At 44.3% G+C, this 144179-nt stretch overlaps 1 protein-coding gene across 1 annotated transcript; it reads left to right on the top strand.

Annotated features, from left to right (window-relative positions):
* The first annotated feature begins 50579 nt into the window (after positions 1-50579).
* On the top strand, positions 50580-137395 carry LOC126100188 (max-binding protein MNT-like). Its single transcript, XM_049910747.1, has 8 exons — positions 50580-50941; positions 78807-78963; positions 115385-115604; positions 121247-121491; positions 124883-125033; positions 132354-132518; positions 135072-135343; positions 136814-137395. Exons 1-8 carry the CDS (start codon positions 50892-50894, stop codon positions 136964-136966), a joined length of 1413 nt encoding a protein of 470 aa, XP_049766704.1. The 5' UTR covers positions 50580-50891; the 3' UTR covers positions 136967-137395.
* Positions 137396-144179: the final 6784 nt, after the last annotated feature.

The raw sequence follows: 144179 nt of genomic DNA, 5'->3' as shown, positions 1-144179 counted from the left end.
GACGTCGTGTGTTAACATTGACACGTGCATTGGTCGGCTGCGGAGGCCAATCCTTAGGAATGTTCGGTGCGCCTCGTGTTCATACACACTTGCACTCTGCTCAGCATTGAAGCGTGATGTTAGTTCCGCCAGAGTTCGCCACCTGTCCTGTTTCACCCGTCTGCCCGTAATATGACGTCAGGTGGCCACCCAACCCTACGACATCTGGACGTGGTTTCACCCAGGTTTCGCGATGTGTTGAAGGCACTTACAACAGCTCTCCTGGAGCACCCGTCGTTCAGTTTCCGAAGTTCTCGTGCCGAACCTCTGGGCCAGATGGCGCGCCCCTTCCCTCTTTCACTGATACTTCAGGTACCGTGCGTGTGTCTGACTAGCAGTCATTCCTCGCCAGGTAACGCTGCTATTGCCTGGACGGGTTTGTGTATATGGTGGTTCGGTGGTCATAATGTTCTGGCTGATCAGTGTAAATGCTGTAGTCGTGCATTTACAATGTGACAGTGGAAGCTGTAAGAAAACTAAGAAATTCTGGAAGGAGAATGGTCCCAGAATATGAAATGATGAACAAACCTCATACATATACGACTGAATCGTAATACAGAAGACGTAGAGCAGAGACTTCTGTGGTCTACGGCAAAGTGTGCAGCAGCGACGAATGCCATCCTGACCAACCCTCCTGACAGAGTGTGTCATAAAAAAAAATACATTTTACTCTTCTGACGGTAGATTCAGACTGTAGGCAAGTTTACGAATCATTTGATACATCACAAAGGTCGACGCGATTAATATTCGCAAAGTCAGTGAAATTAATCGTCAGTTAAGCGGAGTAATTTAAAAAGAAGCACCGTCGTCGGGTGCTGGCGGAGTAATTTACCGAGGCTTGATTTAAATATTCTGATAATTTGCAGTGCGGCTAACAGCCACAAAGGCTGTCAGAACTGTTATTTTGAATTCGTGGCGCAGGGTCACCAGTCTGCCCCTCCTCTTTCGACGATTTGTAACCACTCAAGGGAACCCACCTTCGGAACCGTGAAACCAGGTCTTGCAGGCCGGAAGAAAATTTAACCTTCACTCTGGTTAGGTTTGCTACGGGCCGGCGGACGCTTACTGGGTTGCAATACTCTCGCTAACGACACTGGCGGGAGACGCCCCTTGTCCTCAGTAGCTTGCAGTGGTTAGTTGGAGAAGACCCGTGCACAGAAGTTGCCGCCATTTATTATGTCTTTGTGCTTGTCTATTGTTCTCAGTCATAGCCAAGGACCTTACAACTACGGTTCCAACTGTTCCGCATTAACGGTGATGCAACTGTGATTATTTCGGCCGTGAACCATCACAAGTGCACCGGTGTGCATATCGATCGGTAAGCGCGACAAAGCCGACCAAGCTTGCTCCATAGCACCGACGGAAACCGCAACATCTACAAAGAGACTGGAGCGATGTATGTAGAAAAGCGCAACTTGACCACAACACTAGTAAGGAAAGTTCATCGAGAATCGTGATACAGATTTGTATCCACTATAGAAAATGACGTGCATGGTCGACGAGAGACTCATGAAACAGCTTAACGAACAAGGAAGAGATACTGCGGTAATAAATATCGTACATAAAGAGACATGGATACATTCCTAAGAACTACGGAATGAAAAAAATGACAAAAAGGAAGAACAGCAACTTCAGACGATGAAGGAGACCAAGGAGATTACATCGTACTACATAAGGTAAAGGAGGCCCAGAAACGGATGGAAAAACAGGAAGGCTGCAGGGCCTGATGGAGGTCAACGTAGAACTACTTAAAAACCGAGGATTACAGTTACAGCAGATGCACTTACACGTCTTCAATGAAAATGAGGCTGGTACCGAGCCGTGGAAGACAGCGGAGGTGACACTGCTCTACAACAGAGGCGGAAGAGATCATTGCGAGAACCATAGAGAAATAAGCCTAGTACATACTTCTTACACGATCTACGCAAGAAATTTTAGGAATAGAACGAGAAAGATAATTGACGAACTCCCAATGGAAGAACAAATAGCTTTAGAAAGTGACGATCTTGGTGTGACAGTGTTACCATTACGTGCTATAAAATTGACAAACTGCAAGTACACAACGTGAAGACTCACATCACATTCTTGGATTATGAAAAGATTTTCGACAGAGTGAACAGAAGTAGCCTGTGGAGCATCATGGGAAACAGATGATGTCCGAGGCATCCAGTGCAGGTAATAAAACGTACAGAAATTATAATAAATATAAAGAAACAGAAAACAGGATTAATAAATATAACACAGGATTGCGAAAAGGGTGTTTAAGTTCGACAATTGAAACGAAAAGGTAAGGAAAGTTCAAATTAATGCCAGTGGACATAAACATAAATACTCAGATTATTGTTCTCCTGTTCGCAATACATCGTCTAAATCAAATACGTAAGAAGTATCATCTAAAAATCTTAGTAAAAAAAGTTAACTAATTATCTTCAGAGGGATATTTCAGTTCTCTCCAAAATAGTACTAGATGAACAATCAATAGGACTCGTGTGCGACATTATCTGTGGCTATGTAAACTATGTCATTAATAAATAAGATGCAAGTAATATGTGATTAAATACACAAAACACTGGCTGAAACGACATGGAAGGAAACAAAGTTAAAGTTTTACAAAGTAATGGCTACCCGTATTCTAATGTAGGGAAGTGAATCTTGCATATTAATTATGATGGCTAAAAGAAGATTACAGTCGGCTAAAATGAAATTTTTAAGGGAAATTAAAGGACGTACCTTGAGAAATCAAATACAAAACATAATTACAAGAGAAGTACTTAATACGATTAGTGTAAATGGAAAAATAGAGCAAGAATGCATAGAAAGGAAACAACATAATTAGTTAAACAAGTAATTAGTTATGAACTAATAGGAAACCAAACAGAGCCGTAAGCTTTAATTGCGAGCGTCGTTTTGTTGTGCCTATCTGCGACTCAGCATCTCCGATATATGGTGAATGGCAACTTTACTTCTCATAATATTGTTACAAACAAATAGCAAAGATAGATGTAGGACAAACGAGCAACAAATGGCTTCAGTGAAGACATAGAGTAAGCGTACTCCATGAAGTGAAGGAGAAGGAAGAGGAGGAGGAGGAGGAGAAGAAGAAGAAGAAGAAGAAGAAGAAGAAGAAGAAGAAGGTTGGTTGGTTGATTTGGGGGAAGGGACCAAACAGCGAGATCATCAGTTCCATCGGATTAAGCCAGTGTCCGTCAAGCTCATTATCCCAGCAAACCTGTGGCACTGCCAAGTTGGAAGAATCTTCCGAGGAAATATATGACGTCAGTAATTCGAATCAGATGGCTACGCGACAGTTTCCGTGCACACCTCTGTAGAGTCAAGGTGATACGTCTCCTTCTGGCAACGAACGTCCAGAAGACGACAGAGAGATTAACTACATCATTTTGGGATGTACTAAGTACGATCCATACCGAAATAAGTAGGAAAAACCTTGCTAAAATGCAGATTCCTTGTCAACAAATATTAAAACACTAATTAACAGCAACAGCCACGAAATTAACGGTTTGATAGTACGTTATATGCAAGAAGCGGACATAAATCTTTGAGGAATAAAATTATGGCACGTGTAAATTTGTATGTGTATACAGTAGCTGTATATTTAAATTTACTATCCTCACAACCTCAATAAGCAGTTGTAATGGCTGTATGGTTTCCATCAAAAGGCAGCAAAAATTAAATTTTAAGAGCATCGGTTGCTAAGGAAGTTGCACCATTGACGATAAGTTGGGCTCGGATTCAGGTATGGTGGGGAGTGTCATGAAGTCTCCCCCCTCTCCCATTGAAAACTAGTTAAAACGTTTACCTTTTTGCTTATATCAATTTGCAGATTTCACAGATAATTTTCGGAGAACAAAGTAGCACGAAAACTAGGACAATCGGAAATGGCGAGGAGCTCTAGAACGTAGAAGCTAACTTTAGTTATCTGCGGGACGGGCGGCCGTCGTGAGGTAATGATCGCAGCCTGAACGTTTCAGTCCAACCTGGTTGATAGGCTGACTGCCTGCAGTCAACAACGGTCCAGTCACAGTTCACGTGTCTAAGAGGTAGAACGGGTCCGTACGTAAGCGGGAACTACTTCCCGTCACTGACACGCTCACGTAGCCGGTGTCCAAAATCGCCAGCTTAGTGAAATACTGATAACGATAAGTGCTCGCTTTGACTTACATTGCGGCAGTGCGACGTTCTCAACGGTTTGAGGACTTTTTGTTGCTGTAGCGGTTACATTAATTACATGATAAGAGTACTTCTCAAAATTTTGAGACGTATGATTTTATTTCTCTGAACTGCAATTTCTCAGTCGTCATGCTAAACAGCTAAAACATTGTGCTGGCGTAAACAAATTATTATTATACTAAAACATTTCAGTTATTTGACTTGTTGTTGTTAAAATCGTAAGCATCTGTGATACTTTTTTTTAATAGTTATCTGACTGGTTTGATGCGGCCTGCCACGAATTTCTGTCCTGTGACAACCTCTTCGTGTCACAGTTGCACTCGCAACCTACGTCCTCAATTATCTGCTGGATGTATACCAATCTGTCTTCATCTACAGCTCCCTCTAGTACCATGGAAGTTAGTCCCTGATGTCTTAATAGATGTCCTATCAAATGGTTCAAATGGCTCTGAGCACTATGCGACTTAACTTCTGAGGTCATCAGTCGCCTAGAACTTAGAACTAATTAAACCTAACTAACCTAAGAACATCACACCCATCCATTCCCGAGGCAGGATTCGAACCTGCGATCGTAGCGGTCGCTCGGTTCCAGACTGTAGCGCCTAGAACCGCACGGCCACTCCGGCCGGCAGATGTCCTATCATCCTGTCCTTTCTGCCTGTCAGTGTTTTCCACATATTCCTTTCCTCTCCTATTCTGCGCGTGACACATTAAAGATGGGATTACGGCTCGTTATATTTGGAGCAGGTGGAGGCCTTAAGAAACTGTGTCTCCTCCGAGATACGAACCTTGGATTCGACTGAGGATAGTCGTGTTCTCAGAACGCCACGTATTTACAGTATTAGGCACGAATGTGGCAGATGCTGCGTCAGTCAATACACCACTTCCCAGGGCTGTACCGAACGAATATTATTAGGTGCAGGAATCTAGTATTGCTAAACATAGCCTTGCGAATTAGCGCAAAATGTTTTTTGACCAGGCACGGATGCTAATCCACGCTACAAACTGCATCATCAAGCAATGTTTTTCGACAATTTTAAAAGAGAAGTAATATAGGATATGTAACGTATTTTGTGACTGTCATATATTTTAGCCACACGCGTTTCGTTTTGTTTTAAAGCATCTTCAGTGATCGCTATAAAATTGTGGTTTCCTTACAAATCTGCCAAGATTGTGAACAGCTGCAGTGTTTTAGATTACTGTTATTAAACTGTTGTAAGAAAAATGTTCAAATAAAGCTAAACGCGTGTAGTCTAAATAAGACTTTTATTATTGTCGCTAAAGGCGGTATATAACTGCGCAAGAGAGGTCGAAAGCCAGCATTTGTAATTTTAAAAGAGATACTGGTTACATACGGAGCACTGCTTGTTACACAGAGGCAGTACGCGAATGTTTCAGTCGGTGGAAACAAAGCCAGTGATGACTCTGGTCTCAGCGGTGACTATCATATCGTTTGCATCAGTGGGATTCCGTTGCTTCTTCTTTTCTTTCATGGCTATGACAGTGGTGGATACTGTTGAAAACTCTCATTCTTACAGGGAATTTACGCGACGAGTGCCTCGAAACCATTTAATACACTAAATCTGCTGCGAAAGACTTGACGATGCAGATTCTGTGATTGTTCTGATAGAATGCCGTAGAGTGCGTATTTACCTATAGGAGGAGAAACTATCATAAAGTGAATTTACGTGCGTTGTAAGAATGAGAAGATCATTTCCGTTTCCAAGAAGGATCAACGAACGGGTGTACACAACAGCAGGTCCATGCTGCTGATGTCAAACTGTTGTAGAATTTTGGAACTCTTCTTATGCTCGCATATTATGACCACTCTGGAGACTGAAAATCTCTTCTTTAGGGCTCGACATGGATTCTGCAGACAGTAAGCGTGTGAAATGCAGCTCCCTCTGTTCTTTCGCGGAACCCAGAAGGCAGTAAATGCCAGCGACCAAGTTGATATCGTGATCCAATTACTTCCAGATAACGTTCAGTACATTTATGCACTGTCAGACCCTGTAGCATCAGTCCGGTAGTTATCTAACTTTCTGGAGACGTTCATCACTTAACGGGTATTACATGATTGAACTTTCATTGCATTCGGAATTGATGTCAGTCAACAACATCAGTATGAGGCGTGTCCCCCACGGAAACGAATACACTCTGTTATTGACTGTGGCATGGAAATAAATAGTATCTGAACGTCATTTTAAGAAATTCCTTGCCATGTCTGATACACAGCAGAGTAAACGTCTTCCCACAGCGTCCCCACACATTCTTTATCTGCGACAAATCGGGTGGCCGAGCGGGCCACTTATGGATCTGTAGCATTGTCCTGTTGGTATATGCCATTTGGCATCCTGGTTGGAATATGCCATTTGGCATTTGGGATCCTGGTCATGAAGATTTATGGCAATAAGGTTTACCATTGGTGCCCCATAGTGGCGAGCAGTCAGCCACCCTTTAATAGTTACAAAATCAGCCCTGTTGTCGTATCCAATGGCTCCTGACACTGTGATTTCTGGAGTCGGAGAGCTGTGGATCTCGAGAAACGTAGTTTCCTATGACCTCTCACAAGGTCGTCTACGGACAGACGTGGAAACTGGCTCAAAAATCCAGGTAAATCAGAGGCTGTAGTCTGTCATCTACGCCTTTATACATTGGCCACCTCTGATGTTCATAATCTGTTCTTGGCACAATAAGATCAGCTTGTGAAGATCTCTTCTGATAAGACAAAACTAACTGCATTTATAGGAGTCAAACATGTGAGGTTAAAAATTGTCATCTATAACAAGATAGTAAACAAGTAAGAAGTGTGAATGAGAATAGAGTATAAAATTGTATATATAAAAACGATGTAACAGAAAAGTAAAGTCTTCCTCGACTTACGAATCGATTTGGCCAGCCAATTGGACACTGAAACACAGACTAACTCGGCAGTTTTCACATTAATAAACGAAAGTAACAATGAATGTAGAGTTAAATGGAAGTCTCGTGTAGAAAGCCTGGAAAAACGACTACATGGAAAAAGAAGTCCAAGAAGAGATGCCATCAATAAAGCCAGGTTTCTTACATGTGCATTCCCCACCACCACTCGGGTAAGTCAGCTTACATGTGGGAACACCCTACTTTGCACTGTCATGCCAACTTACGCATAAGTTCCGAAAGTTGAAAGGCGTTCTATTTTCTTGCACGATGTCGCTTACCCCACCATCGCCTACGAGCTTCAGCAACGGCTGGTACGTGGATTTAATCTCATTCTGTTCTTGTTCGTTCGACAGCATAAATCTGGAATTGTTTATTTAGGTACGTGGAAAGTTAGTGTGATGCTAAAGTAAAGGACTTCGTCTTCAGCTAAGCAGATAAATACTTTCTAAAGTGCAAGGTGTTCTTAAACAGTGGAGTAGGAATATTAGTCTAGCATTCAGCACCTCTTCATAATCACTTATTTTTAATAGAATAACACACCATCATTTGAAGTGACAAAATGAATTAAGAAGTGTAGAAACTGAAAGAGTGAAATTGCTGAGGTTCATACTAATGCAGGAAAGTCAACACTGTAAAGGTACTTTTTTATTTCAGTACAATAATAACAATTTTTTACGTTAGTCTTTGCGTTTAAATCCAAAACTACTCTTGACCCTCATTAAAGTCCTATGTAAATATAACTGTGTTTGTGTTGGCGCTATGTTGAGTAATGACTGGTCTGCACAGTAGTACAATGTTTGGTTTGAAAATTAAATACCAATCCGGAAATAAATAAATAAATAAAAAACACGTGAATTTACAGCACAAAATTGATCTGTTGAGACAAAAGCCTTACTTTCCGCTGTACCTTCAGTGTATTGTAGACAACATAAAAATTTAGGAGTAGTACTGCATTTCGGTGACTCCAGTTGTCAGTTATTACAGTGTTACATATAATTTAATGCGCGGAATCTCGCATGCTTGTATTAGACTTTTGTACAGAGTCAGAAATATCGCTCAAAAAGATTCTAAAACTGTTTTTATGAAACGTCGTCCTCGTCAGGTGACTCCCTTATTAGCATATCTGACGTTCTGAAACGATTCCTACGAGGTGCCCATTTCCGCATTCAACATCTGTGGATCCGTGTTTTCTTCGTCCGTGTCACTGTGAGGTCTTCGGCTAAAAGTGCGCACTCCCGTACGAAAATTTTACTTGTCATCATCTTGAAAGTCATGTAAGTAGCATTTCCAGTTCGATAGTGTGGAAACGCTAAAGTGCATGTAAGGCCGCGCTTACATACTGAGAGCAACGTTTTCGGAAACAGTATTCGTCCAATGCGTGGATCGATGAAATAGTATTGGAACCAACGTTGGCTCCAATGTTGATACGACTTCGTTATTTGTCGGTATTTCGACCAAACATCAAATTACTTTGGGCCAATATCGATACGTCGACCACACATTGGCACCACCGTTGTTTGTTACCTATTTTCGTTTTCTTGAGTTATTTGCTCGCTTTTCAAACTTAATGGCGCTGTTGGTTATTGAATGTAATTTTAAAAGTGGGCATTACCTTTACATAGTCATTCAAGGTCTCGCATATTGCTTTGCAAACCTCGGACACTATCAGTGATATCACTTGAGTGGATATTTTAAAAGAGGAAATATAGGCTTTTGAAACTGTCTCCTGTAACAAGAAATCGACGAAGATGGTGACGAAGACGATGTTTCGTAACGGCCCGCATCGCGTAGTGATTCTGGATGCTGATCAGATGTCTGCCGATTCGTGGCGTTTCTGGAGTCGGGAACCGAGAGTCAAAGTGGAAGTGTACGAATAGTGTGCAGGGCTAGAAGCTAATAGTTGACAACTAGACGTCCGGGACCAGTGCATGTGTGTCGTGGCTTGTGTAACGGACTGAGTTTAGAGGGGGGCGGAGGGAGGGGGTGGCTCCCGGTCCGTGACACGTCACGGTCGCGTGGCCGGGCGGCCAGCTGGCAACGCCGCGCAACCACTGTGCAGTGCAAGTGCGGCAGGCGAGACTGGGTGGGTGGGGCGGCGGCGGCGGCGGGGCGACAGGTGGGGGCTGGCCTGCGAGCGCCCGGGCCTCCGCGGAGGCGCTCAGTCGCTCGTCGGCCAGCGGCGCGCGCGTTCTCACTCGCCGACCGCCTCGCTGTCGCCCGCCGGACGGCCGCGTTCTCCAGGCACCCGCGCCGCTTGCGATGGGAGTTCTGATGCTGGCTGTGGACGCTGCTGCTGTGCACGACTGCGGCCGCCGCCGCGCCTCGTCGGCCGCTGCCGCGTCGCCCCCGCTCGAGGTCAAGAAGGAGCCGGACGACGAGCCCTACTGGATGGCGCCCCCGCCCAAGAAGAAGTGGATCCGTCACTACCTGCGCACTGGTGCGTACCGCTGGCGCCACCGACGTCTCGCTCCCACCCGGATCTTCTCGTCTTCGTTTCGTAAACACCGTATAGTCTTCCGTTGCACGTCGTGTCAACCAGTTATAGAAATATGAGTTTCCCCGCCTACTCATTCTTAAGTAAAGGTGTCACAGCCCGATGGTCGGTTTGAACGCCGCAGTGCTGTACTGGGAACGGCCCTATGCTGTTGCCTCGCGTTTCTCCGATCTCAGCCAGTTACAGGGGGATTCGAACCGCGCCCCAACTCTGCATTTTCACTGTAACCGTCGTTGACAGAGGTGAAAAGTGGCAGATAATATTCCTACAAAACTTTAAACGGTGTCATTATTGGGAGGCGAATTATCACAGGAGTGTGTGAGGGACGAAGCGTAACCACTGAGAACGGCGGCACATGTGGCAACAAGTTTTCTCAGGCATTCGAATACTGAACTGTCTGAACTGCAGACAGCAGACTGCAGACAGCAGAGGGAGATTACAGTTCGTGTCTACTCCAGGGAGTGGTTCAAATGGTTCAAATGGCTCTGACCACTATGGGACTTAACATCTGAGGTCATCAGTCTCCTAGAACTTACAACTACTTAAACCTAACTAACCTAAGGACATCACCCACATCCATGCCCGAGGCAGGATTCGAACCCGCGACCGTAGCGGTCGCGCGGTTCCAGACTGTAGCGCCTAGAACCGCTCGGCCACCACGGCCGGCACTCCAGGGAGTGGCTTATAGCCACGGTGTCTGCAGGATAGATGCAAGTCGTGAACTTCGGCACCATCTTTGGTCGCTGAACGGCGGAAATAATGGAAAGCAGGATCTGTATATTCGCTGTGTAATTGTTTGCACTCGGACGTATTGCCGACCTCTTACCTTCTTTTCATTGTAATGGTTCTCTGAGTGGTAGGGGTTATTTCTAGTTGAAGGTTGACTTAGTCGTCGTCCACATAGCAGTGATAGTTAAGAACCAGTGCCGAAGAAGTAAGGCAATCGAATATATTACTACAGATATTTATACTGATTCTCTTTGTAGCGGCTCCACAATAGGAGAAACAGCCTCCCGTCACTCTATCGGCGAAGCCTTTCGGTGCAAGTGCGCCGCGCGCGAGGAACTGAAATTGATGGCAGCCCGTAATATGACATCAGATGCAGGAGTTGATTTGTAGCGACGAACGTGTGTGTGCTAATGTTGACAACTGGTAATGATACGTGCTGCTTGTTGTAGTACCTGTAAATGCCTTCTAGTTTCCTCTGAAACCAAAGTCTTCCGCGTGAAAAGTTCTACTTTCCTTTTTTTTAATTTGCGAGCATTAGGTCAATCCCTACAAAATTTCTAAATATGTCATATTCTTACTTGCTACTTTTGGAAAAGACAGAAAAGGTATTAGTATTAAATACTCAGTTGTGATTCGTGTTCCCCTTTGCACAATGACTATAAAAGTAACAAAATCATTGCAGCCTACATCACACCCATATCATGTGGCTGATGACCTTATTAGTGAGGTTGTTCCAGTTTTTCGAGTAATGTTTAAATTTTATGTATCAGGTTTTGATGTTCAGTTTGCATTTTTGAACATCATACGCGTGTCCGCGCAGATTATTGAAAAGCTTCCCTTGTTTTATGATAATTGTGACAATCGAAACTGGAAGCGATAATAAATATTTATTAGCTTTAGGGTTGTTTTCTTTACGCGTTTGAAGTAACTTCCTCCACTTTTCTCCATCTTAATGATCTATCGCTAATGACCTTGATGTTGTAACGCTACCTAGCACTCGCGAGCTACAAAATGTCAGGGTAAAAAAATTCGCATTTTCAATGCCATTTGGTGCTGCCAGTTATTGCGTTGGTTCGTGCCTGTTCAAGTTTATACAGCTAAAATCTTATTTGGCTAAAATTTAAATCACTGTCGAAAACCATAACCAGTTCCGCGTACTGGTCCTGACGGCCTATTCAGTACCGACAGGCCGCTTTATTTCCTCTGCCAATGGTGTCATTCGTATGCAGACCGCTTTCAGGCGGACTGCTAATAACCACACTTCACTTTAGTTCTGTCGTTAGGACTGGAGTTTACAACTGTTCCCATCGGCAGAAAGCGGCCAAGCAGCAAGTCGTGGTCCCCTCAAAACCCAAGATTCTTACGCCGCCGCAATATCAACATAGAAAGTAGTTTCTGCTCCAAAGTGCTGTAAATTTTCACACAGTCGGGAACTACAATTATTCACAATATTCTTAAATGTGAAATTAAGTCTCTTAATTCATTAAGGTTAATCAGTTTCAGTCATAGGAGCAAGTTCCCCACAGTATGTGGTGCAAGGAAACAACCATGCGGACAATGCCTGAGGACTGGGAGACAACTGACATCTCTGTTAGTTAGCTCCAGGGTTTATGCGTGCCGTCTACTCGAAGTAGAAAAAAATGGCTCTAAACGCTATGGGACTTAACATCTGAGGTCATCAGTCCCCTAGACTTTGACCTACTTAAACCTAACTAACCTAAGGACATCACACACATCCATGCCCGAGGCAGGATTCGAACCTGCGACCGTAGCAGCAGCGCGGTTCCGGACTGAAGCGCCTAGAACCTCTGGCCTACAGCGGCCGGCACTCGAAGTAGACGAAGAATTATTGTGACGTTAAAAAGCGGACGAGACGCTAAACTCTGTTACTGCCTCCTTGCCTACACATTGCAGCCTCGATATGGCGGTGACAGGTGTGCATCTAACAAAGGGCTTTGAATACCGAAGTTCCTGACTCGTGGAATGAAATCCTGGCATTCAGGTAGCAGCACGGATGACAGATGCCGTCGTCGATTTTCACCATCGTTCGTACCGCAGTCTCTTTCATTCTTGCCCACGTCGGGAAACTGATTAGGCCACATGTGAATGCAACGAGTATCGTAGCGTGGGAGGTTGTTTACAGTTGGCCACTGGCGTGCGGTGCTACTGGCAGCCCGGGCCCGCGCTGCCGGAGTACCGAGACTGTTTATTTGCACTGAGTTCGCCGGCGGTACTTTGTATCACTTCCAGTCGCCCAGAATCCTCGTCCGACAACGCTGGCGAAACGGACGTTCGTCCTTGACTAGTGCGTCCCAAGTTGTAGTGGGAGGAGGCGAGCCTTTGCAGGGTATCAGGGCACTGAGCGATCCGGACAACGGGTTAACTAACGTAGCGTGCCACCAAAGCATGTTATTAGAAGATGTACCTTTCGTTTTCGTTGGGACAGCGAGGATGTGAAAGAGCAGAAAAACAAGTTATGATTCGTTCAACGAACTGCCTATGTCGGGCGAGCTCCTGCTCAGCTCCTCTGGTGTTAAGAAATGCCTCTGCTGTGTGTCTTGTCATTATCACTGCCACTGGGAGCACCATGCAGTTTTCGTGCTCCGATGGCCCAGTTATACAGCCGCACACTTTAACTACTGTTTACTGACTGACAACGGGGAACCGTTGGGCTCATTGGGAACTTTGCTTTAACATTTGGATGAGAAACTTCTGTACCTACTAAGTGATTGGCTGTTGCAAGTTATTAATAGCTTCTCGTTTTTTTCACTTGGTTTGAAATCTTTTGTTATTGCCTTTAAAACCGATTTCAACATAATGCCCAAAACTTTCTGCAAATCCTTAAACGCTCGATCACTGATGATACTTTCCTTTACAGAACTGCACCGCCAGCGAACAATCTTATAGCGCTGCTGATCGTATTTGCTGTGTTGTTGTTGAGGTCTGTCGTGTACAACCCTCTTCATCTCCGAATATCTAGTGCAACCTACATCCTTCTGAATCTCTTGGTCTCCCTCTACGATTTTTCACCCCCCCCCCCCCAATACACACACACACACACACACTTCCGTCCTGCCTGTCCCATCAACTGATCCCTTTTTTTTTTTAGTAAGGTTATGCTAATGTGATCTAGCCATCTTATTTGCAGTATTCTTCTGTGGCACCACATTTCAAAAGCTTGCGCTCTCTTCTTTTCTGAACTGTTTATCGCACATGTTAGACTTCCATACATGGATACGCTCCATAAAAATACTTTCAAAATAAAGACGTTCTCACACTTTAATCTATATTCGGTGTTAACATATTTCTCTTCTGCAGAAACGCTTTTCTTGCCATTGCCAGTCTACATTTGTGTGCTCTCTACTTCGGCGATCGTTAGTTATTTTGACGCCTAAGTAGCAAAAGTCATATACTGCCTTAGGTGTCTCGCTTCTTGTATACTACTTTAGGTGTCTGATTCTCCCAGCATCACCTAGTTTAATTCGACTACATTCCATTATCTTTGCTTTGCTTTTTTTGATGGTCATCGTATATCCTCAAGACCCTGTCCATTCCGTTCAACTGCTCTTCCAAGTCCTTTGCTATCTCTGACAGAATTACAATGTCAAGAGCAAACTTCTCTAAATTTTTCCTTGGTTTCCTTTACTGCTTGCTCAATGTACAGATTAAATAAAATCGGGGACAGACTACAACCCTGTCTCACTCCCTCAACCACTGCTTCCCCTTCATGCCGTCTACTTTCAGTACAAGTTGTACATGGCCTTTCTCTCCCTGCCTTTTATCCATGCTACCTTCAGCATGTGCTATATCGTTTACATATATTGAAAACGTTACAGGTGTGCTGCGCTTTAGTTACTGGAGTAATTGAGTGTGAAGGATTGGCTGCCTGCGCTCGCATCAGTAAGGATAATCAATGCGATGTTTCGACATTCTTCTTAACTGCGTGGAGAAGTTTAGTAGAGAGAGCGTATATCTGTGCGCAGTGTGGCAACGTGCTCTGTAGCGGCGATAATGTGTGTTTGTAGTCCAATGGGACAGTAAATTTTGCAGAAATTTGGGACACTGTTAAAGAAGCCCGGGGATCCCCTTTCGGTACCATTATACTCGTAGTGCTGTCTTTAAGAAGTTCAGCCAGGATAATTATTACAGTTACAGATGAATTTTCTCACACGTAATGTTTCGTTTCAGTCTATAGCGTCCGGACGCGATTTAGATAATAAGTGCAAAAATTATTTGGATAATGAATATAAAAGCTCCAAGCGCTTGGCCTATCTCAGCTTAAATGTCTCAGGACCACAAAGTAGCTTCTGTACACAGTAACAACATTGACCTGCCGTTTCCTACACGCGGAAGATCTTGTTGTAACGTTAAAGTCCATAACTGAATCTGTTCTGAGCGTCGGGACTACCATGGAAATTAAACTCTCAGCACGTTATTAACGGATGAAATTGACATGCGTAAGGGTAATTTCGTAGTTACTCCAAGGGTATGTTACAGTGTGATTACTATTACATTACGTTTAAATCATGTAGCGGCAGTGTTGGAATTTGTGCGAGGTTGCTTGTGGGCGATGCTGCTGTCTACAGGGTGTAATGAAAAGGTGTGGCCAGAACTTCACAAAACATTCCTCACACGTAGAGAAAAATTGGATTATATTGGCCATCGGTCTGGAAACGCTTTATTTCCATATTAGAGTTCGGTCAGTTATTACAACTCTGCGGCATGTTAATCGTGGGAAACACACAGGAAAATCACGTATCAGCACTCTGTGAAACACATTCCTAATTCAAAAGCTCAAAATTCTCTCCCATAGCAAGCATACATGCATCAGCCTGCCATTGCATTGACTCCATGATGCGCAAATGTATTGCTGGGGGACAGCGTATTGTTTCACAACCGTTCCCAACAAGGGCACGTCTTGCACCGGGGTTTCGTACGCAAGAGCTTTTAAATGCCCCTCATAAAGAAAAGGTCTGGTGGGTCTGGTGTAAATAGGCGAAGAGTTCCACGTGCAAACCCGATCGCAGCAGTAGGAGCCATAAAATATCTAGGAATAGCCGTCCGGAACGACCTAAATGGGATGACATCGTAAAGTTAATTGTAGGAATTGCGGCCACCTCTACCTATCCATCTGTTGTTTAAAGGCCTACGAACATTAACGGTGAAATGAGGAGGAGTTCCATCGTGCATGAAGTACATGTTTGAAGCTCTCGTAAAGGCACATGTTCTAACAGAACAGGTGGAGTATTTTGTAAGAAAGCGTGGTAAGGTTCTTCGTTGAGCCTGGATGGGAGAACACGAGGCACTAACAGCCACCAACATCGCTGGCCAAAACACTGACAGAAAATCCCAGTTGAGGAACGCGCGACTGCACAATTTAGTGCGGATTCTCGACGCCTATTATAAGGAATATCATTGTATCCAAAGTTGAACCTCGTAGGGCTCCCTTCTTGGTTTCTTCCCGGTCACTTTTTTCGCCTTTTAACGTTGTTAATGCGATATTGAAGAAAAGTAGGAAAGAGCGATAATACGGAAATGAAGCGTTTGTGGGCCCATGCCCATATGATACATTTTATCGTCTGCGTATGATGATTGTTTCCTGAAAGTTTTGCCATAGCTTGCTGTTACACTCTGAGTAGGAAGGCTACAACCTTAGAAGATGGTATCGAAATTCAGGAAGACCTTCAGAGGATTTACCATTGGTGCTGTGACTTCTAGTTGACCCTGAACGTAAAAGACGTATTGGGTGTAAATAGGCGAAGAGTTCCACGTGCAAACCCGATCGCAGCAGTAGGAGCCATAAAATATCTAGGAATAGCCGCCCGGAACGACCTAAATTGGGATGACATCGTAAAGTTAATTGTAGGAATTGCAGATGGGTCTCAGATTCTTTGGAAGAATATTAAGGAAGTGCAACACATTCACGAAAGAATTGGGTTAGAAAACCCTCGTTCGGTGGATATTTTAGTACTGCTCGCCAGTCTAGGTACCTTATCACGTAGTATTAGCAGAAAAGACTGAGAAAGTCTAACGAAGTGGCCACTCATAGGCAGGGGATCTGGAGCCCTGTAAACTCCAGACGCTGAAAGAGAGGCGTTGTGCTCCTGGGAGAGTTTCACTATTAACATTGTGTGTAGCAAGAAGAGTCAGGCGACATATTACTTCCTCCCACGCACGCCTCGTGAAATGTCCACGACGAGAAAATAGGTTTGCCGTCAGTCGTTCTTCCCGTGCATCATTCGCGAATGATGGCGATAGTACCACGACGTTCTGCCACTGAGGAGGCTAGCAAACTGCGATAATTGGATCGGTCGCCGGCGCCGCCCGCGGATCAACTAGCGCAGATGGGATGGGATGGGATGCAGAAGCTTGCGTAACGCCGGCCGGCGCTCTGCCACCTACACCGCTCAGCCGAAACGTTGTGACCACCTGTTTTACAGAGCGCTGGTCAATTTTCGGAGCACAATACAGTAGGATTTCTTCACGGCAGGGTTTCGGTAAGTCGTTCGTAGGTGCCCGTAGGTGTGTGGCACCAAAATCTACACACAACCACACAGTTACAAGTCGGTGGTTCTTGAGCGCGGAGTTGGCACCCTATAGCGCCCCAGATGTGATTTTGAGATCAGGCAAATTTGGTGGCATAGATATCAACGAAAGTTGACTATTACCCTCCCTAATCCGCTGTAGCGCGGCACTAGCTTTGTGACAAAAGAAACGCGGGTCAATCTCGATGATTCAGTGCTCTTTGCTATTGTAATCGTCGATATTGTTGGGTCAGCGTGGCAAACACGTAGGGATCGTCTGCTGATGACTCGAACTGATGCGTCTCTGCTCAGCTTGTATACTTTCGTTAACGTTTCGCGTACTCACAACGCCAGTCTCACAGTGGACGGTGGTCACGATGTTATAACTCTTCAGCTGGTATGGCGATGCGACAGTCAGCTCGCTCCGTTTGTCATCGAGATCCAGATACAACGTCGTCCAGGTTGACACTGAGTTCCTTTACTTTCGGAAACAATTCGATACTGTTCAGCGCTGTCTTTTAATGAACGAAATAGGAGCGTACCGAGTACCCGACGAGGGTCTCTTCGCAGATTAGAACTCCAACAACTCGTTCTTAAGAGGACAAAATCGGCAGATGTAATGATAATTCTGGAATTACTGGGTGACAGAAATGATCTAATGGATAAAATCAGAAGCTGTGTGAGACTGTTTGCGGAAGATGTGTTGTTAAACTGAAACGCCAGAAAACTATAGCGAAATGCAAGACGACGGGTGGTGGAGCGACTGCCATTTGACGCTGAAAGTGGATAAGATATTTTTTATAAACAAGCGAAGAGCCCCGTTACTGTTTGAGTAGACTGTTGGCGATAAATCACTGGAAACGGTAACAACCGCTAAACAGCTAGGAGGAACTGCCCAGACTGACCAAATGTGATATGACCGGATAAAAGTACTGGTAGGAAAACAGATGTCGGGCTGGAAGAATCGTATGGAAGTGCAAAAACTCACGAAAGAAGTGGCCTACAAGACACTCCTTCGATCGATTCTTGAGTAGCGACCTTATAATTTACCGATCGTTATTCTTGTCACGCACCATTCGCCATTCGCGAATGGAACGTGAGGAGGGGAAAATGACCTTCCTCCACATACTGTAACATTACAGACTATAGATGTAAATGACTGTGCCTGAAAAATACATTATCGGTACGTCCAGTTATATCGTGCTGGGTAACTGGATGTGGTGATCGCCATGTGCCACCCAGTACTTTATCTCAGTGAATCTCAGCTACATAACATTACATATACACACTGACCAACAAGATTAGACAGGGGCCTCACCCATACTGAATGTTGCCCAAAATTAGAGATGAAGTACACAATGCTTAAAACACGTTTACTAAGTAAACGTACGAGGGTCAGGGCAACTATGGTATAGCATGCGATAATGCGGCAACATGACAATCACACGATGTGCATTGAACCGTACGCCATCATAAAATAGGATTCCAGTACAGGAGAAACGCGTTGGAAGTATGTGTCAATTTATTGTGCACGACAACAGATACGACAAAAATGAATCAAAATCAAGTGCTGTGCATCAAGGTAGCCCTAGTCCTCCAGTGCATATACACACAGCGTTGCCAACGATGGGGGAAGCGTTGAAAGCCATTGGCATTGCCATCAATGTGTGCCACCTGTCGCCGAAATGCCGTGAGGACATTCGCCCTGTTTGCAAAGCGCCTCCCAATGCAGTCAATGCAGTCGTTTCCTCAGTTGTGGAATGAGGTCGAGATAGCATGGACAGGTGTGGTGGGAGAGGATCCATTTTGTAGCGCGGCCAATATCACACTGAATGTTTCAGGTGCTGGTACCGAGCCATCCTCGCATGCCGTCGTAATCTGTTGGTTGATTTCGGTGGTGTTTACGGCGGCCCGTCTAATGTATTTACTGCGATTACGATCATGTCACACGTTCGCAAGATACACCATAATTCCTATGACTCACGGAGTGACACTGGTGTATTCGGTTGGGATTTTTTGCAACGAAATAATTTAAAAAATGGTTCAAATGGCTCTCAGCACTATGGGACTTAACATCTGTGGTCATCAGTCCTCTAGAACTTAGAACTACTTAAACCTAACTAACCTAAGGACATCACGCACATCCATGCCCGAGGCAGGATTCGAACCTGCGACCGTAGCAGTCGCGCGCGAAATAATTTACAGCACATTAAAATCAGTAGCACATTTGAACATGGACTGTGAATGTACATCTGCTGCGTGGGACAATGTCTGAAACTGTGTATCAAAATAGGCAGACTGGTGTTACTAGAAAAGTCGGTTGATGGATGAAATAGAAGACACTTCTCTCTCATAGTCGGATATCGTGGCTAAAATTATAATAAACTGTTTTGTCATTCCTCAAGGGCGTGTTAATGTGTTCCCGCAGCGACAATGGTTATTCTTTCAATATGTTATCTGCTCTGAAGTTGGTTACTGCCTTTGTTCTGACGAATGTAAGTGTAACTTCTGATTGAAATAATGATTATTTTAAGCACTGAGCGAACTTTCTTTACGTCAGTTCCTATCCTTTCATATCCTGAAGTAAATGCAACCACTGTAATGGTAGCAGCTGAAGCTTCTGTTGTTTTGCAAACTGATACTGAATTATTTCCTATCGTAATAGTCATTACTTGTATCTTACGTTTAATAGAATCTGCATAGATCTTGTTTACTAGTCCGATACTGTATTAGGTTACTCGGGATAGATAATTTATTCAGTAAAGTTATTTTAAAAGAAACTACAGAATCCGAAGCTACTCAGTGAGCAGATTTTACTGTGCTTTTATTGAGGGAGAAATTAATTAATCCAAATATGAATAAAAAGCGGATTATTACGTGCTGTTTCTGTCCATAATTCAAGGACGCGCAGATATTACTTAATGTCGGAGTCGGTGGTGGTTTGAATAAATAATTAGTACAACGGAAACGAATCTAAATTTATTGATTAGAAGGGTCTTGTGAAGAATGGTGCCAGAAGCCAGAGGAAATGAAGAAATATGAAATATGCTTGTGATCCCCTATCGATAGCAGTCATTACTTCGTGCGAATAAAACGGCAGTTGTGTTTCACCTCAAATGGTTCAAATGGCTCTGAGCACTATGGGACTTTACATCTGTGGTCATCAGTCCCCTAGAACTTAGAACTACTTAAACATAACTAACCTAAGGACATCACACACATCCATGCCCGAGGCAGGATTCGAACCTGCGACCGTAGCGGTCACGCGGTTCCAGACTGAAGCACCTAGAACCGCAGGGCCACAACGGTCGGCTGTTTCACCCAGCAGGGGCTAATTATCCCCAGGTTGTGGAACACTTAGAGGCACAGAGTCAGGTGTCCGCCGACTGCGGCGTACAGGGTGTCGTGTGTAAGAGCAGCACGTAGGTGGTCGCCGCGCGCCATTTGTTTGCCGCCGCCGCCGCCTCGGCTCGCAGGCGTCCGGACGCTGGTGGGGGATTTCGCGACCTCGCTGCTGACGCGGACGCCAGCGGAGCCGCTATTTTTGGGTCACGGCTGTGGCGCAGTGCGCATGCGCGCACGCCCGGCGTGACCGCTAGTCACGTGCTGCCTGCCCTGAATGTCAGGGCCCGGGCCCGGCCGCTCCCCGCCCACGCAGCCCTTCCTGCACTATTACTGACACGATGGTGGATTTACTGTCGATAAGCCGCAGAATGCGTAAAATTATCCCGCGTAACTTATCCGGTAGTTGGTAATCTCGCAAGATGGCAAGCTGTCACGAGCTGTCTAACAGAGCCTGCAGAACGCGCTTTTGCCTGTCACGGCGAAACTGAACGCGGGCAGGGCTCCGGCGAGCGATTCAGCTGCTGTAATATCTGCACTGACACCACCTGCTTTTATTTGCATTTTCTTCGACGAGGAAAAGGAAGCGGTTAAATAACGTTAATACTAGACGAGAAGACTCGTGAATTTCTTTTTTCGTCCGAACAGGCGTAGGAGGTGCCGACGATACCGACCGACTGCAGTGCCATCCTCAGCCGATAGGCGTCACTGGATGCGGATGCAGAGGGGCGCGTGGTCAGCCACCACTCCCCCACCAGTTTGCCAGTTATTGTGACCGGAGCCGCTACTTCTCAGTCTCGATTGGCCTTACGAGGACTGAGTGCACTCCATTTGCCAACAGCGCTGGGCAGACCCGGGCGGTCACCCATCCCAGTGTCAGCCGAGCTCGACAGCTCTTAACTTTGGTGCTCTGACGGAACAGTTTTTACCACTGCGGCAAGGCTGTTTGCACGGACCCACTGTCTGCGGAGGAGTAATTATGAAGTAGAACTGTTGGCTCTTACTTCCTGCAGGCATGTTGTGCATCAGTAGAACTGTGTTTTATACAGCAGTATTTATCCGGTAGTGTCTATTAGCACACATTTACATTAAAAAAATGTGTGTGAAATCTTATGGGACTTACCTACTAAGGTTATCAGTCCCTAAGCTTACACACTACTTAACCTAAATTGTCCTAAGGACAAACACACACAACCATGCCCGAGGGAGGACTCGAGCCTCCGCCGGGACCATTTACATACAAATGTACGGAATAAACAAATACATGCTTAATTCAGACTTGTGCCTATTTCCTTCCACGTTGCTTCCTTTTTCGATACATGTTTTTACTCGGTATGGGCGTACCATACAAAAATACGTCTGCATGCGCTGAGTCAATTAATCTTAGTTTCTTCCGACGTTATTACTCTTGTCCGGCGCAGTGCCCGAAGAAAATGACAAACCGACAGCTGCCTACAGCGGGCAAGAGCTGTCCAGCGCGTTGGAAGAAGTGTACGCGAATGTTCCCAGGGATAAATGCCAGTACATTTAAAATACGGTGTACTTTGGTCTCGTGTGTCCAGCTGTAGTTAGCATACTGGACTCGCATTCGGAAGGACGACGGTTCAAAATCGCGTCCGGTCTTCCTAATTTATGTCTTCCGTGATTTCCGTAAATCGCTTCAGGCGAATACCGGGATGGTTCTTTTGAAAGGACACGGCCTATATCGTTCCCTAATCCGAGGTTTTGCTCCTTCTAATGACCTCATTGTTGACGGGACATAAACACTAATGTCTCCTTCCTCTTCCATTCCCAGCCGTTTGAGGCAGCATCCAATCCCAGGTCAGCATACTATGCTCCTATACCCTAGATTAAATTTTACACGTTCTCCGTTGTTTTTGGAGATTCGACATATGATGATTGATGTTGTCGACGTGACTGTCATCAAAGTCGGAGGGCGGCGAAAGAGAGAGAGGTCAAGGAAGCTAACGGCGTTGCGCAGTGTAAGAAATGAGCGTATGAGAAGCCAGGAAAACCCTTACCAGTGTCACTTAGGAATGCCACTGCACTGCGCTGTGGTCAACGACATATCCTATTGCATGGTTAGGGAAAGGTAATCGTGAACTTCATCCACGAAGGACTCCGGTTTGGGATTTGCAATGACTTGGTGATATAGCGGTGGCTGCGTTACGGGGGGAGGGGGCGGGTTTGATTATAGAGCGCTCAAATTGTGATTGGCCAGCTCATTGTGATACCAAAGAGGAAATGGGCACATCGACTGGCACCTCTATTTCAAGACACATGCATAATCTTCGTAAATAAAAAAAAAGAAGAAAAAACTTGTAACTGCCCCGCTTAAGCATCTCGTGTGGTCAAAGGATAGACCTTATTGCTCTGTCAATCACCGGTGGATTTATTTGTATACAGCAAGCTCTCATTTGTTTGGGTGCATAGTTTAGCGGATTTCTGAAAAAATCTGCGACCCATACCATATTGGGTTAATAGAAGAGATACAGGAGATCCAACGAACAGCGGCGCATTCCGTCACGGGAGCTTTTAGTCGGCGCGAAAGATGCTCAACAAACTGCAGTTGCAGATGCTGAAACGGAGGCGTTTCCACCACAGACAGATTTACGATTGAAATTTCGAGAGAGTAGGGTGACATATACTCAGGTGACAAAAGTTGTGGGATAGCTATACGGACATATAAGTAAGGCGCTGTCAGGTAAGTCATGTGAAAAGGTTTAAGATCACCAAATGGTACTTGGAGCTAGACGCATGGGACACTGCATTTCGGAAATCGTTAGGGAATTCAATATTCCGAGATGCACAGTGTCAAGAGTTGAACGAGAATAGCAAATTTCAGGCATTACCTATCATCACGAACCTGTGGCTTTCACTTAACTACCGAGAGCAGCGGCGTTTGCGTAGAGTTGTCAGTGCTACGGGCAAGCAACACTGTGTGATATAACAGCAGAAATCAATGTGGGACGTACGACGAACGTATCTGTTAGGCAGTGCGGCAAAATTTGGCGTAAATGGGCTTTGGCAGCAGACGACCGACGCGAGTGCCTTTGCTAACAGCACGTCGCCTGCAGCGCCTCTCCTGGGCTCGTGATCACATCGGTACAACACTAGACGATTAGAAACCGTGACCTGGTCAGACGAGTCCCGATTTCAGTTGGTAAGAGCTGAAGGGTTCGAGTGTGCCGCAGACCCCGCGAGGACACGGATCCAAGCCGCCAACAAGACACTGGTGCAAGCTGGCGATGGCTCTATAACGGTGTGGGCTGCGTCAGCATGGCAATAGACTCGGTCCTCTGGACCAGTTAAACGGGTCATTGAACGGAAATTGTTATACTCGGCTACGTGGAGACCATTTGCAGCCATTCATTTTGTGGGTGAAAATGCCCCATGTCACCGGGCCAGAGTTGTTTGCAATTTGTTTGAAGAACATTCTGGACAATTGGAGCGGACGATTTGGCCATCCAGATCGCCCAATGCGAATCCCATCTAATATATATGGGACATAATCGAGAAGTCGGTTCGTGCAGAAAATGCTGCACCGTCAACAGTTTCGCAGCTGTGGGCGGCTATAGAGGCTGCGTGGCTCAGTATTCCTGCAGCGGACTTCCAGCGACTTGTTGAGTCCATACCACGTCGGGCAAAAAGAGATCCGAGGCGATATTAGGAGATGTCCTGTGATTTTTGTCATCTCTGTGTATTCCTTTTTCACACATACGTCTAACGAAATGATAATATCGAGAAAATCAGGGAAATTAGAGCTGATACGAAGCGTTCGTAACGTACTTCTTTCCACACGCCATCCGCGAATGGAAGAGGGCAGTGTCACGGATATTAGACTACACGGTAGGGGTCACGCGCAGACGGTCCGTGAACTGTGACGTCCACACCGCACTGCACTCAAACTTAAAGGCACACGACGCACGCGTGTTTAACTCATGCGCAAGTCTGAATGTAATCGAGATTTTTCAGGCTCTAGTGTATTATTATCCGTATTATTATTGTTCTTACTATAACGCTTTATATTAGTCTGTTTCTTCCTGTGACCGGTAAAATGCTAGTGCAAAGCCTCCGAACTATGTCTTTTCCCATGTGTTAATAACTTTGAGGTTTCAAAGCGCTGAGACTTAAATCAATAAAACCTCGTGGGGCGCTAAATTGTCTGAGCCTTGTTTATAATAGTGAGTTCACCAGGAAGAGGGCAACGGCCTTGCCGCAGTGGATACACCGGTTCCTGTCAGATCACCTAAGTTAAGCGCTGTCGGGCGTGGTCGACACTTGGCGGTCGGGTGGTCCCGATGGGCCACTTGTGGCCTGAAGACAGAGTGTTCACTAGGAAGAAGATATTTGAATACATCTCAGACAAAAGATGCGACTTATAAGATAGGCAGCATAAAGTTGCAGCGTTTGCAGTATCTTCAGATCACCAGTTAGTATACTGTCCTTTCATAACTACTTGTTACTGACAGAAAAAAACCCGGGATAATTTTTGAAGAGAGGTAATCCTGTAAATCTGCATTTTTTTCATTTTTGTTTCGGTTTCCATAATTTCTAATTATTGTTTTAAACACTCGTCGCCGCATTTACGGCAGTGTTTATTTTCACGGTTAATGTTTTTTCTAGTGGTCATTTATTCATTAGTTAGTAATATATTTACCTGTAAAATATCTTCTACTTCTTTGCGATAGCTTCGCTTTTGTGCCCGAATATTTTTCATTGGCTCGTTACTGCACCACATATCGGCACCGGAGGATGGCAGATTTAGAGTTGGAACAGGATCAGTCTTGAACTTGCACTTCGGAGTTATATTCGACAGTTCACTTTTCCAATCCCTTCTGTAATCCGAATCAGCGAAATGTATCGCATAGGCACGAGCATTTTCAATTGAAAACGAATCTGCACCTTTACAAGCATTTATCCATTTTCGTTTCGTCCCATTGTCTTTAGGAAATATGTGAAACGAGTTTCCTAACGTACTTTATTGTGTGCAATTGGTGATCGTGCAGCATACCATTATGTTTCACTTAAAAACTTACTCTAATAATCCCTCAACTCACTGATAATTACGGGGTAACTTTGAACTCACGCTGCCGTAAAGAATCCTTTTTTGCTTGTAAAAACAATTCCAACACAATAATTTATGGCAAAAGCGAGCTACTGTTCGCCAGTTGGGTTCACTCTGACGTCAGCGGCGCGGCTTGTTACAGCGCATACACCTTGGAATCAAAAATGGTTCAAATGGCTCTGAGCACTATGGGACTTAACTTCTAAACTCATCAGTCCTCTAGAACTTAGAACTACTTAAACCTAACTAAGCTAAGGACATTACAGACATCCATGCCCGAGGCAGGATTCGAACCTGCGACCGTAGCGGTCACGCGGTTCCTGACTGTAGCGCCTAGAACGCTCGGCCAAAGCGGCCGTCACACCTTGGAATCCCTACCGCGTATTCTATTTTCCGTGGCCAAAATGGTACCGCGCCGCCCGTCACGCACAGTACGCGGAGGCTTGCGGAGTACCGACGTACCGCTGTAGTCGGACAGCCAGCGTGCCAACTCGACCAGCAGGGTTAGAGCAGAGCGCGCGCAGGAAGAAGACGGCACGTGAAAGTGCAGGTTAGAAAGGCAGGCAGGGTTCCGCCCCGCCTTGCGTCACAGTCGCGAGGTCCCGCGCCCCTCCCCTCCCGCGCTCCCTGCCCCCACCACCGGCGCGTATCGAGCGGCAGAGGCTGTGGCCGCAGCTGGCGGCGGCGGCGGCGGCGGCGGCGGCGGCTGCTTGCGCTAGGTCAGAGGCGCCGCCGGGGGGCGCGGGCGCAGGCGCTGGCGCTGGCGCCGTGCGCTCCTCTACCTGCCCGCGGCGCGCGCCGCCACAGATCCCGCGATAAGCCCACATCACGCGACCACTGTCGCAGCGATAACGTTTGTATACTTCTTCCTCCTCTGTTTCGGTCGGAATAACTGACGCACGCATACCTCTGCTGTAGGCAGTGGGAACAGGCCGACATAGTGACGGGCCAACTCGTGTTTACACCAAACCGAGTCATCGTTTATATCATCATCATTATCCGCCAACAGCCTCATGGAATTTCCGAATTCATCCATTAGGTCATGTATCTATATGGCATGGTCCTGTATCTGCCCCTCGGAGTACGCCCAAAGCAACTTCTACGTCTTATGATTTCCGTCTGGTAACAATTACTCGCCCAGTAATTTGCTATCCAGTGACAGAGATAATATGATATTTCATACAAACGCATTTTGTTCATTAGACGACAGTACGGGACAATATCGAACGCCTTTCGGAAGTTAAAGAACATGGCATCAACAGTCAACACGTCGTGAATTCCTCTCACGATATCACACACTCCTGTAATGTAAGTTGAGTCTCATGATATCACAAGGCGGTGACGTAATCGGCTGGCAACGAGCCCCATCCATCGACTGCCAACTCCCGCTTCGTCACTGCTGCTTACGTGAATTAAGTTTATTGTCGGACCATTGTTGACCATCGCTGTTCTAATCGCAACTAAAGTGTGGGGATGACGTGCCGTGTACACCCCTACTTTGTATTGCAGACGTACAAGCCACATCTGCGCTTGCGCCGAGGAACTATGCTGTTTTTTTTTTTTTCATTAAAGATGACCCCTGGAAAACCGGCAGTTGTCAGAGACAGGAAAGGTGAGGGAAATCTCATCGGATCTAGAACGACGCGGGGAACTCTTGGGAGACTCTGGAGAGAGCTGAAATGTTTGTTGACGGGAAGAAGTGTACGGAATCATTTTGTTACAAATCACTCTCGAGCTCCTGCTTCGGGAATTGCCGATTGTATAGTCGCGTAAGGGCAACGTGAAGAAGTGCACTGCATTTTTTGTGACGTTTATTGCCACCTCCGGCGCCCTCGCCGACCTTGACAGTCTTCCTTATTGTCCGTGAGTTCTCAGGCTTCGGTCCAACTGCGCGACTGTGAGTGTGAGCGAGTGTGACGTGCGCCTGATAGTTGGTGGCTGGAAGAAAGGATTAGTCTTCCCGAGTTAGCTGTCGTGTTGTCGAATGCACCGCTTGCTGCTACCAACAAAATACTGTCCGCGATGAAAATTTCTCATTCTCGCTGTGTTTATGTTCTTGTCTTTGAGTTTAACCGAACATGTAATACGCAGAACAGCAAAATAGCGCCATAGAGCAGAGCAGGACTGCCGTGTCTGCCCGGGATGTAATGGCGTGGCCAACCAGTTGGGAGCTATTTCGATTTGAAAACGAATTCAGCTCTTGCAAGTTTAGCTGTTACAGTTAATGCCAGTACAATCGTGGCGATTGTTTATCAGTATGTAGAAAAGCGACATTCGAGAGCACCATTATACCCACAGCTTGGTAGAGTCACAAAAAAGTATTAGAGAGTAATGCCTACATCAGTAATGCCGTTCAGTAAGGAATATTTTGTAACAGGTATGTTCCTTGACAATACCCAACACATCGGTATGAGATCTAGTCATTACTTTTACAGCCCAGCAGGCGAAGCCTTTTACAAGTTGGCTGTTGTCGCTGTGGACTAGCATTGGCGCCCGCTGAAGGTGCCCCGCTATCGATAAAGCGACCGTAGGCTGCGCTACGCCACTCGAGGAGGCGTTATGTAAAGCGCACATCGCGCGTGGAGGTTATCGTGCCAAATGATGCCGTCAATTAATGTGCAGCGTCGGGAGCCGGCGCAAATGTTCCACTACCGAAAACTCTGACGATACCGACACTCTCGCAACGTTTCGGCTGTTTTTGCTTTGCAACACGAAAGGACTTGTTTTGAATACAATTTGAAACATAGTAGTTTGCTGTTCATCGATGTGCTTAAGTAGAAAAATAAGTACGAAACTAAGGTGTAAAGGGCAAGCAAAATATAGGCCTTAAAATAAACTTTATGCGGCCCATATATGCCAATATTAGAATGCATCATTATGTAAGACAGAAGTACTCATTCTGAATACAAGGCGAAGTGTAGCACTCCTCCGAAGTTCACATCGATCATCGTCGTATCAGTGTCTCCTTCCAGCGAGCCGGGCAGGAACTTTTGTGAACGGTATGCTCCAGTTGATTTCTATCCTGGTGTAGCTTTTCTTTCTCTACTGCATCGCACATTACTTCCCTCCTCTTGACATCGTCGTTAACCTGGTCTGTCCATCTCTTACTAGTCCGCCAAAACGGTCATTTTCCTGGTACCTCGTGGAGTTCGAGTAAGAGGTGCATTCGCTTCACGCGACCTAACCAGTTCATTCTTGCTGCACTCATTCTTTCCTCCATTGTCAAGGTCGTCTGCAGGTCTCGCCTTACATAATCGTTCCAGACTCTTGCTTTTTGTAGAGCTGACCTAAGGGACTTAATTTGACATGCATAGATCTGACACTCGTCTCTCTTATTTATAACAGAGGTCGCCACACTATACGCCGTGATTGGCAGGAGATACCTTTTATACATGGTCTGTTAACCTATTAAAGGGACTCCTTTGTCCCAGGTTAGGTTTCGTAGTTCGTCGCAGAACCTGGAGAATTGTGTTACTCTGTTTAAAACTTCTAGTTTGACACTACGATGACGTGATATGACACTACCGAGACAACAGAAACTTTTCACGCATCCCGCCTGCACTCTCTCCAGCACGATGTTACAAGGTGTGGCTGTCCTGCTCATCTTCGTTGCCATTCTCTTGCTCTTAGCTGCTCCTTAATTATTATTATTTTTTTTAAATTCAGCAATCCAGTCTCCTCTGAACCTCAATTTCTGTGTCTCCCCAAATGGCGATTCCAACAGCAAAAGCATTGAGAACGTAATTTTCTACTTTCTTCATTTGTTTCATCATTATGCCCATAAGTGCAATGAAGGGTAACGGGAAAAAAAAACGAACTGGCTTGCTGGACGCTTCTCTTTGTGTTAAACCACTTTGATCATCCACCTCTTACTTGTACACTGCTTTCACAAACTTCATAGAGTATTTGAACATTTGTAATTAATGACTCAGGGACGTTATGTTTTCTCAAGCATTCCCGTATTTTATCCCTTCGTACGCCGTCGTGTGCTTTTTGGAAGTCCAGGAACACTCTTATTAGATCCTATTCTTTTTTTCCTTTCCACAAGGACCAAATCTAGTATAAATTCAGTTCCCCAATTTCGTTTCCAGGGTCGACATTATTGGTATATGTTGCCGAAAACCAGTACTTTTGTTAGAGAGTGCACACGGTATGAATTTTTTTTACTGCGGCATTCGTGTTTCTTTTATACTACATAGATACTGCATATATTTTAATCCTCGTTAAACTAATAGTGAAAAGTTATTATTTTGATCAACACAGTCGCTACTTTCGATACTGATGCAATAGAGTACTCGCAGGTTAAGCATATGATTTTTTTAATATGATGTGTTTAGATGTGGAAACAGCCTGATAGGAATTTTATTACCAAATTACCCTTTATATGACAAGCATTGAACTGTAGATAGTGTGTTGCCGCAATCGTCGTTGTGGTTTTGAGCACTGTAATTATATATCTTTATCTGTGATGTAGAAACTCGAGATTTGAATTGAAACAGGAGGCGGAAGTGAAGTATAATCGTTGGAGTGGCCACGGCAGCTTGTTACAGTCGTCAGTAAAGTAAATATTCGACAGCCGCACTCATGGAGTCGTGAGCAAACCTGCGTGTATAAAAATGGTTCAAATGGCTCTGAGCACTATGGGACTTAACATCTGAGGTCATCAGTCCCCTAGAACTTACAACTACTTAAACTTAACTAACCTACGGACATCACACACATCCATGCCCGAGGCAGGATCGAGCGTGCAATTGCAGCGGTCGCGCGGTTCCAGACTGAAGCGCCTAGAACCGCTCGGCCACAGAGCCCGCCTCTGCGTGTATAGGTCATCCGCGCTGCAGATAACTCGCTCAACGGCGCCGAAGGTAAAATAGTGTTTGCTCCTCTAAAAACTGGAGTGGAATATTCCGCTGAGGCTGGGCAGCCGCGCCGCGCACGCCGTACACGTGGCGATCAGCGGGCCGGAAAGCTGGCGGCGGCGGCGGCGGCGGCGGCGGCACGGCTGGCCACCGAGCACTGCTCCAGCCTCGAAACGACCCGACACTCGCCTCTCCTCAACACACGCACTCCGAATCTTGTCAAAAATTGTCCTGCCCGCAACTAGCAGCACTCCCCACAGCATTTCAGTAAGCCGTATTGTAGGAGTGTAATACAAAAAAAAATTCGTATGACATTGTTGCCGTGAGCCCCTTGCCGGAACGTGTGGCCGCCTGGTGCAAGTCCTATTTTGTGGCGCCTCTTCGTTTGTGGTGAAGTGAAGAAAGATTGTTGAAATATAAAACAAAGTACAGTATACAATGAAGAGCATCAGTTGCAACTACTTTTATCCGGAAGATATTTCGAAAGTAACGTTTAAACTTTGTACGTGACACACTTCAAGACATGTAATCTGTCCATTCACTTTCCCATGGCATACTTTTGTTCCGGATTAATATTTGCCTAGCTAAGATAACCAATAAGATTTATTTAAAATACATGTCTATTTATAAATCGATACTCCATTTTTATGATAAATATTACGGTAAATCAATTTTGTTAAAAAACTGCAAACTCACCGAACCAACTTGACCGTGAAAACATGTATAGTGAACATGGATTCCGACAGTTTGTAAGGAGAAACGTAGCTATCAGCGTGCGTAATAAGAGTGTTACGAGGACTTCTGGACCACCGGGTAGATCTACCCTAAAGGCAGGCAAATGGGGTTGACACATCCCATCCCGGGTAAGTGGTGGCGTCCGGAAAGGCATCCGGCCATCAGCTTCCACTAACGTTGCCTCAGGCCGCGTAACAGAAGAAAAGCAAAAAGGCAAAAAAAAAGAAGAAAAGGAAAAACTAGTCAGTGCTTTTAAAACTTAGTAATCGCAACATGTATGGGGAGGGCTACAAACGTTAAACTTGCTCTCAGTACGTCACTATAGCCTGCCTGTGAGGTATACTATTGCCTTAGCAATGAGCTTGAGAGCTCGCGGATTCTGTACGACGAGTTGAGTAGTCACGTTTCACTTCGAACACGGTAAGCGTTACCTCGTAGCGGAAACTACATTCTGGGTGACGTTTACCGGCCCGTGTGTTTGGGCGGCACGGAGAGGAGCGAGGTGGAGGGGGGACCGACACGAGCGTAGGCGGCTGCGTGTGTTTCCCGCTGTGTCGGCGTTACGCAAGGCAGCGCGCGCGCACGTGTTGCGCAGTTACTGTTTAAATGGCGAGAGTCGAGCTGCAGCGCCTGCCCGCGAGTTGCCACAGCGCGAATAAAACAGCTTCGTGGTCGTGCCTGCGGCAAACTAGGCAACCCGGCGAGCGCGTCGCAGCCGACAGAGACCTGCTGGCCCGTCACTCGACTCGCTCAGACGTCAGCCACGGCGTAATTTTAATACAAGTGCTCAGAGCCAGTAGCAACGGCGCGGCAACGGATACTTGTGTTTTTGTTGGCGGACTCCCTTATCGCCGCCTTGTGATAACCTCGAGACACTCCGGGCGCGCGTCCGCTCTCGAAGGTCACTCGCCACTGCAGCGGGTTTGTATTCTGGCATTCACAACGCCAAGAGTGTGTTGAGGAGGCAGCCACGTCAAGTCAACGCGTCGTCGTTATCTCGAATATTATATATAAATGGAATACTGGAATAGTTCGGAAAAGCGCGAGGGTGTTAAAGCATCCGATCTGGAATTCCTGTGACGACCCCTAAAAGTGAATAATTCCAAATGGGTTTGTGCCACCCCCTTCCCCGTCCGAAATACTAGGCTGTTGTCTCAAATACTGCACAACTTCCTGTGTTTAGGACAAATGAGAAATATAATGCCAAGCTGAAATGTCTACAATATTAATTTTGTTCATCGGCGCATACAAAATGACAGAATAACAAAGATTGCCTGCCGCGCGGAGTGACCGCGCGGTTTGAGGCGTCATGTCACGGACTGCGCGGCCCCTCCAGCCGGATGTTCGAGTCCTCCCTCGGGCATGGGTGTGTGTGTTGTTCTTAGCATAAGCTAGTCTTAGTTTAGGGACTGATCAGTCGTTCAAATGGCTCAGAGCACTATGGGACTTAACTTCTAAGGTCATCAGTCCCCTAGAACTTAGAACTACTTGAACCTAACTTTCCTAAGGACATCACACGCATCCATTACCGAGGCAGGATTCAACCTGCGACCGTAGCGGTCCCGCGGTTCCAAACTGTAGCGCCTTTAACCGCTTGGCCACCCCGGCCGGCGGGACTGATGACCTAAGCAGGTTGGTCCCTTAGGAATTCACGTACATTTGTACAAAAGTTGCCTGGGTACGCCACACGATTAAATCTCGAGTGTGCCATTTTTTTCAGGCCTGTACACCGCTGTTACACGCAATACATACAAGTTTTGTTTGGATCAAGAACTTAAATCACATACTCACATCTGTCTAGCGGATGTTTGCTACCAATCACAAATGAGTCCGCTAACAATTACCTCGGAAAAACTGAAAATAATTTCGTATATGCTGTTCACATGTGTATTTTAAGAGCTCCGGGTCGCTGGTCCATTCCAGTGTCTCCTAGTTCCTTTCTGTTACAGCGTCAGCAATCACCGACTGGGCATTACGACGGTGAAGCCACTGTTGTTGAGGAATATATTTTGGTTACTTACGTGTCTCAAAAGCGTGTAGGCATTTTCCACGATAACGGAGGGCAGATAAGCGGTGTATGGATGTAGATGTCACTTGCACTTCAAAGCTGTGTCTGCAGTTTTAGTTCTCCGGACGACGAATTACGAACCGCGATAACGCACAAATAGCTGATGTTAATGGTGTTGCCAGTCCACAGATCAGAACAGCTGATAATGTGTAATGCTTATCATGAAGCAGGAGGCGTCTGCGGCGTGTGTGATGGCGCGTGCCTTGTCACTCACACACGCACACACACACATACACAGCGAGAGAGGGGGGGCGGGGGACCGAAATCGACGCTCTGCGATAATATCAGCATGGACGAATAATAGATCTTTGTCGCCTTCTCTTTTGCTATATCACTGTTACGTGCGTGGCAGCGTTTATATTTCATGTACACATACGAGCGGTTCTTACTATTTCATCCACGGGTGGAATATGTCAGTAATGAATGCTTTTGGGCAAGCTACATAATTTCCGTCAATTCAATCTGTAAGGGCATTGCATGAATGTTCTAGATGCGACTTTGAGAACAAGTTCCTAAAATTATTTCATTTTTGGAGATCTAATAATTCAGTTTTTTCATTGTACCTGTCATAATTTCCAACAAGAACGAGTGGCTGGTGACAAGTCAGTCTGACTTTCGTTGCTTATACTCGATATCTATGTATGACCATCCCTGTAATAGAATCCACGCACTCGAGCGGCGGTTGGCCGACCCGACGCTGCGCCAGATGTCCGATGTCAAAGCAACATATAAAAAAAAGAACCAAAGTCGATATGTAAAGAATCGAAGTTAAAATTGTAATCGATGTTCCGTCGCAACGCTTTAGATGCTTTTGAGAAGTAACCTCGACGTGGACAACATTGACAGGGAACAGTCCGTCTCTTTCGAGCCACTGCCGATCATGAGCAGCTGTTCTCCAGCACTGTGACCTCCCGTGGAGAATTTGTTACAGTTGCCAACTAGGTATAAATACTCGAGTTGGAAGTTGCGAGCCTGTTTCCATCATATCAGTTTTACGCGACAGCCATCGGGGCAATCAGTGGAATGGACAGCGAATCGTTCAAATCACAGTCATCATTTGAGGCCAGTGTCTGCAGAAGACTGTGCATACTCGACAATATGCAGTCAAGCACTCTTCCCACATTTGCATAGAACGCCTGTTGACGGGTGGCCTCACATAAGCAGTGTATCTTATTGGCCGACTTACGTGTCTGACCATTAAGCTTGTAATGTTGTCGGCAGACTCACCTGAGCATGTGGTCACCGTTGTGTGGTAAGCTATTCCGCTGAGCAAAGATCTTGTTGTTCAATTTTCCATTTTAACACCGTCGTAGTCGTGCTCAGTCGAATAAACTTGAGCGTGTGTTTGGCAATTAAGAGTTTATGTGAGATAATGAACATATCTAAGGCGTATTTTTTACTTGTATTATCTCTGTTTTCCTCTGAAAGAGATGTTACTAGTTTTTACACACATTAATTAATGGTAGAAAGACAAAGATATAAAAGGAATCTTACCAAAGTGAGAAATTTCAATGAATCCTCGCGGTTTGCTTCGTACATGCTAAAACTGAGTGCCTTACGGGTTGTATATTTGCCAGTGTGAAACAGGAAGTAGTATGAGAAACGAGGTACTGCTGGCGTATCGTATATAGTTACAAATAAATGAGTGACTTGTGGCTACAGTAGAGTACGTTTCACCGTCGTTTCAACAGCGACTGTCTGTATAAATTGTGGTCCGCCGCCATAGTTAGATTGTCCAGATCTGTGGGTAGGGCTTACACACGTCTTCAGCCTTGACGATGGAAGTGTAGACGCGCTCACCTGCTCGGGTTGTGCCACCTCAGTCTTCCTTTGCGTCCCATCGCGATCGTTCATCGTACACAGTAAGTTGTTGTAATAAGTACCCAGTGTGCATAGTAAACACATACAGTAAACTGCTTCACTATAATAAGGCATCTCATACGTAAAAAGGGGATAAAAACAGTTCGTAACTATTATACAGGAACCTGCATCTTCGCAGTCACCTATAAGGTACCGCCGAAGGTTCTTCTTAGCAAAGGTGAAAGAATACGTGAACCACATTTACGGGAGTATGAAGGTGGTTTTCGGAGGAGCATATCATGAACGTAAAGCATATCTAAGAAATTAGGAAAATTAGAGAAGTGTTGAAATATTTGTATATTGTAAAAAGGCGTACGATTCTATAGATAGAAATACATTACTCAACATTTTCAGTGAGTTTGAACTAAATAACAAACCAACAGAAATAATTAAAGCAACATTACGAAACACAACACCGAAGGTAAAATTTAATGCAAACTATCTGAAAAGTTTGAAATAAAATTCCGAGCGTACAAGGCGATGTCGCTCCCAATTTTTAAGTATACATTACAGACAGTGGCGACAGACTGCAGGAAGGGTATACAAAAAGGAAGACAGCGAAATATCACTGTAGATTGTCTAGCGTCTGCAGATGACATCTCAATACAGACTCATTTGAAAGTGCACAAGAACAAATCACAGAGGTCCAACGTCAAGCAGCAATAGTAATTGTGCAAATATCATTTGAAAAAACACGTTTAAAATAAATAACAACACAATATCTACAGTAGACTGTTTTAAATATCTAGGAGAGTGAATATCAAACAGTATAAAGGGAGAGACAACAGTAGAGACTAGAATACACTTCTTTCAAAAACGAGAAACATCTATACTAAAAACAAATCTTTATCCAGTAACACAAAACTTAAACATTACGAAACAATGATGAGAACAGAAATATTTCATGTTGTGAAAACTCTTAAACTGACTATGAAAAGTAATAGGACTGTAAAGCAACTGTGATTCAGAATATGTATTTAAGATCTAATACAGAATTATATGTGGAATTGAACAGTTAACAGATGTAACGATAAAAAGCATTCAGAATATGTATTTAAGATCTAATACAGAATTATATGTGGAATTGAACAGTTAACAGATGTAACGATAAAAAGCAGATTAAAATCATATGGACACATATATAGGATAGATGATGACAGAATAACTAAACAAATCTTCGACTTAATAAACAATTACAATTCCGAAATCACATGGTTGAGAGAAGTTGGAAGAGAGGTCTATGTGGGGTGAACAGGGACACAATAAAAAACAGCACTTTTTAAAGAAGCAACAAAAACCTCAGGCTTTAAGGACAGGGAAAACATGAAGAACCGGTACAAAGTGAACACTGCTAAGGGAAAACATTCTTGAAGAATAAAAGAAGTGTAAGCCAAAAGTAAAACGTAGTGGAAAACACGTATACATTGTTGATTTCTCGTACCCTCTAAGGGGATTTTAAAAAAAAAAAAAAAAAAAAAAAAAAAAAAAAAAAAAAAAAAAAAAACAGTTTGCGATACTGCAGCGTTCTTCTCTAGAAACGCGACTACACGGTTCCCATTTTCAAAATGAAAGATGTACCCATTTTACGAGACGAAGCCACGCATCGTCAGTTCGTATACACGTGTCCCGACGACCCACTCACTGTTCACTGTCTCTTAACAACCAGTTACGACGATGTTACAGCTGCAAGCTCTCGAATCTGCGGGCTGAGGTATCCAAACGGGATTCTGAAAAGCTCAGCAACTACTATCCTGTATGTCAGAGCTATCCAGTCATTGAACATGTGCCGTAATAATGATCACAGGTTCTCATATAGAACATACTAAATTCCAAAATCCTATCAAGGTTTAGTGGTCTTAAAAATGCAATACTTCTCGCTCTCTCCTCTGTGTGTGTGTGTGTGTGTGTGAGAGTGAGAGAGAGAGAGAGAGAGAGAGAGAGAGAGAGAGAGAGAGAGTATTGAGCCATGCTGCATCTATACCCGTCCATAATTGCTAAAGGACCGCTGTTGTTCTCTATATATGAGCATATGAATGACTTGGCGCGCACGGCAGGCAGCATAATTCTGCTGTTTGCTGATGATGCTGTGGTGTACGGTAAGGTGTGGAAGTTGAGTGACTGTAGGAAAATACAAGACGACATGGACAAAATTTCTAGCTCTAAATATGGAAAAGTTAAAGAAAAACGTATAATGTTCGGTTACAGTATTACTAGTGTCCTGCTTGACACAGTCAAATCGTTTAAACATTTGGGCGTAACGTTGTAAAGCGATATGAAATGCAACGAGCATGTCAGAAACGTGGTGGGGAAAGCGAATAGTGTAGTTTGGTTTATTGGGAGAATTACAGGAAGAAATGATTCTCCTGCAAAAGGAGACTGCACATAGGGCGCTGGTGCGACAGATTGTTGAGTACTGCTCGAGTGTTTGGGATCCGTACCAGATCGGAGTAAAGGAAGACATCGAAGCAATTTAGAGACGGACTGCTAGATTTGTTGCCGGTAGATTCGAACAACACGTAAGTGTTACGGAGATGCTTGGGAAACTCAACTGGGAATCCCTGGAGGAACGAGCGACGTTCTTTTCGAGAAATACTATTGAGAAAATTTAGTGAACCGCCATTTGAATATTATTGCTGATTTATTATTCTGCCGCAAACTTACATTGCGCATAAGGACCACGAATATAAGATTCGAGAAATTAGGGCTCATACGGAGGCATATAGACAGTCTTTTTTCCGTCGTTTTGTTTGCCAGTGGAACAGGAAAGGAAGTGACTAGTAGTGGTACGGAGCACCTCGTCCACGCGCCGGACGGTTGCTGCGGAGTATTTACATAGATGTAATGTAGATGAAAGTGTTGCCGGTGCAGGATTTTGTACACGGACTGAAGTCTCCGTTATGTCCTATAAACGTTCGATGGGATTCATGTGGGGCGGTCTGGGTGGCCAAATCATTCGCTCGAATCGTCCAGAATGCTCTCCAAACGAATCACGAATAATTGTGGCCGGTGACATGCCGGATTGTCATCCATAAAAATTCCACCGTTGTCGAGTATGAAGTCGACGAATGGCTGCAAATTGTCTCCAAGTAGTCGAGCATAACCAGGACCCAGTCCATTCAATGTAAACACAGCCCACACCGTTAGGTTATTTCACGCAGGGTTGCTTGTTTAGCACTGACAGCTCGACGCAAACACCGCCGCTCTCGGTCGTTAAGTGAAAGCTGTCGGCCACTACGATGTCTGTGGTGAGAGGTAATTCTTGAAATTTGGTATTCTCGGTACAGTCTCGACACTGTGGGCCTCGGAATATTGAATTCCCTAACGATTTCCGAAATATAATGTCCCAGGTGTCTAGCTCCAACTACCATTCCGCGTCCAAAGTCTGTTAATTCCAGTCGTGCGGCCAAAACGTTTTCGCATGAATCACCTGGGTGCAAATGACAGCTCCGTCGATGCACCGCCCTCGTATACCTCAAATACGCGATGCTTCCGCCCTCTGTAAATGTACATATTGCTATCCCACGACTTTTGTCACCTCAGCGTTGAGCAGGTGTTTTGGGGAAGGGCGGCAGCGTGTGTGCTGGCGGCGTGCCCTCGCAGCTGCCGGCTATTGTGAGTCCGCGGCGGTCGTGACGTGGCCAGCGCGTTTGGCGCAAGCAGCGCGGCCCGGGTGTCCGCCCAAGGACCCTGCTTTCCCTGCCGCCTCTTGGGTTTATTCCTTCGGCGACTGCAGGAGAAGGGAGACGGAGTGTGATGCTGGAGAGCCAATACCAGTGACATCCCGACCGTCCGGATTTAACGTGGCAATGATTACACTAGCATTCGTCTGCTTTCGACACAGCTTTCTTCAGTCATTCTCATTCTTTGTTCGTTCCTTCCAACCGCACCTATTTTGGAGGAGATACGAAAATTATCAACTTACAGTGAAACCTGAATTAAACGCATTTGCCTGCAGAAAGAAACTTGAGCTAAAAGTTAGAAATTGGGCTGCACGATATTCGACGTATTTATACTTCAGAATCACCATTGCTAGTATGAAAGAAAGAAGGGCACAGTTCTCGGTGAAGTGCTGCAGATACACTGAGGTGGCAGAAGTAATGGGATAGCGATACGCACATTTACAGTACCGCGAACACAAGGTATAATTGACGGAGCTGCCATTTGTACTGCAATGATTCGTGTGAAATTATTATCTGGATCCAGGTCTTTAGATCAGCTCAGACGAAGCACGGTTTTACGTAGCAGGCACGTGAACTCTCAAAACACACGCCATTGGGCAACAGACAATGGCAGGGAACGCTTTGAGGCGGCTGTGCGTTATTTGAAAGTAGCGATGTGGTGTGCAGTTTCAGGCCAACTGATTATAGGCCCCATTTTCTTGAACAACACCGTGAACTGTCAAGTGTATGTAATGGAATTTTTCGAACCATTCATAGCGCAGCTAACTGAGGAAGAACGAGAGTATGCGTTTTTCCAGCAATATGGCGATACTGCGCTTATATCACGGTTTTCAATGTCATACGTCAATGAAGGCTTGGGAGAGGAACGTACAGTTTCTGCAGTTTTATGGCCTCTCAGATCGCTCGATCTGTCTACCTGTGATTTTTATTTGTGAAGTAATTTAAAGACTAGAGGCTACGATAACAGTCCACGGATAATCCAAGAGCTGAAAAAAGCGTTCGCAGTGTGATAGCGGAAATCACACCAAATGAATGGCAAAAAGTTCCCGGAAACCTATTGACACGTACTGAGTTTTCTATCGAAGTTTATGATAAACATTAAAGGCACTATCTATGAACTATTGGCCTACTGAATGCTCGGTATGTTGTTTTTCGTAATAGTGATTTACTAGATGTGCTGTTTAAGATTTCCCCGACGTAATTACTGCTTCATTAATAAAACGTGTCTTCCGCCCTCCAGCGCGATTGCAAACTTCGTTGGGTTGCGTTAAAGACAATCTAAGTCTAAGCAGATCAGGAATAGACCTATACAAAATCCTGTGCCACTGTGGGAAATCATACATTGGCAAGACGCGTCGCACTGTTAATGATAGATGCGCTGAACATAGTCGTCACACCAGACTGGTCGGTCAGAAAAGTCTCCTGTGGCTGAACACTGTCTTGACAAGGGACAGAGCATGAATCACGGAAAGACAAATAGGCCCCACGTACTGGGACTCCATTACTAAAGAAACAGTCGCAATCTGTATGTAAAGACCTGATTGACAGAGACATGGGATTTCAACTCAGCAAGGCATGGGAACTAGCATTGGCGGTACTAAGGCATCATCGCCCGCAGACGACAGGTCAACACAGACGGAGAGTCACTCACATAAACTGGGCGCCAGCATTCTGCCAGGGCGCACTGCGCTGCGATTTGCGGCCGCGCTTTTCGCGCGTTGCGCGTGCAAAGACCGTTGCCCGTTTCTACGGCAGGGGACACTGGATGTCGCCGTGCTCTCTACGATGACGTTACGGCCCCCACCCCTTGGCGCCTGCGCCTTCGTAGCGAGTCAGCGTACATATTGGTTCAAATGACTCTGGGCACTATGGGACTCAACATCTGTGGTCATCAGTCCCCTAGAACTTAGAACTACTTAAACCTAATTAATCTAAGGACATCACACACATCCATGCCCGAGGCAGGATTCGAACCTGCGACCGTAGGAGTCGCGCGGTTCCGAACTGAGCGCCTAGAACTGCTAGACCACCGCAGCCGGCGCGTATATATTGACGAGCCACTACAGCAACACGTCAGTAAATACCTGAAGATGACGAGCAGCAGTATCGTTGAAATATTGTGCAGTTTCCACATCATCATCCGACGCGACGCTCGTGAACCAATGAAGCAGCGATTTACTACTCTGTATTCTGTATATACAATAAACGAATAAATAGTATTTATGTTGTTAATAAGACACAGGGCTTTTGTATTTTGGCCAACACAGTTCGTGTGAAACAGATATTTGATCGGGATGTCAGAATCGATTAAGATCTAAAATGTAAACACGACTACGGAAACCGGTTTCCGAAAAAAAAAAAAAATTTCGTCTTCGGCACATAATGTAAACGTGGTGAATGCAATGTGTCGGTGGCAGAGGTCCAGTATCATTTGTTGTTGCGAGTGTGAGAAACAGCTACAGATCCAACGCATACTGTCTTACGCCAAAACCAGTGTAAAAGGAGTTGTGTCGCGTTGCAACATGCAGTATTGTAGCTGTCAGTGTTTGCTCGGAGAGTGGAGGTGACAGAGGGGACCCGACGTGCCGCGACGGTAAACACGTGGGCGGCAAGCAGCAGCAGCGAGTATTTCCGTCGCGTTGGGCAACAGCGCCAAGGCCCAGGCGGCCAGCACGTGCTGCTCCGCGCCAGACAGGTCGCGGCGCAGTGCACCGGCTGCAGTAGGCTGTCAGACGGGGAAACACATTATTTCATTACACTGTTCTCGAGCCATTAAATACACTGATCAGCCAGAATATTATGACCATCGAACTACGATCGATATAAACCTGTCTAGTCGATAGTAGTGTCAGCTGGCGAGGAATGACTGCTAGTCAGACACACGTACGGTGCATGTAGTATCAGGGAGCGTGCAGTCCGTGTATAGAATGGGGAAGGCGCGCGATCTATCTGAGTCTAACCGAGGGCAGATTGCGACGGCCCAGAGGCTCGGCACAAGTACTTCGGAGACTGCACGACTTGTCGGGTGTTCGAGCAGTGCTTTGGAGAGTGTTTTCAGCACCTGGCGAAACCGAGGTGCAGCCACTTCCAGAAGTCGTGGGGTTCCGCGGACTGGTACAACAGGACAGGCGGCGAACTGTATCCTACCTTACATCAGACTTTGATGCCGGGCAGAGTTCGGAGTTCAGAGTGCCTAAACACAGTGTACTGCGGGACGGAGGCAAGCTGGCGGTGGCTCTATTAAGGTCTGGAGAAGATTCACGTGGGTATCCATGGGTCCAGTGGAGCTCGTGTAATCTACCATGACGGCCAAGGTGTATCGTACACTGATTGCAGACCACGTACTCCCCTTCGTGACGATTGTGACAGCAGTGGTCGTTTTTCAACAAAATAGTGCGCCAAGGGGACAGGAGTGTGATGGAGTGGTTAGAAGAACACAGTGGCGAGTTCTAGTTGATTTGTCCCCCCCCCCCCCCCCCAACTTGCCAGATCTGAACCCGATCGAACACATCTGGGATGTGACTGAACCTGCCGTCAGAGCTCATCGGCCCCTTTTCCGGAATTTACGGGAATTAGGTGACCTGTGTGGGCAGGTGTGGTCCCAACTCCCTCCAGCGACCTACCAAGGTCTCAGTGCGTTCATGAACGACGCGTCCTCGCTGTTATTCGTACCAAAGGCGGACATACCGGCTACTATGTAGGTGGTCGTAATATTCTGCCTGATCATTGCATCAGAAACTAAGCCTGCGAAGCGATTTAATATGGAATGGCCACATAATACTACTCGTTGGTAGGCAAATGACTGACAGGTTCATTGGTAGAATCCACAGGAAGCGTAGTCCACTCAGGAAGGATGTAGCTAACAGAACTTTCCTTCTATGACCGGTAGTTGAGCAGTTCTCAGCCTGGAACCTTACCAGTTAGGACTGACAAAGAAAATTGAGGAGGAAGAGTAGAGTGTGTGTAAACACAAAAAACGGGTTCGTTCAGTAGGCGCTATAGCCTCACATAGATCAACTTCAGTGGGCAGAAAGGACAGTAGAGGCGTTGCGCATCACGGTGAAGTTTACTGGTAAAATCCAGAGGGCCCTCGCCACAGGAAGAGCCAACCAACATATTGCTGCTCCTCACGAAAAGACCATGAAGGTAAAATTAGACAGATTCGGACTGACTCGGAGGCTTGACGACGATCGATTTTCACACACCATTCGTGTCTGGAAAAGGAAGATTGGGAGGAAAAAAGGGAGGGTCGTGGGGTGGAGGGGGTGTGTCTGTGTGAGAGAGTGACCGTGGTACACCAGATACTCTACCCCAGACACCGTTAGGTGCCTTGACGAATATACAGGCTGTAAAAAAAATAATAATAATAAAAATAAAACACAAACAAGCATTAGGGACAGGTTCCTTACACCAAAACAAGAAACGAAGTCTAGTGAAAAAACGGAAAATGCTTGTCTTAGGGAGCTATGAGCACTTGTTAATTTTCGATACTATGAAATACATCTCTTCTACTTCAAGCTCTTAACTTCCCATATATTGGCAGGAGGCAGTATGGGCCAAAAGAAGAAAAAAAGTCCGGTAAAAATGCGTTCTTTGCATACCCTAAGAGGTATGGGCACTTGTTCAGGAGATTTCTTTCACACTAGCGAAGATGAATGAGTGTTCATAGCTCTTAAAGTATGCATTTTAGACGCCAGCCGGCTGGGGTGGCCGAGCGGTTCTAGGCGCTACAGTCTGGAACCGCGCGACTGCTACGGTCGCAGGTTCGAATCCTGCCTCGGGCATGGATGTGCGTGATGTCCTTAGGTTAGTTAGGTTTAAGTAGTTCTAAGTTCTAGGGGACTGATGACCTCAGAAGTTAAGCCCCATAGTGCTCAGAGCCATTTTTTAGATGCCATGTTTACTGCACATTTGTTTCTTGGTTTGGTCCATACTACCTCCTCCCAAAAATATGGAAAGCAAAGTCATTGCAGTCGAAGAGATGTTTTTCATAGCAGCAAAGAGAACAACTCCTTATTGCTCTTTAGAGCCCATATTTACTAGATTTTTTCCCCCTGTCCCTAAAGCTTGTCCGTGTTTTGTTTGTTTTGTTTTTGCATCCTGTAGATGGCGAGATGTTCGTGGACACCATTCACACACACACACACACACACACACACAGACACACACACACACACACACACACACACACACACACATCAAGTTCACAGGTAACAACTTTTGGAAGACGGAAATAACAGTGAATAGCGGTTTAATAAACTTCACTGTTGTTTATCTGCTAATACTGTATCGATTCGATTATGCTAGCCAGAGCATTGGTTGTGTCGCTGTCTGTTCGATTTCTTGAACACGGCGAAGTGAAGGTGTCAGTACCTTCGTATATAAATCTTACCACGCGAATTTATACTTCCGAAGTATGTTTATTACGCCGATTTACATCACGCTCATTCTGCAAAAGTCCGAATTGATCGCTGATGGAAGAATGTTGTACTCCAACGCTTTTGGAGACATGATATTGCAATAACTGTCACGAATAAGTACATTTACATTGCTACTCATGTGAACAGAATTAACTGATGTTTTGTCACTAGCCACTGATTGTGTACGAAAGGCTTTGCCACTAAAAGAGAGAAGGTGGTTGTAAAATTTCCCAAGTTGCACAGCTGTGTAGCATATAGTGCTGTTACCAAAGATCTCGATTTTTCGGCAAATATTTCAGCATTTATGTTCCCCTTCCCATTAATAAAAGTAAAATGTGCTTCTCTTTAATAAAACGAAGAAAATAAAGAACTTCCTGATAAGTTCAATTGACGTCCTGTTTTCTTGCGGTACAGCCGATGTTACTTTGATTTCTGTTATGTACTCATTGTCCGTTAACCCTAGAACACTAAATTGGGGAAATAATTGCATTGTTACTAAACAATCGTAAATTTTACTACTCCATATTTTATTCAAAGTAAGTCATAATTTATAGTTTATGGACAAGTTAATTACAGTTATAAGATCTCCCACATACAAAATAAGTACAAAATGTCCAGTTTTGCACCCTCTATTGACAGTACCAGATTGGCGGGACGCACGAATTGGTGTCAACAGCAATCGTAAATTTTACGAGAGTTTAGTAATGTGCCGGTAAAACCTGTTGAGTCCTATTAATCGAATGTATCGGTTATCTGCCGAGGTACTTCGTATTGTTATATGTTGGTTATAAATTGACATGACAGTGTGGAACGTAATCGGAAATATATGAAGAGGAAGTTACCTGTTTACAAGCTATCGTGGTACGATAAAGCAAGCTGTTTTTCGTACGTGTTTTTTTGTGAATTCATGCTGGTTCTATGAGAAAAGTAGCTTCATAACCTGATTAATCTGAAGTGCGTAATGAATCCCGCATGTAATAATCGTAGAACGAACTGCCGGCCAAATTCGTATCCCCAACGTCCACCTCACCATACAAAACCCATCCAACCTGCTAATTTACTAAAGTACCTGACAATAACTTCCGATACAAAAGCTACCTGGAAACACTCTTATAATTGGCAAGGTCTTAATAGACAAAAAATACTAACAGGCGGTCATAGGGATTACATCGCTTCATTGCTCATCGAAACAAAACAAAAAAATCTTATGTCGCCTGTCCCTTCATTTATTTGGATTTCGACTTCTCCTGAAAAGAGTTTGAACACCTTGCACATCATGTCGCCTTCTGCATCATCTTACTCTTTCCCACTGGCATGCAAGGAAGATATACTAGCAAAGATTGCACATGGCGAAAGGATTTTATGGGAAACAAAGACAGCTGATAACATCCAAGATTGTGAACCTTGAAACAACAAAAAATCGTGAAGAGCACTTGTTGGGGTGCGATGTGTGGATTGTGGATAATGAGGAAGGCAGAAATGAAACGAGAAGCCATTGAGATGCTGCGTCACAGCGGGTTATGAGTTGATCGGGTAAGGTACGAGTGACAGAGGGAGGAAACAACTGGCAGAGAAGATTGAATTGTTGGTCACTTATTACACGAGTCGTTGCTGAAAACTATAGTTTTAGGGAGAGGCCTAGATACGAGTATACTACAAGTTTTATATTATCCGAATAATGCGGAGCGGAGACTGGACGTATAACCAAGAAACATTGGTATTTAAAAAATACACACGATTTTACAGGAAACTTCCATTTTCTGTATTTACGAAACATTCTCCATGTCACATTTGAAAGTCCACTGCATTACTCGTCACTGCATTGCTCGTCAGAAACTGACAGCATGTTTACAAAATTACACTCACAACGCACTGTTTTTCGTACCCCTTGCTATCAGTTCACGTCCCGGACTTACCGGTCAACAAATTTGAAAAGCGACAGAAATGGGGAACTGGATCGTAGAAACATTAGGATTGATCCAGAATGAGATTTTCTCTCTGCAGCGGAGTGTGCGCTGATAGGAAACTTCCTGGCAGATTAAAACTGTGTGCCGGACCGAGACTAGAACTCGGGACCTTTGCCTTTCGCGGGCAAGCGCTCTACCGAGCTATCCAAGCACGACTCACGCCCCGTCCTCGCAGCTTTACTTCTGTCAGTACCTCGTCTCCTAACTTCCAAACTTTACAGAAGCCAAATTTCGCAGGAAAGCTTCTGTAAAGTTTGGAAGGTAGGAGACGAGGTACTGGCAGAAGCAAAGCTGTGAGGACGGGGCGCGAGTCGTGCTTGGGTAGCTCAGTTGGTAGAGCACTTGCCCGCGAAAGGGAAAGGTCCCGAGTTAGAGTTTCGGTCCGGCACACAGTTTTAATCTGCCAGGAAGTTTCATTAGGATTGATGACCGAGAGAATAACAAATTTCCTTCCCTTCCTTAAATTTCCTAAAATACAGTGCTATTAACCGACAGGCAACGAAACGGGATAGGCCATCGAGCTGTCTGTCGCCGCACACTTGCTTTGTGAGATGTGGGGCGGCGCGTGTCCTGACCAGCGCAACGTGCGCCGCGCTGCCTGCGGTCGCTGGCGCTCACTGCTGACGCCGCTTCCTGTCAGCCGACACCCTGCAGCCGTCACTCTTAACGTACTTCACTGCCAGCAGCGCAGGGCGGGGGAAAAAGAACTGCGCACAGTAGACCCTCGCTCATCCGTTCCCCACGAAGGGTCGGGAGCAAAACATCTCGGATTATCAAACACCTTTATTGACCCGTAACATCACAATACAGTACGGTACAACTTTAATTTTCAACTAGAGGTAGTGTCTGAAATAATTTTGCATATTAAAACAGTAACAGAACCAAAAGAAAACTTCGACGCCCTAACAAAAACTTACTCGAAATTGTAATGTACAGTAGTGCGTCTGTATTGTACGGTACGAAATTGTTACTGTGAATGAAAGTTTAACGCCTGTACATGCCTTATTTCAGTACTGACTCATTTTGTGCACCAAAAGTTCTTGTAGCGAGCATTTGGTAATTTAAGACAAACTCGTAAATGTTATACACTTGATCAGGGAACAGCTTAAGCTCTGTAACAATGTTTTCAAATTCAGAAAGAAATTCATCGGCAGCTGTTTCGCCACAAACAGCTTCTCACTGGAATTAATTACATTTAGAATGTCATGCTGTTTTTTCCCGCCCGTATGGCTAGCTTTCACACGCTGTAAATTTTTTATTTTCATTGACTTCATCCAATTCTTCATACAAAATCAGTGCCTTTTCGTTTATAATTGGTCCGGATGATGTAGTACTTTCTCTCCTCTCCTGCACAAACCACACCCACAAAGCACTGTGTAGAATTGTGTGACTTTCAACAATTTTCCTAATTTGCTGTACTCTGTAACAGTTGTTACACCAGCCCCTACCTCGCAATGTTCTAACACCGGCTTTTGTCTAACCTCCAAGTACATTCACTTTCTCCGCTGATGACAGCGTCACATATTTATGTTGAGGCCATAATTTAGTTTTACACACTTTAATATACAAGAAGAACAATGTCACTATTTATAAAACATGAGTGTGCACAATAACACTTACTGATCGACTTAGAAACTAATTACGTCGCACTAAAACTGATCGAACTGTTGTGTCTGTCATCGGTCAACTGCCAGCGTATCCATATCGCAGACGGTGAGCTACTGACAAGTCCAAACAAGCACCAGAAATCGGATGGTCGAACTAAATGGCAAATCCGACCATGCGAGGTCGATTAGAAGGGTTCTACTTTACATACAAAATTTAGAGTGTTTAGAGCAGAAGAAAAGAAATTCTCCGCTAGGGGACCGCGGAGAGTTTGATGCAAGTGGTGATTAGGAACAGTGTTCAAACTGCCGCGTGACGAGTATTGTTTTGGACATGTTGCCGAAAATGTCATTCGGTTACATTAATGCAGAACTGGCGCCAGCGTGCTAATGATTGCCTAACACGCTCAAAACAACGAGCTGCTTCGTGAATAATGGCTGCATCTTGAGCCGAGTGGGCAACCAGTTTTCTGGAGCGTCTGTCTCGTACACGTAACGCTTCATCTCCTCCCCACAAGAAGAAATCAGTAGGACGTCAGCAGCGGACTCGGAACACCGTCTCTGAATATCGCCAGCGTCGAAACCTTCGTGGACCCCAATGGAGAAATGCCGCAATTGCGACATTTTTGTCACATAAAAGACGTGTTTCTTTTTATTACCTCTAAAAACTGTATACGTAGGTTTTGTACAGCTCATACTGCGTGATATGTCATTGCTGTTCTTTGTGAAAGTGAGGAACAGCATTTGTTCAGTGGAATGAACGTTGTACTGAGCACAGATAGAATTTAAGAATAGACCAAAGAAATACGACAAAATCAAGGATATATTTGCAGCGCAAACTTAGGATCAAAATTAAACACCACATAGTTGGTGAAGTGAGGGAATCCTTCTGAACTGGAAGGAAATTAAAGCATGGCGGATGAAACAAGATGTCTTTAGACGCAGATTGGCACAGTTCCTCGGGACAACAAGTCACACTTATCAGACTTTAATTTGCGAAAGGAATTTCTGACAGTGTACGTCTAGCGTACAGCAGAGTGTTCTATCAAAGTCGATCGTGGACCTTGTGAAAATCGGAATAAAGAAGAATAGAAGCGTTTGCGATGTGGCTCTGCAGGACGATGCTGAAAATAAGAGTGATGAGAAAGGGAATGGAATAGGCGGAAAATACTTACAAGAAGGAATAGGATAATAGAACATGTAATTTTCTTTCAAGTTAGTAGAATTCCTTACCTCTACGTCTCGTTTAAATCTGACGCCGAATTTTTCGACAGTTTCATTTCTGCTGATCTAATCTCTGTTCCTATTCCATGCTCATGAGGGAATAACTTCCAGGTACTAGAGGCATTATTCTGTGCTATCTCAAACTACCAATTATCAGATAAGGGCTGTGAAACGACAGTGTCAAGTACCATGTTATGTTTATGTAGGCATAATTGAAACTGGTAGTGAAAATTAAGGCACATAGACATACAACGGTCGAATCACCGTGGAAGGTACCGGCTACGATGGCCGAGTGGTTCTAGGCGCTTCAGTCCAGAACCGCGCGACTACTACGGTCGGAGGTTTGAATTCTGCCTCGGGCATGGATGTGTGTGATGTCCTTAGGTTAGTTAGGTTTAATTAGTTCTAAGTTCTGGGGGACTGATGACCTCAGAAGTTAAGTCCCATAGTGCTCAGAGCCATTTGAACCAATCCTTTTTCCATCGCTCCATTTGCGAATAGATCGGGAAAGGGAATACACGTACAAAGGTGGCGGTAGTATCTCGTACACAACGTATAAAAGGGCAGTGCATTTTCGGAGCTGTCATTTTTACTCAGGTGAGTCACGTGAAAAGCTTTCCGAATTTGAACGCGAAATGGTAGTTGGAGCTAGACGCACGTAACATTCCATTTGGGAAATCGTTAGGGAATCCACAGTGCCAAAAGCGTGCCGAGAATATCAAATTTCAGGACAACGCAGTAACCAACAGCCTTATCGGCCGAGAATAGCAGCATTTACGTAGACTGGTCAGTGCTAACAGACAAAGCATCATTGCGAGAAATAACCGTAGCAATCAATGGGGAACGTAGGACGAACGTATCCATTTGGACAGTGCAGTGAAATTTGGCGTTAATGGGATATGACAGTAGACGACCGTCACACGTGCCTTTGCTAACAATACATCACCTGTAGTGCCTCTCCTGGGCTCGTGAACATGTCGGTTGGAACCTAGATAACTGGAAAACCGTGGCCTGGTCAGATTAGTTGGTGAGAGCTGATGGTAGGGTTCCAGTGTGGCTCAGAGCTCACGGTCATGGATCAAGTTGTCGACAAGGCACTGTGCGAGCTGATGGTGACTCCTAATGGTGTGGGCTGTGTTTACGTGGAGTGGCCTGGGTCCTTGCAACCATTCACGGACTTCACGTTCCCAAACAACGATGGAATGTTTGTGGAAGACAAAGTTCCATGCCACCAGGCCACAATTGTTCGCGATTGGTTTGAAAAATATTCTGAACAGTTCCAGCGAATGATTTGGCCATCCACATCAGCCGGCATGAATCCCATCGTACATTTATAAGACGTAATCGTGAAGTCAGTTCGTGAACGAAATCCTTCGCCGGTAACACTTTCGCATTTGCGGACAGCTATAGAGGCCTCGAGTCCGTGCCATGTCGAGGTGCTGCACTACGCCGGACTTTTAAAAGCACGTAAGCCGTGACTTTTGTCACCACAGCGTGGAAACCTTGCCTGTTCGTGTAACTGGAGAAGCGGTGGGACGGAGGACACGTGGCAAATTGTAGTGTATGTAGCATTCTTTCCACCACGACACATACGCGGGTAAAGAGAAATTAGTGTGTGAGGAATGTTAAAAATAAAGAGACACATCTATCACAAGCACGTAAATTTTTTTTGGAAATCTAGCTCGAATTATATATCTTGTGGATGGAGCAAAGGGGAGTGAGTTTTTGACGGAAAGCGTTCTGTTGCAGAGGAGGAGCCGAGCAGCACAGCCGCCGCGGACGTGCCGGCCGCGTCCACGAGCCCTGCGCCGCCCACGCCGCCCCCTCCGCCCCCACCGCCGCCCCCGCCCCCGCCGCCAGCTGTGGCGGCCGTGCGCACGATTGTGCCGCTGCCCCCGCCGCCCCCGCTGCCCGCGGCGGCCGCGCCTCTCGTGCACCAGCTGCCGCCCACGCACGTGCACCACTTGCAGCTGGCGCCGCCACCCCACGCCGCCGCCCCCGTGCCTGCCGCCGCCGCCGCCTCGGTATCGGTGGTGGTGCCCGCGCCCGCCCCCGCGCCCGTCCCCGCCCCCGCGGCGCCGGCGCCGGCCACCCTCACACCGCCCCCGGCGCACACCTCCGCCGCCGCCACCGTGCCCGGAGTCGTCGTCAATGGCGGCCTTTCACCGATGGAGGCGGCGGCCAACGCTGAAGATGCCAAGGACTTCCACAAGCGGACGTGAGTACTCGCGGCTTGCCCTATTCATTTCCTTACCGCGTCCTTCCGAAATCATTTCACTGATTATCTGTACGTCCTTTACTATCATTGCCGGTTCCAGTTAACAGCCGCTATCACAATACAAAATGTTGTACACTATGTATCGATGGTGTCTCGTCATATTAATATGCCAGTGTTTTAAGTACAGCCCCATCAGATCTGCGGAACATCGAAAGAACTCACCGGTATCAATACTTATTTTAGGGCTGCACTTTCACATCAGCACGCCACTTCTCGAATTGGGATACCTGTTTGTTCTTTTGATGTTCACTACGTTTGATTGTGGTGTAGTAATAACATTGTCATATCATATGATTTGGCATGATAGGTAAATACTTTACCAACTGTAATACTGTGATAACGATTATTAACTGAAACCTGTAGTGGTAGTAAAGGACGGACAACTGCACCATACACATTGACGGAAAAAACACCCCAACACCAAAAAATAATTAACATAGGGTAATGAAACGTCGGCTATGCATTTTCCTAGGTAACATATTTATCTGATTAACATTGCAAGATCACAGGTTAATGTAACCGCGAGATAAGCCATTGCAAATGTGAAATGCTGGTACATTGTAACCAGGTGCTGTAACACAGCCGTCCTCATATAGCTGGTCTGCAAGGCGGTCGAATGTTGCTCTCCTGGCGCCCGTAAAGCACACTAGACTATGTGAACTTAGTGTTCGTGTTAGTCGAAACCTTGTAAGCTGCCCGGTAGTTCGGCTATAAATTCAGACGTTCCCGGCAAGAAAGTGCCAAGCCACATTTATATGCTTACGAGATAAAGCCATATTAATGTTTGAGCAAATCCTCAAATCACGTGAATTATTAAATTTTGGTTGAACACATGTAATATATTTCTGTGGTGTATTTTATATTGTTTTATGAGACACAATACAAATATTTTAAACTACATTATATAAAAAATTAATATTTTAAAATAAGATGTTATGTTGCTTGGCCCTATGTTGAACAAAAAACATAACCTGCATTAGACAAATATTTTTATTAACATTATAAGTGCGTACAAACAAATGTCTATTTGCTTCATTCTTAACAGTCAATGTCGCATTTCAAAAATAGATTAAACAATGACCTAAAATACTTCTACACCTTTTCTCCATTATCTCCATTTCATCACTTACAGCAGCAAGTGCGATGGAAGTCGTGGTAGATTGGTAGAACATAATCCATTAGCTACATTACATCATTCAGTTTGATTTTCTTAATTTCAACAGGTCCATTGTATTTCGGTCTTAGAGCCATGGTACTTGTATTCACTTTATTCTGTTTTTCAGTTTCATAACCCATAATCTGAAGCGTACAGCCTCTGAGAATTTAAGCTGAACACTACTAACACATTATTTTCTATTAGTATTAAGCAGATCATCATCATCATCATTAAGCAGCCCATTTTCAGTCCTATTATGTCAGAGAAATCAACGCTTTCCATTCTTATGATACTGAACTTGTGTTTACGACTACAAGAAGCAATTAGTTCTCTCCAGTGTGATGGAGAGTATACGTTCGGTTGTTCCCTCTGATATTTTTCAATTTTAGGAAAATCTCTATCAGAGGACAAGTAAGTGTGTCCAGGAATAAGGAAATAATGCTCAATTTCTTCAAACCGCTTTGTGTGGATCAGATAACTCCAAACTGCCATTATATTCCAGTTCTTATTCTGACCCCTGAGGTTGTCAGAAAAAACAATAAGTTTTCTTTTTATTTTTTTGCAGAGATAGGTGTTGTTTTCAAATATTTGAGGATACAGCTACCAATCTCATCACTACCTCGGCCTGCAATACTTCACCCCATATGTCCAATATTCTGGTCACAACCATGTATTCCAACTTTATATGTCCACAGTTTTCTGGAATAGAGGGGGGCCCGGGTTCGATTCCCGGCCGGGATGGGCATATTCTCCACCTGAAGACTTGGTGTTTGTGTTGCTCTCATCATAATCATCATTCATGAAAGTGGCGAGATTGGACTGAGTAAAGATTGGGAATGAATTGCACCGTCTTTGTTGATCTTTGTTTTGGAAGACTACCGAATGGCAGTCTCTCATGTGATGCTGTTTTTCTTCCTGAAATAGTGTTACTGTCATCCTAACAAAAGGGAATATATGTTAATAGATTAAAGGCGTATTGTTGTAAACACCTCATAATAACAGTCTGTTACTTCAGATGTTTATACAATTCAGAATACCTGTTAAATTTTTCAGGTGTATAGGTTTCGAATCTTAGGTCAAGAAAGTACCAAGCGACAATTTTACTTTTGGCATATTTTGATGTATATAACATAAAATTAAAGAACCTGATTGGTGTGAAGTAATGTATAATGTAATCAGTTCATAAAGACAAGTAAATAAGTACCAGAAACATGTGTCGTGAACAGAAATCCACACTTTGTCCAACCAGCAAATACACGTGATGAGCATGAGAACAATATAATGCCAAGCAACACATACCTGAATTTCACATTCTGATGTTAATTCGTCCTCAGAACAAAGTAAGTATTCAGAGTGAGAACTAGCGTCTGTGTCTTCATCACTGTTTTCCAGCTTCTTTCTAGAAGCGATCTTTATCAGATTTGTCGTGTTGCTCGACATTGACTTGCCGATATGGAAGATACGTAAAGCATTCGGGCTAGAAACGAATCTCGTGAGATTCTTGCAGAACCACTTGACGCCTTGGTCGTCATTATAACTCATTGTACAAAGTGACACAGTTAGTTTCATTTGTCGAAAAACATGGCTCGGCACTTTGATGCCGGAACCCCCTGAAGAAGATTTCTACCTGTTGTTTGCTGTCGTACCGATTCGGTACCGGACTATCTGTAGACAGCATCACCGACGTGCACCTCAGTCACAACTTCCTTAACCGCACGTCCATTTTACACCTGCCGCGCCACTGCTACTCTTCGATATAACTGACTCAGTAACCCTACTGTGATGAAAAGAGGTCTTCAAATTAAACTTTCTATCTGGAAAAGGTCCACTCAGAGCACATGAACACGCACACTATTCACATTTTCATGTGTATTAGCCATTACCCATTTTGATTTCACCCATTCACCGCCAAGAAAAATACGCTGTTCCATGTTGCACAGTACTGATCACAGAGTAAGTACTTTGCGCCAGTGTTTGCACAGCCCGATCCATACTGACTGCCTACGTGTCTATTCGTAGGCGGCAAAGACTCCCTAGCCTGTGGACGTGGTTGCATCGGGGGTGGGCAAGGGAATGTTCCATGCATCGCAGTGGTATCGAAGTCTGTATCCATATAACCTGTGCTTGAAAGTTCAGCTATAGCGGCCTAAACTTTGTACGGATGGATAGAATGGCCACGCTTTGAGCTGCTTGTTTCTGGAATAACGTACTGCACGCTCTCACTCTCCCCTGCCGACTGGTAAACAGTGGCTGTTTGAGAGCCGTATGTGCCCGCTGGCCTTGACTGTTCCTCCCGGCCTGCGAAGCACCACAGCGCAGGCGCTTGCGTCACGAGTTGTAGCGCTTCCACCTTCCACCGAGCCCTTCCAGAAGCCGCTGGAAGCTGTGACGTAACTCTCGCCGACCCTGCCACCTCGTCTTTTTCTCGTGTATTACCGGCTACTTCTGCGCAGGCAGCATCGCCGCCCTGCGTACGTCGTGTGTGTTTCTTTTATGGCTGTATGCGCGCTGGTACAGATGGCATCTGTTGTTTCTTTCCGTCTCCCTAATGGGGCTCAGTCGAAAAATCTCGTTGCTACTGGGCGTAACGGCATAATTTTTTTGAAACATTCGTATCTCATTCAGGAAGAGCGGGGTTAAAACCATCTTCCGGCCGTGCTCATTAAGGTCTTCTTCTCCAAAACACATAAGCTGAAAATAGCAAGAAATGAAAATATTTAAAACTCAAAAATTAAAATTTGAAAGCAGTAGCACTCATAATACGCAGGTGTGAATTTCTTGGTGATAAGATGAACTTATTTTAAATAAACTCATTGAGCACTAGTCAGAAAAATATTTGCAGCCGGATAATACTTAACTGTGCCAGACGTGTAATACGATTTTGCACGTTCCGTTTTCAGTACGTTTCAGTCGGCACTTTAAAATTTGAGTGATAAACGACTGAGTTTTAAATACACGCAGGTGCTGTTAAACCATTCCTTGATGCCTCGGGAAGTGTCCCATCGACGATCTCTTCTTTTAGTGAGGTTGAGCCACAAACTTATTTTTACACCTGCTTATTTAGCACATCCTCATTAGTTATTCGATCCATTCATCAAATCTTCAGAATTCTTCCGCAGCACTGCATTTCGAGAGTTTCTGTTATCTTCTTGTGTGTGCTGTTTGTCGACTTAGTTTTACGTCCTACATGAATACTACAATCATGACAAATACTTTTAGAAAAGACTTCCAGCCACTTAAATTTCCGCTTAAATTTGTATTCGATGCTTCCGTATTTTATGTGGCTCATGTTGTTTGTTTTTGCGATTTTTTATTTTATTTGTTTATTTCAAATATATGAATAACTTCCTGAAAATTGTGGTGGTTGTGACACATTACCTCAGCAAATAAAATAGGTCAGAGTCTCGCGATATCTGGAAATGAGTAAATGATCAAATATACAGATATTGCTCGAGTTCATTTGAGACATAGCTGCAGAAGCCACAAATAAAATTTATTTCGAAACTCGTGGGATCCCACTAAAGTGGAAATGAAACCCCTCGAGTTCAACGCGACATGTTTTCGAAAAATAAGGGTGCACCCGAGAAGTCTGTGCACTGTCGGGGAAAAAATGTAGTGGCTCTAAATACGTATCGATTACAGTGTACCAAAGTTGGTTGCGTACGAGGAACTGGTAGGTAAGTGGAAAGAAGGAGTGCCAAGTGTCGGGCGACGTGGGCAGCAGGAATGCGACGCGTCGGCCGTAGCTGCGGCGTTATCGGGCCGAGGGGCGCTTCCGGTGCTCCGCGGGAAGTGCGCAAGCGGTGACGCAGTGTCACCGACCGCTGTAGCAGCACTGCGCCCACGGGCAGTCCCGTGCTGCACAAGAATCCTCAAGATTAGGTGGAGGAGGGGGAACACTAAGTACCCTCCGCCACACAACGCAAGTAGGCTTGCGGAGTATAGTTACACATGTAAAAACAAAATTGTTGCAGAACTTGACTACTGCAGGGATCAGTTGATACGATATATCTTGCGGTATCAGTCGAGGGAAGTGTGTGTGCGTTTATTTCGGTGGGGAGGGGGGGGGGGGGGTCCAACCTGTGGGTATCATGCAGCACGAAGCAAGTATCACTGAGGCCCAAGAAGTGAGCATGTATTACACGATAGTAAAAAAATAAAAAAAAATAAAAAAAATGTGTGTCTAATGTTATGGTAAATTAAATATTTTCAGTTTGAAACTTCCGCCACGATGCTCCGTTCCGTTCTTAACAATGCCGCACATGCTATACTTGAATACCCAGAGTCTAGGTCTTATAACTGGCCAATCCGTCAGACGCTCTGGTCTGCTTTCTTATGGCAACTTCAGTTGCAACTGCCAGACTAGAGATTTAGAGGCGAATAATGAAGTTCATTTATGGAAATATCCTTGTGTTATTTCTGTACAAGTGTGATAAAGAACCTTTTTCACCCTAGTTTTACAAGTCGGTAGAAGTTAGAATTATGCATGCGGAATTATTCCATTATAACAGGTTTAATTTTATGTCATTTACATTGCTACGAATACGAACTACAGTCGAACGCTCTTTCACGAAATGTTTTTACTTTCGTGTTTACTTTCTGCCTTATCAGATGACTGGTAGAAAGAGACGACCTTTAATTCATTTCAATCCAATTTCTTCATTCGACAACCCACCGACTAGCTTGCTGTGGGTTTAATCATCGTCAATTCTAGGAGTTATCCAGAAGTTTAGATGCCGAGTATGGTGATATATTTTACATAAGTAAGGTCGCTCAGTCAAGATCAGATGTTACAAAGTTCGTCCCAAGCTGTAGTCATTGCAAACAATTTTTTCAATACGTCTCGTTGGCCAAACACAATCCTAAAGACGGAATGAAATACGCAGCCATACTTTTCAATTTGATACAAGTAGTCATTGCAAACAATTTTTTCAATACGTCTCGTTGGCCAAACACAATCCTAAAGACGGAATGAAATACGCAGCCATACTTTTCAATTTGATACAAGAATTTTAAAATCGATTTCAGGATTTTAGAAAAAATAATCACTTTTTGTATTTGTGCAACACCTACAGACAGAATGTATATGTTGCCAGAATATTTTCAAATGGAGTGCATAGAGTTGCAGTCTGACGCCCTGCTAAAACAGTATTGATCTTATGTATCATTGTTGGACTTCAAAATAATACCTGCCCAGAGACATATATCACTTGCTGCACAGTGATGCGTTATATATGTCGTCACGTACGTTTGTGAACAGTTGTTTTCAAAAGTAAAGTACACATCGAGTAAAAATAGAATCAACCTTGAGACAATTGCAACTAGTTCGATCGAACCTACATTAGTTTCCTAAATTCAAAGTAAAATGTCACATTAGTTCTATGATTTGTAATTAATTATATATAAAATTATTAATAAACTAATACATAAAATGTCAAATTAACTCAATCTTACACCGAGCGAGGTTGTGCAGTTTTTAGCACACTGAACTCGCTTTCTAGAGGACGGCGATTGGAACCCGAGTCCGGCCATCCTTATTTAGGTTTTCCGTGTTTCCCTAAATCGCTCCAGGCAAATGCTGGAATGGTTCCTTTGAAAGGGCACAGTCAATTTCCTTCTCCATCCGTGACGCAATCCGAGCTTGTGCTCCGTCTCTGACTATCTCGTTGTCGACGGGACGTTAACACATTCTTCTTTCCTTCCTTCCTTTTAATTCCATCTTGCTGTTTTAGAATAAAGACTCATAAATTAATACACTCTTAATAACTTAAATGTGTTAACTACATACTTCTGACCGTGCCCGACGGAGATTGTTAGTGTTGAGTATATTATGTGCGGCCCAAGAAGACTCATCTTTTTACATTGTGGCCTAGATAAGCTAAAAGATTTGACATCCCTGCCGTAGAGGGTGCAGTAAGCCGGTTCAAATACGTGTAGGTTGCAGTAGTTATGCAGAGAAGAAAGACGTGCACTGGATATTCTAGCGGGGAAAGGCATAATAAGTCAGCCTTCGCAGAGGAGAGAACCACCTTACGATGGATCTACGTGACATGTACCGACGTTTTTACACAACATACGCGTTTTTGGCATATTCAAGGTAATGTGGTGATTAAACAGGACATTTTCGTAGAACGCTACTTTGAATACGAAAATCACCAAATACGATAGTTTAGCTTCACGTGTTGCCTGCTTGGTTTGCTTCCACCAGCCAAACACAGCGCAGGACATAGGACATCGTGCAATGTTTTTCTGTCAACAAACACACGAATGTGATACGAAGGTTCCGTTTAAAAGTAATGATTTGGTTCTCTGTGGGCAAAAACCACGAGTGTGATTTGAAGAGAAGGTATTTATTGGAATGAAGGTTATCGTGTTTTGATCTGTAGTGTAGTCCCAGTGCTAGCGTAGACTGGAAGACGGTAATTTTGTTGTGGGTTGACGAAGCCAACGAATGTGATTCCACAATAAGATTTCATACTCCTGTACTTGTGTAGGATGATTTAAATTCTTCTATATAGCACAGTAACATCAGTGATGTTTGTCTTACCAGAGTAGTATTGTGATTGGCAGTAAGATCAGATGCCGTCGTGTTAAGTTACGTGTTGTGAAACTAAAATGTATTTGGTGGTTTTCGTTTTTAACGCGTACTACAAAAAATAGCCGCGCATTGACGATTTCTCAAAAAAGCAGTGCCGTTTTTGTTACGAGCAGCTGTGCATAACATTATAGATATTAATGACTGCAAATGTGAAGGAGTAACAAAAGGAGATATAAATCATTTTCTTCGCATGTAAGTTGCATGAAAACCGGGAAACCCATATTCTTGCAATAGTTAATGAGATATCATTATACATTATCTACTAATAAGGTAATTCTTTTTTATTAAAATGATGTATTATAATGGCTGCCAACCTTTCTGAGACCATTACCCCAGAGTGTAATCAGATATTAGCTAGTACCTCCGCCCTCCCCCTCCGTTCCGTTTGTTCCCCCACCCCCCACATTAACGGCAACTTTAGCTCATAACTAAACTGTAGAATGAGAGACTTTCGTGGAACACTTTCATTTTTTTTAAATGATGAAAGATGTGAACTATGAATGATGTTTAGTGTGTGTGTTGAGGGGGGGGGGGGGGTTAGAATGAATGATATAATTTGCAGTGCAACGTAAGTGCTACCCAAACTCCTTCTAGATAAGAAAGCTAACTATCTACAGTGAGGGTAGCCACTCGCTACAAAACATACTCCTCTCCACTGGGGCACTTGCGTTACCTGCGCACTGCAACCCCCTTCAAAATCAAACTATTTCAGATGTGTGCACTATACTTACTGTTCGTGAATCACTTGATTGCTGGACTCCTTACTTCGGAACTGGTCAAATTGGACAACTTCAGGCTGTTAATGATTTGTGTCTGACCAGTCTGATAATAATAATAACAACAACAATGTGTACACCCTTATCTAATTATTGCTGTGTTGTGCCGTCAATTAATTCATTTATCTGTTTCGAAGCGAAATAATGAAGGAATTTCAGGACGACTGTAGGTACTCGCTACAATTTGGAGAAGACATTTTCTTGTGATATTTATCATTTGTAGTGTATGTAGATTGTACCCGTGGTCTAGGGTAGCGTCTTTGATTCATAATCAAAACGTCTTCGGTCCCGGGTTCGATCCCCGCCACTGCCTAAATTTTGATAAATAATCAGCATTGGCGGCCGAAGACTTCCGGCATAAGAAGTCGGCCTCATTCTGCCAACGGCCTTGTCAAAGAGGGCGGATGAGCGGATAGTGGTTCAGGGAACTCTCTTGTCCTAGGGGTGGGAAACTGCCCCTAAAGGCGGAAGAATCAGCAATGATCAACGACATGAGGATGCAGAAGGCAATGGAAACCACTGCATTAAAGACACGTAACGTATATCCACAGGACATGCGGCCTGTAATTGAAGAAGTGTCATGATGATCTCTCCATTGGCAAAAGATTCCGGAATAGTCCCCCATTCGGATGTCCGGGAGGGGACTGCCGAGGTGGAGGTTACCATGAGAAAAAGATTGAATAATCAACGAAAGGATAACGTTCTACGAGTCGGGGCGTGGAATGTCAGAAGCTTGAACGTGGTAGGGAAACTAGAAAATCTGAGAAGGGAAATGCAAAGGCTCAATCTAGATATAGTAGGGGTCAGTGAAGTGAAGTGGAAGGAAGACAAGGATTTCTGGTCAGATGAGTATCGGGTAATATCAACAGCAGCAGAAAATGGTATAACAGGTGTAGGATTCGTTATGAATAGGAAGGTAGGGCAGAGGGTGTGTTACTGTGAACAGTTCAGTGACCGGGTTGTTCTAATCAGAATCGACAGCAGACCAACACCGACAACGATAGTTCAGGTATACATGCCGACGTCGCAAGCTGAAGATGAACAGATAGAGAAAGTGTATGAGGATATTGAAAGGGTAATGCAGTATGTAAAGGGTGACGAAAATCTAATAGTCATGGGCGACTGGAATGCAGTTGTAGGGGAAGGAGTAGAAGAAAAGGTTACAGGAAAATATGGGCTTGGGACAAGGAATGAAAGAGGAGAAAGACTAATTGAGTTCTGTAACAAGTCTCAGCTAGTAATAGTGAATACCCTGTTCAAGAATCACAAGAGGAGGAGGTATACTTGGAAAAGGCCGGGAGATACGGGAAGATTTCAATTAGATTACATCATCGTCAGACAGAGATTCCGAAATCAGATACTGGATTGTAAGCCGTACCCAGGAGCACATATAGACTCAGATCACAATATAGTAGTGATGAAGAGTAGGCTGAAGTTCAAGACATTAGTCAGGAAGAATCAATACGCAAAGAAGTAGGATACGGAAGTACTAAGGAATGGCGAGGTACGTCTGAAGTCCTCTAACGCTATAGATACAGCAATAAGGAATAGCGCAGTAGGCAGTACAATTGAAGAGGAATGGACATCTCTAAAAAGGGCCATCACAGAAGTTGGGAAGGAAAACATACGTACAAAGAAGGTAGCTGCGAAGAAACCGTGGGTAACAGAAGAAATACTTCAGTTGATTGATGAAAGGAGGAAGTACAAACATGTTCCGGGAAAATCAGGAATACAGAAAATACACGTCGCTGAGGAATGAAATAAATAGGAAGTGCAGGGAACCTAAGACGACATGGCTGCAGGAAAAATGTGAAGACATCAAAAAAGATATGATTGTCGGAAGGACAGACTCAGCATACAGGAAAGTCAAAACAACCTTTGGAGACATTAAAAGCAACGGTGGTAACATTAAGAGTGCAACGGGAATTCCACTGTTAAATGCAGAGGAGAGAGCAGATAGGTGGAAAGAATACATTGAAAGCCTCTATGAGGGTGAAGATTTGTGTGATGTGATAGAAGAAGAAACAGGAGTCGATTTAGAAGAGATAGGGGATCCAGTATTAGAATCTGAATTTAAAAGAGCTTTGGAGGACTTACGGTCAAATAAGGCAGAAGGGATAGATAACATTCCATCAGAATTTCTCAAATCATTGGGGGAAGTGGCAACAAATCGACTATTCACTTTCGGAAAAGCATCATCCACAAAATTCCGAAGACGGCAAGAGCTGACAAGTGCGAGAATTATCGCACAATCAGCTTAACAGCTCATGCATCGAAGCCGCTTACAAGAACAATATACATAAGAATGGAAAAGAAAATTGAGAATGCGCTAGGTGACGATCAGTTTGGCTTTAGGAAAAGTAAAGGGACGAGAGATGCAATTCTGACGTTACGGCTAATAATGGAAGCAAGGCTAAAGAAAAATGAAGACACTTTCATAGGATTTGTCGATCTGGAAAAAGCGTTCGACAATATAAAATGGTGCAAGCTGTTCGAGATTCTGAAAAAAGTAGGGGTAAGCTATAGGGAGAGACGTGTCATATACAATATGTACAACAACCAAGAGGGAATGATAAGAGTGGACGATCAAGAACGAAGTGCTCGTATTAAGAAGGGTGTAAGACAAGGCTGTAGCCTTTCTCCCCTACTCTTCAATCTGTACATCGAGGAAGCAGTGATGGAAATAAAAGAAAGGTTCAGGAGTGGAATTAAAATACAAGGTGAAAGGATATCAATGATACGATTCGCTGATGACATTGCTATCCTGAGTGAAAGTGAAGAAGAATTAAATGATCTGCTGAACGGAATGAACAGTCTAATGAATACACAGTATGGTTTGAGAGAAAGACGAAGGTAATAAGAAGTAGTAGAAATGAGAACAGCGAGAAACTTAACATCAGGATTGATGGTCACGAAGTGAAAGAAGTTAAGGAATTCTGCTACCTAGGCAGTAAAATAACCAATGACGGACGGAGTAAGGAGGACATCAAAAGCAGACTCGCTATGGCAAAAAAAGCATTTCTGGCCAAGAGAAGTCTACTAATATTAAATACCGGCCTTAATTTGAGGAAGAAATTTCTGAGGATGTACGTCTGGAGTACAACATTGTATGGTAGTGAAACATGGACTGTGGGAAAACCGGAACAGAAGAGAATCGAAGCATTTGAGATCTGGTGCTATAGACGAATGTTGAAAATTAGGTGGACTGATAAGGTAAGGAATGAGGAGGTTCTACGCAGAATCGGAGAGGAAAGGAATATGTGGAAAACACTGATAAGGAGAAGGGACAGGAAGATAGGACTTCTGCTAAGACATGAGGGAATGACTTCCATGGTACTAGAGTGAGCTGTACAGGGCAAAAACTGTAGAGGAAGACAGAGATTGGAATACGTCAAGCAAATAATTGAGGACGTAGGTTGCAAGTGCTACTCTGAGATGAAGAGGTTAGCACAGGAAAGGAATTCGTGGCGGGCCGCATCAAACCAGTCAGTAGACTGATGACAAAAAAAAAGTGTATGTGTCTCATTTTTATCATCAGCAGTGTGCTGGACAAAGCACAACATAAGGGTGTAGTGGATGGACTATGTGAGGATGCTGTAATCTCCACCGGATTAATGCTGCTAATTGGGAAAAAGTAATTATTGTTAACTTATTTGATTAATATTATAGTCTTCCAAAATTGTGATAATAGTAACGTGCTTTTGAAAATATTTTAGTTTGGTGACTGAAACAGAATCAAATCTTTTAGTTTTTACCCCTCTGTAATTTTCATTTTACCTCTCAGGGTATAGTTACCCCCAGGTTGAGGACCACTGATGTAATATTTCTCAAAATAAAAGTAGTAAAAGTTTAAAAAGAAATACCGTCTTAGAATATGTCTGAAACAGAGATGGCAGGAGGAAAAGGAAGTAGCGACGTCAGGGAAGGCTGCCGAGTGCGAAAGTAATGGTGTGGAGCACCAGAAGCAGGTGCGTATCTGGCTGAGATTCCGGATGCGCGTTGACGCAGGAGGCACATTTTAGGCGCGGTGCTAACATGGTAACTGGCTGACAAGACAGCAACATGCCGTCTGTGCGAATGGAGCTTCGCGAGCTGTTTCCCAGCTGCAGAGCTGAACAGGACGCAAGAATTACCTGTACCTGTAACAACTACACTCCTGGAAATGGAAAAAAGAACACATTGACACCGCTGTGTCAGACCCACCATACTTGCTCCGGACACTGCGAGAGGGCTGTACAAGCAATGATCACACGCAGGGCACAGCGGACACACCAGGAACCGCGGTGTTGGCCGTCGAATGGCGCTAGCTGCGCAGCATTTGTGCACCGCCGCCGTCAGTGTCAGCCAGTTTGCCGTGGCATACGGAGCTCCATCACAGTCTTTAACACTGGTAGCATGCCGCGACAGCGTGGACGTGAACCGTATGTGCAGTTGACGGACTTTGAGCGAGGGCGTATAGTGGGCATGCGGGAGGCCGGGTGGACGTACCGCCGAATTGCTCAACACGTGGGGCGTGAGGTCTCCACAGTACATCGATGTTGTCGCCAGTGGTCGGCGGAAGGTGCACGTGCCCGTCGACCTGGGACCGGACCGCAGCGACGCACGGATGCACGCCAAGACCGTAGGATCCTACGCAGTGCCATAGGGGACCGCACCGCCACTTCCCAGCAAATTAGGGACACTGTTGCTCCTGGGGTATCGGCGAGGACCATTCGCAACCGTCTCCATGAAGCTGGGCTACGGTCCCGCACACCGTTAGGCCGTCTTCCGCTCACGCCCCAACATCGTGCAGCCCGACTCCAGTGGTGTCGCGACAGGCGTGAATGGAGGGACGAATGGAGACGTGTCGTCTTCAGCGATGAGAGTCGCTTCTGCCTTGGTGCCAATGATGGTCGTATGCGTGTTTGGCGCCGTGCAGGTGAGCGCCACAATCAGGACTGCATACGACCGAGGCACACAGGGCCAACACCCGGCATCATGGTGTGGGGAGCGATCTCCTACACTGGCCGTACACCACTGGTGATCGTCGAGGGGACACTGAATAGTGCACGGTACATCCAAACCGTCATCGAACCCATCGTTCTACCATTCCTAGACCGGCAAGGGAACTTGCTGTTCCAACAGGACAATGCACGTCCGCATGTATCCCGTGCCACCCAACGTGCTCTAGAAGGTGTAAGTCAACTACCCTGGCCAGCAAGATCTCCGGATCTGTCCCCCATTGAGCATGTTTGGGACTGGATGAAGCGTCGTCTCATGCGGTCTGCACGTCCAGCACGAACGCTGGTCCAACTGAGGCGCCAGGTGGAAATGGCATGGCAAGCCGTTCCACAGGACTACATCCAGCATCTCTACGATCGTCTCCATGGGAGAATAGCAGCCTGCATTGCTGCGAAAGGTGGATATACACTGTACTAGTGCCGACATTGTGCATGCTCTGTTGCCTGTGTCTATGTGCCTGTGGTTCTGTCAGTGTGATCATGTGATGTATCTGACCCGAGGAATGTGTCAATAAAGTTTCCCCTTTCTGGGACAATGAATTCACGGTGTTCTTATTTCAATTTCTAGGAGTGTACTTCCGTCGCCTTCTTGGCAGTCGTTTTCGCTGCAACAAGTTTGATTCCGATTGCATGACCTTGTAATGTAACCGTTCGGTAGTGTTTTTCCTTCCATTCACATTGCGAAGTTCATTAAATTAAAAACCGTTTACGTCGCTATCGGGCTTATTAAACCCACAGTGCAGCGCACAAGCATGCTTTGCAATCCTCCCACTTACGGAACGTATCCCACAGCACTCGGAACTAGTGCTGACTGGCAATGGAGCCATTCCACACAACGCTTGTTACACGACGTAACTATGCGTGTTGGAGCTGTAGAAATAGAAAATATGCAATAGCGAAAAGAGTTAAAACAAGCTAGTCAATTTTACGTTTCAAACACCAGAGTTGTGGAACTGGGTTTAAAAATGTTAGGGGTCAAATAATGAGACTTGAGTCCAGAAAATTTCCGGAGTTCAGCCATATCGGAACTTTGTCAGTTGCTAATATTTCGGTTGCAAACAGTTCAGGCATCTCCCGAGCGCTCCGGAAAGACTTAAGGTACAACGCTACTGTGACAGCCTCTGTGATGATGTTGTGTCACAAATTCTGGTCGACATGAAAATAGTACCGTTGTCTGTGGAAGTTAACTATTATCACCGCCGTATTTAACATTTTGTTGAGGCTAAAATCGTCATTACAGTTAATTAAATAATTCGTCAAACGTATTTCAGCGACCGACGAAAACCGAATCCACTAAGGATGAGACATTTTACGATCTGGACGTTCTCTTAATCGACATAGCACGGCCACCTGAATACGGTGATTGGTCGCGACTGATTTATCAGGCTATGACAGACAGGTATAGCGTCGATGTTCCACGCATTCTTGAACTGATGATAAGGAACGTCCGATATACAACGAATCTTATAGACGCCTACTTCCGTAGAATGATTCTTCACAGAGCCTAAGGCAGTGGGTTATCTGTAATAGTCGGAAAAAATAACCTTGTCTTGGTGCTCAGAGCCATTTGAAGCGTTCCAGATGTTCATTAGGTATACCAGTGGTCGTCGAACTTTTTTGATCGCGAGGCAATGCTGACGTTGTTGGCCGGCACCTTGGGCCGCCTATGTTCAGATCTTGTTATTAGTTAGTAATGAGCCCGCGATAGACCAACTACAGTAGGGGCGCGTAAAGTTGACCACCAACCCCGTAGTATCGTTAAAAGTCGGCGCCGAGATGATCGTCTCTGTAATGTTAATCAGGACTTAACGTTACTTGATGCCGAAAGTTATATCATAGCAGCTGCTTGGTACTACGTTCACGCACGCCCGTGAGTTTTCAGAACTGGAAGTGCTGGCAAAACATTCCCTCTCTCTCACCCTCTACCTCCGTAGCAGCTGTGCTGGTTACCCCTGTACTCTGTGGTGAGCGGCCAACTTTACTCAGCTCACAGCCGAATGAACCAGCAGCACGAAATCTATACTCGGCTGTTAGTTGTTAGATGCATATTATTATAAAGTGCAGCCGAGAACCGCGGGCCGCAAGAATACTTGATTCGAGCCGCATGCGGCCCGCGCGCCGCAGTTTTGCGACCACTGACGTAGGTGGCCCTTGTCAGCAGTCGTATGTGCCTGTGTACGAGCGTATTCGGGACACCGTGGGTCTTCGCACCTTGGTGACAGGTACAGATCTGTATGTGTAGGCTAGCGAAAGACACCGTGTCCCAGGGTGCCGTCGAGATATCTGACAAAGCTAGAAAGCTGGCATCCGTCCTTTTCCAGTTCTGCGCTAAATTGGATGTTCGCGCGAATAGAACTCAGGTATTTCAAGAATTTAGGGAGTTTCTCCTCGACACGAAGATTCGCAATGAGAATAAGGAGTTCATATGAAAATAATCTGCATCTTTCTTCAATTCAACTACAATACTGGTCGACTGTTGGTGTGATTTGCCCCTGACGGAAGCGGCAGGTAATATCGCCGGCCTGTTACCGCGATAGTTGGGTAGCTGCCATCTCCAGCACTGCGACTGCGAACAGTCGGACGCTCGTTGTAGCGGCCAAAGGCGCCGGGTAGTCTTACGCCGCTGTTTTAATCCGCAGCAAAAAATGACGCTGCAGCGGCCGGCATCAGCCTCGCTCGGCGCCTTCTCTGTCTCCTTCTGCCGCTACAATCCTTTACTTCCATCCGTGGCCGCTACGTGGCACACGACGGTTTAGGTACGACTCGAACGGAAAGGAACGACAGTGTTACAACCTGTAACATACAGGTCGCCTCCGTTGGTAGAAACGGTGCTGTTGCGCACCCGGGACGCGCGAGTTGCGTCGGACGGGGCGTAGCGGCCAGTGTGGACGTGGGCGGCGGGGGCGACAGCTGAGAGGCGAGCCGCGCCGCGGGCCGCTGCCGGTCGATATGACAGGCGGCAAAGGTCGCAGCGCGGCGCGGCGCGGCAGGGCGGGCCTCCCGAAATAGCCGCCGACCTGCCCCACGGCCGCCCACCCACCCGCAGCTGCGCGCACTCAGCCTGCGTCGCTACCTGACCAGAGCACTTTATTTGCCACAATATTCGACAGCCTAATATTAGATTATCCACCCTACCACGAGAAATGAGACACCGCCTTCCTCTCATAACGCCTTCTACTAATGGAGGCATTACATTCACTCACTCACTGAGATAGCTTCATAGTTCCATGTGCAAAAATGGTTCAAATGGCTCTGAGCACTATGGGACTTAACATCGATGGTCATCAGTCCCCTAGAACTTAGAACTACTTAAACCTAACTAACCTAAGGACAGCACACAACACCCAGCCATCACGAGGCAGAGAAAATCCCTGGCCCCGCCGGGAATCGAACCCGGGAACCCGGGCGTGGGAAGCGAGAACGCTACCGCACGACCACGAGATGCGGGCGGTTCCATGTGCACTTTCATCCAGATATCAGTTGGAAAACCTCGGTATTCACTATTACATACACTACTGGCCATTAAAATTGCTACACCAAGAAGAAATGCAGATGATCAACGGGTATTCATTGGACAAATATATTATACCAGAACTGACATGTGATTACATTTCCACGCAATTTGGGTGCATAGATCCTGAGAAACCAGTACCCAGAACAACCACCTCTGGCCGTAATAACGGCCTTGATACGCCTGGGCATTGAGTCAAACAGAGCTTGGATGGCGTGTACAGGTACAGCTGCCCATGCAGCTTCAACACGATACCACAGTTCATCAAGAGTAGTGACTGGCATACTGGGACGAGCCAGTTGCTCGGCCACCATTGACCAGACGTTCTCAATTGGTGAGAGATCTGGAGAATGTGCTGGCCAGGGCAGCAGTCGAACATTTTCTGTATCCGGAATGGCCCATACAGGACCTGCAACATGCGGTCGTGTATTATCCTGCTCAAATTTTGGGTTTTGCAGGGATCGAATGAAGGGTACAGCTACGGATTGCAACACATCTGAAATGTAACGTCCACTGTTCAAAGTGCCGTCAATGCGAAAAAGAGGTGACCGAGACGTGTAAGCAATGGCACCTCATACCATCACGCGGGGTGATACGCCAGTATCCAATGTGCGTTCACCGCGATGTCGCCAAACACGGATGCGACCATGATGATGCTGTAAACAGAACCTGGATTCATCCGAAAAAAAGACGTTTTGCCATTCGTGCACCCAGGTTCGTCGTTGAGTACACCATCGCAGGCGCTCCTGTCTGTAACGCAGCGTCAAGGGTAACCACAGCCATGATCTCCGAGCTGATAGTTCATGCTGTTGCAAACGTCGTCGAACTGTTCGTGCATTTGGTTATTGTCTTGCAAACGTCGCCATCTGTTGACTCAGCGATCGAGACGTGGCTGCACGATCCGTTGCAGCCATGCGGATAAGATGCCTGTCATCTCGACTGCCAGTGATACGAGGCCGTTGAGATCCAGCGCGGCGTTCCGTATTACCCTCCTGAATACACCGATTCCATAGTCTGCTAAAAGTCATTGGATCTCGACCAACGCGAGCAGCAATGTCGCGATACGAGGAGCCGAAATCGCCATAGGCTGCAATCCGACCTTTATCAAAGTCGGGAACGTGATGGTACGCATTTCTTCTCCTTACACGAGGCATCAGAACAACGTTTCACCAGGTAACGCCGGTCATCTGCTGTTTGTGTATGAGAAACCGGTTGGAAACTTTCCTCGTCACCACGTTGTAGTTGTCGCCACAGGCGCCAACCTTGTGTGAATGCCCTGGAAAGCTAATCATTTGCATATCACAGTATCTTCTTCCTGTCGGTTAAATTTCGCGTTTGTTGCACGTCATCTTCGTGGTGTAGCAATTCTAATGGCCAGTAGTGTATTTCTACCGTCGGCTCAATCATTCAAGTTTGTATGCTTCTGTCGACCTTTACTGCCCGCACTTTGTTCGTGTGTTCACTGAGGTGACAGAAGTGGGATAGCGGTATGCACATATACAGATGGCGGTAATATCGCGTACTCAAGTGTAAAAGGGTAGTGCATTGACAGAGCTGTCATTTGTACTCGGGTGATTCATGTGAAAACGTTTCCGGCGTGATTATGACTGCACGATGGCAGTTAAGACTTTAAACATTCTATTATGGAAATCGTTACGGAATTCAATATTTGGAGATCGGCAGTGTGAAGAATGTGCCGAGAATACCACATTTCAGAGGTTACCTCTCGCCACGGACAAAGCAGTGGCCGACGGCCCTCACTCAGGGATAGTAACCAGTCAACACTGCATGAAATAACCGCTGAAATCAATGTGGGAAGCACGATGAACGTATCCGTTAAGACAACGCGGCGAAATTTGGCGGTAATGGGCTGTGGTAGCAGACGACCTTTGCTCATAGCACTACATCGCCTACAGCGCCTCTCCCGGGATCGTGACCATGTCGATAGAATACTAGACGTCTGTGGCCTGGTCAGATGTGTCCCGATTTCAGTTGACGAGAGGTTGTCAACAAGGCTCTGTGCAAGCTGGTGGTGGCTCCATAATTACATGCAATGGGCACGGCCCCCTTGTCGAACTGAACCTATCACTGACTGAAAATGGTTATCTTCGGCTAATTGAAGACCGTTTGCAATCGTTGGTGAACATCATGTTCCCAAACAAGGATGGAAATTTTGTGGATGGCAATTCACTATGTGACCGTGCGCGCGATTGGTCTGAAGAACACTCTGGATAATTCGAGCGAATGATTTGCCCAACCAGATCGCCCGACACGAATCGCATCGGACATTTATGGGACATAATCGAGAGGTCAGTGCGTGCAAAAAATCGTGTACCGGCAACACTTTCGCAATTATGGACAGCTATAGAGACGGCATGGCTCAATATTTCTGGAGAGATGTTTCTGTGACTTGATGAATATATGCCACGTTGAGTTGCTGCACAACACATTGCAAAACAATGTCCCGTGACTTTTGTCGCCTCATTGTATACGCGCGGCTTTCTCGGTGAAATATCTACAGTTACTTATTGACAACAACAATACGAATTTACGTACAACGTCGGTGAGCTGAGCACCGGAATTACACAAGCACCAGAGAAGTTTAACTGAAGAATACAAGTCCAGGTAGAATCGGATCATATGCTACGCTGTCCTATAATGACACGTAACTGTCCAAGCCTGTGAGTGGAACCTTGACGAAGCGCGGCCGGTGGACAAGAAAGCGAGACCGCGCTTGCGACATTCCGCCCGGCGGTACCGCTGCCATCGAGACGGAGCGAGCGCGCGGCGCCCAAGACGTACGTTGCGGTCGTGGTGGCGCGATCTCGAGCGGTGCTTCTCCTCAAGCACAAATAAGTAATGCAACACATTTTTTCCAGTGCGACGGCCTTACGCCACCTTACTTGGAGAGTCTCTATGCCCGCGTGGTACCACTCCACTGGTCGAAGTCGGTGCAAACGTCTTGCAGCATCAGTAACTTCCCTTTCATCCACGTACTGCTTCCGGCGGAGTGCAAACAGATCGATATCGTAAGGTGGGAGATCCGGGTTGTCAGGTGGATCAGAACGAACAGTCAAATGCAGTTTTGTGAGCTCCTCTGACGTGCGCAGAGTTGTGTTAAGGCCTTGCTTTTGTATTTCTGTGACGAAGTAACACGGTGAAGTCGTTTCTTGAAATTTCTGAGGATAGTATCGCAGGAGTCACAGCTGTGTGCGGCCGTCCGGCACAGATTTTCGCTACCTTGTTGCGATGATGACAGACGCCTCGCCCGACGACTCGACGTGCTTTTGATCATTGCCAGGTCTCCGTAGACAGTGTGCAAGCGCCTGTGATTATCTGCGATGCTCCAGTTTTTCGCCAACTGCTCGGAACGCACCTCATTTACGGACGCCATTTTGAAGGGTACGTATAGCGCTGCCACGTATCGGTACTTCGTGAAACTATAGCGGCTGAAGCGGAAATACTTCACGATGTCCCACAACTAATTGCACATTTTCTTCAGCGAAATTGAAATAAATGTATGGAATTTCTTATTGAATGCACCTCGTATTCCAAGCTATTTCTTCTCTCGCCTATACGGTTCAGTTTTTAACGCAGAAGCGACAGCGATTCGAGTGACTCAAATCTTGCAGCATTGCAGAACCTTCTTGGATAATATTTGCGTATTGCAGTCTACTGAAACCTCATGAGGATCTCCTCTCTGCGGGGCCAGCTTATGTAGGACTGGTTTTCAATGACGAGGTCGACCTGTTGGCCAGGGTAAGCAGTGTTTCTGGCCCTGTAATGAATGTCAGTTTACCACCCTCACATGTCAAGTTACGGATACGGAAAGTGGCAGAATCGCAGAGCACTGGCGCCCTTCAGTTGGCCATCGATGTCAACCAACCAATAAATAGAAGCTCCCCTGGTTACGAAAATTTCAGGCGAGCAGAAGGACGATAACTGCCTCGGTGATTATGTATAGCAACCATGGTTCGACTGGAGACCAGGACAACAACATTTAACTTGAAGTTGTAGCCACATCTGTAGTTCCCTGCTGGGGATAATTACCCCTGGGTTGTTGAATGGCGCTCTCTCAAGGGTGTAAGCAAAAAGGTTTCGATTCTGGTTTACCGACGACTCTAAATTGTTTTGCAATAGGAATCATTATTATCAATATGTCAGGAATGTGTAACATTTAATAAAGTTGACTTCTATTCCCGGATAAAAGTCTTTTCCATACGCTGCTGTCTTCAGCGATATAGTACCTAGCTGTTAAGCATAGTTTCTAGTGTCACCTACCCACGTTCTGCTAAGTCGTGTGTATGTCTCTTCTTACTTCTTTCACCCCACCAAAGAGTTTCCTTTGACCCGGTACTGACCATCCACTTGGCTACATGTTTCCCACCTCTTCTTCATTTTCATCGCAGTCATAATTATGCCTCTCACTCCAGCCTGTTCCCTGTTTCATTTCTTAGGGTTCCTGTCACTCCTCGTAATTTGAAACTTGGTCGCCGACGAACCATCAGATTTAGTTTTTTAATTCTAATAACTTTAAAAGTCCATGTCTCGCTTTCTTCAGAGCAGCTTGAAAAACGCAGACACGTTTAGTCAGTTGCAATGATGTACCCGTGAACCCTTCGACTGAGGATTCGAAAAACAATAACAATGCACACCCTTGTCTGACCGATGACCACTCAAGAAGCTCGAAGGTAAAACAATCAGAGAAAATTATCGAACGGGATGTCTGTACTGCCATTCAGTCCTTGGTTTGTTTTCTTTACTAATGTTTCCTACTTTTGACAGTGTCTTTCTTTTGCTGTGTTGCCCGCATCTCGTGGTCGTGTGGTAGCGTTCTCGCTTCCCACGCCCGGGTTCGATTCCCGGCGGGGTCAGGGATTTTCTCTGCCTCGTGATGGCTGGGTGTTGTGTGATGTCCTTAGGTTAGTTAGGTTTAAGTAGTTCTAAGTTCTAGGGGACTGATGACCATAGATGTTAAGTCCTATAGTGCTCAGAGCCATTTGAACCATTTTTGCTGTGTTGATAAAAGGCTGTCTCAAGGTACCTGCTGTTTGCGAAAGAAGAGAACAGCGTTTATATACGCATTATCCTTGACGTCCGTGAACAGGAGACGCACAGTTTGTGAAAGCGCTATTACCACTACCGGTTTTCTTAGAGTGCAACACAAAAAGAGATGCACCTGAGTGCACCAAGGCGTCAAAGCGCGCGAGATCAGCACGTTCATGTGTGTCTTGCCTTTCATAATCATCTCCTTCTTCCTTGACTGTTCTCAACCCAAAGGACGCGGACGTAACATGTCGTATAGTGTAGATGGCTGTGTCGCAAAAATGACAACGATGCGACCTGACGACGATGGTCTTTCCTACCGTTAACAAAATTAACGCAACGCTATACTGTGTTTGCTGCAGCGTATGCTAACTGAAGTCACAGCTGATTTTCTGTAGTATGCAAACTAATAGATCACATCGCATCGTTGTAATGTTTCCCTCACACGGTGCTTCTACGACTTCAGTCTCGTATATCGACCAGCTGGATTAGATCGTCTTCCATTTTATCCGCAAACACAGTCTTGCCTTGCAGAGTGGACTCGTTTTCTGAGGACTTCTCACTGGTACAGCTTTGGTTGTTAATTTATTCCAGTAACGTTCCAATATGACAGCCCACATTATTCGCTACTTCTCACAATGTTTGTAATTAGATGTTCTCTCATTATAGCCCGTATTTTTTGTTTTCCCACTAACTTCACTCTCCTTGTGCTCATCAGCCCCAGAATTCGCTTCATCGGTCAAATTTCGCAGATATCATTACTCTGTTAGTGGAGTGAATCTTCGTCTCCTCTATACGAGCAATTAAGTTGTCGTAAAGATCTTAGTAGAGCATTAAACACCTTAGGTCATCAGTCCACTAGAACTTAGAACTACTTAAACCTAACTAACCTAAGGACATCACACACATTCATGCCCGAGGCAGGATTCGAACCTGCAACCGTAGCAGTCCCGCGGTTCCGGACTGCAGCGCCTAGAACCGCACGGCCATCACGGCCGACGAGGGGAGGAGAAGATGGTGGTCTAGAATTGGAATCACCAGATTTTGCGCCAGTGTCCTGGATTAAATTCCAAACGTCTCCGCAGTGTCTTATGGAATGAAGGCATGTGACGCTGTTGGTAGTGGTCCTTCCGTCGGAAGTGGCCGGAACACCACTTAGTGGTATTCGAGAGGATCAGGCTATGTGCCTGCACCGGAATTTATAAGGCACAAAAATCACTATGCTATACCTTCGTCAATTAGTCAACTACGCTGAACTGACACAGAGAAGACACAACATCAGACACTTCTCGAGGGAAGGGACCGCGGTGCTCCGGTGAAGTGAACCTTTTTGGTTTGGGCTGCTGAACCTGTCGCAGAATCTCCCAGCAAACAGTGCCATACGTCACAAGTATAGCATAGGTAGACTAAATATCACATATTTGTCTTCGGGCTCTTGCAAGCTTCCACTGGCACAAGAGCCCAATTACGCAGATACCTTACACTTTATAAGCAGTACTCCGTCATCAGGAGGAACCGTGGTACTTGACCTACGCACGTTAATGGTGCCAGCATTGGCTAAAAATGGTTCAAATGGCTCTGAGCACTATGGGACTTAACATCTATGGTCATCAGTCCCCTAGAACGTAGAACTACTTAAACCTAACTAAGCTAAGGACAGCACACAACACCCAGCCATCACGAGGCAGAGAAAATCCCTGACCCCGCCGGGAATCGAAACCGGGAACCCGGGCGTGGGAAGCGAGAACGCTACCGCACGACCGCGAGATGCGGGCCAGCATTCGCTAGGGAGAATTTTCAGTTGCTCATCCCGTGAAGGGGACGCATTGTTTGAAGATCATGTCGTTGTTACATAGTATGATCACGAACCAGAATGAGGAGGAGTAGTTTTGTTCAGAAACCTGACAAGTCTTGCGAGGGGCTTGTAGATTTCAGCATTTCTCTGTCCGGGTCACTGTTTAACAGGAAAAGTGGCATCGTGTTGTGCTGGCAGGTGTCAGGCGCGCTATTTGCGAAGGGAACGGTTGTGCGCAGGCCGCCTGCGGCGCAGCCACGTCGTGCGCGTTGCATAACGCGGACCTCCGCTGCCCACGCCACTGCGTTTTGGTGGCGGCACGCCCTAGCACACAAACCTGTGTGCATCGTATGCGCTTTTGCTGGAAGTTGCCTAGCGTTTAAAGTGCACAAGGGAAAACACTGACACACATAGTAGTATTGGCGTAGCCCACGTATATACACTGAAGTGACAGAAGTCATCGGATAGCGACATGCGTACACAAGGTATAAAAGGCCAGTGCATTAGCGAAGCAAGTTTTCGACGGAATTATGGCCGCACGACGGGAACTTTGAATGCAGATTGATTGCTGGAGCTAGACGCATGGAACATTCCATTTCGGAAATCGCTAGGGAATTCAATGTTCCGAGATTCACAGTGTGCCGAGAGTACCAAATTTCAGGCATCACCGCACACCACGGAAAGTGCAGTGGCCGACGCTCTTCACTCAACGGCCGAGGGCAGCGGCGTTTGCGTAGAGTTATCAGTGCTAACAGACAAGTAACTGCGTGAAATTATCGCAGGAATCGATGTGGGACGTATGACAAATGTATCCGTTAGGGCAAGTCGGCGAAATCTGGCGTCAATGGCCCGTGGCAGCAAACGACCGAGGCGAGTGCCTTTGCTAAAAGCACGACATCGCCTGCAGCGCCTGTCCTGGACTCGTGACCGTATCGGTTCGACCCCAGACGATTGGAAAATCGTGGCCTCGTCCGATGAGTTCCGATTTCAGTTGGTAAGAGCTGATGGTAGGGTTCGAGTGTGATACAGACCCACGAAGCCACGGACCCAAGTTGTCAACAAAGCACTGCGCTGCTGGTGGCTCCATAAGTGTGTGGGCTGTGTTTACATGGAATGGACTGGGTCCTCTCTTCCAACTGAAGCGATCATTGACCGGAAATGATGATGGTTCAAATGGCTCTGAGCACTTAACATCTGAGGTCATCAGTCCCCTAGAACTTAGAACTACTTAAACTTAACTAACCCAAGGACATCACACACATCCGTGCCCGAGGAAGGATTCGAACCTGCGACCGTAGTGGTTCTAGGCGCGGTTCCAGACCGAAGCACCTAGAACCCTCGGCCACACCGGCCGGCCCGCACTTGTCGAAGGCGTCGTGCAGCGCGTCCACCTCCGTCGATATGTCGAAAAGACCGCCCTACAGTGCTTATGATGTCTTCTGTTGTGCTGTAGCGCGTGCTACGAAGAGCTTCCTTCATTATGGTAATCGTAAGGACTCGTATCGGGTGAATACGACGGATATTGCAGTATCCCCCACTCTCACGTACGCAGGAGGTCCTAACGTAGCTCGCTGTGTGGCATCATGAATTGTCATGAAGGATGATGGGGTGCAGTGTCAGGAGGAAACATGGTTTGCGCTCCGACCACGTGCCAAATGTGTGTGTGACACACACACACACACACACACACACACCCGAGGGAGGACTCGAACTTCCGGCGGGAGGGGCCGCGCAATCCGTGACACGGCGCCTCAGACCGCGCGTCCACTACGACCACGTGCCACTTCAGTCTTGTTCTACGCACGTTGCTCGTGTTTCCTAAACATACTGTTAGGGCGCTTGAATCGATCACCTGCACTGTCACATAGTATACATAGCAGCTGACTCAAACACAACGTCGCCACCCATTGCACTACTTCACCTGACCTGCTGTCAGTTACAGATAGCGGGTATGCCATGTGACGCATATCCTCCGTATTACGACAGTATTGCCATTACTTTATATCCACCCCATGTATAAAGAACTTAGGTTACAAGACAGTAGGAAGACTGAGCATTGGGGTTTTGTGACTAGACCGTTAGAAACGGAACACAGGCTCGAGCTTCGGATGGAAAACGGCCGTCTGCATTTCAAACTAACCATCTCGGCATTTGCCTGAAGCGCGAAAGCGTCACGGAGATGCAGACATAACAAGACATGCGTTGTAGGTAGCAATGTGGCTCACTGTTGGCAGTCCGAAAGCGCACGTTCCTATTACTTAATCAGTATATTGCCTCCTCCTACGTGTATCTCGCGGAAGGTAAAATTATACAGATTCGAGCTCAGACAGAGGTTACTAACAATTGTTCTTCATGCGGTCTATTCGCGACTGTAACGGGAAAGGGGAGATGACAGTGGTACTCAAAAATCGTCTCCCTCCTCCCACCACACATCACAAGATGGCTTGCGAAGTATATAGGGTGTTTCAAAATTTCCGTTACGACTAGTAGAGGCAACTCAGTGGTTAGTATTTTGAATTGGAGCCCATGTTTCTGTGCTACAACCGTTTGAAAACATGTTGCTAACGCGACTCCTCTTCTACAAATAATTTGCTAGACGTGACCCGGTACATCACTTGTTGTACAATTCTACTCATTAATAACGAAAGAAACAAAAGGGAAACATGATCAGTTTTGTGCACTTTACTAGCCGCGCGGTCTAACGTGCTGCTTCCCGAGCAGAAAGGCGTGCCGGTCCCCAGCACGAATCCGCCGCGGATTAATGTCGAGGTCCTGTGTGCCGGCCAGTCTGTGGATAGTTTTTAAGGCGGTTTTCTATCTACCTCGGCGAAAGCGGGCTGGTTCTCCTTATCCCGTCCCAGTTGCACTGTGTCGGCGATTGCTGCGCAGACACTGTCTTCACGTACGCGTACACCATAATTACTCTACCGCGCAAACGTTTGGGGTGACACTCGTGTGGTATGAGATGTTCCCGGGAGGGGGGTTGGGGTCCACTGGGGGCCGAAACGCACAATACACCTGGGTTCGGTGTAGGGCGGCGGTGGGGCAGATGCACTTCTGTGGTCTGTTGTGCGGGCTACGGCGGGACGAAGCCTCTCCGTCGTTTCTAGGTCCCCGTTTTAAATACACAATACACACAATAATCAGTTTTCACAAACTCTGTTGATTACAGTACGACCTCTTCCGATTCGGGTTTGCGGCGTCTCCTTTGAGCACCACTGTCACGTCTGCTGACGGTGAAGTTACCCCTTTCTCGAAGCCGTTGCGTAGTTGTGGCGAAAAGAGTGTGCAGTGGAGTCGGACGTTGCGGTTAACGATCTTGGTAAAGGTGTCGAGATGCCTTCCATTACCGTGAGTGTCATGTCGGTGTAATTCTACGAACGTGTACTCATCTTTGTTGCTCTTACAACCACAGACACGTGAATGAAGCTCTAACCGGGTCGGAGAGGTAGGATAGACGTCAAATGACACGAATCGACCCAACTTAAGCACCCTCCACCATAACTACTCAATTGCATATCTACCTAGCAAACGTGTTTTCAAAGGGCTGTAGCACAGAAACGGTACGTTTCCGGACATGGGTTCAAAATATTGTATACTTACTCCCCTCTACAGGTCCAAGAAGTTTGCAACGGGAATTTCCGAACATCCTGTATATGTTGATGTTGCTTTAAAACTGATTTAAGGACAACACGGAAAGCCTTATATGTGAATGGTCAGAAACGATCTGCACCGCCCTCCCTCACGAATCCGAGTTTCCTGTCTAAACCTCTGCATCCCAACAGAGGGACCGATACTCATTCTCCACGCGAGCATAAAGCAACAGCGCAAAAGCGCTGCTTAAAACTGGTGTTTAGGTTTAGTTTGAGCCAGGGCGGCAGCAATTTGTCGGCGACTGACAGGAGCGTATTTTGAATGCGCAGGATGGGGACGCGGGAAGTGCACAACAAGCTGGAGAAGAACCGGCGCGCCCACCTCAAGGAGTGCTTCGAGCTGCTCAAGAAGCAGCTGCCGCCCTCGCCGGACGAGAAGAAGACGTCCAACCTGAGCATCCTGCACAGCGCGCTGCGCTACATCCAGGTGAGTGCGGCTGCGCGCCAGCGCCGGAGCTGCAGGGGTGCGCCTTACTGAAGTCGGTCGCGAGTAAACGAGCTGTAGTTGTAAAATACTGGGACTACTGCTGTAAAACATTTTATTTCAGAAGCATACAAACACCGCCGGAAAGGAAGTTAGCACACTCTTTTGAAGGTCTCCAATTCACTCGAGGTTTATTGTTGCAACAGTGCGTATCGAGTACCTGAAAAGATTACATTTGCAGATCAGTACCATAATCGGTTCTGAGGTATCAGGTATCGACCCATGCTGCAACCCCCATAAAAGTACGTGGTTTAGCTTCCACGACGGGCAATGGAGGCGCTGACTGGCATCCTGTCGATCGTACTGATAGCGAATACTGTCCTGGGATACGTTATGCCTCGCCTGCTCGACCTGTTCACCCAAGAGTCGCACGAGTCACTTCTCGTCCCGTCATATCCCACACAGGAAAGTTGCTACACGTCTTACAGAGTGCGTTGAGTTCCACGAGCAGTTTGTGGGCGAGCATTATGCTGTAGGAGCAACACATCACATTGCAAGAGAACGGGGCCAACATTATGGACGTACCGAGCGCTGGTTAGCGTCCTCTCCAGAAACACCAAAGGTATCGCAACCCAGGCCTAGGGCCAGTGTGTCTCGGACGAACGCACCCCACGAGATAGCCCTCACTAGTCTACGTTGTACGCGCAAACGACCATCACTTGCGTGCAGGCAGAATGTGCTTTCATCGCTGAAGACAACGGCGCGACATTCCAAGTGATCCTCCGACAGCAGCAGTCGCGTGCACGTCGATGCTGTGGCGTGAGTAGAAAACGGACTGGAGGTGTGCGTGCACGTAGGCCCATTGCTACAGAAGCCCTCTTACCTGTGCTGTTGTAGCTGTACCATCTGTCACTGTTGCCCACCCTTACGAGACGACGATCCTGTCGGACGTCTGTGCTGCGTGGACGTCCAGAACCCCGTCTACGGGTATAGAATGTTCACGTGGCCGCCGATACCGCCATCGTTGCACAACTGACGCAGCACGCCCACCTTGTGTGGCACTTCCCCGAAAGGACCATCCCGCCACTCGGAAGGCCACAAATTAACCCTGTACAGACTCGCGCAGTTGGTTGTAGAAAGCACGAATGCATCTCCGTGGCGTGATCGTCTGCTTGCTTCACACCTCAGCACAACGCTCAGCTTTCTGGCTGTGAGCATTCCCTATTAGAAAGTAGATACAGATGGCACACTGATATCTATGCAACTACGCTATCTGTTGGCTGACGATGTTGAAACCATTACCAGTATATCTACTAACCCCTAGATGGCATACGCTGTTACCGGATCAAACTCGACGTCGTCATTTCAGGTGTACAGATTTTTTTGGAGCAGTGTATTATTTTCCCCTCCTCAACATACCCCCCCCCCCCCCCCCACCTGCACTATCCCCCCAACCCTGTATGCGTTTTCCATTGGTGAAAATAGCACTGGAAACTCTGTGAGCTCCTTGATGACGGGTGCCACTTTTTCCAACGGACTGAAATCTTGTTCTTTGTAATGCGGATTTGAACTCGGGGAAAATATAAGTCTGATGGTGCTAGCTCGGGCAAATAAAGTGAGTGGTCTGACACAGGCTAGAAACCTCTTAACAGACACTGCGGTAGGAGACGGCGCGTCCTTCATGTAGAAGCCGTGACTCGTTCTTCCACAATTCGAGCCGTTTTTCTCTCATTTTCTCACGGGGTTGAGCAAGAACCTCACGGTAGTAATGTTGACTAATAATTTGACCTTCAGGAACCATGTGAAGATACAACTATTCCACGAACATATACATTCTTTGTTTCGCTTACGCCATAGTCCCGCAGCGATCGCAGGGTCGGCGTGGTTACAACGGATTTGGCAATGTTAGTGTTAGGGATGACCTGATGCCTTTCCTGCCGCCACCCCGGAATCAGTGTACCCCAAATGTCTGCGTCTAGTGTAAATCGTGAAATGGTGCGGACGTGTTTCCAATGTCTGCGACGGGTAACTGAGGCGGAACGTGGGGACCAGCCCGGTGTTCACCTAGCAGAATACTCAACCGACGGTCAGATCGAATCAGAACACGTACATTTTCGATATTTTCATCCGTTTTCGATGTTGAAGGGCGTCCTGGAAGTGAGTCATCTTCAACGTCTTCACGGCCATCTTGGAAACGCTTGAACTACTTAAAATCTCCACTGCGTGATAAATAGTCTCAGCTATACAGTTCTTTTACTAAAAGATAGTTTTCAGTTCCACCACAATATCCCTTCTGAATGGTATACATATCTGTGACGGAGATTTGTCCACTGCAAGAAATGCTATCTGTTACCAACGAGACACCATCCACCTGGTCATTCGATACAGGAACTCCTGAAGCAGGGAAGTTCGGATACAAGACGTGATATTTGCTGTCGGATCTAGTATCTGAAATTACATCGATAGCTCGATAATATTTGAACGAAAGTATCCACTTTGATAGTATCGTAAGGTTTTTATCTGTCGAATACAAAACTATTTATTACTAGAATTCGAGGCGAAAAAGGGCCGGGTTGTTCTGGCACTTCCTGAGCCATCAAGGAATGGTTTATTTCGCTTTACAGGGAAGTGCCGAGGGTAAAAATTGCTGATGAACCGACGGCTTGCCTGCAGTTTAAGTGGTTATAGGTTCCAGTGGGTATGTAGATATGACTAGACTTGTACAGCATTGATTAGCTCGAAGAGCTGCATCAAACAATTCTGCAGACTGCAGGTCACATCAGCGACACTTGAAGGCTATTGTGTTTGCCCGTAACGGAGCTCTTCGAACGTGATGAAGGCAACCGGAAGCTGCGCCGTTCCTGGCCTCGAGATGAGATGCAGCGCGGTGTGGCATTGTTCTCACCGGCAGAGTGCTGCCGAACAGCCGCGGTTCACAAGCTGCGGAGAACTCGCCGTGTCAGATCTTTCGCGGCACAAAGTGGCAGAGAAGCACTCACCGACGTTTCCCCTTTCCTGTCATTTGCAGACTGCCTGTCTATCCAGGACGGCTGTATAGTAGCGGACGGTTCTGTGCGCCGTGTGCTCGGCGAAGCTGCCGCCAGCGTGGCTCCCGGAGGTGCCTCCTTGCAATCGTCTCAGTTTGCTGCACGTCACCTCATTTCGTCCCCCGCGTCAGAGATGTAGCTTTCATAAAGGTAGGACAGCAGAGACCTCTTGTGTCGGAGGACCATGTGAGATGCTACTATGTACCTGAGTCACGGCTGTTCTTCATATCGTAAGTGGCCAGTAGTAGGTGGGGTGTGTGTGTGTGTGTGTGTGTGTGTGTAGTGTCGATATTGTACCGGACCGCGACTCGGACGAAGATCCACCATTTGGTATAACGCTGTGTGACGCTGGACGCTGTCTTTAAAATTAGTGTTGGCTGTTTCGTAAACTAACGTTTGACAACAATGTTAATGTTCGCGGCAATTGTTGGGCTTGTCGCTGCATTTGACGATCTTCCCGTAATGAAAGTTGCAGAGAAATTAATCGAGACCGTGGATCTCAGGGTCTTATCTCCTACTGGCAGGCAGAGAATGGACAGCAACAATCGCTTGCAGTTTCAAAAGGACAGAATTTTCTTTACATTATCGTGTACATCACGCCAACTGCCTAAATTCTGCCTCTTTTTACTGCATTTGTAGGAGAAGGATAGTATCCTGAACCATGTGAACTGTCTATCTGCTGGATATATTTGCTGAATACCTTGGCGATCACGAGGGGAGACTTGCTACAGTCTAAAAATCTCATCTGCTCCACCGCTTCCTACTCCTATCATAGTTCCGCGTATTATAATAAGTACCTACTACGACGGAAGTTACCCGAGCACTTCACATTGTAATTGTTCCCCCGCTTAGATCTACCGGAAAAAAGTACTGTGTGTTCGCGATACTGTAATGAAATTCTGTTAAACATTCGTACAAGTTAGTGTTTGTACCGTCTCGATTTAAAGTCGTCCGCCGGTGAAACGAAACTGTGGCCATTCGCTCCGTTCTTCTTTGTACGTGCTCCATATTCTCTTGTAGTCGAACTCTATGCGGAATCTCACTCTTGAGCAATATTTCAATGTAGAACGAGAAATCTTTCGGTATGCAGTGCGTAAACAAACTGTAGTTCCACTACCTCGTGCCAGCCAGTCTGCTATTTGATTGCGTATAATTAGTTGGACAATCTCGTAATCCTATCACTCTTCCAGAGTGGACAAGTAAATTGATTTAGCCTATGCACTGCCGTTCGTAATTTATGGGAGACGTTTTCGTGTGCAAGAAAGGAAACTTGACAGACAAATACCGCTCTTACCCTTTAGTATAGATTTGAGTGGAACATTCGTGACCAGGCCTCGCGGCTGGCCTTGTTGTCTCGTCGTGCCTGTCTGCAGCTGCCAGCCGGTGGGCCGGTCCCGGCGCTACGCAGCGATGCGATACGGCAGTGCGCGAGTGCGCATGCGCGCGGCCCAGCTGGCAGCCAAGGTCGCGCAAGGTCGCGCGCCGTGCCACGCAGCTCGCAGCCGCCTCCGCCTGCGCACACCTCACACTCCCGTACCAAACGATTCGTCAATACCGCCGCCCTACTGTCTATTGCATTACGCGATCGCCGAGGTTTCGCTAGTTACGCATTAGGTACACTGATATTCCGCATTTTGCATTCTCTTCACGGAATGTGCAACGGGAGTATGTCGTCTTCATTTGCCGTAACGCCTCATTTATTTCACCCCCCCCCCCCCAAGGCCTTATTTACCGTGCTGACCTCATTTGCAAAATTTTGAAAAGAAATATGGAGAAAATTTCCGCCTTTTACAACAAACAATTTTTTTTCTGTAAGGGCAGTGCAGTGGCGGAGGTGCCACTTGCACCCAGGTGATTCATGTGAATCGGTTTGCGACGTGATTATGGCCGCACGACGGGAATTAAGACTTTAAATGTGGAATGGTAGTTGCATCTAGACGCATGGAACATTCCATGTCGCAAATCGTCAGCGAATTCAATATTCCGAGATCCACAGTGCCATGAGTGGGTCGATAATACCAGATTTTAGGAATTATTTCTCACCATGGACAAAGCAGTGGCCGGCGGCCTTCACTTAACGACCGAGAGCAGCGACGTTTGCGTAGAGCTGTTAGTGCTAACAGAGACGCAACGCTGCCTGGAATAAACGCAGAAATCAATGTGGGACGTACGACGCACGTATTTGTTAGGACATTGCGGGCAGATTTCCGAGTGATTAAACATGGAGGCAGTGATTCTGTGCAGTGCTCTCTCTTGCACATAGACAAATTTCAGATAAAAATGCCACGATGAATATATTACATTCCGGTACTTACATGTTTCACGCTCTGAACCAATGATAGGCCTTCAGGTACTGTTTCCAGATATTGTTTCCTTCGAAATTTGAAATAAATAGTCAAGTTTCTGAATTACCCGACACCAGACAACGAAGAGTAACAGGAAGTCTGAGGTTCACTGGAATTGATTTCCTGAAATTTGGCTTTGTGTGAAACAATTGATCTTGCCGTACTAGGTAGTATTACAAAATCTCTTATTCGTTAGAATTTCTGTATCGGAAGATGACATTCTAGAGAAGTTACAGAAACCGTTCCATATTCACTTCCCTCTTGGTTTGCTTGAATCTTGTACTATTAACAGCGCATCACCACGTACCAACATATCGTTCTCGACACTAGACATAAAGCTGCAGACGGTGCCGACGCTGTGCGAGTAATGTTTGCCACCAGTGTCGACAGAGAACGTCCTCCGAGAAAGTCGATTGCAGACACGTTGCGGCCAGCGCGGGACACACAAACATGTTTCCACTGACAGTGTGTATGAGGCGTTAGGTGGTGGCTGCGGTAACTGGACTTGGCTGTATACAGGTTTATTCATACGTGGCATACGTGGCTGCGGCGTTTCAGAAGACATTACGCGAAAACTACGGGTCAGAGATCCACTCCAATTTTTTATTTGTAATATACACCGTCGTGTTATTAAAGGGCGCACGGTTAGGGGCAGGCGTATCAGAACGTGGCGGTTAATGGAATGATGCGGCAATTTAGCGTTCTTGAGGCATTTTTGACTATTTATCAACGATTTCGTACCAAATGCCAGGGAAAACAGTCCTTGGGTGGCACATTCCATGAGACTGTCTCCTTTACGTGAAACAGGCAGGCCGGGACCGTCGGTGTTTCTTAGCGACGAAGCCACGTTTCGTGTTAAGATGAGTAGTGACAATGTGCGTATTTGGAGCAGAGAACATCCACACAGGATTGTGGAACATTTTCGTGACCATCTAATTGTGAAACTGCTAAAAAGTTGAAACATTCACGTACATGGTTGATAATGTAGTACGATACAGAGAACGAAAACTATGAGTAAAGTAGAAAATTATCTGAGGTTCAAATGGCTCTGAGCACTATGGGACTTAACATCTGTGGTCATCAGTCCCCTAGAACTTAGAACTACTTAAACCTAACTAACCTAAGGACATCACACACATCCATGCCCGAGGCAGGATTCGAACCTGCGACCGTAGCATCGCGCGGTTCCGGACTGAGCGCCTAGAACCGCTAGACCACCGCGGCCGGCAATTATCTGAGGCATCGAAACGGCAAAGCGAGGACCACAACCCCTTATTTTTCTCAACATGTTGCTGATTTAAATTTGCGAGTAACTGCCAGACGTATATGACCAATTCTTTCACATTACAAATGTCTTGCATCCAAGAAACGACTGCAGAAGCTTGCTCTAACACCCAAACATAAGCAGGCTAGAACGAAATTTTGACTCTGCAGCGGAGTGTGCGCAGATATGAAACTTCCTGGCAGATTAAAACTGTTTGCCGGATCGAGAGGCGAACTCGGGACGTTAGCCTTTCACGGGCAAGTGCTCTACCGAGTTCGAGTCTCGGTCCGGCATACAGTTTTAATTTGCATTGAAGTTTCATAAGCAGGCTACATTGGAGTCATGTCATGAACTTCAGAATGGGATAATGTGATCTTCAGTGATGAGAACTTCAATTCAGATGGATTTCAGTATTATTAGCACGATGTGAGAAGAGGGCAGCAGGTAAGAATGAGTAGAAATTTTGGTGGATGAAGTGCTTTGATTTGGGCAGCCTTGTGCACTACAGGTAGGTCACGCATTGCTTGGCTGAACACTAGACGTGTACACTGAGAGCCTAAAGACAGAATTCATTATAGTGTATGAGATCCTTAGGCGCGAAAGTTTAATGTTTCATCAAGGGCAGGCATTTGGGCATGTTTCTACTACAACTCCGACCTGCGCGTAGCCCGATTCTGAACCCAGTGGAAAATCTTGAGGGAATATCTGCAAGGCGTGTTTACGCAATGGAAGGACATTTGAGATGCTATATGAGCTGAAAAGAGCGATACGTGAAGAATGGGAGACAGTTTCACTGCAAGAACTACAAACACTAACAAGATCGATGTCGAAGAGAAGTAAAACGGGGGTTGGACAAATTCTAAAAATCCAGTAACGCAGCAGGACTGCAATTTCCGTCCAGGTAATGCAAACGCCCTATTTTGTTATTCGCGTTTTGAAAGATTGTGTGTTATACGGCTCTAATATTTACATACTAATTCGATACACCAATGCTTCAGGCACCGAACAATTACTTTCATAGGAACCGTGCCTTATTACCGAGTTCCACTTGTGTGATAACTAAGCGTGTGTCGTATGCGCCGTGCGGTATTTTAGCGGGGCCGTCGCAGTTGTACTGTGAGCTGCATTCGCCGGAGGCGTGGGCCGGCGTCGTCCCCGCCACGGTACCGTTACGTTACACCCGGACGCGGGTGCTCGCCTCTGCGCATGCGCCGCCGCCTCTGCCTTTACGCCTCGGCGTCAAACAGTTCTAAAGCAAGCAGCAGCCACGCCAGGGGCCAAAACACTCACGATCGTGCCATTTTATATTTCCTCGGAAAAAACGACTCTAGTTTATTTAGAGTTCGTGGGAGACTGTAACGTTATTCCGAAACACGTATCATGATGCTTCAATAATATAAAAAGTCAGTGATTTTGAGAACAGTGGAAGGAGCGCAAGGTAAATCGTAGGACCGACGGGGAATCCAATACCGAATCCTTCAATTTACAGGCGGAAACTTGTCTCTGAACTACGAACCGACAATTGAAGACTTGAAATAAAAATGGTCCAAAGTGCCGAAATAAGGAATTTTGTAATTTTGTGTGACATGAGCTCTATGTGCCAAGCCCAATATCGTATGAAAGGTTCAAATTGTTATAGATGAAGACGTAGTACCGTATCCAATCGGCAGATGGTATGTGACTTACTAGCCACTGCTATTAACCTATATAAGGTTGTGTGTTCCGCGCGATTACTCCTCAGTGGTGGATAAAATGGTGGAGGTGGCAAATGTTTGTATCAGTTTGATCGGAAAGAAACGGCGAATTAAAGGAGAAGGTACTGTGGCATAATGCGGAAAAAGCTGAAATTGAGCGAAAGAGTAGGCAGGAACGGGTAATAAATGTATTGCTGCAAAAGGTCACATCATAGGAAGTAAGTCCCAGTTACTGATCGCTAACGTACACTCTTGAGTTACCAAATACATTGTTGCAGAAGATGTAGAGGACATGATACAGTAATCGAGACAAATAGTCATCTCTCGTCAGTAACATGAGTGCACGTGGCTTGTCGGATTTCGAGAAAGTAGCAGATTATGCTATAAACATAGCAAATCTAAATGTTTGCAAAGTACAGTGTACAGTACGGTTAGACAAAAAAACGCATCATGTAGTTTAAGACCAGGAGAAGCTTAAATGAAACTGACGTCTCGGAAGTTATCCGTGTACGAGTACGGAACACCAAGAAACTGCAATTACAGTTTTACAAAAACAGAATGAACTTTTACTCTCTTTTTGATGTGGCACTTACAGCTTTCCATGCATTTCCGCTTTCTTTAAGTTTTTCATACTATTACTACTCAATGTTTATAATTTCCTTTGGAAACTAGATCCATTCTGTGCTTGACTTTCAAATAAAACACATTAATAGCGCAATTATGATCATTAACTCTTTATTATACGCTTATCTCATTTTCCTCAAATCCACGATTTCAACACTTAGAGCCTTTTTTTTATTTCAAGACTATTAACAACTGCACGTTAAGCACTTACACACACACTCACAGCCACGCATATTCCTAATGCGTTTCGGTTCCTTTGCCAAGTGTTCGGATAAAACATAACACTCGTTCATCCCTTGAGTTTGCACGCACACGTACCAGTATTCTTTCAATTTCCACTTGAGAGAGAGCTCCTGCTCGTTTGCTCTGTCAGGATAGCCCTCACGTCGGAAACCGAGCGAGGTGACGCAACGGTAACATGCTGAATACCAGAGAATGAACGACTGTTCAAATCGCGGTCCGCCCATCCAGGTTTCGGTTTTTTCGAGGTCCCCAAAATGGCTAAAAGCGGCTGGTTTTAAAATACTTCCGAAAAGGATGATCCAAACTTTTGCACTGTCTCTATGCACTCGCCGTAAAAGGGACATTAACCGTCGGTTTTGTGTGTGTGTGTGTGTGTGTTTGTAAGTAAATGGCACAAGACAGGAAATTTTTCCAGAAATCCAAAGAGGCCACATGCTATGGATCAAGGTAGACCGAAAAGTCGAAAGCAGAAAGCAAAATGAGAAAGACAATTTGTATACGAATAGTGAAGATCAAACATTTATCTCTGTACTACTTTAAATTTACTTAAATGCTCGAGGCGTAGTGAGGACGCGGATATTGGCACTGTAGGTGTTTCCATATCTGCGCAGTACAGTAGGCCGCTGGGGAATCTTGCGCTCCGTGCTCATTACTTTGCGTGGTTTTTCTCTATGTATGCGAGTTGGCCTTGGGCTGCATACGTGCGTTAACTACTGCTGCTTCACCCTACCACTTTCTGCGTGCCGAGTCCTCTGGGAAGGAAACTCAACACGACATACAGTATATATTACACTAGCTAGAAGCGAACGAACATCCGTGTGTAAGTCCCGCCACGAAACGTAACACTTAGGACCGACTCTGTTACTACCTTCTTAAAAAGAATCATGTTTCATCCTTGCCTTCTTGAGGATATGGTCAGAAATTTCTCAAGCAGTAACAACCTGCACAAAGTTGTTTTGGCCTGTTTTTAAGAGATTTTCGGATACGAGAGAGTGTTGTCGGCAGTGACACTAGCAAAACTCCGAACACTATGAAAGCTGGGTATATTGCCCACTTCATTCGTAATCCCTTAGTACACACTCATCGTCGTTCCCAAATACATGTGTGTACGCTTTAAGCGCTATGCCACCTCGTTCAGTCTGCTGGAGCGAATTTGTGCACGAGAGATACTTGCTGTCCCCCCCCCCCTTTTTTTTTTCACGGAGCGAACTGAGGTGTGGCTCTGAGCACTATGGGACTTAACATCTATGGTCATCAGTCCCCTAGAACTTAGAACTACTTAAACCTAACTAACCTAAGGACAGCACACAACACCCAGCCATCACGAGGCAGAGAAAATTCCTGACCCCGCCGGGAATCGAACCCGGGAACCCGGGCGTGGGAAGCGAGAACGCTACCGCACGACCACGAGATGCGGGCGAACTGAGGTGTAATTACATTTCGTGAACTGTTTCACTTCCGCCAAGAGCGCTCTTTCTTGCCTCGCCTTTGCAGCTCACTTTTGCTTGTCTGCATAGTTTTTCTGAATTTCGGAAAATATTTCACGGATTAGTCCTTTCTGTCCTGAGTTCTTATTGTTTGGGCTGCACTTCTAGAAGCCTAGAAGCTTCCTTCAGGACACACACGTTTAGTCCCTAAACACAGAAACAGATAAAAATAACTGAAGTTTTGAACCTGTATGTTATGCGTACTCCGATAGTTGTAATGCTAAGTCTATTCAGTTGCTGACGAAACTTCCAGATTGGTGTACAGCTTTAATTTCTGCCTGTGGCCAACGCAAGCAGAGTTCACGGAATTTTCCTTCGGATTCCATTTCTCCTTGTTGACTGGCGTATCCCCAGCGTGCGATCTGCTGCAGACAGTGTCTGACTAATTTAGCCGTATGCTGGGAGGGGAAGTGAGAAGAGAAGCCGCTTTTTGCGAGGCGCTGTGCCCCGTATGACCGCCACGTTCGCGATGACGTCACAGACCGGCCAAGGCCGCGGCGTGAAACAGTTGGACCGGCAGACTGAGGCAGCTGAAGCTACGACTTTCTGCCAACATGGCTGCCTACAGCTACCGCCGACCTGTGTGTAAATAGCGTGGGCCTCCGATTATGTAGCGACGTCCTGCTCTCTGACAGTAAGGTAATACCGAGTACAGAAAGGCAGCTGCTGTGATACGTATTTACTGATCGACAACCAATTGGGTCAAGCTTGAGAAGTAGATACATATCACAGCAGCTTCTGGTCGTTTCGTTATGTTTTTTAAACCCAGTGAAGAGCTGGGGTGTGTTTTTGACGGCTCCGGCAGAAAACTTGAATAGTGCGTAGCAAAAATAAACTGAGACGACTTGGATGACGTAATTTTCAAATCCAAAGACTGTTTTATCTCTGTGACAGTTCGGTAACGTGTGTACCCCGATACGTTACATTTTTGAGTGTCGTACAATAAGCGAGGTTTTATTGATTTAAAACGGTCAGAGCACGCGGTGCAGCGAGAGGCGGCTGGAACCGCGCAGCCACGTGAGGCCCTTCCCCTCCGCTGTAACAAAAGTAGGGCGCCGGGGCCGGCACGTGGCACAGTGCGCTCGCGCGCGCGTGCGCATGCGCGCAGCCCTCGCCGCGTCTCCTCCAGCTGCTATTTCCTTTCAGCAGCGGCGCCGGTGTTGTGCAGCGCTAATGTTGCAGCGGCCTCCGGGTTTCACCGTCGGTGCCGCCGTTACGCCGAGGCTAGTCGTCGAGTAGCCTCCCAGGGGCCCCGCGGGGCGAGAAGGCTGGACGCCGCCGTGTCGCAGACCTCTCACCAGATCTGCTGTATGCGTTGCAGTTAGGGGTTTTGAAGCGGCACGTTCCTAGTGGGTGCACTGCGACAGTAGATAGCTGCAGACTAATGAGGTGGCGCGGAGAAAATGCCAACTGTGCGTCTAGAAACGAGCGTGCGATGACACGGAGCCACTGCTGCGCTAGGCGCATTCCGTTAAGCGTCCCGTTGTCGTGTGGGCACCGTTAGCTGCGTAGCATTTCTGACACTCCTTCACGTGGCGTACAGTATGCCGATGAAATTACCATTGTCTTTGTCGTCTTGCAACGAATCTTAAGCAATTCGAAACCTCGTCGGGATTGTAAGTAATCCCCAGTGCTAGTCTTATACGTATTGTTCTTCAGTAAACGCTTCTGATTTGGCTCTGTAAGTCCAATGGCAGACGGTACCAGACTGTCTGTTGAACATTAGTGTGGCTTACAATTAAAGTTCCGAGAGCGTACTTACCGGGACGATTCAGCCTAAGTATTTATGTATCGGAATATGTTCATGGAGATAAAATTGCCGGCCGCTGTGGCCGAGCGGTTCTAGGCGGTTCAGTCCGGAATCGCGCTGCTGCTACGGTCGCAGGTTCGAATCCTGCCTCGGGCATGGATGTGTGTGATGTCCTTAGGTTTAAGTAGTTCTAAGTCTAGGGGACTGATGACCTCAGAGTTAAGTCCCATAGTGCTGAGAGCCTTTTGAACCATTTTTAAGATAAAATTAGAGAGATTCTAGCAGGGACGGAGGTTACTAACAGTGCTCTTCTTGCCGACCATTCGTGACTAGGGCTGAAATGTGAGTGGCCCACACTCCATAAAGCGACTTGCGGAGTTTACAGGATGTTCGGAAATTTCCGTTACAAGCTTCTAGGACTTTTATAGAGGGGAGTGGGTACGTAACATTTTGAACAGGAACCCATGTAGTTAAAGTAGTTGTGAGAGGGGAGGGGGTGTTACGTCGGAGCGGCTGATGTCATTTGATATCTGTCCTACCTCTGTGACCTGTTTCGAGCCTCGTTAATATGTGTGCACGTCTTTGAGCAACGCGTTTGAGTACACGTTTGCAGAATACACCGACATGATCCTTATGAATGGGGAAGCTCACAGCAATGGAAGAGCATGTCGACGCCTTTATGAAGATAGTTTTCCACAATGTCCGACTCCATCGAATACTCTTCTCGTCACAGTTACGCAACGCCTTCGACAAAGGGTACCTTCACCGTGACTGGTGCTACAAGGAGACGCCGCACACCCTAATTGTAAGATGCCACCCACTGCATCATGTAGGAGAGAACCCGTCAACGAGTAGACGAGAAATTTCTTGGGCTATTAATGAGTGGAATTATAAAAACAAATGATGTACTGGATCACGCCTAACCAATTTCTTGTAAAAACGGTCGCGTTACCAATATGTTTTTACGTTTCCGGGCATGAGTTTCAATTTAAAATATCATGTACTCACTAGCCTCTAATGCCCTAAAAGTCTGTAACGGTAATTTCTGAACACCCTGTAGATGTAAATGTAGACTTGCTACTTATTATGAAGCACATAGGTAACGCAGTTAATTTTTGCCAGGACGTCCGGTTCTGCTACACCAGCGATCGCTGCAACCCCCCCTTTTTTTTTGGCATTCTGGATCTACCATGCAATGTACGTGTTTCGTCATTACACCCCTTATCCTAGTTGAAATTAACAGTTTAGTGTGCTTCACGATTACACCCTCTTCATTCGACACAAAGAAGTTATCAGAATCTTTTGTTCCTGACAGCTGCAAAAACTTTGCTCAACCTTCACTTTTAAACATAGAGCTATTTTTAGTGAACCCGTATTAAAACTGACTACCGGTCCAGAAATGCAACAGAATGTTAGTTTCTTTGTGCCTGAGTACTAAACCCTGGTTCATCAGACAGTTTTCATCTACCAGGAAGTACCAGGCCGGAGTTTTCTCCATTTGTTACCTACATCCTCATTACTAAGCTTACCTGTTCCGGAGATAAGTCTCGTAAAAGCTGCGGCAGATTTAGTCGTGCAGATGTTAATTTTTACGACACACAACTCTCTCTCTCTCTCTCTCTCTCTCGTCAGGTGTATTTAAACTTCGCTAAGAATGATCTTAAATAGTTACAGCTAGTCCACTGGCTACGTCCCCCTCACTCCTAGCCACCAATACTGCTGTTTAGAAGCAGAAGCTTCGCCCATGAGCAGTGACCTCGGAGGCATACAGGTACACCGAGCAAATCCTGTTCGTTGAGGAAGGTAAGCTGAGGCGAGGTGCGCGCGGCCGTGAGCAAGCATTCAACCTGTAATAACGCTATCGTGCTACAGTGTGGCTTCTTATAGGATAGCGGGTAGCTACAGTTACTTAATGGAGAATCGGGATTCCATCGCAGTGCACTTATTGCGAATACATTTCTGATACGGTATCAATAATCGCAACTAAACCGTAAATGGAAAAGTATTACGCTCCTAGCTGACACGAAGACCTTGGCGGGATCGTGTACAAAAACCGACTGACGCATTTCGCTCTCTCAAAATTTGCAGTTTAATACCTTTCTATTTCGTACCACTCGTACATTCCCGGAAGACTCATTCGTTCAGCGAAACAAGAAGTTACCTCCTTTTTAATAATGCCACAATTACGGACAATGTGTGAGACATTTCCCCTAACATGATCTAAATAAAAAATTATTTACAGTTAGAAACAATTATAATTGAAGTTCTGACTGTTTGGCGCCCATTGTCTGGTCGTGGCGTGCAAGATATCTTCTCAGGCAGCGAACCGACGAAACTCCGCAACAATCTAACTGAAATATACAAAAAGATCCTAATCACGAGAAGGTACGTTACGTATTACATTAGCTTCGAAACTACGCCTTTTTAAAAGTGTTATTTCTTTCAGCGTCTGTACAGCTACATGTGTACTCCCCAAGGCGTTGGAACAATGCATGGCCGAGAGCATTCGGTGCAGGCATCGGGGCGTGCCCTCGCCTCTCCTTCGACATCATCGCGAGATAAACCGTGGAGAAAGCAGATTAGTTACACAGTCTTCACGAATTCCGGCTCTCCGAAAACGACCCAACATAGTCTCACGAGAACATCGTTCTCTTTCTCTACTGTATCTCAGTTCGTCGAGCGACTCTTGCACTTTCGTAACGGTTGTACTGTCCTGTTGCGACTCTAGCCGCGCGTCTCTGAATATTGGCTGTAACGTTCCACCAGAATGTCTAAGATCATTGGGGGAAGTGGCAACAAAACGACTATTCACGTTGGTGTGTAGAATGTATGAGGCTGGCGACATACCTTCTGACTTTCAGAAAGACATCATCTACACAATTCTGAGGACTGCAAGAGCTGACAAGAAGGAGTTACCGCACCATCAGCTCATGCATCCAAGTTTCTGACAAGCATAATATACATAAGGATGGAAAAGAAAATTGAGGATGTTTTAGATGACGATCAGTCTGGCTTTAGCACCAGAGATGCAATTCTGACGTTTTGGCTGATATTGGAAGCAATACTAAAGAAATATCGAGATACGTTCATAGGATTTATCGACCTGGAAAAAGCGTTCAACATAAAATGGGGGTAGGCTGTAGGGAGAGAAGGGAGTAATATACAATATGTTCAAGAGCCAAGAGGGATTAAGAAGAGTGGACGACCAAGAACGAAGTGCTCGGGTTAAAAAGGGTGTAAGACAGGGATAGTCTTTCGCACTTGCTGTTCAATCTAAGAAGCGATGATGTAAACAAAAGAAAGGTTCAGAAGTATGATTAAAATTCAAGGTGAAAGAATATCAATAATACGATTCGCTGATGACATTGTTATCTTCCGTGAAAGTGAAGAAAAATTACATGATCTGCTGAAGGGAATAAACAGTCTATGAGTACCGAACGTGGATTGAGAGTAAACAGAAGAAAGACGAAAGTAATGAGAAGTAGCAGAAATGAGAACGAGAAACTTAACGTCAGGATTGATTGTGGCGATGCAGATGAAGTTAAAGAACTCTACTACCTAGGGAGCAAAATAGCCAATGACGAATGGAGCAAGGAGGACATCAAAATCAGACCAGCACTGACAAAAAGGGTATTCCTGGCCAAGAATAGCCTACTGGTCTCAAACATAGGGCTTCACTTGAGGGAGAAAAGGACGAAATCTTCTGTTTATTCGCCTTAAAATGTTAGTGTGTTAGAATTAGCCAGAGTGTATTAGCAGGAAAGAAGAGAGATGCTCCGACAATAGCGCTCAGATATAAATATCACTGCGATATATATATATATATATATATATATATATATATATATATATATATATATATATATATATATATATCACCAAAGTACCCCATCGCCTTCCAATCTCGCCGCACTCGTCTCATTGCACAAAAGACCGCTCTTTTAACCCGATTGAATAAAGTAGAGCGGCTGTTTACCTTGTTGGATGCTGCACGTCTTCATGAAAGGTTCTTCAATTTTTTGTAGGTATACTAGATTCGATACGATATTTGGCATCAAAACCAATATCTAAAATTCTGTTGATACCGTCTGTATCCCAGGTAGCGATTACTCCTGTATGCACTACTAAGATTTTATCTACCAGAAAAGGATTTACCTAATCAAACTATGTTTATAGCTCATTTTCTTCGGGGTGGGCATACGTTTATTTGTACTTTAAGAGAAAACTTTGGACAATGTTGACATTCTTCTAAATTCTAAAGATATCAGGGATAAAGTGCAGGTCGCGAGAGGTTACCAGACCGCTGTTGGAGAATAGGACAGGAGAGGGAAGGGAAGCCACAGGCCACAGTTGAGAAGCAGTAAAGGAAACCAAGGAGAAATTTGGAAAGGAAATCAAAATTTATAAAAACTTCTAGGTTTGCCGAAAACATATTAATTATGAAAGACAGGACAAATGACCTGGAAGATCAGTTGAACGAAATGGATAGAGATTATAGATATAGATATAGATTATAGGATATGAACATCAACAAAAGTAAAGCAAGAGCAATGGTATGTAACCGAATTAAATCAGGCGATGCAGAAGGAATGTGATTAGGAAATAAGAAACTAAAAGTGGTAGATGGGTTTTACTATTTGGGCAGAGAAATAACCGATAACGGCCGAAGTACAGAGGGTATAAAATGCAGACTGCAATAGCAAGAAAAGCATTTCTAAAATAAAATAAAATAAAATAAAAAAAAGAGGGCTTGGTTAAGATCTAATATAAATTTAAGTGTTAGGGAATCTTTACCGAAGGAATTTGGCTTGGGTATGGCCTTGTACGGAAGTGAAACGTGAACGACAAGCGATTCAGACAAGAAGAGAATGGAAGCTTTTGAACTGTGGTGTTTTAGAAGGAGTAGATGGGTATATCGGATAACAGATAAGGAGGTACTGAATAGAATTGGGGAAAAAAGAAAGAGTAATAGAAGCGACGGTTGATAGGACACGTCATGGCACATCAAGGGATAGTCATTTTGGTAACAGAAGGAAGAGTATGTGTGTGTGTGTGTGTGTGTGTGTGTGTGGGTTGGGGTGGGGGGAGGTAAAGTATATAGGTTGAAATGTAGAATGAGACAGTTATTTGGAGACGAAAAGGCTTGCACAGGATAGATTAGCACGGAGAGCTACATCAGACCAGTCTTCGGACTGAAGACTGCTACTATATCCGTACTTACCGAACTACTGTACAGTGCGTGGCGCAGGGGCTTCCCATTGCTCGCGAGCTGGGGCTACTTCCCTTTCTATTCGCATATGGAGCGCGGTGACAATGACTATTTAAAGGTCTATGTGCAGCAATACGTAGCAGACTCTTGTGTTTTTCTAGAGTCTCCACTCGTTTTTGAAGCTTCGTACGTAGATATTCGCGGAGTGGTTGGCGTCTATCTTCAAGCGTATGCCCGTTCAAGTTTTTCAGCTGAGATTCCCCTTGTGTCAGACATATCTGTGCCCTTCTTTGATACACAGTCAACAGGTCGCAGAGTGTTATCTAAGCAATCTCTTTCATAGAGTGCGTTCTCTTAGATACTACTTATGAACGAACCTAGGTCTGTCACCTGCTTTACCTACAATTCTACTCTGACCTATGAGACCAAACAATTTAATTACCCTACCGGCTGTTACAAGCAGGTATTTTTGTTATCAGTCTTGTCATATGATACCATGTTTTTACGTTTTGTGAACTCTACTGTTTCACTTGTCTGAACTTTTGCAGCTTATTGCCAATCTTTACATGAAATATTATCGGCATCTGACATAATGCATCTACAAAAAGTCTGAGTTTACTAATAATATTGTTCGTCAAGCCGTTAGTACATAACAATGGACGGCAATGGTCGATGTCTCTCCCCCCACCCCCCCCCCCCCACCCCCAGTAACTTATAATTCATAGTGGAAGGCAAAATGTGGAAATTAAGTTGTGTTTGCTAGAAACTATTTGACTATAAAATTAGATATAAACTTAAGCGGCAAAGGACAAATATCTAAATCAAAACGAAAGTATAGGGATTGAGTTAAATTTTATGCACACTTACGTGCCATTTTTAAAAAGCGTTAGTACAAGGTTTCCTATAAGGCAAAAACGCTAGTTTAAAATAAACTTTTTTGAAGATAAACTGTCGATGCAATATATGGGACTTGAGTTATGACTGCATGAACAGAGTACAGAATGAAAAACGGCAGTAAGCAATGGAGGGTAAATATTCCGAACACTCGTCAGCTGTAGTGTACAAGAACGTGCTGCATTCACTTTTGTTCCGTCCTGTCTGTGTTTCGTGTCCTCGACTTGGCGAGAATTTATATGAACTGCCGTGTAATCGCTACAATCCCTATAAATAAAAATTTGATCGTCGGATTCTCAGTGATTTATTAATTCAAAAGAGGGAAAGGTTCTTGAAAAGTTATTAACACATTCCTTTATGTACATGTAACTTAATTACGTTTGAGAGGTAGATGCGTATGTAATCTGATATGTTTGTTATGTTTCTGGATTGTGTATTTTAATTCTCATAGCAGTGAATGGTTATTATTTTCCCCTGCGCCATTGAGTACTTCCGATGTCAGTACTTGTCGTCAGACTGAGGAATAAAGCGGCAACGACAGTTATGTGTGCATCATCGCCTTGAGTCCGTTTAACACGGACGAATTTGTGCTCAAAATTTACTCGTGGTGAGTGCCCGTCACGTGCTATTGTGTAAATCAGCTACCATCTACGTCTTGAGTGAGTCGCTGGCGTCAGAGATTAATCAATGGTGTCCAGCGTCGCGTTATGAAATCCTGAGTATGCTCCAGTCAAACAGGTGACTGCGGCGTCGTCTGCTCACGCCGAGCTGACTCCAATTATAATAATGGATTTTGTGCTTTGGACTGTCCTTAATATTTATTTTGTTATTCGTTTTGTGTTTATGAGCAAAGGGTGCACCAGAGCCTAATATTTTTCCTACTAGTATTTACCCATACATAGACGAGACATCTAAAAGCGAAAAGATATTTAGGTTTTACAATACCTTGATAAACAGAGAACCCACACCGTGTATAAATAAGAACGTAAATAGATAAACGTTTTTAGTGAAATTGTTTCCAACAGTGAAAAAGTCAGATCTAGTGAACGAGAACAATGATTTTTGATGTTATTTGGCACTTAGAAAACATCATCGTCATCGTCTACATCAAGGATTGGGACTTATGGTCAGTTCCGTCTTCTTCAAAATTGGTCAAGTCATCTCTTCATTGTCTTCGTAAAGATCTGTTGTCTGTTGGTTTATATTGTTTTATGATTTTAGTGATTCTTACATCTGGCATACGGTCTTTATGTTCTTTCCATCTTAACTGATACTGTTAAATGATAATGTCAGTTATATTTTGCATATTTAGTTTTGGTCCGATGTAATAATTTCTCTTTTTATCCATCAAAGAATATCCAGCCACATATCTAAGCAATTTCATTACACATGCTTCTTTCTCTTTTCATCTCTCTTCTTCATGCAGTTTTCACGTCAATAGAGCAGTTCTGCTGTAGGCATGACCTTATATGACTTTAGTAAAGTATCTCTGTGGACTTCTTTCCCAATGTTCCATGCAAAGTTTCAAAGAGACAGTTGAATAGGAATAACTATTTTGTATTTCATTGTTTGCCTTGTATATAATACTGCACCGTAAGTATTTAAATGTATTAAGTGACTGTATTACAGTCGTAGCTCGCATGGGGTGGTGTTGTAAAATGCCGTTAATTTTGTCTTTGTGATGGAGACGTTCAGATTATATTTTCTGGCTATTTTACATAAATTTAAGATAGCTTCGTTTAAGTCACTTTCGGCGTAAAGAAGTGTAGTAACATCCTAAAATGTTTTATTGTCCGTAATCAAGGTTTGGTTTATGTTAAAAGGAGTGGGAGGGAGAGGACAGATACCCTTGTCTAACGCCTTGCTTTATTTGAGCCGTATTATGTGTTTTACTCGCTATTTTATACGTATTTTGTCATTGATGTATAAACCCTGTACAGGTCTTTTAAGATGGGATGGGATTCGTCTATTTCTTAAAATTTCCCACAGTTTGTTTCGAATTACTTTATGAAACACCTTTCCGTCGTCAATGAAGGCATGAGATGCTTGTAAATTGAATTCTACTAGTTGTGTCATGGTGAAGATACAGTTCGAACATGATGTCTTTTCGAAAACTGTGCTGGGCATCAGATAATACAGTCTATACAAATCAAGTGTGATGCCCACCTTAGAAAACATACAAAATTTAAAGTAAAAATTCACTACTTAACCACTCCTGTATATTGTTTGATGTGTTTGTACGTATAAATTTTCTCCAGCAAATAAATGTTAATGTTCCTTTTAGTCCTCAGCAGTGTGTAGAATTCACCCTACGATCTTTGTCCATTATAAATGTTGCTCTTGTCATTACAAGTTCCTTAATTCCGTTTTCATATTTCGATTTATTTGTAAAAGTGGCGGTCCCAGACAACCTGACGTCTGACGTGTATCAAACAGCACAGATCACAGATCTCACGAAACGTGCAGTTTTGGTGGCCACGTGTAAACGAAAACGACGCTTGTCGCAGGCGAGACTCGGCACAGGAATAAAACGTGACAGGCGCTCGTGTAGAAGGTGCTGGAGCGACGTGTGCAGGCGGCGCTGCGTGCCCGCCTCTGCCGCCGTTCCTTGAACCAGTTGCGGCGCGCCACCTTGGCACGCGGCGCTGCTCTTGGCCGCCTTCGGCTTTCTGGCCTGTCGTCGTCCCTCGCGCATTTAGCCTCCACGCAAACGCCAAGGCAGGGGCACCTGTCCACAGCTGGCCGCCGCATCTGGCCTATATGCCGCCAGGGAGGGGACAGGCTCGAATATTTATTTACTGTCTGTCCTGAGCTCACTGCTCGGTTCAAATTGTATCTTGTGCGTGGGCAGATCCACCAAGCACTGCGGTGGAAGCGTCTGCACCCAGGTTTTTGGTAATCTAGAAGTTACACGGGTTTTCCATCGTGCCCGCCGCTGGTGGCCGAGCGGTTCTAGGCACTTGAGTTCGGAACCGCGGAACTGCTACGGTAGCAGGTTCGAATCCTGCCTCGGGCATGGATGTGTGTGATGTCCTTAGGTTATTTAGGTTTAAGTAGTTCTAAGTTATAGGGGACCACTGGTCATTCATTCCTCGCTAGCAGTCCCTGCACACTCCGATTCTTAACACTAAATGCGATATTGACTGACATCAGGGCCGTAGCGACAGTCTTTGTTTTCCATTTTATTTACCGCACACGAGGCATTGTGTCTAGTACACGAGACTTTTAACTTGACTCCGCGAGAAGAAGTCAAGTGGGGTCAGATCAGGTGACCTATGTGGCAACGTCTTACATGAAATGTGTTCGCAGTTGCGAATATGGGCAACCGTCACCTATGTAATGGAATGACGAAATGAAAATTTGTGCAGGACCGGGACTGGAACACGAATTCCCCGATTATCACGAGCGCTCGCATTACCATCAGGCAGTCCGAGCACGTATGTCGTCAAGCATGTCTGGGCCAGGCCGTGAATGGTGCTGGGATAGCCTAATGGTAAGGCGACCGCTCCTGGTAAGCGGGAATTCGCGTTCGAGTCCCGGCCCGGCACAAATTCTCGTCATCCTCCGCCGATGTTTGTCCACATTCGCAACTGCGAATACATTTCGCGGCTTCTAGCGAGTATGGTCCTCAGTTCAAAATAAAACTACATTAAATTTCCTACAAGAACGGTCCTATTCGTTTTTTTCTCTAGGACCAATGATTTCAGTGTCGCAGGGGATGGAAAACACGCAACTTATTAAAAATAATATTTTAATGGTGTAAAATTGTTTTATTTTAAATGAAGTCTGTTAAGAACAATTCATTGCAGTAGAGCCGTATCAAAGGAGTAAATTGTGTTACGGTGGTGTAATAGGATGAGCAGAGTGGGTTAGAGTGGTCGTGTGACGGAAGGCAGGTCGCCCGGTGGTGGTCCTGCGCTTCCCAACTACGCAGGTCTGCAAACAGAAGAGCGTGCAGGCGACTCCTCACTCTCTGCGCTCACAAGAAGCAACCACAGGATGTTTCACAAACTTATACCGACCCTTCCGCCGCGCGCGTTGTGGGCCACTAGCGAGCCAGTGCACAGACACACCCGGGGTGTTTATTTTCCACCGAGTGCGGTAACTGTGATACGAGTATGAGTTACCGATAATCGTAACCCACGTGGTTAAATCTCTGCATACTGTTCTACACTACTAGTCGTCCTGTATGGCAGTTGTAGCGGTCTTTTGGGAAAGTAATTTCCCGTACCACAAGCTCAGCTCGCTTGACTGCATAAATATCTTCCATTCGGCGGTTGCTGGCGCTTGTAGAGCGGAGCTGCACCGCGTAGAGCCACTTACTAGCCATCCACAGTACGGCTTGTAAGGTTACGTCTGATGGAATCGGTATGGGACCCGTTGCAGAGGGAGCAGATTTAAGGCTCTAGGCCTCTTCGTATGGTGGGAGAGTTGCATTTGGTACCTCTCGTGCTGTGAAAAGTATTCCAGCCATCAGTAGTTGGAAAAGTGAAATTGATATTGTCGAATACATATTTACAGCATATTACACTTAAGGCAGGCTCTTCGAGGGGGTTGACCGTTGACAGCTACAGCTGTTGAGCTTTCGTATATAGTCTTATATAATATCTCACTTAACGAGTGCAAATAACTACTGTCTTAATAAACGGAAAATAACTGCACTATATAAACAAGAGCTCAGTGAAGTTATTTTGTCTACTCACACAACAGAACTGGACAGGAAATGCTGCTGAGGTGAGGGGGAAAGCGACCAGTGTTCGTGGTGGGTGAAGTTTTCTTCCGCAGGAGAGCGCTGCAGCTGTCATATAGCTGTCATGTATAAAAAATAATTTCCTCACTAACAGTATAGAACAGTGTGTAGAGCTTTATATGGATTCTGCACACGAACGTTTCTTGCGTTAGTATTATTAGCAGCTCATATTTGCATTCCATGTGGTGTTAACGCATTTTGGAAGTAAACACCTCGGGCGCGTCTGTAAACTACATCACCGTAGATTCGTAGGCGCACTGCAGAAGGGTCGATATAACTTTGTGAAACACCCTGTAGTTACTACTTCAGATGTAGTGGGGTAGAGTGACTTTGCAAGCTTGCTAAGTTGGGAAGCGCGCATTCCCTCTCGCGACCAACCTCCAACCCTCTCCGTCATCCTATTACACCCCTGTAACACAATTTAGACACGGGTCTACTGCGCTAAGATGTGGCACACACACACACATATAATATTTGCGCTTAACCGAAATTAAACCGTCCGTATTTCCTCCATAAACAGGTGACACGACTGGCACAGCGGAGGCTAGTTTTTATTTTATTTATTTATTTATTTATTGTTCCGTGGGACCAAATTAAGGAGAAGTCTCCATGGTCATGGAACGAGTCAATACATAAAATTATAACACGATATTAGAAACAGATAAAATGAAATATAAAAAAAACATATTCATGTGACAATACGTAAATTTAAATAAAGAAAATCAACAATGTAACACTGGAATTTGCTTAATTTTTTAGCTCTTCCAGGAGCTCCTCGACAGAATAGAAGGAGTGAGCCATGAGGAAACTCTTCAGTTTAGACTTAAAAGTGTTTGGGGTACTGCTAAGATTTTTGAGTTCTTGTGGTAGCTTATTGAAAATGGATGCAGCACAATACTGCACTCCTTTCTGCACAAGAGTCAAGGAAGTGCATTCCACATGCAGATTGGATTTCTGCCTACTTAATCTGAGTAAAAGCTGCTAACTCTTGGGAATAGGCTAATATTGCTAACAACAAACGACATTAAAGAAAATATATACTGTGAGGGCAATGTCAGAATTCCCAGACTATTGAATAGGGGTCGACAAGAGGTTCTCGAACTTACACCACATATAGCTCGAACAGCCCGTTTTTGAGCCAAAAATACCCTTTTTGAATCAGAAGAATTACCCCAAAAAATAATACCATACGACATAAGCGTATGGAAATATGCGAAGTAGACTACTTTTCGTGTTGAAGTGTCACTTATTTCAGATACTGTTCTAATGGTAAATAAAGCAGCATTTAGTTTCTCAACAAGACCCTGAACATGGGCTTTCCACAACAGCTTATTATCTATCCGAACTCCTAGGAACTTGAACTGTTCCGTCTCGCTTATGATATGCCCATTCTGTGTGATCAAAATATCGGTTCTTGTTGAATTGTGTGTTAGAAACTGTAAAAACTGAGTCTTACTGTGATTTAGCATCAAATTATTTTCCACAAGCCACGAACTTATTTCATGAATTACGTTATTTGATACTGTTTCAATATTACACACAAGATCCTTCACTATCAAGCTGGTGTCATAGCAAGCAGAAATATTTTTGAATCACCTGTAATACTAGAAGGCATATCATTTATATAAATAAGAAACAGCAGTGGCCCCAGCACCGACCCTTGGGGAACGCCCCACTTAACAGTGCCCCATTGGGACTGAACATCACTACCACTCTCAATATTGCGGCGAGTAACATTTTGTGGTCAACACAGTCAAAAGCCTTCGTTAAATCAAAGAAAACACCTAGCGTTCGCAACCTTTTATTTAATCCGTCCAAAACCTCACAGAGAAAAGAGAATATAGCATTTTCAGTTGTTAAACCATTTCTAAAACCAAACTGAACATTTGACAGCAAATTATGTGAATTTAAATGCTCCAGTAACCTTGCATATACAACCTTCTCGATAACTTTAGCAAACACCGATGACATAGAAATAGGTCTATAATTGTCAACATTATCCCTGTCTCCCTTTTTATAAAGTGGCTTCACTACCGAGTACTTTAATCGGTCAGGAAACCGACCACTCCTAAAGGAGTTTGAAAGACCATTTTACCTGGATCAGAATAGCAAAGTGATTATTATGAATGAAAAGCACCAGTTTGCTTTCGTTCTATTGTAGAACAAAAGCAAACTGGTGCTTTTCATGTATTATAATGTTGTTCTATCAAGAACCGACGGAAGATTCTGTTAAAATGATTATTAGTTGAGTGTAGAAAGGGAGGATGTTGTCGCTTCGGCGGTACCCGCAAGCGCAGTATGTTACCGGTAGCAGCAGCTGTTTATAGTGACTATGATCATAATTATGTTCCCAGTTGGTGCGCAGAACAGAGTTCGTTTGGAGGATCATAGTAGTCGTATCACTTCCCTAAGGAATTTAACTGTTACATTCACGCATTTCGTAAAATAAACATAGTGCGCAGGGATACAAAGCATATAAGAACAAGTTACAACAAGTGTGTGGCAGATCGCAATTGTCGTCCGCTTCGTAACACCGCATAAATCTGGGATTACATTAACCGTCGTGGTATCATGCTTCTGTGAGACGGCTGTTGAACTTCCCTTCCAGTGTCGTTTCACGTTTTCCCCCGGTGTACCTTTCAGTTGGAATGCTGGATTGTTGCTGTGGATGTGAGGTGCCGTTCGCAATGTTTGACCTTCCGTATATCCATAGTAGAGTCGCCGGGTCGTCTGGCAGACATACGATACCAGTTGTGTGATTATTTTTCGTCAGACGTGTTTATCAGCATTTCGCGTTTGTTGCTTTAATTATGATGTAATACATTACGTGTACTACTGACAGTGCATCATAATTTATTTGCATAATATGGAGCCTCTGCCAGGTCCATCTCATCATTCGAAAGAGACTGAACAGGCTGGTTACTCTCAATCAGTTCTGAGAGTAAATGAACCAACTTTGAAATGTATTTAGAAGAAATGATGAATAGAGTTCTGGACAGCGGTAATATTTATTCAGGTTACGGAATAGAAAGTGATGGTGATACGAATTCAAAACAGAAGAAGATGATGATGGTACCTAGAACATTCAAACAGGTGAAGATCATCTAAGTTTAGAACAGTCGTATACCAGTGATATGATAATTGCTTCAAATGGAGGAAGGCACTCCCCTCATCTAATATCAGAACAAGGCAATATAACGTCGTGTTGCAGATTCCCAGGCTGCGACTTAGCGCTAATGTCTTCGGTAAGAATCCAAATGTTGAGCACGTATGAGGTACGCTTTTCACTCGAGACAATTTAGACGAGATTCTACAAAGATCAAACAATGAAATAGCTAAAAAAAAAACTACCGTCACATCTTTCGTACGTGATATTTGATGTTCTCGAGCTGAAAGGTTTTATAGGCTTCGCAGCAATCTCCTAATCTAACAACGAATCCGTCGATAAACTTTTCTCTGTGGGTGGAAGCGAACGTAACATTTTCCGCAGTACAACAAGAAAGTTTTGCTCATATTGACAGCTCTTCGATTCGAGAAATCACTTGAAAGGGAAGACAGGAAAAAATAAGACTCGACTGTCGCAGTGTCAAATATTTGTAACAGAACGGTCAGCAGCGTTCCTCGCAGGCTGTAATATTTGTGTTGATGAAATGCTTATGCCTTTCGCGGGCGACGCAGATTTCGAACGTTCCTGCAAAGCGAACGGGCGAAGTTTGCATTAAAGTTTCTGCGTATGATAAGATACCGAGAAACATTACTTATATAACGTATGCAGTGTGATCTCTAGGGAACTGAAAGTTAACATCAAAGTGTTAATTTATTCTTGAAATTATCCAGCAATTTCTGATTATTGGTTGTTTATGGTATAGCATAGGATTAACAGAGACCGCGATGAAAAGCATGTTACAAAATCGTATGATACAGCTTAAGGTGAAAGAAAAAAAGAAAGCACTAATCGGGCCAGAGTGCGCGGAGTGGAGCGGCGGCGAGGTCAGCCGAGCGCGCAACTTCCGCGTCTGCCCCGCCGCTGCGGTCACGTGCGCACGCCGCTGGCAACGCCGCGCCGCCTTGCATGTAGGCGCACGTGCTGGCCGAGCACGTGGCGCGCCGTTGCCACATCACGCGGACCCTCCCCTGCCCGGGCGACCTGTTGAGCGCGCACCGTGTCCCCCCACCCCAGCCGCACGCCCCACTCTTCCGTGACTCACGCTCTCGGCCGTGCCGTCTCCCATATACTTGGGCCAGTCGTACGTGCCAGCTCGGAGGAAAACGCCGACTTAGCGCTTTAACGAGCGGCTCCTGTGGTTAAGCGAAGGCTACGGGAGGACAACGCGAAAAACATTAATAGCGACTTAATTGATTTTACTTACGTGCAGTTTAAATCAAAATAACACTTTAGTTCATTATCGGAAGTTAGATTTTTGTTGTCGGTTGCCTTTTATTGTCTTTGCATACATCCTATTACTATTCGCTGGCCAGGCGGAGTTACAGCAGGTATAGTCCGATTCGCGGACGGTGGCGGTACGCGCAGGTTGAGGCGTGGACGGGGATTGCGTTGTTGCCGATTCCGAACGACAGATGCGATAGACTCATACACGTGCTTTGCGCTTGAAGAAAGTGCAAATTATATAGCTTATGTAGAATCTGTCGATGACGACCGCCATAAGCGATGACAACTCGCAACAAATGAACCACCCGCGTACATAACTTTGGCCTGAAGACTTTAATGTCACCGTAATAGAAGCTTAACTCAAATAAAATTCCTCGAACCTGCAGCCAATAGTGTCACATTGTAAGTCCTAGTGTAACTCCAGTTTTCAGGCATTTAGGAGTAGTTATAACCAGATTATACCATCATTACCGGAATCAGAATAAACTGACTGTAGTCAACGATAGTCCTCATTAACTGTAGATCTTTATAGTTTGTTCCATTTTAGGAATGGCGTGAATGCTCGAAAAACTACACCTTTGTTATTAATCAATCAATGTGGCCCGCATTAAATTGTCAAAACTGTTTGACAAATTTTTTTTATAAAAGTATGCCAGTACGCCGTCAAAGATTTTATAAAATGCTTTTTCGTGAAAGATATTCGACAGAGATCTTTTGCGGTTTAATACGACCTTACACTTGTTTGCCTGCAAGGAATATAATTAGGTAATATCGTGCTTCTGTTAACATACATACTATTACTTCGCTGTCGTGACTGCTGGGTCATTACAATACTACATGAAGTGCTCCCATCTTTTTGTAATAGTTGTGAGCATAGTAGCAACAAATTATTTATCCAACTCACACAAATTATTTCATCTCAATTTTAGAAATTTTTCGAATGTACTTGAAAGAAAGACACAGGCATTTCTCAATAGACAATGTGTTCCAAAATGATCTTTACAACTTCGATCACACATATTTCAGAATTGGGGCTAGGTAGAAAGGTGCGGTTTGCGGCATAATGTTCAGACAGACACAGATACCTAAGGTTTTCACTCTAGCACTGTAGCACTCAGGATATGTAAGCTATATTCCAGTTCTGGCCTAGCATGTCCTCATTAATGTGTACAGTTGCTGCTCTGACGCGAGTTCGTATTTCCTGCAAGTCCCGCACCGCGGGCATTCTTCATGAAGTCACGAAGAATAAAAGTCTAGTGGGGTTATGTCTGGAGACCTTGCGAGCCAGGAATCTCTAAAGCCACAAACAAATTTCCTTTTCACCATGATATTTGCGCTCAGTGAGTAAAGCAAAAAAATTATCGTAACTGTATTGAAATAAAAGTACCCTTATAGTTCTATAGTGAACCTCAGCAAGGTCACACTCTCAGTTACAATACTTTTTGATCCATTTCATCACTTCAGATGATATTATTCTATTACAAATACATGAAGAGTTGCAGTGTTCGAAAAGAATTTGCCACTTTAGAAAGTATTTATTTACTTTGTTGAGAGCTAAGCCTATTATTCTGACATGACGCTAACTTCTGACGTAAATAAAAACGAGCAGATCCACTTGTTGGCAGTTGCTAAATCTCGTAGGCGTCGGAGAGGGCGAAGCGACATTGTGCAAGAAAGCAGAACGGCTTTCAACTTTCGTAACTTAAACGCAAGTTGGCACGACCGTGTGCAAGTTGGGTGTTTCCACATTTAAGTAGATTTATGCTACTAGTATTGGGAGGTATGCACGTGCAAGAAATCCGTGCCTGTGGAAAGTCGGCTTTAGGCAGGGGTGGCGGACCTTGTCCTGGCACGAGTGTCGTAGCGCTCAGCGTGGCTGCCACGTTTCCCCCCACTGTCTGAGCGTGAGGCCGGGAGACTGCGCACAGTTCCACATAGAAAAAAAAATAAATTTCAGAATTATTTAATTATTTTTGGGCATTTTTATCTGGTACAAACTGTCGCCATGCAGAGACACACGGACAATTTCACAAATTTTTGCAGTCAGGTTGCCACATAATCGTAACTTAGTTTCATAATCGAAAAAAAAAAGTCTTTCACACAGATATTCGGTGGAAATGTAAAAGCACTTTTGCAACCTCGTTATGGAGCCGTGGAAACACTGCCTGCTGAAAGCAATGTAGACATCCTGGACAGTTTTAACGCTAAAAGGATTTGTCCTTAAAAAGGGAATTTCCTTACACGTTAATCAGTTACATCTGCACATGCACAGGGCCGTGTTCAGTTGAAACGGCAAACGGTCTCGGAACTCGAAAACATATGTAAGACTGACATTCAGAAAGGTATCCTTGTTATTCTTTCAAGGCCACAATGAATTCTTCAGACCTCGCGTTTTCTTTAACGGCAGTTAGCGTAGGGAACTGGACTGTGTGTGAGGATATGTCCTCTCTGAAACGCGATTCTCTTTTAAAATGCGTCACCATCAAATCAGAAATCAGTTATTTCTCTCCTTGCAGTTCCTCGCTGTAGGCAGCGTGCAGCCAAGTCCACTTAAAAAGCGAGGAGTGCAATCCACTCCAGATGTTCTGATTTTCATCCCTACATTCCTTTCTTCTTCATAAATTCAACAATAGCGAATTTTAAATAGAAAAGTCGTTCCAGGAATGCCGATTGACTTAACCGACGTGCTTTGCAGTAATATATAAAGTCTCCATACGCTTCGTTCAGTTCCATCGAAAGCTGTCACAACTGACAGCGGAGTTACGCGTGCGACGTCAGAAGTTTTACTATTCGTACCGCCAATTTTGTTCGCGTGCTCCGTGCCTGCAAATTTCGGTCGAAGCGCTCGTTATAATACGGAACGACGAATCCCGTCTGTCGATCTTTGTAATTTTTTGCTCTTTCAATGTCAACTGAATCCTTAAATGGTTTCTGCACGGTATAATAATGTCGTTTCACAACACATCTGCGGTACCTGTCGTTTATATTACTGCATAATATGTACACAGAACTCTCATCCTCTCTTCTGTCATTCCCACTCATTTCTAGACTTCTGTCGATCGATCGCTAGAGTGCCTCTTTTTGTGCAGATTGCGACCTGCGAACGTCCTCCGTACCACGAACAAATGGCGAATGGTAAACAGCGGTAACACTTCGACTGTGGCGAACGAAAAATGTCACACCGCCGTACTCGGTAATTGTCGCGTCGTACAGGGTACTTCAGAGGAGGACCGAGCCAAGCCGAGCCGGCCCGCGCGGGAAGAGTGGTACGTTGCAGTGTGGCGAGCCGTGTCCAGCCGGCGGCGGCGGCGGGGCAGCGACCGCCCTTGGCTGCGCTGCATTGATTTTGGCGGCGCCAGCCGCGCCGGCCTGGACTGCCAGTAGCGCACCCGGGCACCGCAGCGGCCCGTGGCCGGCCGGCCGGCCTGCTCCAGCTGTCACCTCGGAAAATTAAAATCACGCGCTAGTTGAGCCGGCTTCCTCCAGTCGGGGCGCTTAGATCGTTCGGCGTTGCCACAATGCCTCAGCCGTTAGACGTGTTTCACACTTATGCGGTTCCATTCGGTTTCGGTTTGTTTTCGGTTGCAAATGAAAACTAATGCCTTTCACACATACACGGTTCTCATACGGTTCGTCTTCGGTTTTGTGTTTTCTTCCGTACACAGGTCAGTAGTGATCGTGGAGAGAGGTCAAGTTGTTTCTCTATAGAAGAATAAATAAATAAACGAAGGAGGGATACTAGAATTCATAGGGAGCACCCTCTCATCACTTTACGGCAGAAATTTGGAGCATTCTACACGATTTCCCTGAAGCTACAAGAACACGAGCGAATTTTTTTTTAAATTACTTCAGGATTTCACCGAAATCATTCGACGAATTACACGTGAAGCTAAAAGGGCCGTCTTCAACGCGAAGATACATTCGTGAAGGAATATAATCAACCGTGTATTGTATTGTAATTAGTTATGTATTTAAATAAATGCTATTTATTATTTTCATAATTTTCACATCATTCCTCTTAAAATTCTCTCAAAATCGCGGCGAGTTTGTCAGTTCTCCTAATGTACTGTCTCTCTTAATCGACAAAAATCACTTTTTCAATTCTTACCCAATTCAATTTTTCTTCTTGCGGCCAAATGCATCAAAGTCACTGCTAAAACGTCTTTCCACGCTTCCCGTGTCTTAAATTAATCCTTAAATTTTTCGCAACTTTGTCCCACATCACTGGTTTGGATTGCACTGCAGAAATCATCCGATCCACATCAACATTTGGTAAACTGATCATATTACCAGAAAAAACTGCGACAACGACTTTAAAAAAATAATAATGAGAGAGAATTTTTAAAGAGATCCACTCGAAATCAGGTTGAAACAGAAACTGAATCGTCCATGTGTGAGGGTCTTGATTGTATTCTGTTTCCTGCACACGAGTTCGCATCTTACAGAAATCTCATGAAATCTGTTCGTGTCGAGGGAGTTTTCGGTGCTCTACTGTTTCTATTAGGTACGTAGTAGAACCCGAAGCACCGTTTCATCCTTGCCAGTGACCGAAAAAGAACCGAGCCGAATGGAACCGGGTATGTGTGGAAAAGGCCTTAGCCATTTCACTTCCAATTTATTGTCCGGCTTTCTTTCTTGATCCCGGGTGTGGCCCGTTTTTTCGTATTTCATCACACGTGATAACCACACAACACACACACACACACACACACACACACACACACACACACACACACACACACACACACCGATGCCAATGAAATACACACGTTTCGTAATCACCACTGAGCAAACACTACTGAGAGTGGCTTATATTCACACTACATTGCGTGAAGTCGAATTTTTGAAGCCTCTGAATGAATCGTTGCGATTAGAACATAGCGTAGCGGTTAGCACATTAATCTGCTGTGTAGGTGTACCTCGACTGCAAACAAACCAACAAATAATTACTCAACTTTCTCTGTGAGACGGCAAAGGAATTGTAAGATCAGTTGCATGGAATTGGTAGGTCTTGAGAAGAGGTTACAGCATGAACCCCAGAAAAAGTAAAACAAGGGTGATGAAATGTAGTGGAATTAAGCAGGTAGAAAAGAGACGCTAAAAGTTGCTGTTTGAGCTGCAAAATATACTTTCGGACGATAGAAAAGCGGATCTGAAAAATAGGAATATGATAACACTGAATATGCATTTAAGTGTTAGAAAATGTTTCATAAAAGTATTTGTGTGGAGTGTAGCCGTATACAGAAATGAAACGTGGATGATAACCAATTCCGACAAGAAGAGAATTGAAATTTCTAGAGTGTGGTGCTGCAAAAGAATGCTTAGGTTATTGGTTAGGTAGAACGCGTAACTAATGAAGAGACAGTTGAGTTGGGGGAAAACGAAATGTATGACGTAATTTAAGAAGCGATAGGTTGGGTGGATACTTTATGAGGCTTCAAGCAATCGTCTATTTGATAATGGAGGCAAATATTGGCGGTGACCCAAGGCTCGAATTCAGTAAGCAGGTTGCACTATAGTTACGCAGGAGCGGAGAGGTTTGCGTAAGATAGAATAGCGTTGTGAGCTGCAGCTACGGTCAACATTTGATGTGCGCCTTTACGTCGCTTAAATGTTCTCCACAGACGTCAAGATGCAAACCCCGGTACGTAGGCAAAAACCTGGGGGGGGGGGGGACTTGTAATTTCCTACAATTTCATGTCATTTTCAGGACTCTTGGTTTCATGCATCTTTATTCTCCGAAAGTTCTTCAAGAAGTCTGGAAATTAACACATGTAAAAAATATAAAGTTTTTTTGGTTGGTGGAGGGGGGTGGGGAGAGCGCCGGTGACTTCATGACACCAACTTCCCCCTCCCTCTGACTCCGCACCCGCGAAGACATTACTGAAAGATTATGCTGGACTTAATTTGACACCTCCCAGGCAATTTTTTAACTTACTGGAAAAAGTCGTCACCGTAGATTTAAAATAGTACACGTGTATCAAGTGACAACGTAAATATAATTTGCCGCCGAGACGTACTACAGGAACTTCCGTGTTCAAATGTTTTACTTACTTCTTGTAACATTTATGAAAAATATCCAAATGTGTGTGAAAACTTATGGGACTTAATTGCTTAGGTCATCAGTCCCTAAGCTTATACACTACTTAACCTAAATTATCCTAAGGACAAACATACACACCCATGCCCGCGGGAGGACTTGAACTTCCGCCGGGACCAGCCGCACAGTCCATGACTGCAGCGCGTAGACCGCTCGGCTAATCCCGCGCGGCTGTAACGAATATGAAATTAAATCCATTCATATGTAGTACAACTTTTGAGTACAAGACAAATGACGTTTAAAGCCTTTACTAAACATCTAACTCAGTGTGTGACGTCACGACGCGTTTTTTTCCCAAACTCTTTGGGAAGTCAGAATTGTACCACACCCTAATAGGCCAGAAATATCTCCACTGTCATTCATGCCAGATGCTAACTTATCCACTAATTAATACTGGGTACAAATTCATCGAGCAGCTACAAAGCTACAGAAAGTTACTGCTGGCAGCGGTTGAACGATGTCCACTGCAGTTGAAAACATGACGTCATAATCACGAAGACAACTGACTGTGCATCGAACAGAATTCGGAGCAAAGTGACATTGCTACGGAAACCAACGGTAGTAGGCCTACCTGCTGATTATATTAACTCTTGTGGTTGTATTGTTTTGATTGCTTGTTGTAAGTTTTATCACAAGTTAGAGATGCGTCCCGGCACCTAAAATTATGTTAGAAATTGAGCACTGAGATATTGTGATTTGGAGTAGACTTCATTCCACACTCGTCCATAGCTGTACAAAAACCTTGCGCATTCATCAGATACTGATTAAGAGGAGACAGCAATGCAGAATCCCGCATTGCTCAAAGTTCGGTGGGGAAAAAGAATATTTCGTGTTCCAGCAGACAATGTCTGTTAAAGCACTATGATATTGAAGACGACTGTATTGTTCAAGACCGTAATTGTTGTAACATTTCCAGATCAAGCAACTGCAGGCTGTGTGATGTTAGAGGGTGCAAAGATTTTAAAATTTGGTAGTACATCCTTCGAGGCAAAGGCGGACAGGCTGCTTGCTGCACCAGCGCACCATAGCCATAGAAATTGTGGGTTCACATCTCTATAAGCATAACTAAGTATTAGATATGCGTGTTGCAAAATACTGTTGTTTTTCGTTTTCTTTAGTCCTTCCAGAGAATAGCGTGGGAAGCAGAGAAACTAGCTCTCTTCCCGCATATTACAACCATCCTGTAAGATGTATGAGTATTACGTTGCCTACATTTTATGACGATTTGTGCAGCAGTACTCGGAAATAGTGGCGAAATATGTACGAATGGCAGGTAGTGCAAGTAATTCTCATGGGGCTATCAGTATTGCCTGCAAAGACTGAAAAATGTTTAATGTGTACGAACTGTACCGGTATGTTTCTTTAACCGTAAAGACTCATCTCATGACATTTACTTCATGTTCTCAAAAGTTGAAGCAACATTCTGTACAAAGAAGAAGTCTACACTAGTTGATTCCTGTACGAACTCACTTAGATGTGAATCCATCAGTGCAAACTTCCATGCACAGCTTTGCTTCTCCTGACTTGCACTACAGTATCCTGATGATCTACAACCCAGTATAATGAGGAACAGTCAGATGAACAATGAAGAAAAATACCCGACACATTGTTACTGAAACAGTCGTCTTAGGAAGACACTATGCTGCAATAATATATACTACCAGTGTTCTAATGTTGATCGAACCTATTGAGCTTTTAGGATAATAAGACAAAATAGTAACGATTTTTTTAAAGTTTAATGTTAACATTTGAATCTTATTTAAAACTTAATGAATTCGCATTGTTCTTCCACCATACGTCTGTTTTTATGAGGTGCATAAACGAGAAGTGCACTTCAAAAGATGTACGCCAAATTCCCGTTTCAGTCATGTGTAGTAAGAAACAAGTCTGGTTGTAATCGGTTTCAGTGTCTCTTTCGATTTCTTCCATAGCAGTTCTTGGGGCATTATCATTTATGTGATACTCGAATAATTTTACCACATTCTGGGAAAGCTCTTGGAAAGTTGTGCACCTAGAATATTTTCGCAAGCAGTTAAAACACAATGCTTTCCAAAGCCCAGTTTCTGTTCTTCTCATTTTTTGTTTTTATCATTTGGATTTTATTAGAATGGGAGCTGCACCAACATGCATTAGTTCTCTTTCGTCCATTTTTGTGGCACTGCTATGTCGCACTCCTGGTCTGGTTCTCAGCTAAGAAGCTGATGGCTAAGAAAAAAGTGAAAAGATATTGGTTCCACATGGATCTGATTTATGTCCCCTTTTTCTTTTTTTTCCCCTCCACACAACCACTTTGTAAAGGTTGTGTATTTAAATGTGTCTTAAAAAGAAGTACATGTGTCTTAAAAAGAAACACATGTATTGCTTATGACAGTTTTTGGAGACTTTGTCCCAGCATTTTAGTTTGAAATGGAATACTATAGAAATCCGTCACAATTGGTTCAGTAGCTTTCATTTGAAGGTTGCACAGGCAGGCATACTGTTCATTTGTTCCATTACCCATTAGACCCTTTCATGAATTTGTTGCAGGTGTCTTTGTACTACACAGATTGTTTCTACAGTTCTGTCATTATTAAAAAAATAGATACGCTTTCACAGTTTCAAGGTGGTACTTTATTTCTCTCGGTCAGGTAATGCGACGGAAGGAACGCGAGTTCGAGCACGAGATGGAGCGACTCGCCAGAGAGAAGATAGCCGCTCAGCAGAGGCTCGCCAACCTGAAGAAAGAGCTGTCGGCACAATGGGACCATATAGACTTCAACGCCTTGCTACCCGAGACCGTTCCTGTCGACAACGATCCAGTGAGACCACCACGTGATACTGTGTCGCACACTGCTTCCACAGCCTCAGGTTGGTCGAATGTAAAACTTACGTGTTGCCGATAAAATTAAACTTTCCAAAATTGAAACTGGTCTAGTAATCTTTAAGTAGTTAAATCTTACTATTAGGCAACTTTTATTGAGATTTGCAATTTTGTTTGTATTTTAAGTTCATATTTTTGAAATGTTATTGTTATTAAACAAAGATTCAATATTTTGACCAGTTTTCGAAACAAAATTTAATATCAACATCACTAACATTGTGTATCAAGGAAAATAATCAATTTTTGAAAATATAATTGGATAGATAAAAAAAAAATGTACGTACCAAGTGGCAGCGAGAGAAAACACACGCAAAGGTTACAGAAAGTACAAGCTTTTGCAGCCAGTGGCTCCTTCTTTTGGCAAAAGGGTTGAAGAGGAAGGAAGAGAGGTGAGGAAAAGAAATGCCGAGGTCTAGGAAATGGGGGAGGTCAATAAAGTTACAGAGAACCTACAGGTCACGGGAAGTTTACCAGACAGGATCTCGTCTTGTTGCTATAGCACGCATATTACCTGACACTGATGTCGTGCACCTAGGAGTGTAGGCTTCTGTGGCTGATGTCAGGTTTTATGTGTACATTGTCACTGTATAATATGGACCACTGTTTTGGCTTTCATCATACGACATACTGACAAAGGTACCTTTCGACAGAGCACAAAATTCTGAACGGTACACTGTCTATGAAAAGTATCTGGGCCCCTATTGATGGACATTAATACGGGGTGTGTCCATCCTTCACCTTTATCGTGGCCTCAGATCTGCTGGGGACACTTGCAGTGAAGTGTCAGAATGTCTGTGGAGCAATGGCAGCCCATTTTTCCTCAAGAGCAGGTGGAGGTATTGAACAAAGTTGACACTCTAACTGATTCCAAATGTGTTCCATCTGGTTCAGGCCGGGGGTCGAGCAGGCAGGTCCCTTTCGGGGTACTGTTCACGAACCTTGCCTCGCAGGTGCTGCCTTACGGCAGGGTGCATTGTCATTCTGATAGAAGCAATTGGTGTCTCTGAATTGTTCCTCTACTGTACACAGTACACAAAAATGTGTTCGTATCCTGCATCTAGTGTCTTCTTAACACCCTAACAGTGAACAACACCCCTGTACCCTAACACCACGTCTTCCGTACTTCACTGTCGGCGACAGGGTAACGTCCTCCAGGGATTCGTCAAATCCGAACCCTTCGATCATATTGCCACAAGAGTATAGTGTGATTCGTCACTCCTAATCACTGGTTTCCAGTTGTTTGTGTCCAGTGGCCTCTCTCTTTACAACACTTCAAATGTTGCTTTGCACTGACTACAGAAATGTGTGGCCCACGAGGAGCTGCTCAGCCATTATACCCCATTGTTTTTAACTCTCTACACACAGTCATTGCACTAGCTGGATAACTCGAGACTGATTACTGGTCTCGGTTTAGCTAAGTTGCTCCTTTGCATTTCCAGTTCACTGTCACGTCAGCAACGGCCGACTCGGGCAGCTTTGGAAAGGTCGAAAGGTCCGTGACGAATCTGTGACTCTAGTGACATCTGGTGACTGGTCCACATTCGAAGTCACCGAGCTCTACCGACTCACCCATTCTACTGTTACTGCTTCTCTACTGACAGTGCAATATTCTCCACCTCTCCTACTGACGAGTTTGCCCCTCGAGACAGCCGGTGGTTACATCCGCACTAAATAGTGCTGCCCGGAGACTTGTGGTCAGATAATGTATTATATGTGGAAAATGTTTATTAAAAGTGACATTGTGAATTAACAGTTACAAAGACTGGCACAGTTGATGACAGTTACGAAAATTTGAAGTTTGTACCAATATGCCATTCATCGTCACAACCACTACACGAGAAATGTATCTGATGACATCAGGAACTTTTAAAATATACTGCTGAAGTTGCCATTCAAATAACAGAGACAAAACGCACATGGCACGAAACATTCAGCTGCAATTAGATTGACCTAAAGTTAAAAGCATCAACTTAGCTAATGAAATTCATAAATTACTTTATAATATGAAGTGCTGCAGTGGGCACAAGGGATTTAAAGGAAATTGAATGAACAATTTGTATAATAAATTCAGCAAATAGGCCTACAGTATTCCATGTACATTTGAAAGGCACAGCACTTGAAAATCTTTAAAATATTTATTACAAGTCTCAGTTTCAAGTAGTCACACTCGATAAATATTTTCGGTCACATTTAAGATCGTACTCAGATATAAAAGTTAAATGAATTAAAACCTTAATAAATAACTATTTATGTAGATAACATACATTGACATTATTTAAACTGCAAAAATACTTAGAATTTAGAACTCTTAAAATTATTCTGATTAACCATGAGTTCTCAGAACAACAACAACATAGTCATAAGTTGTAACACAAAAGGAACAGCACTACACCACATTTGTAGCAACATTCTGTGGCATCAAGGATTTAACTAAACCCAGATTGCATCTATACAGACACGCATGCATTGTACAGACCTATGCATCATGGATGATAGGCAAGGGAGGAAGGAGAGGGGAAGGGCCAAAGAAGAGAACTATTACTGTGCAACTTTGGAATGTAATACAGATATTGTCTAAAGGGTACAACACAAGTAATTTAGAACCAAAGAGCAATTTAGATAATGCAGCTAACATTGATACGTAAAACATGTTGCTAAATTCATAATTGAATTAAAACATTTAGTGCATGCAATTTTCACCAGAGGGATTCGCTTAGGCACCATGTGTTAAAGCTTAAGATGTATGTCTATTGGTCCAACCAGATGTTTAGTGTCATTTAGATGCTTTTCAAATAACATCTTAGGATTTCGCAGTGATAAGTGTTCTTTAAATTGGGTCTCTAAAGTTCTACCAGTTTGATTGACACATATATACCACTCTTGAAAATCACTGTATTTAATCTTATACACACCTGACACACTAAATTTACAACTTGCTGTCTTTGTATCATGTTTTAGTCAAAATCCGATCATTTTGCTTCTGTCGAAACATCTTCTTAACCCAATTTTCTGAAGTTGTGGAACTTGAAATAAATAGACATTGTGTGAAAGAACCACATAAACTACTCAATCGTCAGTGTGGCTTAGAAAATTCATTTTATTTAAAGAATTTTGACGATGTACTGAGCCCTCCAGCTTTGCTACAGCTCCATTTAACAGAAGACAACTTCAGCAGCTTGCCACATGTATTGGCAGTGTGCCTGAGTCACAGCATGGTTTCAGGCAGAGTGAACTCAATGTACACATGCAGTAAACGCACCTCAAACACACTGCCAAAAACTACATGTGCTAAATACTTTTTTACATTAATAATTTAATTATTAATTTTGACATTTGTCATGTATCAGTGTTAGCTGAATTACCTAAATTACTCCTTGTATCTTGTAGACAATACCAGTATTACATTAGAATACTGAACAGTATCAGTGCTTTTCTTTGGCCCTTCCACTTCCTTCCCTCCCTTACCTATCATTCACAATGCACTGATTTGTATCACACAAAGTGGGTATAGTAAAATTCTTGATGCCACAGAATGTTGTCAAAAATTTGGTGTGGTGCTGTTCCTTTTATGTTAGAGTTATGACCATGCCCTTAATAATTTTGACTTCTCACTACTTGAGATTAATCAGATAGAATTTTAAAAATCTTAAATTTTAAGTACTGTCATTCTATATCATCTGCTTATTCAGGTAAATTTTTAAGAGTCTTTAAAGTTTAAATAATTTCAATGTACGTTATCTGCAGAAATAATTATTATTTGATGTTTTATTTCAATTTTATTTGTAGATCTCAAGATGGTCATTAAATGTGATTGAAACTAGTTATCCATTGTGACTTGTTGCAGCTGAGACAGTTGTACATATTTTTAAAAAATTGAACAATTTGCAGAATTATTGGTGACAATGTGTCATCCATTACTTTTAAGAATAATTTCACAGTGGAACAATTCATCAGCTAGTTTTGTAAATTGATTCAGAGAGAAGTCTACATTTGCAACACAGATATTTCAAAATAGTGCTGATTTATCATAATAGTAGTGATCTAACTCACAATGAAATAAGCACACCTCGAGCAGAAGTTAATTGATTGAATGTATATATTAAGTTGGTGCATTTGTTTGTAGCATTCTTCAATAAGTTTAATAAATGCAAGAGATACATGTAACAGAGACTTTAGTCATCAATAAAATATTCTCCTTCACTATTTACAACTCGTCAACTAGTGTTCGGAACACATTATAATCTGTAAAGGAAGTTTGTTGAAGGTTGTTTGATTCAGAGTGGAAAAGGTGAAAATCTGAGGGCGCAAGATTACGTGAATAAGGTGGGTACAGAATGACTTCCCAGCCCAACTCCTGTGTAGTCTTTTCTGTCAGTCTAACAAAATATCGGCTGGCCTTATCGTGGATTAGCGTCACTTTGTGCAGTCTTCCTGCTCACTGTTATTGGACTATATCTTCAAGATGTCTCAGTCATTGGTAGTAAATGTCAGCAATGACGGTTATACCACGGGGAAGAATTTGTAGTGCACTACACTGTTGCTGTTCCTTCAGATGCAAAACATTATCTTTTGTGGATGCGCGCACATCTTTGTATAGGGAGCTGCTGCTTTGTTCGGGCTCAACCATTACTTTATTTTCCTTATGCTAGCATAAAGGCACCATTTCTCATCAGCAGTAACAAGACAGCATAAGGAATGGTGGTCGGTGCGACAAAATGCCGCGCAAAGGGGCCCGGGTTCAATTTGCGGCTGGGTTGGAGATTTTCTCTGCTAAGGGACTGAGTGTTGTGTCGTCTTCATCATTGCCTCATCCCCATCGACATGCAAGTTGCCCAAGTGGCGTCAACTCAAAAGATTTGTACCAGGTGACCCGTCTACTACACGACATTTCATTTCATAAGGAATGGTCGGCGCTATCCACAAGCCAATTGATGACGAGGAAGGAGAGATGCACATATGGCCACGTAATGATTTTAGTGATTTTGGTTTACGGCATGCGATACCCATACATTTGATTTTGAACGTTCCCCATTGCTTGTAAATGGCACACAATGGTGGAAAGATCACAGTTTATCACATTTGCTATTTATCGAGTATACTGTTGTGGATTGATGCATTTAAACAATCTTCATGAAATCTCGAAACTCTTCCTGAACGTGGAGAGTCACTAATGACTCCTTAAAATGAGAGTACCATTTTCTTGCTGTGCTCCGTCCAAAGGCATTATCCCCATACATGGTGCATTAAGTTTCTGGCTGCCACCACTGCTGTCACTCCTCTATTTAACTCAAACAGGAGAATATGTGGGAAATGTTCCAAGTTCTCCACTTGGTACTCCATTTTTTAGGCTCCAGAGCTCCACTCACAATCTCCGTATGACAAAATCATAATATGTAAACTCAAATAGCAACAGTGAATTACAAATAAAAAAGAGAATCGATAAATAAACCCGCATCAAACATAATACCAACATACAGAACAAAAATACAGTTAATTTATGTGTGTACGTAATATGTTGAGGCTGCCATAATTTGTGAACATTATTTGACACTGACCCTAGAAACCAGCTACTGCTGGTTAGATCTGACACAAGCAAACTCATATAGCAGGTTTTTTCAATCTGTTGCAGCCGGTGCAGATCTGAGTGACGGGGAGGAGACCCTGCAGAGAACTGGCCCCATGTACAGCAGCACCTCCTCACTCTCGAGCACGGCCACTCCAGGCTCTCCGCAGCAGCACGCTACCGAGGACGCGAGTACCTCGACGCGGCAGCAGAGCCCGCGGCCCACCGCTGCGGTGGCGACTCCTCCGCACCAGCACGCACTGCCACCCCCACCGCCCACGCACCATCTGCAGCTGCCTGTGTCTGCACATGTGAGTACCAGTTTACAGGTGCTGAAATTGTGCTCGAGGTGTAAAAGCTCACTGTCTTAAATGCGACAGAGTTACTCCTGTGCTGTATAATAATAATATTTATTTATTCTTTGTTCGTTTTGTATGGTAACTTGCGAAGTCAGCAATGCATCGTAGTTGCTAAATATGTATGGGACTTACATATACATCCTAAACTACCTCTCCCCTCCCCCACCTCTCTCTCTCTCTCTCTCTCTCTGACACACACACACACACACACACACACACACACACACACACACACACACACACACACACACACACACACAAGTTTCCTTTCCCCTATTGCCCTCGTGTCCCTTACTCTCTCCGACCTTGTTTTTTTATTGTAATTGCAAATGACATCTCGATTAAGAACTGAAGTTGCTTAAAATGAATGCGTAAATCGTTTGGGATCATTGGTGTGTGGGGTTTGTGAGAGATCCCTTCAGCTGCTGAATCTGTGAGGATAGTAGCCTTGATGATAGTATTTAGAATAGTTTTAATCTGCAAAGTGGTAGGATTTCAAAGTTCTGAATGATTAAGATTCTTTACAAATCTTTAACATATTGCAGCGTGTCAGCAACTGTGAAATGTACAGCAAATAAACAATAAACCTAGGTAAACGAGTAAAATTACCTTGCAACTGAAGGCTGAAAAAATTGTTTATTTGCTGATTAAGATTCTATTGTAGTACCCTAATCATAAGCTGGCAAGCATAAATACAACTTTCCTGTTTTCTGTAAAACCAATGACAAGGAAGAATACAAAACAGAAAATTATTGTGTATATTATTTTTGTCTGAAATTGTATGGAGAGAGAAAAAATATATATGTGCTAAACAATTTGTGTTAATGGTTCACTTGACCTGTTATTGTAGTTGCAACTGAGTATGAGAAAGAAAATGAAACAACACGTTTTCACAGCACAGTATTTTCTTTCTTGCAGTTGGATTTAATAGAGAATCTATAAACTGTCATTGAGAAAGATATATATATCCTAGGTCTGTCTGAATGTTTATTAGTGTATTGTGCAAATATTTGAAGTAAATCGCTCAAGAATTTTTCGCGGTTTTTGGTTTCAGCATTTCCCCTTCAATATATTACATATGAATTATTGTATTATATAACGAAAATATGTATAGTTATAACTGTCTGAATGCTCATTAGAGTATCATGTAAAAATTTGAAGTAAATGAATACAGAACTGTTCAAAAGTTGTGGTAACAACATTAAACAGTGACTTGTCTTTCTCTAGGGGTGTAGATATAGACAAGTCACTTCTAAAGAGATATAAAATAGACAGAATTTAGATATAATCATTGGTAAAGAAATTTGTTTTATTTATGAACAAAAAATTTTAATAATAAACAATGGAAACTCCAGAATGCAATATCAACAGTATTAGGAAAAGGATAAATTGCTACTCACCATTAAGAGTAAAGAAAAAACACGCATATTCGGACAAGCAGGCAAACCTCATACACACATGACCACTAACCACTGGCAGCTCTGATGTTATAGCTTTCAGCCAAACCCTTCTTCAGCAGAGGGAACACAAACACATTCACACAAGCAAGCACACCTCATACACACGTGACCACTACCACTGGCAACTCTGACAGGAATTGCGGTGGTAGTGGTCATGTGTATATGAGGTACTTGCTTGTGTGACTATGTATGGATGGTGGACCCCCCACCCCCACTCCTACCCGAAGAAGGCTTTGGTAGAAAGCTATAAAGTTTGGTTGTGCCTGTCTGCAACTCTAGTGGGTCATCCATGAGTAGCAGCCTGTCCTTTTCCTAAGTTTAAATCTCTCATATATCCGTGAGAATAATGTATGTATTCCTCGATGTTGTAGAAACGTTTTTAAAAATATATATCTAATGGTTTTTATAATCATTATATTTGCAGGCAATGCATTGTGTATTACTTTACATTTACATAACATACTTTTCTGATGTAAGGCATTGCCATTTAGTTCTTTACAAAAATTATTCCTACTGCTAGTGAAACTTTTTTTCCAGTACGTCAACATGTTTTGCTCCATCTCAAATAATCACCGGAAATAATAAGATGTATCATTCACATTGCTGTGTTTAGATATGCTCTTTGAATTGAAGCATCATAATTCTTGGCAGTCTCCTCGTTTTACGAATTGTGCATTTCTCCATTTCACACCCTATTTTCTTTTTAAACTATTTTGTAACAACACACTATGCTTTAAGTCTGAGAAGCACTCAGGTGGTAACAGTTAGAGATGTCACCCAAGTGTGGATAGTGCAGTATATAAAATTCTGTTGCTGCTGACTCACTAGGTATCCTCATTTGGGAACAGTTTTAATTGCACATAGGAGGATACTTGGTTTGGCTGCCTCTTTGATTCCGTACTGCTTGTAATTGACAACAGATCTCTTTATGTAGCTTTTGCTGCAGCATCTAAAAGCATTCCTCAGCTTTGAGATATAGTCTTCAATGCCAGTGAAATAGAATTAAATGAAATGACTACTTATTACCCTTTCAAGAGATAGAATTTTGTGGGATAGATGAAATATCTTCTTTCACATGTTTGGTATGGAAATCACTAATGTATTTGTAATTTATCAGGAGACGAGGATAATGGATGGTATAAATAGGTTATTCCTTACATCAGAAGAAGAACTGTCTTTAGAAAACTATAAAATTACAAGAGTACAGAATGGTCAGATCATACTTACCTTCTAATAGCATTCCAATACTGTCAGTAGACAAATAGAAAGATAGAGAGAACTGTTTGTAGCCTTTGGAAACGTTAGAAAAGAGGGATAGATTTCGGAAGATTGGGAAGGACGAGTGGATCGTTGAGACCCCAGGCCGAGGGGAACCACCACCCTCCCCTGTTGTGTGGATGAGGGAAAATGAAGATGTCAGCTCTCACCCCTCAGAGGGAAAAAATAAAAAACATCCAACACGTGACTGATGAGTATGTGCAACAAAATTACGTCCTGGTGGTTTTGTAGGTATTATGTTGCTCTCCATATGCTGGAGTATCTCAAACCGTAAAGCAATAAGACGAATTATGAGCAAGAATAAATTAGTTATTTATAATATGTTACAAAATAAATAATATGAATGATTGACAAAGTTGGAACTTACGACAGATCAGCCAGTTGCAGCATCCACTGTTAAAAAGCTGTAATTTTCAAAGTATTTGCTCAAATCGGCCTTCCAAACTGCAATCCAGATTATTTAAGTCAATTTCAAATGTGGCTGATTTAATTTTTTTATTATATGTGTAGAAAAAGATTCGAATGAAGCACATTTATGATGAGATTTTTCTGATATACTGTAAGACACGTGACTCTGCAGCAACACGAACGTTTGGGCTGTACAGATGGTGAGTGCAGCACCGGGCCTCGCGGCGGCCCTGGTGAGCCCTGCCATCCAGCTGCTGGCGTCGTCAGGCCTGCGTGTGCTGCCAGCCGAGCCACAGCCGCTGTCGCTCACCGTGCACCACCCGCAATCTTCGTCACACCATCATGCAGGCACGTTATACACGTTATACTTCAGGCAGAGCTCGATAAAGTCACATTTCCAGGAATTAATTTCCAAGTATTTGAAGGCCATGAATCTAGGTGTCCATCAGAACACTTATTACAGATAACATACTGTTTTCAAATGAAAGTTGTTGTCATCAGACATTTTATATATTTACTAGCATACGAGGTCTTTTCAGAAAATTTTGGACCATTGTCCACAGAATTTTTCTGTGCTTGCCTTTTACTTATTGTGCATGGTCTTCATCGAAATAGTCTCTTCCACAATTGATACACTGCTCCCAGTGCCGTTTCCACTTTCAGACGCAGTCTCAGTATGCCTCTTGCTGCATCGCGCAAAGCACTGTCTGTGAATTTTCTTTTATCTCGTCTATTGTTGCAGATAATTGTCCTTCCAGTGGGGCTTTGAATTTTGGAAATAAAAAAAAGTCTACAGGGGTCAGGTCTGGAGAGTATTGAGGATGAGGCAGCACAATGATTTCGATTTTTGTGCAACAGTCATGCACCAAAAGGGATGAACGCGCTGGTGCAATATTGAGACGCGAGAGCTGTGAGGTGTCTCACTACATTTCAGGTCGATCCCTTCTCACACTTTCTCTCAGTCGTGACAACACATCCCGATAGTACCATCAGTTAACAGTTTCTCCTTTTGGCACGAATTCGTGATGAACTAATTCTTCAAAGTCAAAGAAAACCGATAGCATGGCTTTGATATTTGACCTGAGCTAATGCACTTTTCTTGGTCTTGGAGAACGTTTTCTGCTCCATTGTGAAGACTGAACCTTGGTCTCAATATCATAATCTTAGACGCACGTCTCATCACCAGTTGTGATTCTCTTAAGGAGCACCTCGTTCTCATTTGCGTGATCCAAAAGCCCTTCACAGATTGCGAGGTGAAGGTCTTTCTGGTGCCGACTTGTGAGCCGTGGGATGAATTTTGCGGCAATACGATGCATTCCAAGATGCTGTGTCAGGATTTCGTGATGTGTTCTAACTGAAATGTTACATTCTTCTGAAATATCTCTGTCTATCAGTCTCCAATTGGCCTGCACTATTTCATTGACTTTCCTGACGTGGGCATTGTTGGTAGATTTCAAAGGGCCTTTCGAAAGAGGGTCATTTTTAACTTCTGTCTGGACATTTTTAAACTGTGCAAACCATTTGTAACACTGAGTATGAGTTATGCACTCATCACCGTGGACTTTCTGCATCATTTTGTGAGTCTCTGTGAAGGTTTCCTTGAATTTCACGCAAAATTTAATGCAGATGCAACACAACGTTCTACTCAATACACCACTGAACAATAACTGACATACAACAATTAAACGTTTGGCAACACACCATTGGCGCAAAATTACAAATGTTCTATAATTTTTTGAACAGACCTCATATAAAATCCTCCTGTAGACTTGTCCATGCATCAAATATGTGCTACTTGGTACTCGTGCATAATTTCTGAGGTTGTCAACCCACTTTCTGTTAAGTATTTACCTCTGTCCTTCCTCATCTCTTGGAATCCCGCAAAGAAGTTTTCTGGCCTGTCCATCACCCCTTCACCCAGCTATGTCTTGTTTATTGCTATTTTGTTTTCATTACAGTCATAATTACTTTTATCACTCCAGCACCAAACCTTCACCCTTCCCAATACTTTCCATTGTATATCTCAAAAATCAAACAATGGAAACTCCATGCAGGAATATCAGCAATATCCTACAGATGTAGGAAAAGACAGATTGCTACTTACCATAAAGAAAATGCATTAAGTTGCAGACAAGCACTATTAAAAGACACGTACATAAAACTCGGCCACAGCTTTCCTCAGTAAAACACACACACACACACACACACACACACACACACACACACATACACACACACACACACTCAGGCAAGCATACCTCATGGACGCATTACCACCAACTGCAGCATCTGAGGCTGGAATGCAACTATCACATTGGATGCAAGCAGCAGGTGAAGGGGGCGGGGATGGGGAAAGGATAGTAGTGTGTGGGTGGGTGGGGAGAGAGATGAACGCTGTCTGGTAGAGCATGCAGAGACTAGAATGCCAACAGGGCCAGTGTCAGAAAGTTGTGGGAGGGGAGGTGGAGAAAAAAGGAGCAAAAAAGGGGAGGAGTGGGGAAAGATGGCTGGATGCATTACATTGGCAGACGGTGGCAAATAAAACAAGGTGGGAGCTGAGAATGGGGAGGAGATGACAAGATGGAGGGGGTGGAAACTAGGTGGAGGGTGTGGGGACAGTAGTTACAGTAGGTTGAGGCTGGGATGATTATGAGAGTGGAGAATGTGCGTGCAGTTCAGAGCAGCTGGTGATGGAGGGAAGGATCCAGATGGTTTAGGTAACGAAGCACCCACTGAAATCAAGTGTGTTATGTTCAGCTGCTTGTTGTGCCTCAAGGTAGTCTGCTTTGCTCTTGGACACAGTTTGGTGATCTCTGTTCATCCTGATGGACAGCTTGTTGGTAGGCATAGCAATATAAAGAGCTGTGCAGTGATTGCAGCAGAGCTGGTAAATGGCATGGCTGTTTTCACAGATAACCTGGCCTAGGATCAACCAGTGACAGGACTGGAATAGGAAATGCTGGGTGGGTGGATTGTGTAGGTTTTGCACCTGACTCTTCCACAGGGATGTGATCCTTGTGTCAAGGGTTTGGGATTGGGAGTGGCATAGGGATGGATTAGGATGTTGTGAAGGTTGGGTGGGCGATGGAACATCACTTCAGGAGGGGTGGGAAGTATCTCGGTTAGAATTTCCCTCATTTCGTGGCATGATGATAGTTAATCAAAGCCCTGGCGAAAGGTGTGGTTCAGTTATTCCAGTCCTGTGTGGAACTGAGCCACTCCTTTGTGGCCAGTTCTTGGAGAGGGAGAGGATTGGGGGTGTGAGGGGAAATGGCATGAGAGATCTGTTTTTGCCTGTCTCTGAAGGGCTTGGTGCGAAATTCAGCACACTGAGCAAGAGAGATTTTGTCATTGCAGATACCCCATCCCTGGTTTGCCAGGCTGTACGGGAGGGATGTTTTGGTGTGAAAGGGATGACAGCTGTCAAAATTCAGGTGGTGGTTGTTGGTGGTGGTGGCTGTTAGTGGTTGTTGGGTTTAATATGGACAGAGATGCAGATGGAGCCATCAAAGAGGAGGAGATCAACAACTAGGAAGGTGGCATGTTGGGTTGAGGAGGACCATGTGAAACAAATGGGAGAGAAGGCAATGAGGTTATGAAGGAACGAAGATAGCGTGTTTTGGCCCTGAGTCCAGATCATAATGATATCATCAGTGAATCTGAACCCCTCTAGGGGTTTAGTGGTTTGAGAGGCTATGTGATCTCCTCTAGATGGCCCATAAACAGGTTGGCATAGGAGGGTGCCATGCATGTGCCAATGACTGTTCTGCAGATTTGTTTATATACCTTCCCTTCAAAGGAGAAGTAGTTTTGGGTTAGAATAAAGTTATTAAGATGTATGAGGAATGATGTAGTGGGTAGGAATGTTTGTGAATAGGGAGGTGGTGTCAACTATAATGAGTAGGGATCCAGGAGGTAAAGGGGTGGGGATGGTGGAGAGACGGTGCAGGAAGTGGTAGGTTTCTTTGATGTGGGAGGCTAGATTCAGGCAATTGGTTGGAGGTGTTGGTCAATGAGGGCTGAAATCTTTCAGTGATTGAACAATAACCAGCCACAATTGGGTGTCCAAGATTGTTGGGTTTATGTATTTTGGGGAGCATGTAGAAGGTTGGTGTGTGTGGGGTGCTATAAGGGTGATGAGAGAAATGGATTCAGAGATGTTGTGGGAAGGGCCTAGGGCTTTAAGCAGGAATTGGAGGTCCTGCTGAACTTTTGGGATGGAATCACTCTGGCAGAGTTTATATATGGAGGAGTCAGATAATTGGCAGAATCCTTCTGCCATGTAGTTACTGTGATTCGTAACAACAGTGGTGGAACCTTTGTCTGCAGGTAGGATGATTAGGTCAGGATTTGTTTTGACATTGAAAGGTTGGTGTTCCGAGGAAGGGATTTGGGGAGGGATGGTGAGGCTAAGTTGGAGATGTGGGGGGGGGGGGGGTCCTGGTTGGATGGTGGTATGACCTGGAAGAGGTTGGATGCAGTCTCAGAATTAGGTTGGTTTTTGTTGGAGGGATTAGCGACAAAGAAGTGCTTTCATTGCAGGGATTGGCAGAATGAGAGTTGGTCTTTGTCAAGTCCGCATGCTTAAATTGGATGTGGGGATAAAGGTAATGCCGTTGGATAGAACTGAAATTTCTGTGGAGCTGAGGGTTTTGGTGGAAAGGTGAACAACAGTGTACGGGAATGTTTTCGCTGATGGAGAGTTGGTAGGGAATGCAAAGACAGATCTCTCATGCTATTTCCCCCTCACAACCCGAATCCACCCCTCCCCCAAGAACCGGCCACAAAGGTGTGTCCCCTTCAATACTCAGTACCACACGGGACTGAAACAACTGAACCACATCTTTCCCAAGGGCTTTGATTACCTAACATCATGCCGTGAAATGAAGGACATCCTACCTGAGATACTTCCCACCCCTCCTAAAGTGACATTCAGTCAAATCTCCACAACATCCTGGTCCATCCCTATACCACTCCCAATTCCAAGCCTGTGCCACAACAATCATATCCCTGTGGAAGAGCCAGGTGCAAAACCTGGTCAATCCACCCATCCAGCACTTTCTGTTCCAGTCCTGTCACAGGATTATCCTGTCCCATCAGAAGCTGGGCCACCAGTGAAAGCAGCCGTGTCATTTACCAGCTCTGCTGCAATCATTGCACAGCTCTTCATATTGGTACGACTACGAACCAGCTGTTCACCAGGATGAATGGCCACACCCGAACTGTGGCCAAGAGCAAAGTAGACCTTGTGGCACAACATGCAGCTGAACATAACACACTTGATTTCAATGGGTGCTTCACTACCCGAGCCATCTGGATCCTTCTCTCCACCACCAGCTTCTCTGAACGGCACAGGTGGGAGTTATCCTTACAACACATTCTCTGCTCCCATAATTATCCCAGCCTCAGCCTACTGTAACTACTGTCCCCACACCCTCCACTTAACAGTTTCCATCCCCTCCGTCCCGTCATCTCCTCCCCATTCTCACCTTACACCCTGGTTATTTGCTGCCCTCTGCCAATGCATCCACCTGTCTTTCCCCACTCATCTCCCTTTTTTGCTCTTTTTTTCTCTACCTCCCCTTCCCCACAACTTTCTGACGCTGCACGTATTGGCATTTTAGTACCTGCACACTCCATCAGGTGTTCGTCTCTCTCCCCACTCACGCACTACTATCCTTTTCCCTTCCCCAGCCCCTCCAGACTGTTGCTAGCATCCAGCAAGACAGTTGCATTCTGGCCAGAGTTATATGTCTTTTAGTTCGTCTGTCTGCAAGTTAACTGGTTTTCTTTACGATAATTAATAATCTGTCTTTTCGTATGTTGTATACCTCCCCATTACACCATCTGGTTTTGAATGGTTCTTGCATTAAAAATTCGTGTCTTACTGCTACGAGCCAAGATTGGTAATATATATTGATTGTAAACTTCCTATTCCAGACACACCATTAGCTCAATTTTGAAAACTCTATTCAATTTATTAAAAGTGCTCGTGCCTTTTTTACTTACTTTTTTATTCCTTGAGCTGACCACCCAGTTGTCATCAGCTGCCCAAATTACAAGCTCCTCAACTACACTCCTGGAAATTGAAATAAGAACACCGTGAATTCATTGTCCCAGGAAGGGGAAACTTTATTGACACATTCCTGGGGCCAGATACATCACATGATCACACTGACAGAACCACAGGCACATAGACACAGGCAACAGAGCATGCACAATGTCGGCACTAGTACAGTGTATATCCACCTTTCGCAGCAATGCAGGCTGCTATTCTCCCATGGAGACGATCGTAGAGATGCTGGATGTAGTCCTGTGGAACGGCTTGCCATGCCATTTCCACCTGGCGCCTCAGTTGGACCAGCGTTCGTGCTGGACGTGCAGACCGCGTGAGACGACGCTTCATCCAGTCCCAAACAAGCTCAATGGGGGACAGATCCGGAGATCTCGCTGGCCAGGGTAGTTGACTTACACCTTCTAGAGCACGTTGGGTGGCACGGGATACATGCGGACGTGCATTGTCCTGTTGGAACAGCAAGTTCCCTTGCCGGTCTAGGAATGGTAGAACGATGGGTTCGATGACGGTTTGGATGTACCGTGCACTATTCAGTGTCCCCTCGACGATCACCAGTGGTGTACGGCCAGTGTAGGAGATCGCTCCCCACACCATGATGCCGGGTGTTGGCCCTGTGTGCCTCGGTCGTATGCAGTCCTGATTGTGGCGCTCACCTGCATGGCGCCAAACACGCATACGACCATCATTGGCACCAAGGCAGAAGCGACTCTCATCGCTGAAGACGACACGTCTCCATTCGTCCCTCCATTCACGCCTGTCGCGACACCACTGGAGGCGGGCTGCACGATGTTGGGGCGTGAGCGGAAGACGGCCTAACGGTGTGCGGGACCGTAGCCCAGCTTCATGGAGACGGTTGCGAATGGTCCTCGCCGATACCCCAGGAGCAACAGTGTCCCTAATTTGCTGGGAAGTGGCGGTGTGGTCCCCTACGGCACTGCGTAGGATCCTACGGTCTTGGCGTGCATCAGTGCGTCGCTGCGGTCCGGTCCCAGGTCGACGGGCACGTGCACCTTCCGCCGACCACTGGCGACAACATCGATGTACTGTGGAGGCCTCACGCCCCACGTGTTGAGCAATTCGGCGGTACGTCCACCCGGCCTCCCGCATGCCCACTATACGCCCTCGCTCAAAGTCCGTCAACTGCACATACGGTTCACGTCCACGCTGTCGCGGCATGCTACCAGTGTTAAAGACTGCTATGGAGCTCCGTATGCCACGGCAAACTGGCTGACACTGACGGCGGCGGTGCACAAATGCTGCGCAGCTAGCGCCATTCGACGGCCAATACCGCGGTTCCTGGTGTGTCCGCTGTGCCGTGCGTGTGATCATTGCTTGTACAGCCCTCTCGCAGTGTCCGGAGCAAGTGTGGTGGGTCTGACACACCGGTGTCAATGTGTTCTTTTTTCCATTTCCAGGAGTGTAGTTTTGTGACACCATTGTTAACTTTACTAGTTTTTATTTAAAGAGACATTCTGTAAATAATTATGTAAGCTTCATTTCTATTGTTTTCCAGCTTTAAACACTTTTGTTGGAACACCATCTTCTCTGGGCATCTTAATGGTTTGTACACTGAGAGACTTTTCTCAATTTAGGTGTCGGTACGGAGCGGCTGCGTGAGTCCCCTACTAGTGCGGCGATCTCACTGCCGACGTTACACCTCACTAACAAGATGGTGGCCTTGCCTGGAGGTGCAGAACTGAACCTACTGCCAGCCAACGGCACTCGCAAGCACCCACCCCTGGCCACAATTACTGGAGGTAAGACACAGGATTCTAACTTCAGGAATTACTGGAATGAGTTGTTACTTTCAAATGAAGATGATATTGCTTTTATTGATGTTGAATGTGATTTTGCGTGGAGTAGCTGATAGTTAATGACTGATGTGGTAGTTACAAAGTTTTCCTTTCGTCAGACATGTAGCCCCAAGTACATTTCCTCTGATGAAATTTTACAAACACCATGTTATTTTTTTTTAACGTAGTCCAACATGAACATAATACTGCATAAAAAGTTCTCGGTTTACTTGCCCTGTCAAATTTGGATAAAATCCCAAGCTTTTGATGACTACCTCCGTCATCTCCGTCGGGGTAAAACTGACTGTCGCGGACCAGTGAGGCTTCCGCTTTTATAAGCAGTGGATGGCTTCTCATTGGCTGGATGACGTCACGGTGAAACCGGCGGCCTCACCGTTCCGCGACAGTCAGTTTTACCCCGACGGAGATGACGGAGGTAGTCACTGAAAGATTGGGATTTTATCCAAATTTGACGCGGCAAGTAAACCGAGAACTTTTTATGCAAGGACTCTGTCGCGAAAGACTTCGTAGTCATGAACATAATACGGCTTGTAACATAATTTTGTCATATTAATAAGCAATAATAAAATACAAAAATTACCACAAAATGGAAGCTCAAATCACTTTAAAGTCGGTGAGATGGCTGTGGTTACCAGAACAAAGAAATGGATGCATAGAAAATAATTACTATACCAAGAATTTGGAAGAATTTAAACTTCAGCAAATATATGTTTCTTTTTGTGAAGGCTAATTAGAAAAAGTAAGAAAGGAGATGATGTTGAGAGCTAGAAGATGTGAGTCCGAGAGTATGTTTTCGTGATTAGCTTTTTGAAGAGAACAGACAGGAAATCAGAGAACATGTGCTGGTAACAAAGGGGTAGGGCATGAATAGTCAGGGAATACCAGAAGTGCAAAAATAAATTGATGTTATTGTAAGGAGAAGTAACACTGAAAAAAGAGGAGGCTGCCCAAAACTAACAGGTATTACTTCACAGTTTTTCTTTATCCATTTCATTAATTCTGCTGTGTGGTATGGAACTAAACCGGAAAAATCTTGTTTCCCACTGAGAAAACAAAACTGAAATTATTACTTGCTGTTACTAAATAATATGCATTATGTGCAACAGATTTCACATCTGACAATTACTGAAGTGAAAACAATGACATTTGGGCTGACAGGTACATTGTAAATAAGTGATGTTCAAATTCTAACTTTTGTTTAGAACTTTAGAATAAAGTTCTAACTTTTAGAACATTTAAAGCTGTATCTCATTCAGGACAAAGAGTGTGATCAGGAGTAGTTTCAGATGGAGGGATGGTGAAAAACTGCTCTGAATCCAGTATCAAGAGAGATACCAGATACAACCTGTTGTATCTGTAATTGGAGAAACAACAAATAACGATTGGCATGAGTTCCAAAATTCTGTTTATTGCCATAGTTCCACAATAACAACACAACATGGTGCTTGATCACGAGCAGCATCTGGACTGCAGAGAGTCCAAGTCCGGTATAGTAAACAGTGGTAGTGTAGAGTCGTTCCGGGGTGCAATGTCGAAGTAGCACGTAGGTAGCCCAACGTGAGGCTGACAGGCGTGGCAGCGTTGGCGGCTATACAGGCCGAGTGGCGGAGGAATATGCCCGCCATACTCGAGTCTGCTTGTCGAATCTTGTTATGATTGGCAGCACGGCCTCATGTAACTATCTCTCGGGAGGACGCCGGCCGAGGTTGCCCTGACAGTGCGGAGGCAGTGTGTGAGGCCCACGCCTGAGCTGTACAGCTGTGCAGAGCTGCGCAAAAGCGGGGCGTGCCGGCCGTTGGCTGTATGACGTAAAGACCACGGCCACGCAGCTGCAGGTGCCACGGTGTGGGCATTGACTATACCACACAACCAATGATCCAAGTGTACTAATGAACCACAACATTTCCAACATTTGAAATTCAGTTGGCGTAATATATACTGGAAGGAAACAATGGAAACAGTTAACAGAAAAGAGGAGAGGAGGGGGGGTGGGGTGGAAAAGAGGAGAGGAGGAGGGAGGGAGGGGGAACTTAAAACAGTATGAAATTATAAACAGAGGCCAGACACTGAGTGTAAGATGTGTATAGAATGTAAGTGGAAGACACAATGGAGTAGAAACAGGTGAGAGGTGGCAGAGGTTTATATTAACACCAGTTTAAAAGTAACTTTGAGCCATAGGTTTTATCTCTAAAATTTTAAGAGTCCTGATTCTCAAGACCCAATGAATTAAATAAATACTGGAGTATATGCCATATTTTCTAATATCTGTGATTCTTTCACCTGAGGATTGATTGATTGTGTGCGTGTGTGTGTGTGAGGAGAGGGGGGGGGGGGGGGGAATCCGAACGTTCTTGTGATAGTGCGTGTGTCACTGCATTTGTTCTCATTTCTTTATTCAAAATTGTTTTGCCTTTTTATTGTATTACATTTAATTAAATAAGAAGTATGTATGAGCCTTGTAAATTTGCCTTATGCTTTATTTACTTTATTGCATAGGTATCAGCTTACCAAATGGTGTGCTGGGTCCCCATCACCCAGTGCAACACGCTGCCGCAGCCACGCAGCACACTACGCACCATCACGCCGGTGTCACGCTGGCGACCAAGTCGGTGCCTGCAGGCATCACCCACGTGGTGGCCCCTCTGGGCAGCCACCCTGCGCACACGGGGCTGACGCCACTTGTCACGCCTGTCACTGTAGTGTCTCAGGGATCGCAGCAAGTAGCTCACATACTTGCAACTCCACAGCCGATTGGTGCGGCTGGGAAGGTATGTGAAATGTACATTTCACAAAACGTTTCGTTGTTGCCCATTAATCTTTTTCCATCGTGTGGATGATCTGATTTGACTTTGGTGTACACGGTGTGATAATAAATCTCTGGACACCCTTCTGAACACCCTCTATCAGAACTTGATCTGCAGATTTGGGGTACATAAATGTGAGTAGAGTGTGTGTGTTGTGGACATATTTCTGTCGGAATGGGTCAGTGAGGATAATGGATTTGCGTTCAAACAGGTCACATCTGTATCAGTCTAAAACAAGTTACAGTGGTACATTCAAAGCATTCTTTAATTTGTGGGACAGTGAAAATTTTTTTGGAGTGATGTCGTGGTACATGGTGGGCCACTCTGGTGATAACCTGGTGATCATATTTGGAGTTCAGCAAAGAAGTGTTGAGCATGCAACATAATTTGCTGAAGATGATGATGTGATGGTGGTTGGCTTTTTATGGTTGAGCTTTGAGCACAAAGCTTTTTAACCAATACCAAAAGGAATGCAGTTGCAATAGGACGTGTGTGGTAGTGTGGAAGGAAAATGTTCAGGGGATATGAGGTTCAGTGTCTCGTAATTTTTGAGGTGATTAGAAATGAAGCACTTTCTCTTGTAGGGCAAAGATGCAGAAAATGGAACTATTACTTTTTTAATGAATGCATGCACATTAGTATATTTTCCACACATCGACAGTAGTTTCTTTTTTATGTATCTGACTGAATGCTCTTTCCCGCCAAGGATATTTGATTTTTTTTGTGCTTAAAGGGAAAGTGGGAGAGATTTCCTTCACACCCCGATCTGACATCCGTGTTGTATGTGTTTGGAATGATGAAGAGAGTAGATTGTGTGCCAGATAAATTGTTCCAAAAGTTCAACAGCATCTCTTCATAAAGAATGAAGACAAATTTTACCTTCTTTGTGTCATAACATAATGGAAACCCTTCCTCCAACATTAAAAACTGTAACAGCTGCAAAAGGATGTCCTAGTTTAGTTAACATGGTGGTGTTTTTGAAATGAACAGCAATATGCGCTTAGAGACTTTTTCCCACATAGCATTGTTTGCTGAATTTCTCTTATTTTTTCCAATTATTGTGTTTTGGAAATTAGATTTTAAATTACAATCTAATTGAGTTACTTACTGAGAGTCTGCAGGATCTATTTGAAACTGAATTGGGGGAAAAAGTCACCCTCCTTGCAGACAAAAGTATTACGTTTTACAGACATAGATATCAAGCTCTTTAAGACTTAATTCTTTGTACCTCAGATGTACTATACCCCTAAAATGTATCAATACACAACAAAGACGTTTTTCTTTGGAATTTATTAAAATTCTTTGTCCACATTTATGTTCATTAGTTGCTTTGCAACACGTTTCCCTTTCCTGTTTTCACAATTGAGTTATTGCTCTTCCTGTTATTGTAGATTCTATTAGTTTCTTAACGTCATTTTGCCTTTTCATTTGTAGGTTATGACGACTGCTCCCTTGTTGAAGTCAGTGGGTCCTATGCCTCTCGTTAATGCGCAGTACCTGTCGGCTGCTGCACTCGTGAAGCCAGTGGTCGTGGTGAGCTCACCGTCCCAGGCGAGTGCTCTGCCGCCCCCTCATACAACTTCGTGAGCTCCACTGGCCGCGATGCAACACACTGGTGGCTACTTCACATTACATCCAATCTAAGGAGGAAGTCTACCAGAGGCATGGGGATTGCAGTGCAGATATACTATACAAAACTTTGGTTCCCTGCAGAGACTCGTATTTTGTGTGTTGGAAGAGGGTGGTGGACTTCGTGCAGGGAGCTTTGTGCTGTAGTGGAATCTTCCCAAGTCTTGTTGCATGTGGCCATAAGAAGCAGATGTTGATTTGAGTGGGGTAACATTGGAGGTTACAGAGAAGTGAGACTGAGTGTGCCCATGTTAATGATGTGACTCTTCACAGAAATGATGGTTACTGCTTTGAGAAACTATAAGGAGCTGGGCCATTCTGGCTACAGGTGCTGGACATAATGAATATATATGTGTGTGTGTGTGTGTGTGTGTGAGTGCGTGTACGCGTATGCGCGCGCGGGTTGGGGGGAGGGGAGGGAGGCACAGGCACGTATGTGCGTCCAAATATAGTGTGTGTGTGCTGGAACAGGGCTTCTACAATCTTCAGTATGCAATCATATCATGAGAAAAGTCATTAGCACCGAGGAAGAAAATTAAACAGTGCTGAATGTTTACAAGGAGTTAAGTATACACAATGAACAGTGGCACAACTTTTGCACAGTTTTTGTGTTCATTGTATTAAGACAATTTTGGCTCAGAAAGAGCTGAAAGAACTGGAGCACGGTTGACTGAGGACTGTCAGATTGCTTGTGAGCGTTATAAATGGTTATGCAAGGTGTCGGGGCATTGTAGTAAGCATTCATGTTCGTGATTGTTGATCACTTAGAACCACTGTGTCTCTTGACATAATAAGCTGACTTCTGTACACTTGTGTAGGGTAACATTTTCATTGTCATTTGTTTTGAAATACTTGTTCTGTAGTTAACATCAAAGTATTCCCCTTTGTTGGAGCGATTTGTATTTGCTACCATTTTTTTTGGATGGTTTTCTTTTATGCAGCAGTTGTCATGTTAGGAGTAATGTCTGTGTTTTTTATTTGAGAAAAAATATTTGTAGTTCTTGCATTTGAGAATATAGAAATACTTTCACTTAGGACGTTGTTATATGTCATAATTATGTAGGACTTCACAGAATGTTTGTCCCAAGTTGAAGTTAGCAAGACTTTGGTATGTTCCTGATTTATTTTAAGCTGTCAGACAATTCAGTTTCAATGTCTGTAGAGGATCTATTTAAAAGAAAAATGTTCTGGGATATTAAATTAGTCATGCAACAACTCTGGATCAACTGTTGCCTTTTATTTTTCATTGGATTACTGTCAGTTCATAACAACAGAAAATCATGACCACAGCTGCTACTAGTTATTGATTATTCATGCAAGCAAGAGAAAAACTAAAATGTGTTTCTCTGTTGTTTATGTATGGGTGATTGTAGTTTACAAATTTGTCATGTGACATTTCCATGTGGCACATGGCATTTGAAACATTGTCAGCTGCTTCGTAGAGTAAGATTGGAGCCCAGATCTATGAACAGTTATGTGTAGCTACACATGTGTCTACACTGAAAGCTAAATTTGGTTGAATCTTATACTCTGAATGTATCTTATCTGTAAAACAGTCACAGAACATATGGAGGAAAAGAACTTCTAGAAATGATAAGTGACAACCACACTACTCCCTCACCTTTATCAGATTTGCAATCATGTGAGGAAGTTGACAAGTATGTGCCCATTCAAATGCTAATAAGATAGCAGATATGTGTATATATTTAGCATGAATATTGTAAATCGATTATCACACTGGTAAGTACAAAGTTTTTTCGGCGTGACATTAATTTAATTTGAATGTGTGTTTATCATAGGACAGTCTCATTAAAAAAAGTATTAGTAGCCATTTGACAAGTATATGATTTATTTTGTAAAAAAGTACTTGCCGTATTAGAAAATGTAAGCTATCCTTCCGTGTCACTATGAATCTATTTCATCAGATTGAGCTGTATAATCATTGCAGTTATGTATCATTTTTATTAATTAATGTTTACTGCCAAAAAATTAATTATGAAGATTTGCTATTAAACATGTGGTTTAAAATTTTGTCATGTATTTATTAAATTTCCTTTTGTACTGCAGAAGACAGAATTTGAGCAGGTATTGCTTGCAATGTCACATTTGTGTGGTGCTTGTGTTGTTGTTATTTATTGTTTCATTTGGGTGTGTTGGACTTAACACTGAAACTTGAATATGTGGAAAGTGACTATGAAATATAAAATTCCCGAATTACGCCCTGAGCATTTTTGAGAATAAATGTGTTACTGATGTAATAAAGCAATATTAATGTACTGAAAAATGTTTGTTGTTGAGGTACAAAACTAGTAACCCTCGTAAGAGTTCTAAGTGAAGATCAACATATTCTTGATGTTGCAATCATCTGTCTAGTGTCTTATTGATTGATGATCCAAAAATTGATGTTTAGTATGTATCTAATATTTTTAAATAGTTTTGTAGGCTGCATGCTATTTCTAAGATGAGAAGCACGTGTTCCATGAGTGCGATATGCTCTTTAAATACATTCCGGTGGCTGAAATTTATTGTTTGTATAGTATATATTGTTACAGTTAGCAGCATATTGTTTACGTGGAAGAGAGAGAAGTACCCATTTGTCTGGTCCAAATTAGCTTGTTGGCTGTCTCATCTTAACTGTTGTGTGGTAATTTAGGAAGCATCAAAATTAGATTACTGGAAAACAAATGTACATTCCATGAAATGTTTAAATTTTTTATTGTAACTGTTTGGATAGACTTTGTGGGAAAGAGTTTGGTGCTTCTCTACCCTACTAAGCATCCACTGCTTCAACCTCATAATATTATCTGCAGTCTTGGTTCGTTTTAGTTGATGTGTTGATTTCTGTGGTTCGCAAATGTCTCCAAAACATAAAATATCAGATACTTGTTTTAAAGTAAGATATACTGCCACTTTTTATCACTGCCATTATTTTCTGGCTGTATGGTTCCAGGAAACTCCAATGAATGATGTTTAATTTTGTGAAACATTAGTAAAGAGTTAATTGGTGTTATGCTGAGAGGAGTAAAGCAAATAAAACTGTAACCTCATTTGGAAAAATGGAAAGATGGTACAGTGTTTACACTGGCTACTTATGATTGAATTGTTGATTTTTGGCAGTGGGTAGAAGTTATAGTGCCTGAAGAAAAATTGCACAATTACTGAACAGGGTGAATGTTTAATGTTTTGACTTTTATGTACAGAGTAAGCATATTCTGTTAGATTTCACTATTCGGCTTGTTAACATTAATGAGCTGATGAAGTTTCAGTATTTGTGAACTGATAGTATGACAGATTAACATTATAGTATGTAAGCAGGAACATGATCACAGATTATAAACTATTTCCTTCTTCCATGGTTATTAAACTTGACTGGTGGTGCTTTGTGTTAATTACAATACTGCATGTGACTGAAATGAGTAATAAATATTGTGTGAGAGGCAGTATCTCATAGAACATATTTAAAGTATGTAGAAAGGCATATTGCCTATGTATGTTTTCTGTAAATAGAGAGAATATCAGTTTTTGTTGATCAGCTGTTATGTGTATTTACGTGTAAATAGAAGAACTGAAGAAAGATGGTGTTGTTTTAATGCTGCAATAAAGTGAATAACAAAAAAAAGGCCTTTAATGCATTTGTTACCAGTATTACATAAATCATTCCAATTACCTAACCAGTATTTCCAGTCATGTTTCCAAGATCTTTTATTATAAAAATTATAAAATTATATTTGTGAAAATAAGACATCATATTTCCAATACCCCATGTACCTGTTCTGTCTTATTTGCACGGAAAATGTAGTCACTTTGATAGGCTTGCAGCACAGGATGCAAATGAAACTCTCAGTGGGGCTAAATGAAACAACAAAAGCAATCTTGTTGGTATAATTGTGATTTTTTTCAACATCTTTGTTTGTGTAGATGTTAACTCTCTTCATGTAGCAACAAAAATAATCAGTTTCTGATAGATAAAGAGTCTACTCATCAAGTGATGGCATGAGAAAAATATATAACAAAATTAAGCTTTTAGAGCCAGTGGCTCCTTCTTGTGCAGAAGGGTTGAAGGGGAAGGGAGAAGGATGAAGGAAAAGGACTAACAAGGTTTAGGAAAAGGGGCAAACTGTTCACTCAGAACTCTGGGTCAGGGCAATCTTATGGAACGTGATGAGGAGGGAAGACTGTTGGGAATTGCACCAGACAGGATCTGAAAACCTTAGGGCTCAAAGGAGTATGGTAGGATAAGAAGCAACACAGAGATTGAACTTCGTGACAGATTAAAACTGTGTGTCAGACTGAGACTCGAACTCGGGACCTTTCCTTTCCAGTGGCCAAGTGCACTACCATCTGAGCTATCCAAGCATGACTCACAACCCGTGCTCACAGCTTTACTTCTGCCAATACCTCCTCTTCTACCTTTCAAACTTCACGGAAGCTCTCCTGCGAAACTTGCAGAACTAGCACTCCTGGAAGAAGATATTGTGGAGACATGGCTTTGCCACAGCCTGGGGGATGTTTCCAGAATGAAATTTTCACTCTGCGGCGGAGTATGCACTGATATGAAACTTCTTGGCAGATTAAAACTGTGTGCTGGACTGAGACTCGAACTTTGGACCTTTGCAAAGGTTCGAGTCTTGGTCCGGCCCACAGTTTTAATCTGCCAAGATGTTTCATATCAGCGCACACTCTGCTGCAGAGTGAAAATCTCATTCTGAAGACAGAGATTACTTACAAAGTATTGTGCAAGTTTAAATAAGAGCAGAAAGCTAAATGCATTAAATGTGCTAGAGGTTGAGATTGGGGAAAAATAGACAAGTTAGAAAAAAAATAGGAAGTCAAAATGGAGTGAAGAAATGATGTTACTGAGAAGAAATGCTGAGACCAAAGGAACTAACATAAATTAAGACTACGGGGGTGCAAGAACCGAGGACATGTTGTAATCTGAGTTCCCACCTGTGGAGCCCCAAGAAACTGCTGTCAGGGGAAAGGGTCTATTTACATTTTTAAGTTTTTTTTCATAGGTAAATAGTGGAAATGTGTAACTATACAGGGTGTTCCGCAATTTGTATCACAGGCTTATAGGTGTTGTAGAGGGGAGTTAGCAGATGAAGTTTTGGTAAGAGGAACTGGTTCATTCATAACTCGGAAGGGTGACTGGTGTTTCCTGGATGCACATCAAGGTTTGTGGATCATGTGTACCAAAGCATGCATTGCAGATACAGCTTGCGCAATTTGCAGGTGGTCGCAGTGTGGAGCAGCTCCTGTAGAGCTGACACAGGTCGGGACTCATTGTCTTTGCTGTGTGTGTATCGTAAAATGGGAAATTTGAAAGTGATCTTATCTTCCAACTTATTTTACATCCAAATGATACATTGTCACACATGGATTCCTTATCAAAACTTTATCCACTAAGTTTTCTATACAGCCACTATACTAAGTTCCCTCTTCATTCCCTATAAGTGTGTAGCAAGAATTGTGAAACACCCAGTGGTTGTATTCTAGTAAGAGGTATTTTTTATGTGTTGAAAAAGATTGAGAGACAGTGTAATAGGGAATTCAATACAGTAGGGTTAATTTATGTGACTGTGCGGTCATGAATTTATGGGACAGATTCTGTAAATTCTGTTGTGCAAGTCAATCTGTAGACTATACATAATTTGAGCAGTTTTTGTCTGAAACAAATAAGATGCAAGATGGCAATCCAATTCACTACCTCTGTGTTATACAGATGTCCAAACTATTGTGCTTGTTTTAAAGTAGTCACATTAAAAAATTTAAAATATTAATAGCACATACTCATTTTCCATCTCATCAGCACGTTCTAGTTTCCGTGAAGATGAATGAAGCTTAAACCTGTGACACCACAAAATAAAAATTGAAGAATTTCTTCCCTAAAAAAACTGTGATAAACTGTTAATTTTCTGCATGCTATAGCTCCAAAAATAATGTTTTTCAGGACCTGTACAAAATATGTGTTACTCAAATGGGATTTCTACGTACTGGCAATGTAATGACATTCAAAATCTGCAGAGTTCTTATAGGTGAGCCTTATGCCATCCACAATCGTGTGACATTAGAGGCAATGTAAACTGCCAACAAAAATTCTGTTCTGCACATCTGAATGCTGGCTCCATAGACAGTCCTATTCTATGCATTAATGACATGACTAATGCATAGATGGAGACTTACTTGTGTAAACATATTCCTTAGATTGACACTTACCGACTATGCCACAGGAATAAAATAAAACTTAGAGCATCAAAGCATAAACATGGAGATTTACTAGGAATATTACTGTATCCACTCGTATTCTTCATGTACGTAAATTAACTTAGAAAATGTTTGCTGTAAACCTGATCTAGGCCAGTTCAGCTATTGTCTGAGTTGTGTCCAATATAGTTGTGTTTCATCTGGTCTTTAATTAGTATGCTTGTGTCATCAGCAAACATTACAGGTTTTGGACACTTCATAATTGTTAATCTGACAAGGCTCATAACTTTTCAAGTGTATGTAACAATGAAAACAATCAATATTTGACAAAATAATTTAATTGGATAGATACAAAATCTACTAACCAAGTGGCAGCAGGAAACACACACACACACAAAAATGAAAGTTAATAATCAGGCAAGCTTTCGGAGCCAGTGGCTCCTTTTCCAAGCAGAAGGGTTGAGGGGGAAGAGTGGTGAATGAAAAGGGCTGGAGAGGTCTAGGAAAAGGGTAGATTTTGGGAAAGTCACCCAGAACTGAGATCTTGTCCGATGCAGTCCCCAATAATCAGTCTCTCCTTCTCATCCACGATTCTGGGTGACTTTCCCAACCTCTCAGTGCTTTTCTTTCGCCCCTCTTCCTCCTCTTTCAACCCTTCTGCCTGAAGAAGGAGCCACTGACTCTGAAAGCTTGCCAATTATTTCTTGTGTGTGTGTGTGTTCTGCCATCACTTGTTGAGTAGATTTCAAACAAATGTATGATGAGACTGCCAGTGAGTCATTATCCTAGACTCATGCCCACCATCTAAAATCAGTCATGAACTTAGCACAGTGGAAACACAAGGAACAGAGCAACTACTTCAGGCCCACATTTGTAAAATCAAAGGCACATCTTAATTATTTAGATTCTGGAGAACCAGGACAAGGAAGAACTGGAACTTCTAAAACCACAGAAAACAAAATTTGGT

Source organism: Schistocerca cancellata, chromosome 9 (genome assembly GCF_023864275.1).
Source record: "Schistocerca cancellata isolate TAMUIC-IGC-003103 chromosome 9, iqSchCanc2.1, whole genome shotgun sequence".
Classification (NCBI taxonomy): Eukaryota; Metazoa; Arthropoda; class Insecta; order Orthoptera; family Acrididae; genus Schistocerca; species Schistocerca cancellata.
This window is presented reverse-complemented; position numbering and strand designations above follow the sequence as displayed.

Coding starts and splice junctions, on each gene's coding strand:
- LOC126100188 (XM_049910747.1), top strand. CDS start 50,892: ATGGAGGCGGCGGCCAACGCTGAAGATGCCAAGGACTTCCACAAGCGG. Junction 121,492..124,882: donor AGCTGCCTGTGTCTGCACAT/GTGAGTACCAGT, acceptor TGGGCTGTACAG/ATGGTGAGTGCAGCACCGGG. Junction 135,344..136,813: donor CGATTGGTGCGGCTGGGAAG/GTATGTGAAATG, acceptor TTTCATTTGTAG/GTTATGACGACTGCTCCCTT.